The sequence below is a fragment of the Hyaena hyaena genome, unplaced genomic scaffold (genome assembly GCF_003009895.1).
Source record: "Hyaena hyaena isolate Hyena2069 unplaced genomic scaffold, ASM300989v1 scaffold_6, whole genome shotgun sequence".
Taxonomy (NCBI): domain Eukaryota; kingdom Metazoa; phylum Chordata; class Mammalia; order Carnivora; family Hyaenidae; genus Hyaena; species Hyaena hyaena.
The window spans coordinates 832,651-976,829 of NW_024080638.1; the positions used below are offsets into that span (position 1 = coordinate 832,651).

At 38.6% G+C, this 144,179-nt stretch overlaps 3 protein-coding genes across 8 annotated transcripts in view; all 3 read left to right on the plus strand.

The window, feature by feature from the left end:
• FSD1L (fibronectin type III and SPRY domain containing 1 like) overlaps window positions 1–12,418 on the plus strand; it is a 66,478-nt gene extending 54,060 nt beyond the window's left edge. For 2 of the 4 annotated variants that reach the window (XM_039239813.1, XM_039239821.1), the window contains exons 10-13: window positions 2,003–2,103; window positions 2,548–2,799; window positions 4,780–4,868; window positions 11,712–12,418. In XM_039239813.1, the coding sequence (XP_039095744.1) occupies window positions 2,003–2,103; window positions 2,548–2,799; window positions 4,780–4,868; window positions 11,712–11,834 (565 nt within the window). In that variant the 3' untranslated portion in view covers window positions 11,835–12,418. Of the gene's footprint in view, window positions 1–2,002; window positions 2,104–2,547; window positions 2,800–3,223; window positions 3,312–3,728; window positions 3,790–4,779; window positions 4,869–11,711 lie in introns of those variants that run through there. The other 2 variants (XR_005529778.1, XM_039239826.1) reach the window with 2 other exon arrangements.
• Window positions 12,419–22,004: 9,586 nt separating this feature from the next.
• Window positions 22,005–92,419, plus strand: FKTN (fukutin). 3 transcript variants are annotated; one of them, XM_039239844.1, is made up of 11 exons: window positions 33,862–33,924; window positions 34,235–34,277; window positions 34,370–34,556; window positions 44,599–44,658; window positions 49,009–49,212; window positions 56,094–56,371; window positions 57,051–57,183; window positions 64,006–64,135; window positions 67,030–67,163; window positions 68,705–68,832; window positions 86,861–92,419. In XM_039239844.1, exons 3-11 carry the CDS (start codon window positions 34,452–34,454, stop codon window positions 87,072–87,074), a joined length of 1,386 nt encoding a protein of 461 aa, XP_039095775.1. In that variant the 5' UTR covers window positions 33,862–33,924; window positions 34,235–34,277; window positions 34,370–34,451; the 3' UTR covers window positions 87,075–92,419. The 3 variants fall into 3 exon arrangements, with proteins under 3 accessions (XP_039095781.1, XP_039095775.1, XP_039095786.1); XM_039239850.1 differs by lacking the exons at window positions 33,862–33,924; window positions 34,235–34,277 and adding an exon at window positions 22,005–22,019; XM_039239855.1 differs by lacking the exons at window positions 33,862–33,924; window positions 34,235–34,277; window positions 34,370–34,556 and adding an exon at window positions 39,910–39,998.
• Window positions 92,420–113,103: 20,684 nt separating this feature from the next.
• On the plus strand, window positions 113,104–113,421 carry TAL2 (TAL bHLH transcription factor 2). Its single transcript, XM_039239697.1, has one exon. It carries the CDS (start codon window positions 113,104–113,106, stop codon window positions 113,419–113,421), a length of 318 nt encoding a protein of 105 aa, XP_039095628.1.
• The last annotated feature ends 30,758 nt before the right edge of the window (window positions 113,422–144,179 follow it).

Consider the following 144,179-nt stretch of genomic DNA (forward strand, 5'->3'; position numbering starts at 1 on the left):
TTAAAGTGGTCAATTAGACACTGAGCCAAACTGAAAGTAACAATCAAGCCTTTATTCACTTACTATGACAGTATAAGCAAGAGGCCACAAAGGAAAGGGAGCTAGCTCTCCTCAGTGTTCTGTTTTTCCCAGCAGAATAGCACTGGTAAGGGTCAGGTAAATCAAAGCAGTTTGCAGATGGTAGTTACTGGAAGATCATCTCACTGCCAAGAGAGCCCTAAACAGAATGCTCTTCCTGTTGTTTTATGGACCTGCAGCCAAGAAGGAAGGAGAAGAGGAAAGGTTAGATGTGGAAAAGTATTGAGATTGAATGGAGAGAAGTGTCTTCAGACTACACCACCTCACACCACCCCTTTAAGGTGGTCCACTCAGAAGCAGCGGAAAAAGTCTCAGCTGAAGATCCCCTCTCCCATAAGGGGGTTTCTGAATAGAGGTGCCTAAGCTAGGAATGCAGATATGCATAGGAGCACTGGGTTGGGGTGGGGGAGAATTGCATCTTCCTTCAGAAACTGGTGAACTAACTATGTACCAAGTCTGGTTGGGAAAGGCAGCCCTCTCAGGCCTGTCACTTAAAGCCTTTTATAATTATGGTTCAGCCTGAAAGATTACACATAGGATTTTGGCCTGGAGGCGGATTCCTCAGGAGAGTTATTTAGCCTGGTAAGATCTGGAAGATCTTCATTAATGGAATAGTATTCAGGCTGGTTCTCAAGGAAGTGGAAGAACACGTGCCATTTGGGCTTGCATAAACTAGAGGAAAGGCACTGAAGCAGGTTGCCTGAGTTTAAGGAACACACTGCTGCGTTTAGCTAAATAGTGCTTTCTAGGGGTGAGAAGGCTAGAAAAGCAGACTGGGACCAAATCAAGAAGCACCTGAAACTCAAAGCTAAGTTGTTTGCAGGCAGTAAGGAAGTACTTGAAGATTTTAAGGTAGCAGTATCAGACTTAGGTTTATGTGGTAACAATGAACAAGATGAATTAGGTGGCAAAGAGATCATTTCAGAAGCTAGTAAAAAAATAATCTAGAGTGCAGGTAAACAAAGAGCCTTGATTTACACAGTGGAGCTGCGTAGGTGTCTATAAAGGGATAAGGTGGGAGGGATCGTGTTTGGCATCGGACAGTAATAGCTGTTGTATTTCTTGCAGAAATGTACTTAGGGTTGACAGTCTAGAATGCTGCAATGGAAGAGTTCTCCTTATTTAACTTTCCTCTGAAATTTAAACTGCCACTCTTAATAGTTATGCCTGTTTGTCTTTTCTCCATGCTTTTCCCTTTATTTCTTTACTACTGGTAAGTTACAGTTTGTTTTCTTTTCTGTGTTTTAAATGCAGGGATTCAATATAATTGAAATGTTATTTTTAAACATCTTTGGGTCTTGATTTGAGTTTTTGAGGTGTAATGAAAGGCCTCGTACTGTCTCATTTATCATATCCTATAAATTGATATAAGGGGAGATCAGGTTGAATCTTGTAGGAGAAATGCTTTATAATACTTGATATTATCCTGTGCATGGATTTGGGTGGGTATTTACTATTTCTCTTTTTAAGAAGAAAAGATCCAGAACAGAAATACTTTGTGCTTATGAAAAGGTTATTTAGTTTTTATTATAATAAGCCTATTTCTGCCATTTTAAAATTTAAATTTAGCTGCAAGAAATATAAGGTCTATAATCCATTATTTTTTTTGAGTGTTTTTTTCCCCTCAGTTCGTTTTCCTTTTAACTTGTCTCATTTTGGCATTGTTTCTTATTTCAACTGTGTGTTCTTTGTATAGGCTTTGTTCTGTCTGCATGATATTAGTGTTCAGCCTGCTTTGTGTTGATGACTTCTTATATTTCAGTGTTTTTAATTGACAGCTCTGTTTAATAATAATTCAAATAAAATTAAATGGTGCTATTTGTCCAGCGTAATTAAAACTTTTCAGTTTCATGATTTATAATTTTAGTTTGTGAGACATTTACAGCATAGAATATTTGTTTTTCTTTTTTTCCTGTTTATATAGAAGCGGCACACCATCCCCCAAACGGACATCCATAGGCTCCAGGCCACCAACAGTAAGAGGCAGCAGAGATCGTTTCACTGGGGAGTCATACACAGTGCTGGGTACGATAAACATAATCTTCATTGTGTCAGATTAAAGGCATCACAGTCACACTGCTGGGCTTTCTACCCACTTAGAGCTGGAGTGGCCTGTTTTGAATGAATATTTGCCAGAGTTTCACCGTCTTGAAGCCTAATTACTTTTGGCGGGTTTCAAATTGTCTATTGATTTAAAACTTTATTTCATTTTACATAGTGCTCTGTGTATATGTGTATCTTTTGAAGAGATAGGAAGAAAAGTTCTAAAGCTTTTTATAAATCAGAAAAAATAACAGTAAATATACAAGTAAAGTTATAACAAATACTTGGCTTATAGTGTCTGTGTGTTAATATGGTTATTTTCCTGAATCAGATTTTTTTGTGCCATTTTGTGGGATGAGAGGTAAAAATCTATGTGACTTGTAAGGAAAAAGTAAGAGTCAAATTTACCTTTCTTATCTTTTGTAGGAGACACTGCTATTGAAAGTGGACAACATTATTGGGAGGTCAAGGCCCAGAAGGATTGTAAATCCTACAGTGTGGGAGTAGCGTATAAGACTCTGGGGAAATTTGACCAATTAGGAAAGACCAACACTAGTTGGTGTATCCATGTCAACAACTGGCTGCAAAACACATTTGCAGCAAAGCATAATAATAAAGTCAAAGCCTTGGATGTTACTGTTCCTGAGAGAATAGGTGTATTTTGTGATTTTGATGGGGGTAAGTTTACTGATTTTCTCATAAGTCATTTTGTCATTGTTGCTTATATTTCAGTACTTTTCATTGGTAATCGTCTACACAGAGTTTTTATTAATATTTTTGTTAAAGGTGTTTTGACCTACTAGGATTTTATCACAAATGTAATTTCAGATCTGGAATTGACTGGACGGGTGCGTGATGTTTGCTTGAAGCCTTAAAAAAGCACTCGTCTATAATATGCTTAATAGGTCTGAAAGAATGATTTTGTTAATTTTAGTCTTAAGCATTAAAATTTTTTCTGTCCATTTTTATTCCTTTCTGACCTGATTTTATTACCTGTAAAGAAAGAGTAGTGAAGTCAGATTTTTCAAGTTAGAGCAGACCTTAGAAATACCCAACCCACCTGCCACACAGTTTAAAATCCTTATTACTGTTATCTCTGCAGGTGGTTGTCACTCCTGTGCTTGAAGAACTTTTTAATGTGAAGTTTATTGTTGCAGAAGATAGCTTATTTCATTGTTGGGTAGCACTTGGTAATAGAAAGTTTTTCTTAAATTGACTTGTTTTGTTTCTTGATACCTTTTTAAAATTTTTTTAAATGTTTTTTACTTATTTATGAGAGAGAGAGAGAGAGATAGCATGAGCAGAGGAGGGTCAGAGAGAGAGGGAGACACAGAATCTGAAGCAGCCTCCAGGCTCTGAGCTAGCTGTCAGCACAGAGCCCAACGCAGGGCTCGAACCCACGAACCATGAGATCATGACCTGAGCCGAAGTTGGATGCTTAACCGACTGAGCCACCCAGGCGCACCTCTCCTGATACCTTCTGAGACTGCTATACTTAAATATTGTCATCTGAAGAAACACAGAATTATGGTCCCTAATTCACATTTACATGATAATCCTTATTTGCTTAAAAACTACTAACATTGCTTTTTGTGCTGGTTTTCCAGACTATGCATTCTCTGTATCACTGGCCGTTCCTCTTACAGTTTAATTTTTCCAAAATTAAAGTATGGAGTTGTAAACTATGTCAACATTATCGCTTAAAGACTGGTTCTCAAAGTAGAACATGAAACTGCAGACAATTATAGGACATGTATGTAATTTGGCAACAGTTTATAGTACTATGACTTATTAGCGTTGTTGGTGTATATTGAACTTGTAACCACCCAGTCCACTAGATCTTTTTTCATGGAATTCTATCACATTGTCTTCCCCACCCCCCACCCCCATATATTGGGCAGTTTAGGATTGTTTTTTGTTGTTTAAACTCAAGAATATTACATTTGTCCTTAAGTTTCATTTTTTGTTCTTGTTTCAATTTTTTATTTAAATTCCAATTAACATAGAGTGTACTATTGGTTTTGGGAGTAGAATTTAGTGATTCATCATTGACATATAGCACCCAGTGCTTATCCCAACAAGTGCCCTCCTTAATGCCCATCACCCATTTAGCTCATCTCCCATCTCCCTCCCTCCATCAACCCTAAATTTGTTCTCTATAGTTAAGAGTCTCTTATGGTTTCATCTTAATAGATTTGGCCAAGTTTTTTTAACATTTCTGTTAAAATCATCTATAAAGTAGCTTAATATTTATCCTTTGCAAAATTTGCTTAAGCTTTTTGAATTAGGTATTTGATAAGTACCTTCTCTACTGTCATCAAAATACTTATAAATTTTTGAAGATGACCCTGTTGAACTAGGGAACAAAATTAAGTCTATAGTTGATAAAAGAGTCTATAGTTGAATAAGTACAATAATGCAGGATTATGGAGGCACTATAGAGATCTTGAAAAATCAGGAAAGAAAACTAGATTTGGGCCTTTTCTTTCAGAATGTGTACTACTGATATTCAAGTGAGAATTTCTAAGTCCAGTCCTTATAGTTTGTAACCAAAAAAAGTCCCAAAATCTGTATTTAGTTATTACTTTACCCATGATGATGTGTTAGATTTAATTAAATGTTTTTGTATAATAAATTAGGCTTTTTCTTCCCTTTTAGGTCAACTTTCTTTCTATGATGCAAGCTCAAAACAGTTGTTGTATACCTTTAAGACAAAATTTACGCAGCCAGTACTACCTGGTTTCATGGTTAGTACCAAATTTATATTTTACTTGGTTAAGCAACTTTATTGAGAACAATCTGTGCTCTTTATATTTGGGGAAACTGAATATCTTATTTTTTCTTCATATTCTTTCCTCTTTCCCTAATCTACCTCTCCCAAATCTGTGATTGTGTGTATATTTTTGGTATATTTTAGTGAAGTAAATATTATTACATAAAAGTATGCAAACCTTAAGAATGCAGTTTGATGAATCTTCATAGTACTGCACACATTTTTGTAATCAGTATCTAGATCAAGAAGTGGAACCTTAATGGGGCACCTGGGTGGCTCAGTCAATTAAGTGTCTGACTTTGGCTCAGGTCATGATCTCATGGATTGTGAGTTCGAGACCCTCCTCAGGCTCTGTGGTGACAACTCAGAGCCTGGAGCCTGTTTTGGATTCTGTGTTTCCCTCTCTCTTTTGGCCCCTCACCCTGCTCACACTCTGTCTCTGTCTCTCTCAAAACTAAATAAACATTAAAAAAAAAAAGAAGGAGCAGAAGCAGAACCTTAACAGAGCCTCATATACCTCTTTGTGCCCATTTATAGCCTCTACTGGCCCACCTGCAAAATGGTTACCATCTTGAGTTTTAATACCATTAATTCATTTTGCCTCCCTTTCAACTTTGTATACAGTATCTTTTTGGTTTAGCACTGTGTTTGTGGGATTTATTCATGCTGTTCAATGTGGTAGTACTTCACTCATTCTCATATAGTTTTATATTTATATGTATAGTTTTCCATTATATGACTATTTCATCATTTATATATCCATTCTAATTTAGTTGGATTCTTGCGTGGTTTCCCCTTAGGGACATTTACAACTAGAATAGTTATGAATATTCTTGTTTGTGCCTTTTGGCAAATTATGTATATATTTCCATTGGGTATATAACTAAGGCTGGAGTTGCTGGATAGTATGGTGTATGTGTAATCAACTCTAGTAGGGGCAGGGTTTTTCAAAGTTGTTGGTTATACTATTTTATTGCTAGCAGTATATCTTTATCAACACTTGGTAGTATCTTTTTTAAGTTTTAGTTCTTCTAGTGGGTATGATATATTGAATTGTGGATTTTCATGCTGTTGAACCTTTTTTTTTTTTGTTTATTGGCAATTTAGGTACACTCTTGTGAAATAGTTGCTCAAGTCTTTTGCCTGTATTTCTATTGTGTCTTCTTCCTACTTCTTACTGATTGATTTGGAGTTCTTTAAGTAGCGTGACTCTTTTGCCAGATACATGTATTGCAAATTTCTTTTTTACTCTGGCTTTCCTTTTCCCTCTTGGTATTTTCGCATGAAAAAAAGGTTGTTAATTTTAATGTTGCTCAATTTATCAATTTAAAAATTTATGGTTAGCACTTTTTGTGTTTTAAGAAATCTTTTTTCACCTCCAAAGTCATGAAAATATTCTTGTTTTCTTCTAAAAGCTTTTCCTTGTACTTTTAGATATAGACTGCATTTACAATGGAAGTACAATGTAGAATTGCTGTTTGGTATGATGTTGGGTTCAACTTAAATAGCTATCCACTTATTCCATGACCATTTATAGAGAAGATCGTCTTTTTTTCTGTTGCAGTGCAGTGTTGTCTTTATAAAATATTAGATTAACAGTCTTTGTGTGGTAGGCAAAATATATGTGTCTGTACACACATATATAATTTCAGGACTACTCAATTTCAGGTTTATTTATTTTAAAAACTTTTTTGCTTGTATTTAAATCCAACTTAGTTAACATAACAAACAATATGGTTTCAGGAGTAGAAGGTAATGATCCATCGTTTACATAAAAAACCCCAGTGCTCATCCTAACGTGCCCTCCTTGATGCCCATCACCCATTTAGTCCATCCCCCCACCCAGTACCCCTTGAGCAACCCTCAGTTTGTTCTTTGTATTTAAGTGTCTCTTATGGTGTGCCTCCCTCTATCTTCTTTTTCTGTCCCTTTCCCTTTGTTCATCTGTTTCTTAAACTTCCACATATGAATGAAATCACGATATTTGTCTTTCTCTGAGTGACTTATTTCGCTTAGCAGAATACATTCTAGTTCAATCCATGTTGTTGCAAGTGGCAAGATTTCATTCTTTTTGATCACTGAGTAATATATACCATTCTGTGTATAAATACCACATCTTCTTTATCCATTCATCAATTGATGGATATTTGGGCTCTTTCCATAATTTGGCTATTGTCGATAGTGCTGCTATAACATTGGGGTTCATGTGCCCCTTTGAATCAGTATTTTTGTATCCTTTGGATAAATACCTAATAGTGCAATTGCTGGGTCATAGGGTAGTTCTATTTTTAATTTTCTGAGTAACTTCCATACAGTTTTCCAGAGTGGCTACCCTAGTTTGCATTCCTACTAGCAGTGCAAAAGAGTTCACCTTTCTCTGCATCCTCACTAACTTTGTGTTGTTTCCTGAGTTGTTAATTTTAGCTATTCTGACAAGTGTGAGGTGATAATCTCATAATCTCTTATGTCTCAGAGGGTTGGATATCATGTTAAATTTGAGTTTATCTCAAGTAGATAAGTAGTGAGCTTATTGATTTTCATTCCAAATAATTAAACACTAACTACATTAGTAAATGTTGTAAGTTGCTTTAGGAAATATATTTTCAAATTGGTTGAAATTATTTTTTCCTTTCATTGAAGCCTTTATTAACTAGGTAAGTGATTATTAAACTTTTTGTGTACAAGATTAGTTTTATTTAAAAATAACTTTTTAATGTTTATTTACTTTTGAGAGAGACAGAACGTGAGCAGGAGAGGGGCAGAGAGAGAGAGATAAGGAGACAGAGAATTCAAAGTAGGCTCCAGGTCTGAGCTGTCAGCACAGAGCCCAACATGAGGCTTGAATTCACGAACGCTGAGATCATGACCTGAGCTGAAGTCAGACATTTAACCAACTGAGCCACCCAGGCGCCCCTAGTTTTCTTTTTAAAAGCAAGTTTATTAAGGATAATTCATAGTAGTGTACAGTTCTGTGGGATTTGACAAATGCATACAGTTGTGTAACACTACCATAATCAAGACATTGAACATTTCTATCACCCTACAAGAGTTCTTCATCTTCCTTTGTAATGGACCTATCTGATCACACCCAGCCCTGGCAATCACTAACAAGGTTTTAGTCTCTACAGTTTTGCTTTTCCAGAATATTACAGAAAAGGAATTATATGGTATGTAGACTTTTGATTCTACAGCATAATGCATTTGATATTCATCAGTGTTGTGTTTAGCAGTTGTGTCCTTTCTTTTTTATTGCTGATGAGTGTCTGTTTTATTGCTATGTATGTAGCACACATTATTCATCCACTCATCAGTTGTAGGACTTGGGGTTCTTTCCGGTTTTTGACAATTATGAATAAAGGCACTGTAAATATTTGCAAATAGGTTTTTGTGTGAATATTTGTTTTCATTCTTCTTGGGTAAATACTTAGGAGTGAACTATTAGATCACTTTGAAAGTGTACATTGAGCATCTGTGTGGCTCAGTAGGTTATGTATTTGACTTCAGCTCAGGTCATGATCTTACAGTTTGTAGGTTAGGGCCCTGCATTGGGCTTTGTGCTGACAGCTCAGAGCCTGGAGCCTGCTTTGAATTCTGTGTTTCCCTCTCTGTCTGCCCGTCCCCACTGACACACTGTTTCTCTCTCAAAAATAAACATAAAAAAAAATTTTTTAAGTGTATGTTTAAATTTGTAGGAAGCTACCAAAATGTTTTCCAGAGTGACTGTATGACTTTTGCATTCCCTTTTTTAAAATTTTTATTTAAATTTTAGTTAACATACAGTGCAATATTGTTTTCAGGAATAGAATTCAGTGACTCATCACTTAAATACAACACCCAGTGCTCAACACAATATGCACCCATCACCCATCTAACTCATCTTCTACCCACCTCCCTCCATTAACCCGCAGTTTATTCTTTATCATTAAGAGTCTTTCGTGGTTTAGGGGCGCCTGGGTGGCTTAGTCGGTTAAGCGTCCGACTTTCGCTTAGGTCATGATCTCGCGGTTCGTGGGTTCGAGCCCCGCGTCGGGCTCTGTGCTGACTGCCAGCTCAGAGCCTGCAGCCTGTTTCGGAGTCTGTGACTCCCTCTCTCTCTGACCCTCCCCTGCTCACACTGTCTCTCTCTCTCTCCTAGAAATAAATAAAAAAATATTTAAAAAAAAAAAAAAAAAGAGTCTTTCGTGGTTTGTTTCCCTCTCTCCTCTTCTCCCTCCTTCCCCTATGTTCATCTGTTTTGTTTCTTTATTCCACATATGTGTGGGGCACCTGGGTGGCTTAGTCAGTTAAGTGCTGACTCTTGATTTTGTTTCAGGTCATGATCTCACTATCATGGGGTCATGAGATCAAGCCCTGCATCAGGCTCCACACTGAGCATGGAATCTGCCTAGGACTCTCTCTCTCCCTCTTCCTCTGCTCACCCCCTGCTCATGCTCTCTCTCTCAAAGTAAATAAAGAAATAGATTCCATGTATGAGGGAAATCATATGGTATTTGCCTTTCTTGGACTTATTTTGCTTAGTGTAATACATTCTAGCTCCTCCAGGTCATTGTAAATGGCAAGGTTTCATTCTTTTTCATTTTTTAAAAAAGTTTAGGGGCACCTGGGTGGCTTAGTCGGTTAAGCGTCCGGCTTTCGCTTGGGTCATGATCTCGCGGTTTTTGGGTTCAAGCCCTGCGTCGGGCTCTGTGCTGACTGCCAGTTCGGAGCCTGGAGCCTGTTTTGGAGCCTGTGTCTCCCTCTCTCTCTGACCCTCCCCCTGCTCACGCTGTCTCTCTCTCCTAGAAATAAATAAAAATATTTAAAAAAAATAAAAAAGTTTATTTATTTTGAGAGTGTGAGCAAGGGAGGGGCAGAGAGAGAGCGGAAAGAGAGAACCCCAAACAGGCTCCGTGCTAGTGCAGAGCCTGAAGTGTGAGATCATGACCTGAGCCAAAGTGAAGAGTTAGACACTTAACTGATTGAGCCACCCAGGCACCCCAAGATTTCATTCTTTTTTATTAATATTCCATGTGCGTGTGCATATGTGTGTGTGCATGTGTGTGTGTGTGTGTGTGTGTTGTACACACACACCACATCTTTATCCCTTAATCAGTAGATGAACATTTTGGCTCTTTCCATAGTTTGGCTGTTGTTGATAATTCTCCTATAAACATTGGGGTGCTTGTAACCCTTTGAATCTGTATTTTTGTGTCTTTTGTGTAAATACTTAGTAGTACAATTGCTGGATGGTAGGGTAGTTACATTTTTAGTTTTTTTGAGGAACTTCATACTGTTCTCCAGAGAGACCGTACCAGTTTGCATTCCCACCAGCAGTGCAAGAGGGATACCCTTTTCTACACATCTGCACCAAGACCTGTTGTTTCTTGTATTGTGACTTTTGCATTCCTACTAGCAATATATGAGAGTTTACAACATCCTTGCCATTATTTAATATTGTCAGATTTTTTTGTTCAGCAATTTTTTTAATATTTATTTCTGAGAGAGAGAGAGAGAAACAGTGTGAGCAGGGGAGGGTCAGAGAGAGAGGGAGACACAGAATCTGAAACAGGCTCCAGGCTCTGAGCTGGCAGTCAGTACAGAGCCTGACGCGGGGCTCGAACCCACAAACCGTGAGATCATGACCTGAGTCGAAGTTGGACGCTTAACCGACTGAGCCACCCAGGCGCCCCTGTTCAGCAATTTTAATAGGCATATGATGGTATTTCATTCTGGTTTTAACTTTCATTTTCCTAAGGACAAATGATGTTGAGGATCTTTTCATGTGCTTATTTTCCATTTTTATAATTTCTTTGATGAAGTATTTATTGTTCATTTTTTATTGGGGTACTTGTTTTCTCATTAATGAGTTTTAAGATTTCTTTATGTATGCTGGATATGGATCCTAATCAAATAACTGTTTTGGAAATACTTTTTCCTAGTTTGTGACTTTTTTCATTTTCTAGACATTTTGAATAGAAGTTTTTCCTTTTTTTTTTTTTAATTTTTTTTTAATGCTTTATTTCTAGGAGAGAGATAGAGAGAGACAGTGTGAGCAGGGGAGGGTCAGAGAGAGAGAGAGTCACAGACTCTGAAACAGGCTCCAGGCTCCAAGCTGGCAGTCAGCACAGAGCCCGACACAGGGCTCGAACCCACGAACAGCGAGATCATGACCTAAGCGAAAGTCAGACGCTTAACCGACTAAGCCACCCAGGCGCCCCGAGAAGTTTTTCCTTTTAATGAAATCTTGTTTGTCCAATTTTTTTCTTTTATGGATCTTGTTTTGCCTACAGGATATCTGGATATTACCATTTGCGTTTTTCTTAGAAGTTCTTAAAGAATTAACAAAAGAGTTCATATTCTTAACAAGTTAGGGAAGGAAATAATGGATTTTACTCTGTTAACACTGGAGTGTTGGATTCCTATAGTCTCAGGCCACACCTTATCACAACCTAAAGCACTAACTGGGGTAAGAAAGTTGGCTCTTTGTGCACTTCTCTTGGTTGTGAAGGTTAGCATCAGTAGTAATAGCCGGTGTTTTTTGCCTATTAATCCTAAAAATTTAATCTCTAAATTTCTGCAGCCTTTAGTTCCCTCTCTTGTGTGCAATTCCAGTGGGCTCTGCTACCACAAAGACTTCCTCTGGCCTCTGGTTCTCAAAGACTCTTGAGTTAGCCTTCCTTTTTCACTTCTTATCAGTTCAAATATGAAGGTTATCAGTTTGGAACTTGTTGATGTTCACATATGTGGCATTTTGCCTTTCACATGGGACTTTAAGGATCACCTCAGTTCTAATTTGATTTGAAATCTAACTAAAACTTTGTTTTTGTCTTTTTTTTAGGTTTGGTGTGGTGGACTTTCTTTGAATACTGGGATGCAGGTTCCAAGTGCTGTGAGAACACTTCAGAAAAGTGAAAATGGAATGACGGGTTCAGCTAGCAGCCTAAACAATGTTACTCAGTAATGCTCACTCAGAATATGTTTCACTCCTTTTGACTGGGTGGCCTTTTCTGTGCAGTTGCTAATCACAGAAATTTACAAGTGGTGGAAATCAGGTTTGCTACCTTCTGCTTTAAGGCCTGAAATGTGTTAGCATTAAGCATCTAGTACCAAGTACTCAAGGGAACCTACTGTGCAGTAACATCAAGCAAGCAGATAACTGAGCAAGAAACTGATGTTTTGAAGAGCAAATGGGAAAAAAGGCAGTGTTTAAATAGTTACATAGAAACTCATTTTCTTGGATTACTTTGGCTCTTCTAATATGTTTAGTTAGTATGTAGCCCTAGGATCTGAAAGAAAGCATTTAAATCTTGTCTTCTTTCCCTTATACTTTATCTCATCACTACCTATTATTAGGTTCTTATACTGAAGCTTTAAGAATATACAGTCTTCTAAAGTTTTCTAAAAACTGAAATCATTGATTGGAGATGCTAGAAATTTTCCTTAATTGTTCTTTTGTAAAGAAGTTGAGTTTTGCTAAATTATCCTCTTTTGCTTTATTTACTAGGTGGTTTATCATTTTCTCTTTTCCAAATGCTGTGATATTTCTCTTGAGTTAAAACTCAAAATAGAGTGGATAGGAAGAGTTTAGCTTAAAATCACTCATACATTAGTGGGTTTTTTTTTTTCATTTTGTTTGTTTTACCTGCTGCACTAACAGTGGCAAAGGGATATCCTTTATATGTTGCCTCGTTTAATTAGACTTCTTTTCATTCCATCATTTTGGATGATGGATAAGATTATTTAAAGCTTTCTATTTTCTGATTTTATTGTTGGGTTTATTACTACCTTTAATAGTTGTCTTGGTAAAATTCCCACTTGAATTTGGTAATAATTGATAATTATATTGATTTTTAATATTTCCAGTAGGAGTGAAATTTTATTAAAGTTAAAAAAAAGGTAGAAAAGCCTGCACCATTTAAGTTTTATCTAAGAAGATACATTATAAAGGGAGATGCCTAAAACTACTGAGGTCATTTATGTCTGATTTTTAATAAGGTATGGAATGGTTTAAACAAGTGTTTTGAAAAATGTCTACATATCTCTGACTTATTTGCCACATGAGTTTTTCAAACATAATTATTCAGAGGTTATTTTTCATATTTGCTTTCTAAAGGGGTATAATTCTTCCAAAAATCATGATAGAATAATCTTTCCCAACCTTAGGGAAAATATGTTGAACAATGAGTAAAACCCATGGTTATTGAGTCGAACATACCTATTTTCTAAAAGTTGGTTAAAAATTTTAATACAAGTTCTTTGAGCCAAACTGAAAGTTATGATTACAGTATTTAAGATTCCTTGAGCATTTTAGGTGGTCTCTGAATTTTACTTTCTCATGTTGACATTTTTTCATTCTTATTTTAAGTGTATTATGCTATGACAACCTTCTGTCAAGAAGGGACTATTGCTGCTTACATCTGAGCTGCCTTCTACAGAAAGACCTGTGGAATAGGAATAACTCGTTCTGTCTTAAAGTTTACTGCTTACTGATATGAGATTTTTTTTTTTTGATAAAACCAGACCTAGATGAGGAATTTTATTTGAACTTGGTATTATTTTTCCAGAGGACATTTATATCTGCACCATTGTGTCATGACATATTGGTAGTTTTTAAAGACTGTAAGGCAGTTGAGAGAATGAAGTATGCCAATCGATATCCTTTTGATTCTCTAACTATAATTTTGGTTTTTGTTCTTCCTAGAGGTTTTGAAAAATTTTTTTTGTCTGTTCTGTTCCCTACAGTGGTGTTATTCCAGGACCTAAGGAAACAGGAAGTTATAATTCTCTTTCATAGAGTTACATCTGAAAGCAGTAATTTAGTGGTAGAACTACTTTATGTGAAGTTACACATGTATATTTTAGCAAAAATGACACAGAAAAAGCCAGAAGTTCTTGTATAAAATTTTTTACTATTATGTCTTATGTAATTGTGTCTTCTCTTTAATTCAGTGCCTTCTTCCTCTAAGTGAGCTCTTACTCCATGCCCCATGCAGCGTCAACTGATATTTAAGCCAGAGACCATTATGTTATACTGGTGAGGGCCTTCTATTGCAGGTGTATGGAGCAGAGGAAATATTAATCAGGGGCTGGAGGAGTGCATATGATTCCATCCTGTGCTCATGCCACCATTTGAAACCCTTCATTTAAATTTTCTAATATTCATTTGGAAAATTCATTTGAAGTAATAACAATTATTACTTCGAAATAAGAATCTGAGGTTTTCCTGTTACTATGTATGCTGCTTCTTAAAGCCTCTAAATATAAAGAACAAAAGTTTTAAATTCATATGTGTTAAGTGAAACTGGAAAAGTCTGCCACCCTCATTTTCAAACTAGAAAATAATCAACTGTAGTGCCTATTTAAATAGTATCAAATTAAGGTAACTATTAACTTGACCATAATATATAACATTCTCATTGTCATTTGAATTAAAAACTATTGAGCCTTTTTGCTCAATTTTAATGCACTGTGGGAAGATGGTATACCCTTTCAGACTTCCTTTGTTCATTTGCTTACTCTTTGTTTTGACGGGTCAAACATGATTGCTTTCTGTAAAAGAAATGCATGAGAGGTTGACGGTAACAGATGTCTGGCAGATATAAAAAATTTGTTTTATAAAAACATGCATTTGATATTGCATTTCTCTTTTAGCAGTTGAATCCCAAACCAGTTTTAGTAAACTTGACTAAAGAAATGAAGGAATTGCCTTAAGCACTTTAGAAAAAGAATTTTTTTACAATTCATTTTGGCTATTTGGGCTTACCATGTCACATATGTGTTTAACTTTTGGTAAATATGTATATATCAAGCATTTAATAACTGAGCACACATAGAAATTTAATATACAGTGATTCTTTGAATGTTCCAGGTATAAGTAAACAAACTGAAAGTATTAGAGGCATGCCTGTCTGTACATGGGTTTTATTGATGGCATCTGTACCGTGTAAACAAACCGTTAACTGCCACTGTACAGCTAGGCTTGGCCTACCTTGTTCTGCAAACAGTAATTTTTTTCCTGTGTTATCATTTAAAGAAACATATTGGCTAGTTTTATTTACTCACTTATTAAAGTACAAACGTGTATAATTTGAATTTTTTGTGACTGATATTGGTGGTATAAATAATAAAAGTAAATAATTTGTAATGAAATATTTTAATTAGGCTCACATACTCCATTTCATGACTTACCCAGAATGATTATTTTTTCTCTATACTTCTAAAATTATAGTTGTTTCTTTTGAGAACATGAAAAAATTGGGAAAGGATTTATATATATATAAAATGATTATTTCAAAGAATATTAATTCTGGAAGAGGACACTGTAGACTTCTTACTATAAAATATTATGATTCCAGGCTAAAGATACTAAGGACTAGGGGTGCCTGGGTGGCTCAGTCGGGTAAGCGTCCAATTTCGGCTCAGGTCATGATCTCACAGTTCATGGGTTCAAGCCCTGCATCAGGCTCTATGGTGACAGCTAGTTCAGAGCCTGGAGCCTGCTTCAGATTCTATGTCTCCCTCTCTCTCTGACCCTCCCCTGTTCACACTGTCTCTATCTCTGTCTCTCAAAAATAAATAAAACATTAAAAAAATTTTTTTAAAAAGATACTAAGGACTATACTTTCAAGTCGCTGTAATTCTTTTTTAAAACCCCATATTTATTAGATCAGTGTCCATTCATTGACTAATTCATACAACAGATATTTAAGTGTCTCTGATATGGCAGCCATACTTTGTATCTGGATTTCCACAATTAGTGAAGTTTGATTTACTATACATATAATTTTGCTACTTTTTTTTAAATGTTTATTTTTTTGAGGCAAAGAGAGACTGAGCTTGAATGGGGGAGGGGCAGACAGAGAGGGAGACACAGAATCCGAAGCAGGCTCTAGGCTCTGAGCTGTCAGCATGGAGCCTGACGCGGGGCTCAAACTCATGGATTGTGAAATCATGACCTGAGCTACCCAGGCGCCCCAGGTTTGCTACTTTTGAGTAATGTGACAAAGTTTGCATCTTAAAAACAATGCTTTTGCTAATAAGTCAAATTTTAAAAAGTAAATTTATTAGAGTTTATACAAAATTCAAATTAACTGCATGTAATATTGTTCACTTTTATATAGTCACATACAATGGATCTAGAACAGTTTTTTCTTTGATTTTATTTTAAACTGGATATATTCTTTTAGGGAAGTGTGTGGTCAGTATAAATTTATTCAACACCCAAATAACCACAAAGTTATTTGCTACTTTCAAACAAAATGTACATTTTATAATGCCAGTACTAGAACGTTCTAATAGATCATGAATACTTCCTTAATCATTACAGAACGATTACCTCATGTTAGGTATAGTTTTAGTTTTATGTGTATCTTACAGTATTCACATTATACAAATATTGTGACCGGACATGCTTTGTTACCTGGAATGTTTGATTAATGTAAATACTTAAAGCTTTTTGAGTAATTTGGAGTTTAAATGGATTGCATTTCCTATATATTGTTTTTATTGAAAAAATATTGTTGGACTTGACATATAAAGGTTAGTACTGGCTTATAAATAACAGAGATCGCCACAGTACTTTTCTCCTTAGACTACCCAATTATTAAATTAAAACAGTATTTGTTATTTCTGGGTCAATATAAGGTACTCACTTTTGATTCATAGTCACTTGAGCTATGTTAGTTTAAACGGATATATTTTCTTAATGATACCCATTCACTCAAAGTTGGCCTTTGGAATGGGCATTTAGAGGATTTCACAGTATGTAGGGCAGAAGGTGGGTGAATGTGTTTGCTTTGGCTTGGAGCTCTATAAGTTTGGACCAGTTTTAAAATAAGTCAAATATAAGTGATTGGTAAAAGGCATTTCTATTAGTATTGGAAATTTTTGGAGAGCCTAATGGCTATAAGAATGCAAATATATATATATTTTTAACATTTTCAATATCTATAAGGTACCAAAGCACGGGTCTGATTTACCATTTAAGGGAGACTCTTTAAAATCAAATTTATAACTAATTCATACTATAAGATATATAACAATTAAAGTTTTGGAACAATTTACATTAAAAACCACTAGTCTTTAAGATTTCTGGATATAATATAAAAAGTATTTTGGTTTCGTTTTCTTTGAAGTAATTAATTAAATTTAAATTTAATCGCTCTCTACCATATACTGACTAGATTCTGTGACCTCTACATAAATCATTTCTCATCTTTGGGCCTCCATTGCCTTACATAAAGTACTTATAACTTGTTCAGCTTACCTCACAGGGCTGTTGTGAGAAATAAAATGAAATGGAGTGTGAAGTTATTTCAATAACAGTAAAATGCTATGTAAATGTAAGGCATTATTTTAAGTGAATAATGGATTTAAGTGTTGGGATACTTCTAGATGTTCTTTCTTTTAATAAAGCATGTGCTTAAAGTGGTATCGCCAGGACTTCAAAGTGATTATTTAAAAAATGAAAGAAAGAAAACACCACCTGATTAAAATGCCCTTTAACATTCTTTTGTTTGTGCATGACTTGTGGCCTTTTTGTGTTTTTTTTATCAAGCTTGTTACTCTCTACCTAGACTTTATACAGCTGTAAACGTCTTTCACAGCATTCATGTGTCAGTGTAGAATAGTAGCATAAATAAACGATTTAAGCTATGTTTCCATTCAGGCATTTGCACTTTCAATTTATGACTGCTCAGTGCCACATGCAGAGTGAATTTAGCCCAAATAATTTCCAAACAACCAAATGGTTCAGCAGTTTGCTTTCATGGGATAAATGATATTAGGTGTATGTGCCCACTTAACATCGAACAACTTATTTTTGCATTAAAAGATATGATGAAGCATTTCAAAACTTTGCTAATCTGGATATTATTTAGTATCTCTCCTGACATTTGTTTTGCTTTAAATTGGAGTTGTTAAATGGTTTACAGGTTATCTTAATCTGTAGATTTTTTGATATTTCTATCATTTGGACATGGTTTTGCTATGCAGTTCTAATAAGAAAAATTCTAATTCCTCAGGTTTAACCTTTAAGTTATGGATGAAGAACATTAGTGAACACTTACAGTGTATTCAGTTCTGCAAACTAGTCTTTTAATAAGCATATTGCCTCATTATCCTTGGAAACAAGACAAAGCCTTTTAAACTTTACACTTTTTAACTTTAAAGTATCCAAAATGGAGTAGCTTAAATGTTGAAATGATTGTATGCTCTGTATAGGATGACTGAGTTAAATTCTTACAAAAGCACCTGGAATATCTCATCTAAAAATTAAACTTTTTTTGGCTTTTCTTTGCTTCAGTGCTTGCATTTGTATCACTTTTCATTAAATATCTACAGTGTGCTGTTGGGGATGAGAAGATTAAAAAAAATGTCATGTTCCCTTTGCCCCAAAAGTTTATATTTTAGAGCACTGCTGTTCAACAGAATTTTATGCAGTGATGGAAAGTTCTATATTTTTGTGCTGTCCAACACAGTGGCCACTAGACCCAGGCAGCTGTTGAGTAATGTAAATATGGTGAGTTATACTAAGAAGCTAAATTTTTATTATAATTAATTTAAATGTAAAGAGCCACATCTTACTAATAGCTATTTTGTACAGTGCAGGTGTAAATGGAAGGTGAAACATGCTATAACTATAAATCAAGACTTTAGTTTTTCTATCTTTGGAGCTTGTCACATCTTGGGTTACATTTTGGCAGATTGTAACCAAAAAGAGCGCCAGAATCTAAGCCTTTTTAAAAGTATATCCTAACTTGAAATCAGTTTAGGAGAAAAAAGAAAACCAGTCAATGACTAGATGAGACTGGAGCTCTGGTAACTAATAACATTTTCATCAAAAGAATGAAGGGAGACTGGATAGTCTTGAGTCCTAAGAGAGGAGTGTGATGTAGATAGTAAGAAACCAGCACTCTCATATAGAAGATGGAGTGGAGAACAGTTTAGCACTATCAAGATTTCAAATACACATACCTTTGAAAAGTTAATTCCATTTCTAGGTATTTCTCTTACAAATAAGCCAATACTCATTGCAACATTACAAGAGAAAAATACAAGCAATGTGATTGTTAATTGAAGAGAAAAATGGAGTACCACAGTTCTGAAGCCTCCCTTTTTAACTTGCTGAACTGGCATACTGCCATTGTTACATATTTGTCTACCTATATTCTGCATGCCCTTTCCCCAATAAATGTTATAAGTATGTAGACCATGTGGGAGTTGGTTTCCTCAATTAGAGTCCTTTCCATGGAGTATCAGTTCTGTGCCAAGTATTTCCCTTACTAAATCCTATTTTACATTTACACTGCATGCTATTAGTAGTATGTTAATACCCCTTTTGCACAAGGTCACCAGAATTATTAGATTATTGTGCTAAAGTAACCGCATATACCTGTTACAGAATATGCTGTCAGTGGAAGGATATTCATGATATTATGAAATGGAAAAAGCAAGTCGAACAGTATATATAGTATGACAGCATGGGTGTGTGTGTGCACTTAGACTTGGGCAAGAGGGTCCCTGCCCTGATCTCACACTGGCTGTGCCTCTTCATAGAATAAAAAATTGAAGAAACCAAAGGATCGTACCCTTGAACATGGAAGTTCATCTTCTCTACCCATTGTGTACCAAATAGCTAGAGCCCTAGAATTCCCTGCCTGACCAGCCCAAAGTTTGATTCCAGAACAGATGCAGGCCTCTTCCCCAAATCATCTTGAAGACAGACTGCACCACAGATGTATATACCTTTATACTTTGAGAGTGGCGTTTTATGGATGTGTAAACTGGTGTCTACATGATGCATACCAGGATTCTTGTGTCAAGCTGAAGCTAGAAGTAAAAGGAGATAGACAGACCCAGGACCTTGTAGGAAGAACAGGCAGACCTAGTTCTCATGCTGACTCTTTACAGTATATGTCTGAGAATTCCAAATTTGATCCTAGTTTTCTGTTCCTTGAGAAGGAATGTTTGCCAAGGTAGAAGGATATATATTTATTTATTTGAAGGTTAATTCTTTACTTAGACACTTAAAATAGGTCAAAGTTAGACTCCATTTGTACTCCTGCCCCAGGACCCACAATATTAGGGTGGGCCAGGATGTGTGAGTAATCTCACAATTTAAAAAATAATGAACACTTTTATGCTCATCACAGATTTACCAGTATTTTGCCACGTGTGTCTTTTTTTTTAAAAGTTAAAAAAATTCACCTATAAGCACTGCAATATGCATCAATGATGACTTATTCTTTTAAACACAGCCACATTCCATTAACATTCTTAGCAAAATTAACAGCACTTCCTTAATACCATCTGATGGCTCAGTCCATATTAAAATTTCAGTTGTTTCAAAAATGTCTTTTTATGGTTGCTTTCTTCAAATAAGGATACAGACAAGGTCTATATGCTGCATTTGTTTATAGATCTAAGTTTCTGGTGTTGTAGTAATTCTTTCCCTCCCTTCTCTTTAAACACCATTGATGAAGAGACTGGAGCATTTATCTTCTAGAATACCGCACATTCTGAATTTAGCTAATTGCTTCTCTACATGCTTTGTTAAATCTAGTTTTAATTAAATGCAGGTTCAGTTTTTGGGCAAGAATACCTGACAGGTGGCACTGTGTACTTTCTGATGCATCCCATCACGAAATCTACAATTTCTGGTCATCCCAGACTTACTCAAAAGATTGATCAGTGGCGTGTGTTCAATTGGTGCCAGCCTAAAGCACCTATTAATAACTTTTCCCATCAAAAAACTAATAAATTTTAAGTTCATGCAAGAAAGGATAAGTACTTGTGTTTTTCCCTTTATCCAGTTTTATAATAGTGATTGGCAACCAATCACCCTCGAAACCTTCAATCATGACTAGTGCATTTCATTTTCAAGGATTTACGAAGTTATTCATACATATTTGTAGTGTTTCAGTTAACAGCAGTTATTTTGATGCTCAGGTTTTCCTATAGTAGGTCTGTCAAGTTAGCACTTGTGTCCAGGAATCCCTTTAATCTTCGATAACTTCCTTCCTTTGGGTTTTATCTACTTTTTTGATTAATCTACCAACTACTAGTTCTAATTCTAGAGAACTAGTTTTAAGTAATAAGAGGACTTTTACAGAATATGCTTGTATATACACAGAATATTTCTAGAAGGAAAAACTTTCAGGGCACTTGGGTAGCTCAGTGGGTTAAGCCTCAGACTCTTGATTTCAGCCATGATCTCACAATTGGTGGGATTAAGCCTTGCAGCTGACAGTGCAGAACCTGCTTGGGATTCTCTCTCTCTTTCTGCCCTTTCCCTGCTCTCTCAGACACACTCTTTCAAAATAAACATTAAAAAACGCACACACTACATATGTTTCAAAAAACCAGGTTTAGAAACCTCGAATATACAAAGGAGTATTTTCAGTTTTTAATATGGACTGATAATAGTAGTTTTTGCATAAAGAACTTAAAATTACAGTAATTTAGTGCTTTGTAGTTTTCAAAATTACTACATATCTGATCCTTAACAATCCATTATATTACACTGTGAAATTAAGAACCAAGGCCAGAACTGCATGCGTGTACATTTCCAGACTTAAATCCTAATGTAGTAGTCCTCTGGAGCTTGAATGCCATGCACTTCAGGCTCATGAGAATTGTTAAACACAGCTGCTATTTCCCACCACATCCCCGTCTCATCTGACGGTACCCAAACCAGAATTCAGGGAGTAACTCTGAATGCCTCTGCTTAGCACACACGCACTAAAAAACTATTTGTTGTTTATCTGAAATTCACATTTAACTTGCATTCTATATTTTATCTGGCAAACTCACACGCTTCAAAAAGCACAGCTCAGCTGGTGCCTCCAATTTTTGGTCCACTTCCTAAGTCTTATGTCGCCTCAATGAGCTACTGTAGTTGTTAGGTAGGCAGGCAATGAAAGGGCTTTGGATAAGTGTCCTGATACCCAATGCTAGGAAATCGTCAGGGATCAGTAAACTGCGGGCGATGAAGTGGCAGGCGCCGTGGATGTGCGGAGGTCCAGGTCAGGACAGTGGGAACGTCTCCCACGGCAACGAGAGTATCCACGGCTTTGCGCTTGACGGCACCTTTTGCAGCGGTTGCTGTGAATGCCGTAAAGCGGAGTTGCCGCTGCTGTTGAGTAAGGTAAGGTGCCGGAGACGCCGCTTGGTTGCGGGGTGATGGGCGGGCGCCTTCAGACAGGTGTCGCCGGTGGCTCGGGTGTCCCATCCGGCATTCCCCAGCCTTCTGGGTACCTACGTCCGCCGCCCCCCGGTGGTCGGGGCCGGCCATGGGCTGAGCGCGCTCCGGACGCCGGGCGGGGGATGGTAACTCAGTTGACTGCCTGGGCGGTCCTTCCCACGCACCTAGGCTTGTCAGCAAGTAGAGTCGCATCCGGGGACAGGTTCTTTTGGAGGGCGATCGAAAACCTTGTAAGACTCTGGTCGGGGTAGTGACGTTTGGGTAGGGTCGTGAGAGCCATCTCAGGATTTGGGAGAGGATAGGCATTGGGGGTGGGGGTAGGGCGGAGAGCACTGCAGGTTGTGGGACCGATGCGTGCGAGGGTGCAGAAGCATGAGAGGAACTGCCAGGTTTGGGCAGTACCGCGCGCATATTAGGGTAGTGGCTGGAGGAATGGGTGTAGGAAAGGGAAGGCCAGGAATGTGGAAGCAGCTAACGTTGGGTCTCAACAGAGAAGGACCTTGATGCTCTAGGAGTGTGGAGTTCTCTCATGGGCAGTGGAGAACTACATACAACAGCCTTATAGAGAGGGATAATTTAATTAGCCATCTCTCTTTTGGTGCCTTCCCCGTGGGTTCAAATTTTAGTTCATTTGGAGGAATATTTACTGAAGCGCCCCGGTTTTCTGCTTCATAATGAGTGAACGTAGCTAGTCATGCTCAATAAAGTTTTATTTGGCTTTGAAACGACTTTTGTTTGCACTGTCGGTTGGGAGTGTCCAGAACGACTGGATATATGTAGAGGTGGCTGTTAGAAGCTTTGAATAGGAGTGAGGAAAACTGAGTTTAGATTTCACCACCATCACCAATTTCTCAAATAACATGAGGCAAGTCACTTCTCTCAGGGCCTTCGTTTTCTCAAGCATAAATAGAGGACCTATATGATGTCAGGTTCTTTCTGTTTTTCAAGATAGGTTTCCATAAAATAAACGTCAGCCTATGAACCCGTACCAAAGTGAGCAATGGAGAAGTGCATTAGGAACTGGGAAAGAGGGAAGTCCAGTAGAAAATGCTGGTATACTCTGAGGATAGGTAGGGTTTGAACCTACCAGGAACCATGTGGGTTAAACACCATGGATAAAGATAGAAAAGGCAGGAAGAGGCATTCATATTTTAGAGTCTCTTAGGTTTCTAGGGCATGGAGAACTTGGGAAGGCTGCACTGGGTACCAAAGGAACTCCAAGTGGAAAGAAAGTGCAGTATGTTCTGAAAAGGAAGAAAAAGGAATAAGAGAAATGTCAGCAATATACAGGACTTGGTTTCTTGGATTTAAGTGATTGATATTTAGAACCCAGGTTTCTAAAACATGAATTTAAATGCTGTTGACAAAAATGAAGAGTTTTGTCAGAATTCCTGCATGCAATAATGTATTGGAAGTAAGGTGATTCAGACTGTAGCTCTTAGTGTTGCCAGTAATTAGCCTCTTGGGCTGTCATTTAATTCTTCAACCTGTCCTCTGTAAAAAGATGTTATTGGAAGAGGTGGTCTCTCCCCTCTGGAACCTGTAAAACATGAGTCTAAGAATGGAGAGCTACCTTTTTCTGAAACAGAGGAGGGAGATAGTTGATAGAGAATCAAAGTGTTAATTTTGAACATAACCAAACTTGAGGTACAGGAAATAGGGTTGGAAATATAGACAGACGGAACATGAATAGTAAGTTTTCTGTCAGAGGTGGTAGTTAAAATCTTAAAATATATTTGCTTTGAGGGATGGATAATAGAATAGAGGATGTGCCCATGAAAAGGAGGCTAGAAAAATGATTGAAGGAGATGTGTGGCTCTCAGAGCAATGAGCAAGGAGTCCTTTTAAAAAAGGTAACATGGGGCGCCTGGGTGGCTTAGTCGGTTAAGCGTCCGACTTTCGCTTAGGTCATGATCTCACGGTTAGTGGGTTCGAGCCCCGCGTCGGGCTCTGTGCTGACTGCCAGCTCGGAGCCTGGAGCCTGTTTCAGTCTGTGACTCCCTCTCTCTCTGACCCTCCCCTGCTCATGCTGTCTCTCTCTCTCTCTCTCCTAGAAATAAATAAAACATTAAAAAAAAAAAAAAAGGTAACATGTAGTCATGGTAGATCATTGGGGCCAACATTGCTATTAAAGTCATTTAACAGCATTTGCAGCAAATATTAAGCACTCCTTTCTGGGGACTCTGGCAGAAGATAAATAAATCAATATAATCTCCACTGTCTTTCTAATTGTCTACTCAGAAGTAATATTAATATATTTATTCAACAAATATTTGTGTTTTGGCTACTGCTGGGTGCTAAGGATATACTGATGAACAGGGCAGAGTTGTTCTATTATTCCTGCATGTAAAGGTCTTAGCTTTTGTCACTTAGGTGACTGCTTTTCAGATTTTAATGTACATATGAATCACCTGAGGGTCTTGTTAAAGTGTAGATTCTAAATCAGCCTGTAGTAGGGCCTCTCTCTTTGTATTTTTGATCAACTCCAACATGATGCTAATGTTGCTTGTCAGAAGACCATGCTTTTAAGTAGCAAAGATGTAGGCCCTGTCTAGCAAATATATCTATGTCTAGTTATTAAACTACTACTATGTTATTATTAAACTCATAGTTAGTAGTTATTAAACTACTACTACTCTGTCATCTGTTTTTATTAAATCATTACCTTTATGAAAATAATGTATGATCATTATAACAGTTGGCATAACATGTCATTGGAACAGTATAGAAAAGCATAAAGAACAAAAATCATCCAATTCTCCCCACTCCTATTATTGATCTTTAGTGAACATCAATCCAGATTAATATGTGTTCATATGTTTACTCTTTATATGTTATCCCAAGAATTGATACATTCTGAGCTTGTGTGAGCTATAGTAAATGAGTACTTGTTAACTGACTCATAGAATAAAAGAAGACTTAAAAAATTTTTTTAAACTTTTTTTTTGTATTTGAAAATCAACTGATACTCACTTACATAGGATAAATAGAAAAAAACAAGTACACTCCACCCAACCCAAAGACAACCACTGTTCTTACTCTGATGTGTATGCTAAGGGAGCTCTTAAATAAACCCATAGAATAGCTTATGTAAATAATGTTTGGGTCAAAAGAAATTCTTAGTTCTTCAAGTTTCTACTGCCTTTGAAATAACGATAATCTTTTGTTTATACTCTGTAGTCTTGTGAGAGCTAACTGCTAGCAGCTTGCCCCGTGTCTGGTACCTAGGGCTCAGCAATTTTTGTGAAGCTAGTGGAAGAATGAATGAATGAGGTAGCAAACCAAATGGACCTGTGTGACATCAACTCTGGCTATCACTCTTCATCTGCAGCAGCTTGCATTCACCACTCATCTCAAATGCCTTTGGACTGTTCCAGCCACACACAACTCTTCTGGGACAGAAGAGGTCCATCATATGCATAAAGTTGGGCTTTTTAACTCTACATTTATGCTTAAATTCTTATGTGGGAGAATTTGGAATGTGGAATACTGGATGATAGCGAAACATCAATGATAGCCTTCTGTCTCTGGGAACTGTACCGCAGTTAAAACTGACTGCAGAAATAGTACAGATATACAGTGCTGTGGGAAAATAAGGAAGGGGGACTTTAATTGTCCAAGAGCAGAGGGATTATTAATAGACCTTTAAAATGACTATTATTAATCATTGCTAGCATTACTGTATACTCTATGGTGTTCTAGATGCTATTCTGTGCTTTACATGTATTTGTTGAATCCTCAGAATAGCCTTGTGAGTTAAGTACAATTTATAGATCCATTTTTTTTTAAATGTTTTATTTATTTCCAGGAGAGAGAGAGAGACAGCGTGAGCAGGGGAGGGTCAGAGAGAGAGGGGGTCACAGACTGAAACAGGCTCCAGGCTCTGAGCTGGCAGTCAGCACAGAGCCCGATGCGGGGCTCGAACCCACGAATCGCGAGATCATGACCTAAGTGAAAGTCGGACGCCCAACCGACTAAGCCACCCAGGCGCCCCTATAGATCCATTTTAAAGATAGAGACATAGAGACATAAAGTAACTTGCCCAAAGCCATATGGGCTGCAAGTGGCAGAGCTGGATTTGAAGAGCCTATACTCTTGACTACTCAATAGGCAGTGAAATGGACAAGGAGGTAGGGGGAGAAAACATTGTAGATAGAAGGAGTAGCATAGGTGAAGCATGTAGGTGAGACTGTACTGTACCAGTGGATTCATATAAAAGAATAATACAAAATGAGCCATAGAAGGTCTTAAAGCAAAGGAAGTGACACAAAAAGGTGTGTTAGAAGTAATTTGACATTGATCTCTAAGATGAATGTTTTGAGGAAAGCCTGGTAGTAGAACATTCATTCATGTAGGCAGAGGTAATAAGGCCTTTAAATTCTGCTAACTATACTGCATGGAAAAGAAATGACAACTTTTAGAAGCAATGAGAGGGATATACAGTTTGTTGACTCATTAGATATAGAGTTAGAACCACAGAAATTGTTTTGAACATAAATCATTGAGAATATAGAGATACTGTTAATAAGAATAGATGGTCAAGTCATGGAAGAAATCTGGTATGAAGGTGGACAGTTACTTGTTTTAGGTGCTAGTGGAATGTTCAAGAAGACCTGCAGCAGTCAACTAGAATATAAGTAATTAGCCAGTAGATTATGGGAGGTATAACTAATAAAATGATTAAGAGCAGGGGTGCCTGGGTGGCTCAGTCAGTTGAGCACCAGACTCTTGATTTTGGCTCAAGTCATGATCTCAGGGTCATGGGATCTAGCCCCACATCAGGCTCTGTGCTGATCAAGGAGCCTGCTTAGGATTCTATATTTTTCCCTCTGCCCCTCTCCTTTGCTCGCTCACTTGCTCTCTCACTCTCTCTCTAAAAAAATGATTGCTGCACCTGGATGGCTCGGTTGAGCATCTGACTTCAGCTCAGGTCATGATCTCGTGGTTCATGAGTTCGAGCCCCACATCAGGCTTTTTGCTGTCAACGCAGAGCCCACTTCTGATCCTCTGTCCCCTCCTCTCTCTGCCTCCCCTGCTTGTTCTCTCTCTCCCTCTTCCTTTCTCTCTCTCAAAAAAAAAAAAATGATTAAGAGCAATAGAGTGTAAAGAGAACTAACATTTGGATTTTATATCCAGCAGAGAATCATATGCATATTAGACAATACCACTTCCTTCACCCTTTTCCTTTGCCCTTGTAATATCAGTCCCCTCCTATCTTTACTTCCTTTCTTAGCTAGCTTTTCTTATCTAGGTCTATCAGACACTCTTTCCAAGACCTCATCACTCCATAGTCATTCTGAAAGAAGTCACTATATATTTGCAATTTCTTGGAGCATCGAATGAGGTGGAGGTTAAGGATTAAGAAGTGAATGCGTGGTAAGCAGATAAAGAGAATTCCTAACACCTTGCAGTCTAATTTTAACTTGCAGGCTACAGATAACTCTCAAGAAGTTAGCTATAAAAGGAAAGGAAATGAACAACATGAAGGACGGGCAGTATTTAAGGAAGATGGATAGCATCTACTGCTACTGGGCCATTTTTTGCTTCTAGCAGCTGGAAATGTTGATTTTTGTTCATGTCTTAATCTTGAATACATTTACAGAAGCATTTTCTCTTTATGCTTTCTAAAATGCTGCCTCATCTGTCTCATCATGCGTTTGCCTAATTACCCTCTTCTCTGTCAGCCTCCTGTTTTATTTTGCAGTGCAAGACACATTTGAATCTCAGCTCTGCTAATTCATACTCCTGCCCCCTCTTTCTCTCTAATGTCCCTGAATAATTTGGGACCTAGCAGCACTGAGGGGCTACATCTTATGAACCTAAGTTAGGTATCAGGGCTGGTCATTTCTTGTTGGAGGGCCTCTGATGTTAAGAGAGGTGATCTAGAAGGCAAGAGTAGGGGAAAGTGGAATAAAAAAGTCAGATGGTTAGACATCCTTTCAAACAGGTCCCTACCCAGATGATTATCAAGCGTGGTGATGTTGGTCATGGGATGTCAGGTAAGCCAGATGCCAAAGCCTTTTCATTGCCATTACCTTCAAAGGACGAAATGCAAGAGGGGAAAATGGAAAGCCAAAAGAGTATGAAATGCTGCTCTTGGCTTGTAGAGGAGAGCCTTAGAACTCTCTTGAACTTCCCATTTTTCCTTCATATTTTTGTATGGCTTTGATCTGCCACCAGTTTTTTCCAAACTTTTTCCATATCTTGACACATAGTGAAATTGGTAATAAAGGATACATTGTTGGCAGGAGATGACCAGTCTGCTCTTTTTGTGCTCTGGCTATCCCAGGCCCAAAGACTGAGAGGATTGATGGCTCTGACACGTGTAACCCATTAAAGGTTCAGTTGGGAAGCAGATCTGCCCAATCCTTTCTTTAAGTAAACTCTACCAGCAACATGGGGCTTGAACTCATAACCCTGAGATCAAGACCCTTAACTCCACTGACTAAGACAGGGACTAAGCCCTCCCCTCATTTAACTTATTATCTGTGCAATGCTCGTTCTCTTTTCCATTAGACATGATGTACTGTCTTCTTAATAAAGGTTTACCTAAGTAAGAAAATACAGTATCCTCCCCAGAACTTTTATTATGATAGCTAAAATATCCCTTGTAAAAAGAAATGTATACACTAAGAATATTTTTATTTTGGCTCTATACCATATTTCTCTCTCTGTTATTTTTAAATGTTTATTGTTCAGGAGGGAGAAAAAGTTTGGGCTTTAAATTCTAAAAAAAAAAAATCACTTTTTCATATTTCAGATTTTGCTTTATCATAAAAGTTCCTACAGGACTGAGAACTTCTTAAAATAAAAATTTTTTTAAATAATTTTGTGTGCTCTTGAGCACTGTGCCATATATTTGAGTACACTTAGCACACATATTATTTCTTGATATTAATTCAGCCAGTTTAGGCTGCTAGGGAAATGATTCATACCTACTTATGGATACCTACTTATGGATAACCTACTAATAGGTGTAACTCAAAATGCAAAGTAGTAAAGGTGTTAGGATTACTTGCCTCTCCTTGTGCTCCCATAGTCACTTATGTTTACTCCTACATGGCAGTTACACCATTTACATTCCCTCGATGTTTATCCCTAAGAGAGTCTATCACAAACTGGAGCAGTGGTTTTTAATTGAAGTGGGGGTGGTAGGAATGGGGCCTATACATTTTGGAAAACATTCCCCATGCTGTTCTTTAGGCACATCACACCTTCCATCTTCATCAACCCCACCATTCTTCTTTTGGAAGCTTATACTCATGTCTAAAGTCTTAGAAAATAGGAAACTGTACCTTATTTATCATTGTATCCCAGTGCTTAACATTTTTGTGGCATCTATGCCATTAAGATAGGAGATAAATTTTCCCTGCAGGAAGGTAAAACTAGGAGTTTGGAGGTAGGAGAAATTAACTGTGACTTGGAAGAGCATGATCAACTCCATACAAGGGTTACTTGAGAGGAGTTATGAAAAAGGTGTAGGGCTGGCTTTATAGAAATGAAGGAAAGCATTTCACATGAGAGAATGAGCAAAAGCAGACACAGGAAAGTGTGGTTTGTATTCCCGGAATTCTTAGGCAAAAATCATAGAGTGTGTAAAGTGGAAGAAGCCTAATGAATTTGCCTCTTGAAGGCCATTGCAGGGAATTTGAACTTTATTTGTAGGTGGTGGGGAACGATTGAAAAAATGTTTATGTGGCACAACTTGAATCATCTCTCAGCAACTTGATACATCTGTCACTGTGGAGATGAGATTATGGCTAGGTAGAAAGTGGAGATGGGCTCTCGTTAAAATGAGGACATTAGGTACAATTAGAGTCTAAATTAGATTGACAGTGAAGAAAGAAGAGGGAGTTAATGCCAGAGATATTTGAGAGGTAAAATTAGTAAGCCACTCTTTCTTTTAAGTACCACATTTTTCATTTTAAAGTCTTTTTTTTTTTTTTGAGAGAGAGAGAGAGAGGGAAAGAGAGAGAGAGAGAATGTGCATGCACATGTGGAGGAGCCAGGGAGGGGCAGAGAGGGAGGAAGAGAGAGAATCCCAAGCAGGCTCCATGCTCAGCGTGGAGCCCAACATGGGGCTTGATCCCACAAACTGTGAGATCATGACCTGAGGCGAAATCAAACACAGGCTGCCCCTGCATTAAAGATGGTGCTAGCAAAGAAGAATGTTTTGACAGGCGAACACTCCTCCTTTGCAATTGAATTGCCTCGGCATTTATAGAAAATAATGAAGTAAAGTTAATTGGATATCATCCTGATAATAACAGTAGAGTTAAGTGATTGATAATGTATTGTGGAGGTTTATTTCCATGTAAGAATTAATTGTAGTTTAGAGACATGTCCAAAGAGAACAAGATATTAATTTGGTCTTTGTGTTTCTGTAGTGGTTTACATAAGCCTTTTATGCTTTCTCTCTATTTATGAATTCAGGCACAGAAGATGCTAAGTGATGGTGCACTCTCAGTGCCTCTTTAGAAAATTACATAGGAATCAGTATACAATATGCTGATGTACTATTTACCATAACTGAGAAACTGAGCTGAAATATTGAAAATGAAGGATATTCTTCTTGTTATCTTGTGAACCGCCCTTATCTGAGTATTTGTTTTAGCAGATTTTAGCTGACAGCAAAAATTAATATCGTCAGTGTTATTTTATGTATGTTGCTAGTTTTTGCAGTTTTAGGAGACAGAAATACATCATCTGTAAATCAAGTGAATTATTCATATTACTGTTAGTATCATTTCTCTTAAGTAGTTTGTTGACTTTATATAATACAGTGTTTGCTTCATGTGGTCTTCAGCTCTAGAAGCTCATTTGTATTGTTTTAAAACTCAAAACAAAGACTTTTGGTTTTTAAGATAGCAGATTAGAGGCATTTCTACTTCCTTCTATCTAAAATTACCCTGAAACAACAAGGAGATTGAGAGACAGAGATTACATCTTTGGTGAGACAGGAACCCTATAACCCCAAATCAAAATATTTGAGAAATGGTTCCGGTAAGCAGGAAGAGATTAAACGAGGATGCTGTTGGGAAGAGATCTCAGATAGAGTTGGCAGTGCAGTGAGGGAGAGATCAGTTTCCAGTGGATGAGCATGTGTAGCAAGGCGGTAAGAGCTTCCTTGGGTTATTTGGCAGCTTGAACTAGCAGGAAAGGAAGAGCACATGAGAAACCGGACAGATACACCCCATCTTTGCAGGAATCACTTTCTTGGTAGGACAAGGAGTAATGGCTAAACAACTGTCACTTGTTTTCAGACACATTCTCTTTGTCTCTTTTTCTCCCACACACACATGCGCAAAGCACTATGTCATAAATGCTTGCTTGTATATCAGAGACTACCTTCTAGTCCAGAGCACAGCCTGTTTGTTCCTTCCATAGGCCTCTTGCAAATAACTGATCTTAGTAGAATCACATCATTCACAGGTAAATAATAAAAAGGAAATGAGCACAGTATCTCCCCAAAAATGGTACAAGAAAAAAAGGAAAAAAGAAACAGGGCAAAACAAGTGACAAAGAACTCATGAGAAAACTGTATTTGGCCTAAGAAATTTAATGAAACAATCACTTCTTTAAATTTCTTAAAATATTTATTTATTTTTGAGAGAGAGAGACAGAGACAGAGACAGAATATGAATGAGGGTGGGGCAGAGAGAGAAAGAGACACAAAATCCGAAGTAGGCTGCAGGGCCTGAGCTCTTAACTGAGAGCCCGATGCAGAGCTGGTACTCATGAAGCATGAGATCGTGACCTGAGCTGAAGTCAGACGCTTAAGTGAGCCACCCAGGTGCCGTGAAACAATCACTTATTTAAAATAATAGACAGGGGGCGCCTGGGTGGCTTAGTCGGTTAAGCGTCCGACTTTCGCTTAGGTCATGATCTCGCAGTTCGTGGGTTCGAGCCCCGCGTCAGGCTCTGTGCTGACTGCCAGGTCAGAGCATGGAGCCAGTTTCAGAGTCTGTATCTCCCTCTCTCTCTGACCCTCCCCTGCTCACGCTGTCTCTCTCTCTCTCCTAGAAATAAATAAAAAATAGTAAAAAAATAAATAAAATAATAGACAAAGTTAATTAGATAGGAAGAAATAGTAAGACAACAGTATATGATAAATCATATTCTGGCAGAGCTCAAGAAAGACAGAAAAATAAAGTCAGGGAAATAAAAGGCCATATGGGAAGTGAAAAGGAGAATTAACCTTGTTGAAAAGTCAGTAAAGGTCATAACAGCAGGCTTTTGGAAGTTGAAGCGCAATGGCAATGAGAGGAGATGAAACAAATGCTCAGGTGTGTTCTGGAAATAAGAGAATTCAACATTAGAACAGAAAAAATACTGAAACATATAACTTAAGAAACTTCCCACTAAAAAAAGAAATTTTGGTTCTACAGATTGGAAGGACACATAATGAAAAACAGCTAGTATACATTAACCCTTGAATAGTATGGGGATTAGGGACACCAACCTCCTCAGGCAGTTGAAAATCAGTGTGTTAAGGGGCGCCTGGGTGGCTCAGTTGGTTAAGCATCCGACTTCGGCTCAGGTCATGATCTCACGGTTCGTGGGTTCAAGCCCTGTGTAGGGCTCTGTGCTGACAGCCAGCTCAAAGCCTGGAGCCTGTTTCAAATTCTGTGTCTGCCTTTCTCTCTGACCCTCCCTTGCTCATGCTGTGTGTGTGTCTCTCTCTCTCTCAGAAATTAAAAAAACAAAACAAAACATTAAAAAAAGAAAATTGGTATGTTAATAGATGCCTCAGAAACTTAACTACTAATAGCCTACTGTTGACCAGAAGCCTTACTGATAACATAGTCAATTAGCACATATTTTGTATATTATATGTATTATGTACTATATATTTTTACAATAAGGTAAGCTAGAGAAAAGAAAATGTTATTAAGAAAATCGTAAAAAATTCCTAAGGAAGAGAAAATGTATTTACAGTATGTACTGTAAAGAATCCACATATAAGTGGACCCAGACAATTCACACTCATGCTTAAGGGTCAGCTGTACGTTCATCACATCATTGCACAGCCCAGTTTTGAAAAAAATTAGATTTCAAAGGCAAGGAATGCATTCTCTGCTCATCACATTAAAAAGGTCAGCTTTTTAATTGAAAAATTTTAAAGGGGAGTCCTGGGGGAAGGATCAGATATTGTCAAGGGGATATTTAGTATTACAGCATTATTTATAAGACCTACAAGTTGTCAGGGGGAAAGAAGCTGTGACCTCAGCCCAACTATGAGCTAACAAGTGTTTTTGAACAATGTGAGAACTCAAAGTAAATAGTATCCATAAGTTCTTTTTTGATAAACTATAACAATATGGATATCAGCCATCCAGTACATGAATAGAGATGATACAGTTAAAAGGATTAGCAGGGAACAGAATATGAACAAAAACAAAATACTTGTGAGATTTGTGGTAACAGAATAAATACAAGTATAATGAAGTAAAACTAATAAAAGTCAGGATTGAAGCAGGAGAGAAAGCGGGAGGGTAAGTATAAATTTGCTGATTTCCCTTTATTTTTCAGCTGTCATAAAAAGTTTAGATATCAAGTAATAGAGTGACTAATACCTTTTCATTTATAGGAATGAAGACAAACACTTGAAGAATTAAATGTAATATGTTTAACCAAAATCAAACCGTGCAAAGGAGACACAAAGAAGTAAAACCCAATTGAATGTCTTATTCTAAAGACATAATCAGATGCAACCAAAGATGAAAACAAAACCTTTTTATCTTTACACTTTCTTTATATTTGCAAAGAACTGAGAACATGTATGGCATATTTATAAAAACTGGCCACATCCTAGGTCACACAAAAACAACAAAAAGCTATCCTACAGGTAATGTTTCTTGACCAAACCTTTTCTCAGTTTCCTTTGTGGAAGTGGTTCTTAGTAAGGTCAACAGCATCAGCAGCGCCTGCCAGCTTGTCAGAAATGCAAATTCAGAAGCCCCATCCCAGATCTACCGAATCAGAAAGTCTGTAGGAGAAACCCCAGGATCTCTGTAGAAGCCCCCAAACCCGTATAAGTCAGGTTTTGTACATATCCCATTTATGTTTATTATTTGCAGTTGTTATTTGTAAAATGCCAAATGCCGTGGTAAATATTTTTGTTTTTTCTTGTTTGGTCTCATCTGATATTTCTTCAGGAGAGGAACTTAGCAACTCAAAGAATGTGCTATGGAATTTTAGGTAACTTTTTCTTTTTTCTGTTGCTAGTTATTAAAGGTGAAAAAGTAAAAATAGGTTTTGTCTCTTTAGAAATTTTGTTTGTTTGTTTACAGAAACAAGATTATCTTATTATCCAAAAAAGATGACACCAACTAGGTTACTCTCAAAAGACAACCAAGTGAGCACCACAGACTAATGAGTAGAATCAATAAGAACGTGATTTTGGCGCTTTTAACTTTGACAAGTTCTGCATTTCTGCTGTTTCAGTTGTACTACTACAAGCACTATTTATCAGCAAAGGTAATTTTTTTTAATTTGTATTCCTCTCTGCATATTTTTCTGTAGCTGTTGTGCATAGTTTTAAGGATATTATCCCTTTATCATATATAATTCAAACATTTTTCATGGTTTATTAATTTGCCTTTTAACTTTGTATTCATAGTAAATACCACCACCACCACCCTGCCAGTATATTTGCATTTAATTTCTAGGTAGAAAAAATTTCTAGGGAGAAAAGCCATCAAGATCTTTCTTCTTTAGGGTATCTGGTTTTGTGTTAAGTACCCAAAGACTGTGGAAATATTCACCTGTGTTTTCATCAAATACTGTTTATGTTTAAATTTTTTAACTGAATAGAATTTATTTTAGTATGAGGTATGAATTAGATCTCTAACTTCAAGTTTTTCCCAAATGGTTGACCATTTGTCCCAATATCACTTATCACTTATTAAATTCCTCCATTAACTTAAAATCCCATCTTAATTATGTGTGACATTCCTACAAATAAACTACTATTTTGACCCTTTCCCCTGGAATGCAGTATAGCTCTTTGCATTTTTTGAAGTAGGCTCCATGCCCAGAGTGGAGCCAGCGCTGGGCTTCAACTCATGACCCTGAGATCAAGACGTGAGCTGAGATCATGAGCTAGACACTCAACCACCGGAGCCACCCAGGTGCCCCAAATGCAGTGTAGCATTAGTTGTAAAAAGCAGAAACTCAAGTCTAGGATTAAACCTAGCATTTATGCTGCTTATTAGCTGTGGGATCTTGGGTAAATTACTTTTAAATGCTGTGTTTTCTCATCTATGAAATAGAGACAATAAAGGTACCAGCTTGTAGACTCGTGAAGCTTAAATGAATTAATACACATAAAGCATTTGGAACAGTGCATTTCATAAAGAGATCAATAAATATGAGCTATTATTATCTTCATATAGTGTGATATTGGTTTCAGGAGTAGAATTTAGTGATTCATCATTTACCTATAACAGCCAGTACTCATTCAAAAACTTTTATTGATAAGTCACTGTTTGCTAGGCATTTTGACAAGGTGATAGAAACAATGAGAAATGGGTCTTCCATATTTTTGTAATTTGTTGGGGACAGATGCTAATGGAAGTATAGATGCTTCCTGTGTGTTCTTAGTGTGAAGATAAAATACTATCTAAGAGGAGTACAATCAGTTTCTCTATCCCAGCTGGGAAAAAAGTTCTTTATTTAAAAATAGTAGCTATAGTTAGAATAATAGACACTGAAGTTCCCAACTTCTAAAATTTTTTCAGTTTTATTGAGGAAAATGTTAAACTTTCAGCTTTTAATTAAACTTCAAGGTCTCACTTAAACTTCAGGGAAGTACAGATGGATCTCAAGTATTCTAATATAGTTTCTTGCAACACAGGAAGAAAATTCAGAATTTTGTAAACTTTGTTTACTGATTATATCTGAATTGCATTTCTCATTTGTTCAGTGTTCTCAATATGGGATATTCTTAGATATAAAATTCACACAAAATGATTTCTAGTTCAATTAAAGTTGTTTGATTTATTAGCAGAGGAGTAGAGAATAGTAACCTTGATTAACACTAACTTACATATCAGCAACATCAACATGAAAAACCATGATTTTAGGGGCACCTGGGTGGCTTAGTCAGTTAAGCATCTGACTTCAGCTCAGGTCATGATCTCACGGTTCGTGCCTTCCAGCCCCACATTGGGCTCTCTGCTGCCAGTACAGAGCCCACTTTGGATCCTCTGTCTTTCTTTTTCTCTGCCCCTTCCTACATGTGCAGGATAAATAAAATAAATAAAACATAAAAAAAAAAACAACAACTATGATTTTGGGTCACGTTTGAACTTCAAGGCAATTCAGAAAGACACTGAGATTGTGTGTTAAAGCTAGGGCAAGAAAGAAAAACTGGTTTTATCTGATCACAACCTATTGCAGTAAATGCCTGTGGTAGTAAATGTTGAGGACTGCAAAGCTTTTCAGGCTCTTCAGGAGAATACTCTAATATTTATCATTGGTTAGGGAAGAAGGATTAATGATATCTTGGAGTTAAGAAGGCCTACTATTTTTTCCAAGATTTTATTTAAATTCAAGTTAGTTAACATATAGTGTAGTATTGGTTTTAGGAGTAGAATTTAGTGGTTCATCAGTTACATAGAATGCCTGCAGCTCATCCCAACAAGTGCCCTCCTTAATGCCCATCACCCATGTAGCCCATCCTCCTGCCTACCTCCTGTCCAGAAACTCTCTGTTCCCTACAGTTAAGAGTTTCTTATGGTTTGTGTCCCTCTCTGTTTTTGTCTTATTTTATTTTTCCTTCCCTTCCCCTATGATCATCTATTTTGTTTCTTAAATTTCACATATGAGTGAAATCATGGTATTTATTTTTCTCTGATGGACTTATTTCACTTAGCATAGTTCCATCTACATTGTTGCAAATGGCAAGATTTCATTCTTTTTGATATTATATTCCTGTGTGTGTGTGCGTGTGTGTGTGTGTGTGTGTGTGTGTGTGTGTGTGTATACACCACATCTTCATTCATCAGTCAGTGGACATTGAGGCGCTTTCCATAATTTGGTTATTGTTGATAGTGCTACTATAAACACTGGGGTGCACATGCCCCTTGGAATCCGTATTTTTGTATCCTTTGGATAAATACCTAGTAGTGTGATTGCCAGATTATAGGGTAGCTCTATTTTTAACTTTTTGAGAAACCTCAACACTGTTTTCCAGAGTGGCTACACCAGTTTGCATTCCCACCAGCAGTGAAGGAGGCCTGCTTTTGACCATTTCCAGGGCCTCACCACAGAATTCCTTTTGGCGCTAACTGGTTAGACAAGTTTAGCCTTTCTTTTTTTTTCCTTTTTTTTTTTTTTAAATGTTTTATTTATTTCTAGGAGAGAGAGAGACAGCATGAGCAGGGGAGGGTCAGAGAGAGAGGGAGTCACAGACTCTGAAACAGGCTCCAGGCTCTGAGCTGGCAGTCAGCACAGAACCCGATGCGGGGCTCGAACCCACGAACCGCGAGATCATGACCTAAGCGAAAGTCGGACGCTTAACCGACTAACCCACCCAGGCGCCCCAAGTTTAGCCTTTCTATGATCTCCTAAATGAGGTCTGAATAATCTAGTTATTTGATAGCATTGAAGATAAGGAATTTGTATGTTATATCTGTTGGGTCACTGAAACTCCATAGATGGGTGGAATTGAATCTCCAGATTCTAGAGCAACCATCTAGATCTTTGAAATACAAACTCTTACAGGCCTTTGAAATGCAAACTCTTGTGTGATGGCCTTGTGAGCAATTTCTGTGAGCTTCACCTTTCAAGTAGTTGGCTGGCAGTTTACATCACAAAGGAAAGGGTGTCTCTAGGACCCCCATGAATGTCAGTTGTTCACTGTTTTTTTTTTTTTTACTGCACCAACCTGGACAGTCTGATTATAATTCTGTGTGCTTATCAATCTGTATTTATTGATTACGTGTTAGATATAGGGCACTTTGCAGGAACACAGAGATAAATAGAGCACAGGTCCTACTCTCAAGGAATTCATAATTTGGTATAAATGGCAGCAGCATGAATTCATGAGTTTGGAACCTAGATAATCCTGAGTCTGACTTTGGTTGTTTGTCTTACAGCAAGTCACTTAACTTCTTTAAGCCTCAGTTTCTTTAAATGGAGCTACTAGAAGCTTTACTGGTTGAGATAATGTATGTAATGCATCTCACTTAGTGTTTGATATATGGTAGATACTTAGCAGATGGTAGCTATTAATAGATTACATACTGTAGTCCTATCAAGGTTTATGTTGCTGCTTGATCAGTAAAACTGTATTTAATTATTACAGGTTTCTCATTTGTCATTTTTTCATAAATGAGTTATCTGGAGCCCAGATATGATTAGCTTCTTGCTGAAGATTGCCAAGTTCAGGTCCCAAAACTTGTGTCTTCACTCCTAAGCTAGTCCCACATGTAAATACAAGTATGTTCAAACAGAATACCGTTGACATTGGTAAGATATGAGATGATATGGCTTTCAGGTATGAATCACAATAGAAAATTATGAAATATTGCTGCCTCAGTGTAAGGAAGACAAAGCCCGTGCACTGTGTTTGTATAAAGCACTGGATAAACCAAACCTTCATGATGTCCTTGACTTAGAACCGTAAGCAGCACCCAGTGCCTGCAGTATTCAGCTACTCTTACTACCTAGCAAGCCACTTACCAGGTTCTTTACTAGGATATCTTACTTTGCATTGTATGTAATTTTTTTTTGTCCCTTATGAGTATATTTATGTGTACACACATGTACACACACACTCGACACTGAATGAGGAGAGGGCCAAAACAGAAAAGACAAGAAGTGTCCAGGTAGCACTGGCACAGGGGAAGAGGAGGGACAAGGGAACATTTGTCCCTACTCTGGCTCCCACCAGTGACCTCCTAACAGGAGGTGAACCTGAAGCTGGAAGAACAGGAAGTGCTTACTCTTACAAAGGAAAGTGTCAAAGTACAGTCATTTCTCTTTTTAAAAAGCCTCTTCCCTCCACTCTCTGACCCCTGCCTAAAGCCCCATCTCCTGAGGTGGCTGTCCTTAAGGCTGGAGCAAGACAAGATGGTGGGGAGTGGCAAAAGGCTAAAGATCTGAAGTACCCAGAAGGGCTTCTACATAGGGACTGCTGGGCTCAGCGTGTGAGCCCCTCTGTGGTCCAGCTGGTCCTGCAAGTGGGCAAACTTGACCATCCCGTTGAGCTCCTGGAACTGTCAATCTGTCTCATGCCTGGGCAGTGAGCTGCAAAGTGTGGTTACAAAGCTAGGGGGGAGCTGGAAGGGAGTTTGGATTTCAAGTTTGGCAATAGTCATTCACTGTGAACAATTTCATACGCCATTATTAGAAATGGAAATTAATCTTATACCCATTTAGTTCATGTGCAAAAAAGGTTTTTGAAATATTTTTGAGTTGGTCAGTTGCTTGCTAAAATCATCTAAGAATCATGATTTTTAAACAGTCTTTGATTACTGGCTAGTTCCCTTATATTCTGAATGATAATGTGTGGATCATTGCTGGAGGAAGAATATTCTATCTGATCATCTGATCTAGTATGTTAAACTTTCATAAATGCTTTTCTTCTCCTCTTTTTATCCTTTCCTCCACACCCCCACCCCCATTACCGCCATTGTTCAGGAGAATATGAAAGCATTTCTTCCATTAGAATTGAGGGATGTTCAGAAAACACTTAGCTTTATTCCCAGACTTTACACTTTATAAGTTTTCTGGCCAAGAAGTTTGGCTTATTAGTAAGCAAAGTTTTCCTACCGTCTCAGATCATGTTTATGAGTCCTGTGCACTGAGAACTTCAGTGACTTGGGAGTAAGTAAGAGAGCAGTGGATCTACTATAAGGAAAGGCCTGAGATGCATACGGGGAATCTGCCTGGAGGGTTGATGAATTTACCGAGGTTAGTGTTTCTGATCCTTAGAATTACAAATTTATAAACAATTGAAAAAGATCATTTATTGAAGACTTAAACGTTTTTTCTAAGTATTACTGTTTGATTCTCTATGGGCATGATTAATGATCATGCTAGATTAAGAATTCTGTTTTCTGGGGTGCCTGAGTGGCTCAGTCGGTTAAGTGTCTGACTTCGGCTCAGGTCATGGTCCCATGTTTCATGAGCTTGAGTCCTGCATCGGGCTCTGTGCTGACAGTGTGGAGCCTGCTTAGGATTCTCTCTGTCCCTCTCTCTCTGCCCCTCTCCTGCTCGCTCTCTCTGTCTCTCTCAAAATGAATAAACTTAAAAAAAAAAAAAAAAGAAGAATTGTTTTTTGTTTCTGTAAGATATGGATTGTTGGATATTCTTTCAAAAAATGAAAGGATTTTTCCTTAAATCTTCACCTCCTATATCCCAAATACTTTCTCTTTAATGGCATATCTTATTTTTGACTCAATAATCAGTAACATTCAGTAGCCACCAGACTTTTTCTACCCCTGCTTTTTGACATCTGATTTCATCTTTCCATTTATTTATTCATTTCACTTAATTTTTTATTCTATAGGACTATCTTTAGGCTTTTAAAAAGGTTTTTTTTAAAAATAACAAACCTCTTGATTTGATATAGCATTTCTTTTAGAACATTCAGTCATGTATTTGTCAAGTGTTTGTTGAGTACTTACTGTGTGTCCAAGCACAATACAAGGCTATGAGACGAATCGATGACTCAAGTGTAATGCTTGCTATCTAGGAAGTCACAAACTGGGAATATTTGGGTTGAAGAAGAGAGGAGTTAAGAAACATAAGCAAATGACAGTATAATATGCTACTTCTTTAAAGCACATCTCATGAGCCTTATTCTGCCTGCTTTACCAGTTATAGTTTAAAAACTCTTCTTTAGTCTCTAGCCTTTGTAATCCTCTCCTGTATAGCTGATACAGTTATTTTTCTTAATATCTGATGAAGTTATTCTCTGTACAGCATACCTGTGGGGTAAGATCCAAATTTCTTAGCATGGTATGATGGATAGTCTCCATTTGCCCTTCCAGATCTTGTCTTTAATAGTCTGGATCTCAGGTAGCTGACCTCTATGGACTGCATTAGCTGAGGTCCCTTGTCTTTTCTAGCTGAGGTCAACCATTGGGAAACATCATCTGGAGATTGAAGACCTGGAGAAAAGAGAGGTCACAGGTTATTTATTCTCTTGGTTCTTTATTTGTAAGATCATTGCTTGATAGGGACTGCATTCCTCCTTTATAGCTATAGTTGTAGCCACTGGTTACCAGCAACTATACCTCCCCAGAGGTAGATTAACCATTTAGATAAATGAAATTTATTTATTTATTTAAAAATATTTTCTTTATTTTTTGAGAAAGAGAAAGAGTGCATGTGCACATGAGAGGAGGGTGATGGGCAGAGAGAGAATCCTAAGCATGGAGCATGATGCAGGGCTTCTTCTCATGAATGGTGAGATCATGACCTGAGCCAAAATCAAGAGTGTGACACCATCCGGGTGCTCCAGATAAATGAAACTTAAACTATAAGCACTCTCACTTCCAAGGCCCTTGAAGGAGCTTTAGGAATATGTTACAAAGCTATATATTTTGGTAAAGTTTGCAAAAGATATTTTTGCATTCTTTTTCTTAAAAAGGACCACCAAAATTGTATAATTTTCAGCCCCTATAAAACTGTATCCTCCTATGTCCTTATCCTTGACCCTTTGAGCTTAGGTAAGTGCAAAGTTTGTAGGAAATGAAAATCTACTGAATAACCTACTTAAGAAGGTTATTATTGAATATTTGATGAATGAAATGATATTTTGAGCTGGTTTTGTAAGATGAGTGTAAATTCTCCAGGTGAAGAAGGATGGGAAAGCCACTATAATAGAGAAGACAGGGGTGCCTGGGTTACTCAGTTGGTTAAACAGCTGACCTTTGATTTTGGCTGAGGTCATGATCTCACAGTTTCATGACTTCTATCCCTACATCAGGCTCTGTGCTGACCGTGCAGAGCCTGCTTGGGTCTCTCTCTCTACACCCCTACCCTGCTCATGCTCTCTCTGTCTCTTTCAAAATAAATAAACTTTTTAAAATTACTTTAAAAAAATAGAGGAAACAGCCTATTTGAAGAGAATGAGCTATGTGGTTCTGTAGAAGAAGAGCTTACTGCCTAGAGACCAAAGGAAGTCCCAAGACAGGAACATGCCTGGAAGTATTAAGAACAGTGAAAAGGTCAATATGGCTATAGAGGAGTGAAAGAGACAAAGAATAGTAAGTAAAGTCAGAGAGTTTATATTGTTTAGGGCCTTGTAAACCGTAAGGACTTGGGCTTTTATTCTGAATGAGATAGGGAACCATAGGAAAGTTTTGAGCTGATATGTGACATGATTTGATTTTTAAAAAAAAAAAGTAGCGTGGATGCTCTGTTGAGAATAGATTGTAGGGTCAAAGGCTAAAACAGACTAGTTAGAAGACTATTCTAATAATTTACATCATTTACAGTGATTGCTTGGACAAAGGAGCTAGTGGTAGAAAGTAGAGCTACCAGATTTTCATGGGCTAGATGTGGGGTATAAAAGACCTAAAAGAGTCACAGATAACTTTAATATTTGGGGCCTAGATAATTGGAAAGGGGAGGTTGCTGTTTACTGAGATGAGAAGCAAGTTTGGATAGTTAAAGATCTGAAGCTTTTTCCATACATGTTAAGTTTGAGATGACTATTTGACATCCAAATGAAGAAGGTGAATAGATAATTGAATGTATGTTTAGAGTTCAAAGGACTGGTATGGTTGGGAATATAAATTGAGAGTTGTAAGCATAAAGATGGTAGTTAAAGCCATTAGAATAGATGAGGTATGAAGAAAGTGAACGTAGAATAAAAAGAGGGAGAAAAGTCTCATGGTCCGAGTTTTGAGGGCCTCTCATACATCAGGGAGGTGGAAGAACTAGCCAGTGAGAACAAGGAGCAGCCAGAGAGAAATAGCAGGAAAACCAGAAGTATGGGATTCTGAGAGCCACACATCTGAAGTGTTTGAGACAGAAGTGATCAACAATTCTTGAGAGATCAAATAAGACAAGGAGTAATAATTAATCATTGGATTAGCAACATGGAGGTCATTGGTGATCTTGATGAATAGTTGGCAGAGTGAATTTAAGCTCAAGAGCTTACGAGAGAAGAGGATTCAGATGCAATAAGAACAGACAACCCATTAGGGGTTTTGCTTAAGGGGGGCAAATTGTTAGTTGGGAAAAGAGTCAAGAGGGTTATTATTTGTTTTAAGATAGGAATTATATCATGTTTATATACTGATGGGAATGATGCAGCAGAGAAAACAAACAGCTCAGAAATTCAGTCTAATAAACTCATGGAGGGCTATAATGAGCAACAAGGGCTATGTTACAGAGTTTGCAGTCTCTTTTCAAGGATGAAGATTACAAAGCTGTCTCTTTGTAGTTTGTTCTCAAATATCCCTTGCTATTAAAATGTTACTGTCTAAGTTGCAGAGCTTATGAGGAGAGACCAATTCTTGCTGTACCTTAATTGCTCCATATGTCTCTTCCTTTTTTACGCTTTCCTTCTCTCCATTTAGCAAACTGTAATTAAGCATTTACTCATTACCCAGCACTGTGATAGGCACTGGCAATATAAAGAAGGATTGGACTTGGTTCCTGCCCTTGAGTTTGCAGTTTAGTGAGGAGATGAGTCTCTTTTTTATTTTATTTTTTTGAGTGTGATGAGTTGGGTTTTGTTTTGTTTTGTTTTGTTTTGTTTTGTTTTGAGACAGGGGAGGGGAAGAGAGAGAGGGAGGCAGAGAATCCCAAGTGATCTCTGCACTGACAGCATCAAGCCTGATGCAGGGATCAAACTCAAAAATCATGAGATCGTGACCTGAACAGAAGTCAGACACTCAACCCACCGAGCTTCCAAGGTGCTCCAAGTATCCTTTTTAGAAACTTGGGCCATATTTCATTTTTAGGGTTGGGCTATTCTTCTTGTTATTTAGTAACTTCCCCTCTCTGTCTTCTACATAAAGAAGGCATTCAAGGCATAAGAAACTTCTTTGGATCTTCTTTGAGCTTGAAACATTCCTCCCGTTGTCTGTAGACCATCAGACATTCTTTTTTTCCTGTTACTTTCAGAGTATTTTGGGGCTTATCAGATGAAAACTGATAATGCTTTCTTCCTTCTGATTCTCTAGACCTGACTTTTCTTTTAATTTTTATTTTTTATTGGAGTATAGTTCACGCACAGTGTTACATTAGTTTCAAGTATACAACATAGTGATTCAACAGTTATGCTATGCTTACCGAAAGTGTAGCTACTGTCTGTCATACAACTGTATTACAATACCATTGACTTTATTCCCTATGCTGTATGTTTTATCCCCATGGCTTATCCATTCCATAGCTAGGATCCCATATCTCCTATTCCCTTTAACTCATTTTGCCCATCCGCGTCACTCTCTCCTCCCTGGCAACCACCAGTTTGTTCTCTGTATGCCAAGTAAAATAAGACAGAGAAAGATAGCTTTGAATTTATTAAAATATTTTTTTGTTATCTTCTTAGAATGGAGCTGGTGTATCAAAATCTAAAGGAAGCCAAATCGGATTTGATAGCACACAGTGGGTATGTACGATAAGTATGAAATTCCTCATTTACAGTGTTCATTTAGGTCATTTGTTTATGTACTCAATAAATATTTGTTAAACGTCAACAATGATTAATAGCTACCTTGGTGGACAGTAGGTATAGTTGTTGGAGGGGAAGAGGTAGGCCCTGTGTCAAGTGCTTTACATGCAGTATCTCATGGAGTCTTTATGGAAGTTTCATAAGGTCAGTACATATTGTTAGCCTCAGTTCACTTAGAGGGTTTAAGATTAGTTGGCTAATAAGTGGCTGGCTGAGTCCAGATTCTAACTGTTTGCCTTCAAAGTACTCATTCACTGAACTATGGTACATCCCCAAATAAAAAAATATGTGAATCAGAATTGAACTATGAATAAGGAAAAGTAATGATTAGGAATAAAAATCTGCTCAACATGTTTCCTTTTCAAGGTAAGGAAAACTAGCAATATGTACAATATATTCCTGTTTGGGTTTATGAATTTCAGAGCGTATACATTTACAAAATATGTTTTCTTACCTTTTTGCTAACCAAACTTAGAATAAAAAACAATGTTAGGTTATTGGTTACTAATAAAAAATTACACTTATCCTATTAGTGTACATTTTGGATATGACCAGTTATTTCTTGTGGATGCACTTCAGTCTTTGGCCTCTCCTTTTTCTTTTTTTTTTTTAGATTTGTGCATTTCTCTTCTTGCCACATTTTAAGTTTATTTATTTGTTTTTGAGAAAGAGAGAGAGAGAGTTGGGGGGTGTGGGTGGAAGAGCAGAGAGAGAAGGAGAAAGAGAATCCCAAGCAGACTCTGTGCTGTCAGCACAGAGCCTAATACGGGGCTCAAATCCACAAACTATGAGATCATGACCTGAGCTGGTCAAGGGTCAGACGCTTTAACCACATCACCCAGGCACCCCTAATCTTTGGCTTCTTTTTAACCAGAGACATGAAACTTTAGATTAGAAGTGGGTTTTCAGTGAGAGGGAGGGAGGCACACCATGAGAGACTCTTGAATGCTGAGAACAAACTGAGGACTGATGGGGTGGGGAAGAGTGGAAGGAGGGTGATGAGCATGGAGGAGGGCACTTGTTGGGATAAGCACTGGGTATTATATGGAAACCAACTAGACAATAAACCATTTAATAAAAAAAAAAAATAGAAGTGGGTTTTCAAAATTATGAAGCAGCAATAAAGGTGATAATTTTAGGTCATTGCTGGCACCAGTTGGTTTTGAACTACTGTGTAACAAGTAAGTAAGAGATATCCTATACCAGGTTCCTCAACTATAAAGTATTAGGGTGAACTTTTAATTTATTAAAAATAGCAGATATTTTGCCCTGTGAACCTAGGATAGTATGAGGGGAACGGAAAGCTCCAAATTTTTCATTCAGGGAAGGATCCTTAAGGTGGGAGAAAATGATGGCTTTTTTTTGAAGAGTTTACTTTCAGGGTGCCTGGGTGGCTTCGTTGGTTATGTGTCTAGTCACACACTTAATTTTGGCTCAGGTCATGATCTCATGATTGTGTGATCGAGCCCCACGTCAGGCTCGTCCGTGGGGATTCTCTATCCCTCACTCTCAGCTCCTTCCCCATTCACGCTCTCTGTCTCTCAAAATAAATGAATAAACTTAAAAAAAAAATGGGTTTACTTTCAAGATAAGAGAGCAAAAATTAAAGAGCAGCTCTCTACATCCAATGGGTTTTCTTTGTTAATTACATTGCGTGGTACTAAGAATCAGTCTTAGACATTTGAGGAATCACATCGAAGGAGAGAAGTACTAAAATACTTTTGTTCTAGAATTTTAGAAGGAAGGAAAGGCAAAACCTGATGAGTAATGTGATACTGAGCCCTGACGAAATTTTAGAATGAGTTATTAAACAGATGACTTGAAAGCACTTAGGAAATGAAATGATGATTACTAGGAACTAGCCTTTCACTGAGAACAGGTCCCACCAAGCTCTTCTGGATGAACAGGCTATTATAGTCTCAGTGTACCCTGTTTTCAACAAGACATTTTTCTTTCTTGTGAACAAAATGAATTACTGAAGGCCAGATGATAATAGTCATGTTGATTTAAAATTAATTGGATTTAGAGTCAGTTGGACGTCTGTTTCTAGGGAGCATTTAGGATTGCATTGATAACAACCTGGAAGGCATATTTAGAAGGTGAATTATAGAATCTCTCCTAAACCCTGCCCTAATCTATATTTATATCAATAATTGTAATGAAGCCATTAACATGTTCATATGTTTGTATTTAACACTAAGCTGAATGAGATTTATTCAACATTTAATAAACACCTTATGTGTGCCATTGTCTGTCGTTTCATCATCTTTCTTCCAGAATCATTTCTTTTATTCTCCTGGTAGAAACCACAGAAAGCAACAACCATAAAAGAAAAATAAATTGATAAATTAGAATATCAAAATTTAAGACTTCTACTCCTCAAAAGACACCATTAATAAAATGAATAGAAATGCCATAGAGTAGGAAATATTGCAAAACATGTATCTGACACAAGATGGGTATCAAGAATTAATAAAGAACTCCTAAACTCAAAAGCAGATTTTTTTGTTCATACTCTTTATCAAATTGAGAAAGTATCCTAGTCCTAGTTTGCTGACAAGATCTAATCATTGATTAAAATAGGTGTTGAATTTTGTCAAGCACTTTTTCTGTATTGAAATTCTCATAGGGTTTTCCCCTTTATTGCAATGATATGGTGAATTGCATTGATTGATTTTTCAAATGTTGAACTAATCTTTCATTTTGAGGATAAACTCTACATGGTCAGGATATTTACTTTTTTTTTTTTTAAATACTGGAATTAATTTTCTAGTATGTTATTAAGTATAATTGCATCAATGTTCATGTAGGATGGTGGTCTATAATTTTATTTTTTTGTAATGTTTTTGTCAGGTGTTGTTATCAGGATTACACTGACCTCATACAGTGAGTTAGGAAGGATTCCTCTCTGCTTAGTTTTCTGAAAGAGTTTTTGTAAATTGGTATTATTCCTTAAATCTTTGATAGAATTCACCTGTGAACCATCTGAGTGTGGAGTTTTTACTTGCTTATGCTACTGTTTTGTTGGCATGTTATATAAATATATACATACACATATGAATATATAACAAATACATGTAAATACATAACATATATAAAAATTCAATTTTGTTCAAAGATATAGGGCAATTCAGATTTCCTGTTTCATCTTGTGATCATTTGTTAATTGTTAATTGTGTTTTTAAGACATTTGTTAATTTCATCTAAGTTACTGAATCTTTTGGCATAAAGTTGTTATTCTAACTAGCTTTTTACTTATATCTCCCCGTAAGAGATAATAAACTCTGGAGAAAGATTATTGTAGTCAGAATATTTAATTTTTTTTTGTCTTTTGTATTTGCATACTCTGCCCTAAAAACAAATGGTAAGAGCCTTATTCCTAGCTTTATCTCATTTTTTCTATCTTTAAAATTCTTAATATCCTTATTTACTTATTTTCACATATTTCTTCAGATTTTGGGAATAAGAGTTTACCCTTAATTCTATGAGGCACCTTTTTGATGGACATACATCCCTTTGAAATCATTGTTACTTCCATTAAAGTATGCTTTTAAGTAATGATGTTATTCTATTGATCTTTGCTGCCCTTGGTGTTACTTACTCTTAAGTGTGATTATTGTGTTTTCATTGTAATTTTGAAATTAATTTTTTCAGTAAGGGACTCTACTTTTTGCCCAGCGGAATTATATTTTAAAATATTACAATATTATTAGAAAATCAAACTGTATATGGGAATAGTTAAGCAGACAATATATCTTAGTTTGAATCTTTTGCTTGTAAGGATTATTAAACAGTATAACAAATATGAAGAAAAGTGGCACATATGATTGATTTTGAATTTTGAAAAGGTTGACATGACTGAGTTTTAAAATCTGACAGATCTGGTATTTCCTCTCCCACATTGACTCAAAAAGATGTAGCTAATACCAAGGGAATAATTTGTAAGCCCAAAGTTTCCATCTCAGATATGACTTCCTCTAATGAAGATTTTGTTATTCTTTTGATGGACAGTTACTTAGTAGCTTACTGTTCTGTAATTTATACTATGTTGTATATATTTTTATTACCTTGCATTGTATGTATTTGTTCATGTTCCTCAGTCGATTGTGTACATCTTGAGAGCAGGGACCATGTATTACTTATTTGCTTTTTTGTTTACTACAATAATAAGCATGGTATCTATTGAGTAAACGTCTATATATTCTTATAAAATTAATGAATAAAATTTTAATAAGGTAGATTGTATTGGTTGAGAAAAATAAAGGGGATTCTTTTCCTCTCAAACAGCGTGCAGTTAAAAAATTTATTATGCTAACATCCAGCCAAAATGTACCAGTGTTCCTTATTGATCCTTTGATTCTGGAATTGATTAATAAAGACTTTGAACAAGTCAAAAATACTTCGCATGGCTCCACTTCAGAATGCAAGTTTTTCTGTGTTCCAAGAGACTTTACTGCATTTGCACTGCGATATCACCTATGGAAGAATGAGGTAAGATGATTTGCTTTCAGATAACTGACTGTGTCTTTTACAAAGTAGTATGGGATTAAACCAGTTTAAAATGTGAAACATTTCAAAAAACCTTTAAAACTTTTTATAAATTGTCTTGGGAATATTTTCAGCTATAAGTAACCGGAGACAATAATGGCCTGAGCAAATCGGGGACTTAGTTTTCATGTGTAACAAGAGTGTCAAAGATTGGTGCTGTTAGTATTAGTTCAGCTGCCCACTGATGTCAGGGCTGGCATCATTGAATTTCTTTCTTCATTTTTCTCATCGTTGCAAGATTGCTATCCTAGTTCCGAAACATCATATCCATGTTCAAGGCAGGAAGATGAGAGGAAAGGATGGGGATGCTATGTGTCCTTTGAAGCAAAAATTTTCTCAGAAGCGTCTAGTAAACAGCTTCCAGTTCACTGTCCGGAACTAGACTCACATGTCTTCTTGTTGTGAAGGCGGCTAAAAAGGCTTTTAGCACTTCCATCAGTGTAGACAGTAGGCAAGTAGAAAGGGATTTGGTGATGAATTTTCAGTATGTGCTAAATAAGGTATACATGAGGGCAATATCAATGCAGCAGTATTCTTTCCACTTTGTAAGTGTGCAGTATTGTTTGATACTCAAATGGAGTGTGCTTCTTAAGTGTATCCCAAAAATTCAAGCTTCTGTTTCCATCCCGCTTAGTGGTAATAAGGCAAAAGTCAACCAAACATGCCAAAAACCTGCTTCATTCTTTATCTGGAATGGCTCTAACTACCCACTTTCACTATTTTTAATTCTGAGGAATTATCTAAGTAAGAGTAAGAAAATTAGCCTCAGATTAAATGAATTTAGCCAGTCAGCCATCCATGGTAATCTGTTTAGTCATGTCCAACCCTGATAGGTAGGCTTATGTCCCAGGGCTATGGTGGGAAAGCAGTGTAAATTGTAGTCCCTTGATTGCCCCGGGCTCTTCCACAGGGCCCCCCTGAGCTCTGACTTTCTTCTGGCCTGTGGTTCTTTCCAGGCAGTGATGCCAGTGATGAGACAGACGAAGTGTCCATATAAGTACATGATTTTTGTTGGCACATTTTTTTCTTTCTTCTCAATTTTGTATTTTGAAAATACTTAAACTTATGGAAAAGTTAGGATATGGTATTTTAAATTTAATTTTTATTTTTAAGTAAAATACGGTGTTAAAAGTCAGATGGTGATGCAAAACTCATAAGGAAGAGTAGTATCTGCCTTCTCTCTCTTCACCCCTTATTTCCACTTATAGAGTCAGCCACTTTCAACTCTTTCTACCTGGTTTATCTTCTCATTTACAAATGAAATTTTCTGCTTCTGTGTTTTTAATATTTTATATTTAGGTTACAAATTATGAGAATTTAGCTGAGATCTCTTTTGTCTCCACATACACGCACATACACTCTCTCTTCTCCCATCATCCGTAAATCACATTTTGTAGTTAAATTAGTAGTCAGTGTTGACGTTATGAATATATAGTCACATGGATGCTACCTAGTTTAATCTCATCCTATTCCTTATACAACTTTCTTCTCCTGTTTTGTTTGCTGGTTTTCTGTGTATCTATCAATAGTCTATATATAAACTGTAACAGAAGCATAGAACTATGTTTTATAATCCAGCACATCAGGTAACCTCTCAGTTCTGTTTCTTTTCCCTTGGAGACATACATCCCTTCCAGAGCTTTTGGTCATTTTGCCTTAATACCAGCTGACATGCTGCACATGTATTGTTCTGTACATCCCTTCACAACGTTTTAGGAATTGCTTTCTGAGAACGGGTGAATGGGAGGTTGACCCCATCTTTTTTTTCTACTTGCACATTTGATTTCTAATTTGACTTATACAGCAGTTAGCTTCTGCTGTGTAACCAATCACGCTAAAATTTAGTGGCTTAACAATCATTTGTGTCATTTCATGATTCTGTGACAGTGATTCAGGTAGCAGTTCGCTGGGCAGCTCTTTTGATATCAGCTTTCAGTTAGCTAGGGAGCTCTGCTGCTTGGACAGCTGGCTGTCAGGGAGCAGCGGAGTCCCTGGGCTGTGTGTCTTTTCTATCATCCAGGCTAGTCTGAGAAAGCAAATGCAAGAAAGGTTTCTAAACATTGTTAAAACATTAAGGTTTCTTATCCATGAACATAAACATACCTCCTGTAATTCAAGTGTCCTTTGATGAAAAATGTACAGATTTTGTACATTTAAAAACATTTTTTAATGTTTATTTATTTTTGAGAGAGAGAGACAGTGTGAATGGGGCAGAGAGAGAGGGACACAGAATCCAAAGCAGGCTCCAGGCTCTAAGCTGTCAGCACAGAGCCTGACGCAGGGCTTGAACTCATGAACTATGAGATCGTGACCTGAACTGAAGTGGGACGCTTAACCGACTGAGCCACCCAGGCATCCCAGATTTTGCATATTTATGACAAGATTTACTCCTTGCTATCTTATAATTTTGTGTCGGGTGGGGATGGGGTGTAGGCAGTGTGGTTATTTTTCCTCTTCCTTTTCTAATTCATTAAGTAGCTGAAAATGTGTGTCCTGTTTTCCAGCTACTGTTCTGAACTCTGCCCTCTATAGATAAAGTCCAAAGTCTCTTCCTCCCATTCTCCCTTCCTCACCTGGTTTCCCACCATCTCTTTCTTTTTCCCTCTTTGAACACAGATGGTTGTATTTTCTGCACAAAAAGGCAATTTAGTCTCTTCCTTTCTAACCCTTACACCTAATTTCTTTTTCTTGTGTTACTGATTTAGGTAGGAACCCCCCAGGATAGTACTGAATAAAAGTGTTCTTTCTTTCTGAAAGAAAGAATTTTTTATTACTTAGATGTTGGACCTCCAGAATTGATTCTCTCATTTTCTTTGCTGTATGATTTTTCATCTCTTTTTCTAACTGTTCTACTTTTAAACAAAATCTTTAACAATGCCATTGATTTTTATCATATTCTTGCTCAAAATTTTTATATTTTTCTAAAAGTTTTGTGGTACTCACATTGGCAGCACATATACTAAAAGTTTTGTGTTTCTTATAACAGGGTTCTTGTTTCATGGGTGCAGTTTTGTCTTTTTCACTCTGTAGATTATCATGTTTTTTGTTTTTTATTTAGTTTTTCTTTTCTTTTTTTTTTTTTGCCTCCTGCTACATTTTGTTTTTCTAAATCCCTTCTTTTTGGGTGTTATTTTAAATGGATATTTGTGTGGTTTTTTTTTTAAATATTTTTATTTATTTCTAGGAGAGAGAGAGAGAGAAAGCGTGAGCAGGGGAGGGTCAGAGAGAGAGGGAGATACAGACTCTGAAATAGGCTCCAGGCTCTGAGCTGGCAGTCAGCACAGAGCCCGACGCGGGGCTCGAACCCACGAACCTCAAGATCATGACCTAAGCAAAAGTCGGACGCTTAACCGACTAAGCCACCCAGGCACCCCTAAATGGTTATTTGTTTTATTTAGTTTGAATGGCACAGGTTTTCTATAGTGTTGGTTGATCTTTGTTCCTATTTAAGAATGAGGCACTGGAAACCAGTTTGGAGGCTTTTTGTTATGTCCATGCTTCATAAACTGGTGACTTTCACCATAAGGTGAAAGGCTATGCCAGCTATTTCACTGACTCCTAAATGTGAGGATTTGTTGGCTATTTCTACTGGACTCTTTCCTCACAGAAAAAGACTACAAAGCTTATAAACCTTCTCTACAAAGAGTATTTTATATTGTTCCTTTATTTTCCCCAATTAAAGTTTATAAAAACTATATCCTGCCTAATACATAATCCCCTAAGTCAATATAATGTCTTAACTATAATATAAATTAGAAATAAAAGGAAATGTGTATTTCAGCATATAAATGCTCAGTCATGACTACACTGGAAAGAATAATGAAGTAATTCAGATAGTTGCACTTTTCAGTTAGATCTTTGAATGTAATTAGCTTCAAATATACACTCATATTATGAATGATATTGTTAGTAATGTGGTTTTTTAAAACAGTGAGCAATTTCCAATAACAAAAAAGTAAATTGCTCTCCTTTAACATGGCTATTGTATTCCTGGGAAGTAGAGGCCTCAGACGATTATGAATAAGTTTTTCACTGTGGTACTTTCTGATAGAACATTTGAAATTATTCAGGACACAAGGCAAAATTTCATATTTTGGATTATAGGATGTCTAGTATTCTTGGCCTACACCTCTAAATGCCAGTTGTGTCTTCCTTAAACATTATGGTAATCAAAAATATGCCCACAAATGTTTTAAATGCCTCTTGGATACAGTACCACTTGCTTTGAGAACCAGTACTTTAATTTTTTTTAATGTTTATTTATTTTTGAGAGAGACATAGTGAGCGCAAGTGGGGCAGGGGCAGAGGGAGATGGAGACACAGAATCCAAAGCAGGCCCGAGACTCCAAGCCATCAGCACAGGGCCTGATGCAGGGCTTGAACTCCTAAACTGTGAGATCATGACTTGAGCCAAAGTCAGACGATTAACCGAATGAGCCACCCAGGCACCTCTGAGAACCAGAATTTGAGAAGAAAGGAAATATGCCATAATTGGCAACATTTATATGACCAGAGTCAGTGGAGGAAGCAAAAGGTCTGTAATACCTAGAATAAGCACACAGGTTCATGTTTGTCCTTTTATATCTATGACAGCACATAGAGCCCTTGGATAGTCCTCCCTAAACCGTCTCCCAAGGTAGAGCTAATTAGAACACTAGATGTCATTATTATAGACCTAGTTTGCATGTAATTATTCTTTATTATTACCATGACAATAAAATGAACAAATGACTGCCAAAGGCAACTGGAAGTAGATTTGTGCAGTATAGCCTTGACCTAGCCCTTTGCTCTGTTTGATAAGAGCCAAGTACTTTGTTCTGACTTTTCTCTCTTGATTATAAGATAAGCCATTTCAGAGTTTCACCTGTTTTATCTGTCAGTCTTTCTCCCACAACCCAAGGTCTGATTCCCCTTCAAGGTCTGGCTGGCCTTTAAAATTTTTCCTGAATTTACTAAGTTATCATGCATTTCTTTCATACTGTACCATGGATTCCTTCTCTGAATTGGCTACTCTCACCCTTACTCAGTACTTTCCATCTCTTAGCAGACCAAAAGAGAAAAAGAAAAAGATGAGTCCCACCGTTGATCAATCTAATATAGGGAGAATTAAGGTGAAATTGGATTTGCGAGGATAAGTTGCATTAGGTGCTGTTAAAAAAAAATCCCTAAAATCTCATTGACTTAGCACAAGAAAGGAGTAGTTGTCTTTACCTAAGTACACGGTGGATATTCTTCGTCAGAGATATTTCTGGATGTCTTTTCTCTAAACAGTGACTTAGGGATATAGGCTGTTTCGTTTGTGTGGGTTTTCCACCTGGGAGTTCTTTGCTTACCTAGATGCAGACATAAGAGGGAAAGCATGGACCACTTTATGAAGATTGTAAAGCCAGGCCTCGAAGTGTTATATGATATTTCCATTCACATTCCTTTGACCAGGGCACAATCTAGTTCTATATTCATAAAGGGGAAGACAGTTGTCATTGCTAAGTTAACATTCTCTACCAGAATTAACACTTTCTCTCATATAAGAGGAAAGTAACAACAAACATCTATTGAGCACCTGCTGAGTACGAGTCACTCTGTTGATTCCTATGGTTGAGGAACTTGCAGTTTATTGATGGGAGTTTAAACAGACCATTAAAAAGCAGTATAATCAATACTGCGGAGTCTGTGTCTCTTACAAGAGCATGGGTGAGGATACAGCTAATCCAAATAACATTCAGAAGCAGTAAGTGATATAAATAAAGTACTCTTGAAGAATATTTATGAATGCTGTGGCTTTTAAGACAAACTTATAGACACAGCTTTTTAATTTAATAAAATCTGATGTTACCACCTAGAACTTTGTTTTCCTTAACTGTAGACTGCGTATAATAATATCTTCCTTGATGACCTCAAGTAGATTCTGGGGGCATTAGATGAGATAATGAATGTGAATGAGCTTCATACACATTACATAAATAGAGACTAGAGAGGTAGTATTAAGAAGAGAAAGAAACTTGGATTTGGTTGCATAAGACCTAAGTGCTGGCAGTGGCTCTGCCTGTTACTTTGTTGTTTTTTTAGACTTCCATGAGTCTGTTTTTCAATCTATCATACCTATGCTACTTATTTTATATGATAGGTATCATGTGAAAATGCGATAATGTTTATACAGGTTCCTTGGAAATTACAAAGTCTACTATTAAAATCTCAGGTGTTCTCAATAATTTATACTGCTTAATCATCCATAGCACTGGTTGTTGATCTTAGGACTAAAAATCTACCATAGAGATTAATTTTATTACATGAGATTTATACTGTAGCTAATGATGTTGGAAAATGTACTTTGTATGCCTCCGTCTTATTTTCTAATGGTTTGCATCATGATGGACTTCTATTATAATAGCAGTTTAAGGTGTTGGGATACAAAATATGAGATGAAAGTACTCTTTTTGAAGCACATTTGAAGATAGAGATTAATAGAAGTTAAATTGAAAATTACAAGTTTTATCTTAAGTGCTATCCTTATATTAACATTTGCCTTATAGATCCTAACCAGAGAACACTGAAATGAGCATTCTTTTTCCAAGAAAGAAATTGATATTTGTTTTCATAAAGGGTGTCTTTGAACATGTGTGCTGAGCTATGTAGTTTTTTGGTATTCTCCTTTATTGTACCACCACCACCTTCCCCCTTGTCTCCCTTAGTTTGAAATCTTTGGGCAAAGAGCAGATTAGCAAAAAATAAGTATGGCTTGACTCGGTATAAGTGTAAAAATCTCTTTAGTTTTGCTACCAGTATTTGGTTATAAATATTTAAGCTTGATGTTTCTTTGGTTTTAGGAGGGCTGGTTTCGGATAGCTGAAAATATGGGCTTTCAGTGCCTAAAGATCGAGAGCAAAGATCCCCGGCTGGATGGAATAGACTCACTTTCTGGAACCGAAATTCCCCTGCACTACATCTGCAGATTGGCTAATCATGCCATCCACTTGGTGGTCTTTCATGAGAGGAGTGGCAACTACCTCTGGCATGGCCATTTACGACTCAAAGGACGCATGGACCGGAAATTTGTCCCTTTTCGAAAGTTACAGTTTGGCCGTTATCCTGGAGCTTTTGACAGGTAAATTCAGGATGTAAAGGGGAGTTCTGAAACCTATATTGTCTAGTCATGAATTCTTACTCTTGTATTACATTTAGTAATTAAATCTAATATGTAATTTACACAAATCAGTTTTGAAATGTAAATACCCAACAGCAAGAAACTCATGCACACGAGTATTAGGAAATACACATAAGAACGTCCATAACAACATTGTTTTTAATCCCCCCAGACTTTGTATATTCCTACCGTGAAGTATTGTAGAGCAGGGACATGAATGGATTAGTGCTCTGTGTAACAACGTAGATGAATTCCACAAATGTTGAGTGACAGAAGCAATACGTAAAACAATATAGCTCTTGATTATATTCATTAAAAAAAATATATATATATGTATATTTCCTGCAAACACAGGAGAAAGTATGTTCATGGATATTTGCTTACATATTAAAAGTTGTCAAAAGGTACAAACTTCCAGTTATAAGACAAGTAAGTTCTGGGGATGTAATGGACATGCAGTGACTATAGCTAACATAGCTGCATTGTGTATTTGACAGGTACTGAGGGAGTAGATCTCAAAAAGTGGTAACTGAGGAAAATACGCCTGATGTTTAGCTGTTTTGTTTATGCCATATGTTTTGAAGAGGCTGCCAGCTTTATGCATTAAGTCCTTATAAGAAATATTCACTTTTGCTTTCAGGCCAGAGTTACAACAAATTACTGTTGATGGACTCGAAGTTCTCATTCCGAAAGATCCAGTGCACTTTCTAGAAGAAATACCACACTCTCGGTTTATTGAGTGTAGGTATAAGGAAGCTCGAGCATTCTTTCAGGTTAGAAATAATCAAATACTGTACTTTTTAAGTTAAAAGAGGTGTGTTTATTTTTAATATTTCCAGAGAGGGGTAGGAGATGAAGGGGCCTATAGAAAATAGGTAAGAGAACATCTTTTTTGATTCATTGGTTTTCTTCTAGATTGTTTTATTTCAATTTTTTTTTTTTTTTTTTTTTTTAGGAGAGTAAACATCAGCCTTAGGAAATGATTTCTCTCCTAGTTGAATGGTGTGTTGTTTGTGGAGACATTGTCTTATTGGGCTAGACTCTGGTAGGGTTAGCACTGGCCTCTGATTGCAGTTAGGATACCCCATAAACTCTCTCAAAGGTGGCACATTCTTGAAGCGCCCCACATAGGATGAAGCCACTATAGAAGATGGACCATGTAGATTTGGGAAAGGTTTCATGGAAAATGCAGTTTTTCTCAGAGGGTTGGCAATGAATATGAATGTTTTGTGTTTATGAAGGTTTTTGAAGGTAAATGCTACGCAGAGACCAGTGCTTTTTGAACTTTACTTTATTCTGCTGCTCTCGCTTTCAATTCAATAAACATTTATTGAAAACCATTTTCTCAGGAACTCTGCTGACCCTGGGGATGTAAAGATGATTTTGAGAGGCATGAAGGTTCAGCTCTAAGAGATGACTTGAAACAGAAATCTAGTGAAAACAGTCAGATTTACAGTGGGATTTTGGTACCCTGATCTTTCCACTTGCCCTTTATTTTCTGGGGTTCCCTTCCAAGAAAGGTTTAGACACATGGATGGGAATCAAATGGGGAGGTGAAGTCCCAGCTGTGTCATCGCTGGCTGAGTGCCCTGCACCCACAAATGCAAGGTTTTTCTGGTAGGCTGTGCTGGTTCCCAGGACCAAGGCCTGACAGCCTTACAGGTGGGTCTTCCCAGCCCAATTCCCTTAAATCTGTAATTGTGAGCTACGACACATACCCAGTCAGCCTCATGGATAAAAAGCTGGAAAATGGTATGTGTGGACTAGTCAACAAGTGCTGAGCATCATACCCCCACCACATAGGAAGTAATAAGAAGCAGAGGAGATGCAGTCTGCTGCCTGAGCTTGACCACTCACTTTCCTGGCCTTACGGGAGTTTATTCTGGTTGCCACCTCTGTCAGAGCATTTCCCACAATAGATTGCAAATGTATGTCTTGTCCCCCTACTAGATAATGCACTTATTGATGGTAGGCTTCTTATTCACTTCCCTAGCCCCAGTACCTAGAGCAGCATCTGGCACAAAGAAAAGATCCTATAATTTGGAAAAATGTATGGTAAATAAGGTGCTCATCTGAATCAAATGACTTTTTTAAAGACACTTATTAGGACTTCTCCATTCGCTACCATGCATTTGCCCAAATTCATTTTGTCCATCTTTGTGAGAAGGCAGTGAAAAATGTGAAATGCTTCAGAATATTGGTACATCATTAGGATGGTATCAAATTTTTTAATTGCATATTTTCGTTCTTTTGAAATTTTCAGGGCAAGCACTCAATCAGGCTTTGAGTAAAGAAAATGAATGTCAGATGCTTAGAGGCCTTATCATAGTTAGCCTGGTAGTTTTGGTGTTTAAAGCACCATCACATAACAAGACTGCCATCCTGTCGAAGGTTTATGTTTATAGTAAGATGAGGTGGAACTTTGTATTCATTCTTTATCATGTTATTTGTGTCCTTCACTTGTAGCAAGATATACTCGTGATTTCTAATCTGTTTTTCTCTTTTGTTATTGTATTGGTATTTTGATGTAGGGTGCCTGATCAGGATGATAATTCTTTTTATTCTTATTCTCTTAAATGTTTCTTTCTTCATTACTTCTTATGTTAGAACCATGATTGAAAATACCAAGAAGGTCCATTTTCAAATTAAAGTGAACATACATAACTTTGGACACTTGATGGCGCCAAACAGTCTTAAATACAATGCCCGGTGTAAAACAAGCAGTGAACTAATCTCATAGAGCTCATAAAACAACCCTCTAATTTTCTATTTTTTAATAATTTTTTTTGAAACATACACTTTCAGTTAAGTGGTAAATAAAATACAAATAATTTTTTTCCTGCACCATTTGGGAGTAAGTTGTCAACCATATACACAACCTCAAATAATTTAGTATTTTCCCCCCCCCAAAAAAACATTGTCCTACATTGTCTTAATACAAAAATCAGGATGTTAGGTCACCATTCAATCCCCATTCAAGTTTTGCTTATTGCCCTCATAATGGTTTTTGTAATAAAACAATTCAGTTCAGAATAAAATATAATAAAAGGATTCAGAATCACAGATTGTATTTAATTTTTTCATCTCTTTAGTCTCCTTTGATCTGAAGTGGCTTGATAGTCCTTTTTAAATTTTTGTGATTGATGCTTTTGAAGATTACAGGCAGATGTTTTGTAAATTGTCCCTCATCTAGAGGTTTGTTTGTTTTTCCTCATGTTAGATTCAGGTTATACACCTGTAGTAGGAATACCACTACGTTACATTACATGCTATCAGGTGCTGTGTGGTTGTGATTTGTCTCATTACTGCTTTGTAACATTGATCACTTGACTAAAGTGCTGTCTGCTCATCTCAACCCTGTGAAGTTTCTGTTTTTCCCTTTGTAATTAATAGAAATTTGGCATGAAGCTACTTTAAAACTATAAAAATATTGTCAATATCATCATAAATCTTTTTCTTTCAACCTTTTTTTTTTTTTTAATTTTATTTTAGAGGGAGAGCGTGCAAGTGGGGAAGAGGGAAAGAGGTAGAGATACAGCATGGAGGCTGAGGCAGGGCCCTGGTCCCATGACACTGGGATTGTGACCTGAGCCAAAATCAAGAGTCACATGCTCAATTGACTTACCCAGCCAGGTGCCCCTCATCATCAATCTTTTAATTTATTTGTTTACATGAGTATGAACTCAGTTTCCTATTTTATTCAATAGGTTATAGTTCATTATTTTCATTATCTTCAAATTGATTCATATTTGGCCAGTGGGAACCCGTTTTTGATGGTTTCTGTCTTTTTGACCTGTGTTTGTCAGTTTTTTAGCACTTTCTTGTTCTTTGCCACAGGTGCTTTAGGTTCATCTTGTAATTTTCCTGCCACAAACCTGGAATCAGCCATTTCTTTAAGTCCTGGTTCCTTTTAGAAGTGAAGGTTTGGGGGTGTCTGGGTGGCTCAGTTGGTTAAGTGTCCAACTCTTAATCTCAGCTCAGGCGATGATCTCAGGTTTCATGAGATCGAGCCCCACGTAGGGCTCTGCACTGACAGCGCAGAGCCTGCTTGGAATTCTCTCTCTTTCCCTCTCTCTGCCCGTGCCCTGCTTGCATTCTTTCTCTCTCTCTCAAAATAAAATAAACTTTAAAAAAAAAGATTCAGAAGTGAAGGTTTAGATGCCAGGTGTGCTCATTGCTACTTGGGTTTTGTTGCACACAGACCCTCTGAGTGAGTGTGAGTGTGTGTGTGTGTGTGTGTGTGTGTGCGCGCGTACGTGTGTATTTATTTCTATATCCATCTGTCTATCAAGATGCGTGAATTCACATTGATACCAACAGTCCAACTAATTTATGTTTCAGTTAAACCCCATAGGGCTTATTTTCTTATTTGTGATTCCCTTCTCAAACAGAAGCGTAACTCCTATTACTCTTAATATATTTATTTGTTTAGTCTCCTGTCATTGCTTCTGTCCCATCTCCCACGTGGATGCCGTCTAATCTCCTGCTGGGCTGACCCCACCTGTGGACACACTTCTCACTCTGCCTCCCTGTGCTGGACACGCCCCTCCATGTGGTTCCCTCATCACTTGCTCAGGCTCTGAGGCTCCTACGGGCCACCCATGTGCATTTTCTTGCTCTGCCTTACCTGATGGTTCTAACAGTGAATAGTTCAAGAAGGGAAGGGGAGGAGAATGGGAAATGCTCTCTTGATTTATTTACTTTTAATTATTTTCTCAAATCTACCAGGAAGTTTAGAAATGGGATAATTTACATTTTCCTCAACTTGATTTGTTTCAGCAGTAACCATCAAAAAATAATTAATGGGTTCCAGTCTAGTCTTTTGCATTCCAGTGAAAAACCAGAGGGAAATATGGAAGTATCTGGACACCTGGCATAGAAATATCTACAAAGCTATATTATCCTCCTCCTCCTATTAATTTTGTGAGACGTTGGGCAAATTTCTGAGCCTTAATTTCCTTATCTATGAGGAAATGAGTGGGTTCCTTTTGTCAGATTACTTTCAGTCTATATTAGGGGGGTAGGTTTGTGGAAAGGTTGCCTGAATGGCAAAGATGAAATGAACATGATATTTAAATTGGGATTTTGTCTTTTTTTAGAGGCATAGTAAGCCCAAGATTGATATAAAACATTTTTAAGCAGAAAAAATGATGCATACTCTAATTTTTAAAATCCATAACAAATGCAAAAGGTTTATAAGTATATACACTTTAATACATATAAGAGTCAATTCTAGGAAATTGAATTTCTGGGAATGTCATGTTAGGAAAGGTATGTCAGAAGTGGGAGTATATCCATGCAGGTGGCAGCCTCAGTAGGATGTAATTATCAGAGTAACATTTTTATCAAGCACAGAGTTTTCATGTCTGTTATTTAATTTGACCCTTATAGTCACTCTGTGAAATAAGGCCAGTATTTGCCTTTAAAAAATAAAAAACACTGAGGTTTCAGTGTGCCACACAGTCATTACTGGCTGAGCATTGACTAAATCCTGGGTCTCCAGTCTTTCCCACTATACCAAGGGTAAGAACATGTGCCTCTCATTCTAGTCATATGTTCTTTTTTTTTTCCTTAAGTTTTTTAATGTTTATTTGTTTTTGAGAGAGAGACAGCACATGTGAGTAGGGGAAGGGCAGAGAGAGGAGGAGACACAGAAGCAGGTTCTAGGCTCTGAGCTGTCAGCACAGAGCCCAACGCAGGGCTCGAACTCACCAGCTTGAGATCGGGAACTGAGCCGAAGTTGGATGCCCAACCGACTGAGCCACCCAGGTGCCCCTCCAGTCATATGTTCTAAAGAGAAGCTATGACTCTGAAGATACTCATCTTGAAGCATAATTTGTATGCTCTGGAGAAGGCAACTTCCCTTCTGCGAGCCCACTTTCTACCTAGGGATACTTTTTTCTTAAGATCCCTGGAGTCCCAGGGTGGGTGGGTGGCTTAGTTGGTTTAGCAGCTAACTCTTGATATCAGCTTAGGTTATGATCTCATGATGGTGAGCCCTGCATCAGGCTCCCTGCTGAACATGGAACCTGCTTAAGATTCTCTCTTCCTCTCTCTCTCTCTCTTTCTCTCCCCTACTCCTCCACCTCCTCCCCCCCATAAATAAATAAGTAAATAAACTTAAAAAAAAAAAAGATCCCAAGAATCCCTCCAGGACCCATATTTTCTCCTGTTATATTATGGAAGAATGACAGGATATTATAGGCAGGGGCTAGTTCATTTACTCATTTACCACTATGTGGTGTTCACATATTATGTGCCAGGCACCGTTCTAAATTTGTACATACAGTGATGGAGAGGTTTAGTACTTGCCCTCCAGGAGCCATCTTTACAGCCTAGCGGAGGAAACAAATAAAATCAACACTGTGAATTAAACATAAGAATTATCATATTTATTATATGGCAACTATTATAAACTCATTGGACAGATTCTTTCATTTGTCTTTGTATCTAGGACAAATAAAATTTTTTGCTCCTCAAATGTTGATCAAAAGGGCAGCACTGGAAGAGTAAATGCATACATCTTCCTTGGAAAGTTAGGGAATGTTTCTCAAAGGGGAGAACAGAGACCTAAAAGATTTTGTTGGTCAGGAGCATTTCTGACAAGAGAAACAACATCTGTAAAAGGCACAGAAGCTTGAAAAGTTGTGACATATTTAGGGAGCTAGAAGTTACTGCTGTATTACGAAGTGTGAGGAGGGTGGCGATGAGACTGGACCATTAGACAGGGACCAGAACACAAATGTCTTTGTCTGCTAAGCCAAGAAATTTCAATTTTGACCCATAGGTAGTGAAGCATCACTGAAGAATTTATAGTGTTTTCCTCAGTCTAGAGTACTCTAAAAATGAAGAAAATTAGAAATGCACAACCAAGTAGTTGATCATGATGATATTTATATAGAACTTCATAATTTATGAGACATTTTTCTGTCATCCATTGTCTCATCAAATCTTCACAGTGGTCCTGCAGAGTGTAATTATTATCCTTTAAGTTACTGATGAGGAAACTATGTGTAAGAGAGGTTTGCTCTCTCATTCCCTCACTCATCAGGTACTGAAGATAAAGTGATAAAATGAAGTCAGTTTCCTCATAGAGTTTGTGTTCTTCTGAGGTGATATGCCCAGCATCACAGCTGGGAAGAAGAGGGGCTGGTCTTGAACACAGATAATCTAACTCAAAATCCCAGACTCTTTTTTACTACACTCTGCAGTCTCGAAAGACCAATTGAATCCGTGAATCACGAAAACATCCCTGAATGCATTTTGTTTAGATACGCTATTAGTTCTCAAAATTAGTCTTCTTTTCTCCTAACTGCCTAGTCTGCTAGATTGTGATGTGGAGGAGAGAGTGGATGAAGGTGCAAGTCTCATTCTTTGGGAATCCTGGTTACATTTCTTCCCTCTTTACCTTGTCTTTTCTAGAATCTACACCTGTAGTCTTATAAATGTGCAACTAACAAGGAACTCTGAAACTGGATTTCTTTATAATAGAAAAATGTATAATATGGGGTTAATTTTTAAATTTAATTCAGATGTCACAGAAGTATTTCTAGCAATTTAGAAATGGCTGTAATAGTTGACTGTTCTATCTGTAGCAGTACCTTGATGATAACACTGTGGAAGCCATGGCCTTTCGGAGGAGTGCAAAGGAATTGTTGCAACTAGCAGCCAGAACATTAAAGAAATTGGGAGTACGGTTCTGGCTGAGCAGTGGAACTTGTCTAGGTAAAATTCTTTGTTGCTTTACATTTGTCTTTTTGTCATTTCATCCTCTTTGCCTTTAGGGATGATTGCTTGAGATGACAAAACATCAGTGATATTAGAAGTGTCATATTTATAGACAGAATAAACGTAGTGCATGGAACAGGAATTTATTGATTTCTTTAAAGACATTAATTTCAGAAGCATAAAAGAGAGTTAGGAAGGCCATGTTGTGTTTACCAAAAACTGGAAGTCATGGATAAAATTTATATCAGAACATTAGACTATATTTGATCTCAGGGTAATCCTTCGATTAGCATTTTATTATTTCTACCCAAAAGATTGTTCTGTCTTTAAAAAAAAACCTCTATTCTGTTTCTTTTTTTAAAAATTTTTTTAATGTTTATTTTTGAGAGAGAGAGAACATGAGCCAGAGAGGGATAAAGAGAAAGGGAGACATAGAATCTGAAGTAGGCTCCAGGCTTTGAGCTGTCAGCACAGAGCCCCACGTGGGGCTCGAACACACAAATCATGAGATCATAACCTGAACCTAAGTCAGATGCTTTACTGACTGTGCCACCCAGGAGCCCCTATTCTGTTTCTTATACTTAACACACCACACAAATGATAGGAGGGCTAAAGGACATAGCATACGGTCTTCCACAAATCTTTTCCAAGTCACTGATAGTATCACTGGTTGGACATCACTGCCTTTCCACATTCTGTTCATTCTGAGATGAGAAACATGGACTTTTCTAGAGTCTTTAGTAAAGTTGCTATTAGAACCTGAGTAAGATTTATGGATCTCTTTCCACTATACATTGTATCAAACTCCTTTGAAACTTAGCAGTATTTAGAACTTTAAATTTTATTTTATTTTATTTATTTATTTTTTTAAATATGGAAGATAGACTAAGAAGGTCTAACTTACTTCTTTTTTTTTTTTTTTAATGTTTTATTTATTTCTAGAGGAGAGAGGAGACAGCGTGAGCAGGGGAGGGCCAGAGAGAGAGGGATGCACAGACTGAAACAGGCTCCAGGCTCTGAGCTGGCAGTCAGCACAGAGCCCGACGCGGGGCTCGAACCCACGAACCGCGAGATCATGACCTAAGCGAAAGTCGGAAGCTTAACCGACTAAGCCACCCAGGCGCCCCAGAACTTTAAATTTTAATTGTTTTTATTCCCTCTTGTTTATAACTATAGTTGGTTGTAACTGTATTCTTTGATTATAACTTTATTTGTACAAAAATTAATTCTCCTGTTTTTATAGTGTTACTATATAATTTATTGTCCAATTCAAGAGACTCTTGAGAGTGAAAAGGAGTGCCATTAGTAATGATGTTGATATGACAGGCGGAAACTGGGATATATGGTTAGGCTCTGTGGAAATTCTCATGGTTATTCCTGTCAAGGAGTTTGCAGCTAAGAGTAGCCAAGAAAAAGAGAGTACATCTCACACATTTATGTGATATATGCTTTAAGGTTTAACTTTTTGAAGCAAGATTGTCTTATAGATGATGTCATCAGAAATACCTCTTACTCACTTGTCATGGTTTGTTTTGCATTTTTAGCCCATGGTTTTCTTCACTTAAGAGCAAAATGAGGGAGTTGAATTAGATGGCATTTAAGGAGTCTTCCATTTTTCATAGTTTATGATTCTTTGATAGATATGGAGTATATAGATTTTTCTCAAGCTAAAGACAGACCCCATCCTAGATGTTTAGATCTGTGGTACAATGAAATTAAAATTTAGAATTCCAAATAGTCTTGCCCAATAGCAGTACCTGTAAAGACAGTTGTAGACATTTATTTACTTTCTGAATAATTTGGATGAAAGAATTAGAAGGATACTAGGTGAGATCCAAGAGCCCTTACTAGTATTAAGATTTTGGTTTTTTTAGAATAGTGCTATAACACCTAATTGAGAAGTAGATACATAGTAAATATACCTAGAAATATCTTTTGATATTGTCAGTGTGCTGAAAATTGAGGATGCTGCTGCAATGATGCTGCTCTTTTTTTTTTTGGTTCATTTATTTTGAGAGACAGAGAAAGTGTGAGTGGGGGAGAGGCAGAGAGAGAGAGAGAGAGAGAGAGGTTGAGAGAGAGAATCCCAAGCAGGCTCTGCACCATCAGTACAAAGCCTGATGTGGGGCTCAAACCCATGAAACTGTGAGATCATTACTTGAGTCGAAACCAAGAGTTGGGTGCTCAACCGACTGAGCCACCCAGACACCCCGATACTGCTCTTTTTTATATGACCCATTAAACATGAGCTGTTCAGAGCTGTTAAGTTCTACAAAGCCAGCCTTCATCATTAGGGGGTTATGATCAAACATTCTCAAAAGTAACTCAATTTTTTTAAATAGATGGCCCAGGTAACATTATTAAAGCTAATAGCTTATTTAGAAATTAAAATACATAATGAAAGTTTCTGAGGGTGCTGAGTGCTCAGACCAGTAAAAATGAATAAGGAAAGAAAGAAAGAATGAAAGGCTCTTCAACAGGTGGCTTCTATAACACAGATTTTAATTTGAGATTTAATTCTTTCAAATAATATTGATAAAGCACTCTAAGTCTAATCTTATGAAAAAAATCTATTCTTTTAAAAAAAATTTTTTAATGTTCTATTTATTTCTGGGAGAGAAAGAGAGACAGCATGAGCAGGGGAGGGTCCGAGAGAGGAGACACAGAGTCTGAAACAGTCTCCAGGCTCTGAGCTGTCTGCACAGAACCCAATGCAGGGCTCAAACCCATGAACCGTGAGATCATGACCTGAGCTGAAGTCAGACGCTTAACCGACTGAGCCACCCAGGTGCCCCAAAAAAAATCCATTCTTAAAAAGATTGTACAGTAATGACTCATTTTTTCCTGACTTTTTAAAAAATGTTCTTGTGTCTTTTCTTTTTTATTTTTAGGATGGTATCGGCAATGCAACATTATTCCTTATAGTAAAGATGTTGACCTAGGTATTTTTATACAAGATTATAAATCTGATATTATTTCAGCATTTCAGGATGTAGGACTTCCACTCAAACACAAATTTGGGAAGGTCAGTAATAAAAATCTTCTTTATTTTATAAGTAACATGTCTTTTCAAAAGTAAAGTTTATATTAAACAGCTCAGAGATGGTTAAGAATGTTGCATATATCATTTGATCACTCAGTATTCACCAGGATGAGTTCAGCATAAGCTTGTTATGTGACTTTCTGCACTATTTAAGGAAAACTAGAAAATCTGGCTTTTTACTGACTAAATGAGAAGGAGAAAAGGGTCTTGAACTCTTACAGATGAATTTATCGCCATTATATTAGATAACAATATAACATATAATTAATACACCAGATAATATAAAATTAACACAATCGTTAAGAATCCTACGTACCCTACCTGAAGTTATGTTGTTTCTCATGAGTCCTTTAATTTCATGAGTTCTCTTAGGCATTATTATTATTATTATTGTTATTATTAGCAACATGAAGTGGTCCTTTGGTGGCTAAGGGTTAGAAATACAGAATCATTTCAAATAGTACTTGAATTTCTTGTTTATTTCACAGGTTCTGGGTCATAGCAATTTTCTCAGAGTTCAACTAGGAATAGGTCATCATCACTTAAATGAAATCTCCTTTTAGACAATATGATTTCTATGCCCTACGCCCATGATTCCCTGCAAACCTCTTACTTGTTTTTTTGTCCAAGCATCTTACTCTTAATTTGCCTGTTTCCCATGGAGGCGTTATCCTGGAAAGCAAGTAGAAGTATGATTAGTCACAGAAAAATTACTTTCTCCATTATAATTATTCTAGTTTATTAGAATTTTTTTTGATAAAATATTTTCCGGAGGTCAAAGTCAAAGCAGTAGAATGAACTCCAGGCATACAGCGAATGTTTACTCAACACTCACTTTATGGCTGGCACTGTGCTCTGCACCTGGGACGCAAAGATGCATATGTGATAGCACTTCTCTTTAGGAGTTCACTGTCTAATTGGGGGAAAAAACACATAATAATTATGTGATTAGTGCCATAACAGATAGATGCACCAAGTCTAATGGGAACATAATTATTTGTAGTTAAGTTTCTTTAGGGAAATGCTCTCAGAATTCTTTGTGTCTTTAACTTTTATTTCTTCTTTTTTTCATGTACATAATGTAATGATTTATGGTATGTATATGGGTTTCTATGATACCACATTTACTTAAGTACTTATTATTGATTCTAATGAGAGACTTATTTCCTAATAGTTTTACTTGCTTATTAAAGGGAATCATTTTTCTTTAGTTCCTTTCCTTCTTTAGTCCAAAAAGGGCTCAGGAGCAGGATGTTCTGCAGAGTGGTAATTGGCTACTGTAAGTCATTTACTTTGAGTTGTCTTTAATTGTAAGAAGCAACATTATTTTATCTGCATTTAAGAAAGAAATCAAATGATGGTATGTTACAGATAAATCCTAATTTCAGAGGTGTTTCAGCTTGAAAAAACATGTTCTCTTAGAATCGATATTCTCCCTCTATAAAACACAATCTTTTTTTTTTTCTTTTAAGAAAATGTGTTTCCTTCATTACAGTCTATGAGGGTTTTCATCTTCCCCTTAGGTAGAGGACAGCTTGGAACTATCTTTCCAGGGAAAAGATGATGTAAAACTCGACATTTTTTTCTTCTATGAGGAGACTGACCATATGTGGAATGGAGGCACTCAGGCCAAAACGGGAAAAAAATTTAAGTATGAATCAGATAAGTACTTATAAAAGGGGCTCTTAGAGATAACTTCAAAAGGTAGAAATAAGGAAGTAACTGAAAATGAGAAACAAAAGACTGTCAAGGCTTCACTATTAGCTAATACTTTCTCAGTTTACCCATAAAGTCCAATTATGTTTGGAAAAGTATGGACTACTTATAAGGACAGTGTAAGAGGAGGAAGTGCCCCTGGGATGGGACCTCAGTCCAAATAGTCACTATGATTAGAAGCCCTTGAGTCATCAGAAAGGGAAAACCAAAACAAGGAGCACAGAAACTAAGCCCAGAGCCTTAGCTGAAACGCTGATTGGTTTTTAGAGTTATAGGAGCTTGTTAGTTTGATGGAAATGGGTTAAGAGTCAGTGAGAAGGAGATCGTCAAGGTGAAGTTTAAAGTGAGAGAATTGGGACTGAACTGCGCTGAGGCCACCGTGCTGGGCAAGCTCTGGAATGTGCCTTCCATATAGACAGGGCTAATCCTTTAAGGATACTCATTGAGCTTAACAGCTGCCATATTTTGTCAAATGTAAGATGATATAGATTGTAAGATGCACCATTATTTTATGTGCTACTAAGAAAGGAAAAATACTGCCAATTATAATTCTAAGACACATGATTCACAGATGGAAAAATTTGGGTGGGGGAAATGTCTCGGAATTGATGGAGTACAGTATGTTAGATTGGCATTTTTAACATTTTTTTTTAATGCTGCCATAGTAAAACTCTGATGAGAAAAGACAAAAATGACAGTGGAGTAACTATGCTTTCCTTTGTGATGCAATTGACCTATTCTCAATTCTGAGGAAGAGAGAGACAGAGAGACAGAGAGAGAGAGAGAGAGAGAAGCCAATGAAGGGGAATGAGCACCCGAAGAGCTTGGGCTTTGGAGTCAGGCCAACCTGGGAGACCTTAGCTGCACCCTAACCCACGTGCAGCTGTTAGCTTTTCTAAACATTAATCTCCCAGTCTCTTAAGGTTGGGTAGTATTATTGTGCATTTCATTCTTTTTGTTTGTTTGTTTTGTTTTAAAAATATAATATATTGTCTTACATATAACACCCAGTGCCCATCCCAACAGGTGCCTTCCTCAATGCCCATCACCCATTTTCTCCTTTCCCCTACACCCCATCCACCCTCAGTTTGTGTGTTTTATTCTTATGAACATTGTACATGTGTTAACACATCTAATCGTCAAAACAATTTTAGGAGGTAGGTATTCTGTGAGGTGCTGAAAATGTAAGTTCTTTGTTCAAGACCACACAGCCCATCTCTTTAACCCCTACTCCCACTGTCTCCCTAATACACCTGACATATGAGGCGCTTGACATAATGCTTAGCACTTACTGAGTTATCAGGAAATGATGGTTATCACTGTTACTGTTTATTAGTAATATAATGATTACTGATGTGATTATTATCATTGCTGTCATAACTATGGTAGTTATGTGACTAGAAGTATAAATTTGCCTCACTAACCAGCTCAGATTGGAGCTTCTAACATTGAATAAATTTGAGCCACTGGGCAGAGTGGGGAATGTTCTGTAACATGGAAGAGAAATGCCGTATTCAGACTGGCTTCTCCTGGGTATGTTGACACACCCTCTTAGGAATGCTGAATCTTTATTTGAAGCCCAGAGGTCTTCACATAAGACTGGAGGTTTGAGAGTAATCCAAACCTTTTTCTCAGCATCATGGGGTATCCCCAAATTGACATTGACCCTGGAACATATTTTTGAAACTTTCATTTAATATAAAAAATTATTTTGCCTTATGATAACAACACATTCATTTAGGGTAAAAGCTCTGATTATAAGACAGAAATTAATAAGTTAATATGTAATTGACATTCACTGAGGTGAATGGGGGTATGTTTATGACATTCAGCTATAGTTTCTTTATTCAAAATATGATGAAGAAGCTGAATTTAATGTATAAGTTAGAGGCTCCTTTAAAAACTGCAAGATAGTATAGTATAGAAATTGAAGGATGGAGTCAGTCTGGTTGCTTTTGAATCCCGGCTTTATACTTTACTAGCTTTGTGACCTTGGGCAAGTTAGTTAACCTCTCCATGACTAAGTTTCCTTAAGTGTAAAATGGGAATAGTAATAGAAATTGCTACATATAATGGCTTAAAGGATTAAGTGAATTAATACACAAAAAAGGGGTTGGAAGAGAATTAAGGATGTCCCGGTGCCAAGTAATTATTAGCTGCTATTATTATTACTACTACAAGTAATATTACTACACTACTTGTAGTAGTGGTGGTGGTGGTAAAGAAAACTATTTCTCTTCTTAGTCTTATGAGAAATTTACAGATTAGAAACCTATATAATTAACTCAGTATTAAACTGCCAAATCTATTCTTAGTGAAAACATCTGAGAATGTCACCTTTTTTCAAAGAAAGGTAATTTCTAGAGCCTGTAGTATAATTCTGTTATTCTTAAATTTTCTTCTGAGGTGTGAATTTCTTTCTTCTCACTGACATGGTCTGAAACCAACAAACTTCAAAAGAGCTCTTCATTTCTAACCACTACATTTCTGCATAGAAAGAGCTTCTTTCATTCTGCTCTAGCTGCTCTTTATGGTAGCAGTGTTTGGAAAGTGTGAAATGTTCTGATTATTTAACAAGAGAAATGAGCAGTGATAGAACTGTCTGGACAGATGGTGTGAGTCCCAGATTTTCTATCCTGTTACCGTGACCTTAAAAGGCAGAGAAAAGAACAGGGGATGGATGTGTAGAGTAGTTTCGTTGAAAGATTCCCCCACCCATATGCCATTTTCATTCTTTTCAGCACTATTTACTTGAAGGAACTATAGTATTTTCACCAGCACTATTCCTAGAGGGAAAAAAAAACTTTTAAAGCTAATCTAAAGGTCTTTTTATCTGTATATTTCAATTTGTATTCGTGTGTCATTCATTCTGAGGAAAACTTAATAATATCATAGAATGCTTATGATTTTTAAAAAATGTTTATTTACTTTTGAGAGAGGGAGACAGAGCACGAGTGCGGGAGAGGCAGAGAGGGAGAGGGAGACACAGACTGTGAAGCAGGCTCCAGGTTCTGAGCTGTCAGTACAGAGCCCGATGAGGGGCTCAAACCCACGAACCCGGAGATCATGACCTGAGCCGAAGTCAGGCACTTAACCGACTGAACCACCCAGGTACCCCGAATGCTTACAATTTTAAAAAATTCAAAGAGGAATCTGGGAAGGAAGAAAAAAGTTCCCCTTTTGAAACTCTTCTCTGCATGCCTACAGAATGATGTTTTTGGTCCTCAGATGTAATAATATTAACAGCAGTAATGAGAGCATAGCTACTAGGGCATCTGCTGGTTACCTGGCACATAAGAGAGGTACTTTGTGTTTATGATCTCAGACCATCCTCAAATTATCCCTGTGGGTTAGGTGTTCCCACTCCCAGTTAGATATGAGGAAACGAACAGTAGAGAAGTGAAGTAACTTGCCCATTAATGGCTGGGCCAAGATTTGGTGCTATCGAACTCTTAAGCCTAAGTGCCTATTTCTAATAGACTTAATAGGTAAAATAGTTAATACATGTAATGTATTTGAAATAGTACCTGGCAGATAGTAAGTACTATATAAATATTAGGTACTGCTGCTACTATCGTTACTATATTATTATTATTATTACCATTACTGCTCCTGTGTTGCTCTGACACAAAGTATAGTATCTTTAACAAAGTGGTAACTTGGTTTAGTTCCTCCAGTGGGTCTGGATTTTTTATATTTAATTTTCTTCTTCGGAGTCTCAATCACTAGTAATAAAAGGTGGTGCATATATAACTTATACCGCCAGGATGTGAAGTTTTTATTCCATAACTTCATAGTCCTCTAGATGCTGCCCGTGTTCTTAGGGTTATTTTTTTCCCTTCCCATCTGAATCAGCTGATGTTAGTAGAGGCCAGAGGTTTGAGAGGTAATAATTATAGTAATAATAAAAATTTAACTTTTATGGGATATTTACTGGGATATTTACTGCATGCCAGGCACTATACCAAACTTTTACATGCATCATCTCACTTAATCCTCACAAGTTTATAAGGGAGATTTTTAAATTGTCACCTTCATTTTATAGATGTGGAAGTAGAGCAGAGCTGAGACTCAGACGTGGAACCATATCACTTGGAGCCTATATTCTTATATACACATGATGTTAATGTCACCATGGTCTAGCATACTATTAACACTCCCTCCATGAAAATAGCCCTTCTCCTTAATGCTGTATCGTCAGGGTAATACAGCTACCTCTACCTCTAATAGGAAATCTACTATCCAGTGGGCTAGTAGTGGGATCCTTATACCTTCTGATATTTTCAGTTGCTGCTTATTGCATAGGTCTTCAGAAAATTTGTATTTGTTCTCTGTGGGAATACACTCCCATCCAGGTATGACTCCTACATAACGTTTCATTTCTGCTGACTTTATTTACTAACTGCTATGTGTGAAGGATTCTCATGTAAACATACTTAGTTTCCACGCTCAAGGATCTCATAGTTTGGACCATGAAACGAATTATTAAAGTACTTGATCGCAGTACAGTAATTGCAGTATGTGTGGTATATAATTAAGATACCAAATCAGAGTCTGTCTAGAAGCAACAGCAAGAAAGCGTGGCTTAAAAATAGAGAAGTTTGGGGGCACCAGGGTGGCTTAGTCGGTTAAGCGTCCGACTTTCGCTCAGGTCATGATCTCGCGGTTCATGGGTTCGAGCCCCGCGTCGGGCTCTTTGCTGACTGCCAGCTCAGAGCCTGGAGCCTGTTTCAGTCTGTGACTCCCTCTCTCTCTGACCCTCCCCTGCTCATGCTGTCTCTCTCTCTCCTAGAAATAAATAAAAAGCATTAAAAATTAAAAAAAAAAATAGAGAAGTTTGTTAGGTAGACTTGGTTGGAATGTAGAGACAGGCCTAATAATAGGTTTGCTTAACTATTTTTCTATTTAAATAGACTGTTCCTATTTTTTCTTCTTTTTATTTATTTTTTAATTTAAATCCAAGTTAGTTAACATATGGTGTAATAATGGCTTCAGCAGTAGAATTTAGTGATTCATCACTTACATATAACACCCAGCCTATTTTTTCTTATTAAAAAAAATCTATGAGCATCTTCATACATAAAGCAAAAGTTTCATTAGGGATTATTTCCTTGACTAGATTCCTGGAAATTGAATTATTATTATTGTTTGTGCTCTTTGATAAATAGAAAGGGTAAGCAAGAAATGTTCTAATAACAGTAAAGTACAAGATTTTATTTTTAAGTTCCTTGTTTTTCCTTTGACTCTTTAGGACTGTTAGAAGTTGTTTGAGCTTCCTCGTCAGCATGCTTTATTCTATCTTCCTTTTTCTCCCCCTATTATAAAACTAAACTTTTTATTTTATGATAATTTTATTATTTATTTATTTATTTATTTTTAATTTTTTTTAACATTTATTTATTTTTGAGAGAGAACACAGCAGAGAAGGGCAGAGAGAGAAGGAGGCTCAGAATCCGAAGCAGGCTCCAGACTCTGAGCTGTCAGCACGGAGCCTGATGTGGGGTTCAAACTCAAAAACCATGAGATCATGACCTGAGCCAAAGTCAGATGGATGGATGCTTAAGTGACTGAGCCACGCAGATGCCCCTATGATAATTTTAGATTTATAGAAAAGTTGCAAAGATAATACAGAGAGTTTCTGTATACCAGTTACCCAATTCCCCCTAATGTTAACATTGTTACCATAGTACCTTGCTCAAAGCTAAGAAACTAACATAACTTTGGTGCATTATAATGAACTACATTCCAGATGTTATCTGGATTTCACCAGTTTTTAGGAACTGTTTTAGGATCTAAACCAAGATACCCGATTGTATTTAGATACCCAGCCTTTTGCAACCTGATTTTAGACCAAAAGTTAACCATGGCACTAAGGAGTACTAGCTTATTATACATCATCACATGTCCCAGTTCTGCCCATTCAAGGGCATTGAGTTGCTTTGTTTTTTTTTGTTGTTGTTTCTGTTTTTGTTTTTTAATAATCTCCCCTGCCTCTGATTTTCCATAGATTCTATTTCTGCTTTATTTTTCTCATGCCTTATTTGGGGGCTTCTGCTAATTTGTCTGTCCTTTCTGAGTTATAGATAGAATCAGGCCTGGTAACTCTGTTGGACTGAAACCTGAGCCCCACATGAAACTAAACTCTGTTCTCAAGTGCATGTGTTTTGTTAAGATGATTGGGTGATGCCAGATTGGTGTCTTGATCAAGACACATTGATCAAGAGCCACCCAGTCTAGCCAAGGTCAAGTCACCCAGTTTTTCAGTCACTCGTTTTACCAGAAGTTAAAGACCAGAGTTAGTTGTTGAATTCGCATCATAGATTCTCTCAGCTTCATAGATTCATACCAGGCTCCTATGGTTTTAGCTCTCAAAAAATACATTTGTCTTTTTAGTACTTATAGCTATGAAGCTAAAAAGGCAAATTTGAATAATTTCTTTAAATTAGTATATTTAAAACATTGACTTTTATAAAAAAATAATCTCACATTTCCTGCTGTTTATGCCTTCATATTTTACAACAGATAGATTGTTTTAGGGTTCCTTAACTGTACTTCCAGACCTCTACTAAGTACAGGTACTAATTGAATCATTGAGGGAAGAACTTGGAATGCATTTTGGATTTTTTGTTTGTTTGTTTGTTTTTTATTTTTTTAATGTTTTTATTTATTTCTAGGAGAGAGAGAGAGAGAGACAGTGTGAGCAGGGGAGGATCAGAGAGAGAGGGAGTCACAGACTGAAACAGGCTCCAGGCTCTGAGCTGGCAGTCAGCACAGAGCCCGATGCGGGGCTCGAACCCACGAACCGCGAGATCATGACCTAAGCGAAAGTCGGACGCTTAACCGACTAAGCCACCCAGGCGCCCCGGAATGCATTTTGTATGGTAATTATATACTTATACAGAAGTGGAAGTTATTTATGTAGTTAGCTTTGTTTGTTTGTTTGTTTGTTTGAAAGACGATTACCTTAGAGGTGCCTGGCTGGTGCTGTCGGTACAGCGTGCAACTCTTGATCTTCAGGTTGTAAGTTTAAGCCCCATGCAGGATATAAAGACTACTAAAATAAAATAAAAATAAAATCCTTAAAAAAAAAAAAGATGATTATCTCAGAATGAATAAATGGCTGACCTTTCATTTATGTCAAGTAAATTATATTTTTTAAGACTGCCATGTGTCTTCTTGTTTCAATGTAATTCTATGAAGTTTTATATAAGGTAGCAGTCCAAGAGAAATAAAAACATTTTCACTAAAAGAGTTGACATGAATGTGCATAGCATTCTTTTTTTAAGTTTATTTATTCATTTTGAGAGAGATAGAGACAGCAAGAGTAGGGGAAGGGGCAGAGAGAGAGAGGGAGAGAGAGAGAATCCCAAGCAGGCTTCACACTGCCAATGCAGAGCCCAGTATGGGGCTCGAACCCATGAAGCCATGAGATCATAACCTGAGCTGAAACCAAGAGTTGGATGCTTAACTGACTGAGCCACCCAGGGGCCCTGCATAACATTCTTATTTGTGGTAGCCAAAAAAAAAAAAAGAAAAGAAAGAAAAGAAAATAAACCACCCAACTGCATCTTCTGGTGACCAGATAAACAAGTTATAGTATATTCAGACAATGGAATACTACTCAGCAATAAAAAGAAATGAGCTACTGATACATGCAGTAACAAAGATGAATCTCCAAAATGTGCCCAGTGGAAGAAGCCAGATGGGAAGAGTGTATACTATGTAACTGCACGTGTGTGAAGCTGTAGAACAGGTGAACCAGTAAGGAAGTAGCAAAATCAGTGATTGCGAAGGGCCAGGCTGGATCAACTGCCTGACTGCCAAAGGGACCTTTGGGAAGCTGGGTGGAAGAAGGGTTCTGTGTCCTGCTTGTGGTGGTGTTACACAGGTATACGTGTTTGTCAAAACCTAAAGGGGTTGCATTTCATTATGTGTAAATTGCCTCTCAGAAAAAAAAAAAGTTTATTTACAGGGTTAAAAAAATTATGACTTAGAAACTGATGTGAAGAGAAAAGAACTCAAGATTACCAATGTTGAAAGAAAGGGATAACTGGGACCAGAAGCAATGAATTTGATCAAGGCAGGCCCACACTGAGCCTTTTGCATCTGATTGGACAGACTAGTTAATCTGAGTTTAAATTAAAAGAAGACCATTCTATTTAGTATAAAATTTGAAATCATAACGTAATCTCTTTTTTAAAATTACCTATTCTATCCAAAGAGAAATACTATTAAAAGTATCTTAGAAAAAGCAAGCACAGCTGAATCTAATTGGTTGTTGATGAGCTATAGATCTAATTTTTGGAAGTTAGGCAGTAGAAATAAACATGTCCTGAGGCTCTGTTTCTGGCATTAAAGAAAAGTTCTGTGCATGCTTTACACGGATAGTTTTTGATATAGTCATTATGCAGGTGCATTCAGGTGTTAAATAATAACAATTACCTATACAAGCTTTAATTTGTCTACTCACTGATGATATAAATGTGTTCTTGTTTCTCCTGTGGTACAGATAATCACTAGTTCTGTCCTCTGGAGATTGTATAGCAGAGTTTAATAGTTGGTAGGATAGATGAAATCACTCAATTTATACTGGAAGTCAGTGGACAAATGAGGTTCAGTGGGTAGAATTTTATTTTATACAACATGTGTATGCTGCATATATTGATTATATGTTAGAAGTTTGGGACAGGAGACGAGTATCAGATCAATAAAGACCTCAGAGATTATATTCTAGCTTAGGCTCTGAAAAGTATATTAGCCATTCCACTACTACCCTTTTTGCTTCGGTATTATCTATGGTGTGGGATTGTGAGAAGCTTAGTGGAAGAGATAGTTTCAAAACTACTAGTAAGCATACTGTAACCTTTTCTTCCTTCCTTCTTTCCTTCCTTCCTTCTCTTTCCTTTTTTTGAGAGAGAGACAGCACAAGTGAGTGAGGGGCAGAGAGAAGGAGGGAGAAAGAGAGAGAATCTCATGAGGGGCAGAGAGAGAGAGAGAGAAGCACCCGAACCATGGCTCATGTTTTACCTGAAGTGGGCCTCCTGGTTTAGCTGAAGCAGAGTTCATGTTTACTCAAAGCGAGGTTGGAGCTTACCTGATGCAGGGCTCATGCTCAACTGATTTGGGGATCGACATCACCCAATATGGTACTTGAACTCAAAAACAGTGAGATCATGACCTGAGCTGAAGTCAGATGCTTAAAGACTGAGCCACCCAGGCACCCTGTAACCTTGGTTTTCAAGAGTAGACTGTAATTCTTAGAAAATTGGACAAAATTGGTGATGATAACTTAATGTGGCACAGTAATTCCTCACTTTGCCAGATTCCCTTTGGTCCAAACACAAATCACTGATGAATATGTCTTCAAGACATAGCTGAGGGTGCTGAGTGACTCAGTCAGTTAAGCATCCCACTCTTGTACTCGACTCAGGTCATGATCTTGTAGTTCGTGGAATTGAGCCCCACATCAGGCTCTGTGTTGACAGTGTGGAGCCTGCTTGAGAATTCTCTCTCTGCCCCTCCTTTGCTTACTCTCTCTCCCACAAAATAAGTAAATAAACACTAAAATTTTTTTAAAGACATAGCTAATCAACATCACTAATCATCAGAGAAATGCAAATCAAAACCACAATGAGATATCACCTTACACCTGTCAGAATGGCTAACTAAAAAACACAAGAAACAACAAGTGTTATCAAGGATGTGGAAAAAAAGAACCCTCCTATACTGTTTGTGGGAATGCAAATTGGTACAGCCACTGTGGAAAGCAGTATGGAGGTTCCTTAAAAAATTAAAAATAGAAATACCATATATCCAGTAATTCCACTATTGGGTACTTACCCAAAGAAAACAAAAACATTAATTTGAAAAGATATTTTTGCATTCCTGTTTATTGCAGCATTATTTACAATAGCCAAGATATGGAAACAACCCAAGTGTGTCCGTCAATAAACAAATGCATAAGGAAGATGTAATGTGTATACACACATACTGGAATATTCCACAGCCATAAAAAGGATGAGAATATGCCATTTGAGAAAACATAGATGGATCTAGAGAGTATTCTACTAAGTGAAATAAGTCATACTGAGAAAGACAAATACCATATGATTTCATGCATAAATGGAATCTAAAACAAACAAAACCAAGTGAATGAACAAGCAGAAAACAGAATCCAACCTGTAAATAACAGAGAACAATCTAATGGTTGCCAGAGAGGGGGGTTGTAGAGAGTTGGGTAAATTGGTGAAGGACAATAGGAGATTTAGGTTTTCAGTTATGGAATGAATAAGTCACGGGAATAAAAGGCACAGCATAAAGAATATAGTCAATGATAATGTAATAGTAGTGTATGGTGACAAATGGCAACTACACTTGGGATGAACATAACATGATGTATAAACTTGTCAGATCATTGTGGTATATACCTGCGACTTATGTAACATAGTGTGTCACCTATACTCAAATATTAAGAAATAAATAAAAATAAATTAAAAAATAGAAGACCCAGCTGAACTAAAACAGAATGGAGTAAGTGATGTAAAAGCAGTATTTAAACAAAATTCCCAAATGAAAGATAAGATGAGTGGGATAAATATCTATATCTAGATACTTCTTAAGGAAACTAATGTCAAAAACAGAAAATTTTGCAGGCTACCAGACAAAATAGATTGCTTACAAAGGAACAGCAAATATATCTCTACAACAATAGAGGCCAAAAGATAATGGAGGTTATAGCATCTTTCAAAAGCTGAGGAGAAATAACTAAGAAAGTAATATGTACTTAAAACTAACATTCAAGAGGGAGGTCAAAATAAAGACACTTACACATAGAAAAAGACTAAGAAAGTTTATGTCTCAGAGACCCACACTTAAAGACCTATTAAAGGACACAGAAGGAAGACATAATATATATGAAATAATGGTGAACACAGAAAAGGGTAAAATATGTCAGTAAATTTGTGACCCATTGCCTGTAAAAAATAAAATGACAATGTGTTAAAAACAGAAAAGTCAAAAAAGGAAAACTCCTGGGGTGCCTGGGTGGTGTAGTCAATTGAGCAACCAACTCTTGATTTCAGCTCAGGTCATGATCTCACGAATTTGTGGGATCGAGCCCTGCTTCGGGCTCAGCACTGGCAGCATGGAGCCTGCTTGGGACTCTCTCCCTCTCTCTCTCTCTACCCCTCCCCTGCTTGTGCTCTCTCGCTCTGTCTGTCTCAAAAATAAATAAATAAACTTTTTTTTTTTTTAAAAAAAGGAAAGCTCTTGATAATTAGTTGAGATGATTTGTCAGTGTTCAGGGAGTAAAGTATATTTAAGTTCTGTGTGTAGGAAAAGGGTAGAGATTCTGCACACAATCTGTTTTTATAAGAAAATCTTACAGTGATATATATATGTTAAAAATAAACAGTAACTATTACAAACAGTATCTACTACTAGATAGAAATAGTATTTAAAACTTCCAAATAGGGGCTCCTGGCTGGCTCAGTTGGTAGAGAATGCAGCTCTCTATCTTGGGATTGTAAATTCAAGCCCCATATTGGGTGTAGAGATTACTTTTAAAAAAATCTTAAAAAAAAAAACAAACTTCCAAATAAGCAGAACAAAAGAGAATTTATAAACCTTTGTCAATTAAAGGAATTAGGAAAGGTGGCTCAAAAGAAAAGGTGGGCAAGCTGAAAACATGTAAAATAATCATAACAACAGCATTGTAATAGCACTTACTGTGTATGTGCCTGACACTGTTCTGCCTAAGTGAGTACTTTACATTTGTTTAGTCATTCTATGCTGACATCTCTGTAAGGCACTCTCATTTTAATGTGTATTTATTAAGAGGGAGAGAGTGCGAGTAGGGGAGAGGCAGAAAGAGAGGGAGACACAGAATCTGAAGTGGGGCTCAAATTCACAGAGCACAAGATCATGACCTGAGCTGAAGTCGGATGCTTAACTGACTGAGCCACCCAGGAACCCCATTACTCTCATTTTATAAATGAGTAAGTCAGGGCATAAAGAGATTGACCAAGGTATTGATCAGAGGCAGAACCAGGATTCAAGCCCAGGTAGCCTGGCTCTAGAATTCAAAATATGTCTAAATATATAATTAATCACAGAAAATAATAACAGATTAAGCTAATCCATATAAAGATTAAAATGTGATAGAAAAAACAAAACATACCTATGTGACGCTTGGTAAGAGGCATACCTAAAGCAAAATTATATAGAAAAAGATATGCCCCAATATTATTAACCAAACTGGCCCATGACATAATTTTACAGAGAAATAGTATATAGGACTTTAATAGTGTCAAAAGCTGATGAAATTCTAATGAATATCGGTGTGTCTACAGTTATGGTGGGAGATTCTGAAATACTCTTATTTTAAAAACTGCTAATTCAAGCAAAGAAGGAATTAGTAAAACTATTGAAAATATGAACAAAATCAACAAGCTTGATTTACTGGATATATATGTAAAAGTCTTTACCCAACAAATGCTGGATATACTTTTTTCTCGGCTATAAATGGAACATTCACAAGAGTTGGCCATGTACTATATCATAAAGGCAATCTTAATAAATGTCACATCATTAATAAAAATCTTCCTCTCTCTCTGTGTGTATGTGTGTGTGTGTGAGAGAGAGAGAGAGAAATTCTCTATGTTAACAAATTAAAGAGAGAAAACGTGATTATTTCAATAGGTGGCATGGTTTGACCACAATGGAATTAAATTATAAATAAACAATTAAAGACCTCTTTAAAAGGTATGGAAACTTTAAAATGCCCTCATTAACAGCTAATGAGTTAAAAATGGAAATAATAGTGGTAATTATAAAACTTTTAGGACTCAAAGACAATATACTACATGTCAGAACTTGTAGGGTGCCGTTAAAAGGATAGTGGTAAGCCTGTAGCCTTAAAAACATTTAAGTATTAAAAAATAGTTTAGAAAAACAAATTAAGGGGCACCTGCGTAGTTCAGTCAGTTAAGGGCCCGACTTTAGCTCAGGTCATGATTTCATGGCTCATGGGTTTGAGCCATGCGTCAGACTCTGTGCTGATAGCTCATAACCTGGTTCTATGAATCCCTCTCTCTCTGCTGCTCCCCTCCTCACATTCTGTCTCTTTCTCAAATATAAACATTAAAAAATATTTAAAAAACAAATTAAGCATTAAATTGAAGAAAGTAGAAGAATAATGCAGTCAGCCTAAGCAAAGTGAAGGAAGGAAGCCAAGAGAAAAAAATTAATAAAATAAAAAACAGTATCAAAGATCAACAAATCTAAATGCTGGTTCTTAAAAAAAAATAATAAAAACTAGTAAATAGACATCTAACAAGATTGATCAAGAAAAAAATATATAAGGGGCCCCTGGGTGGCTCAGTCTGTTAAGCGTCTGACTTCAGCTCAGGTGATATCTCATGGTTCATGGTTTTGAGCCCGGCTGTTCAGGCTTTGTGCTGTTAGCTAAGAGCCTGGAGCCTGCTTCAGATTCTGTGTCTCCCTCTCTCTCTGCACATCCCCTGCTCACGCTCTGTCTGTCTCTCTCAAAAATATATAAACATTTAAAAAAATTTTTAAAGAGTAAAATTAAAGACAATATTGACTACTGAAACCCAAGAGCTTTAGAGTTTATACTCTTAACTATGTTACACCGACTTCCAAAGGAAAATGGTAGGGACACTAAATCATTAAATTTGATAATTAGGTGTAATATGAAAATGATAAAATTTTCTGGGCAAAAATAAATGTCAAAACTCAAGAAGATCTAGGAAACTTACACTCATGAAAGAAATTGAATTATCAGAAATTCTCCTTTCCCCTTCTTGTCCCTACTGAAAGGCCAAGAAAGTTTACAGGAAAGTTTTACCATGCCTTCATAAAAGTAAATTATTCCCTGTATTGTATCTCCTATGTCAGAAAATTTAAAAAGGAAAAATATGTTTTAAGCAACTTATTGTATGAGACTGATAGCAAAACTGGACTTGGACAGTGCCAACAAAATTTTTTTTTTTAATATTTTTATTTATTTCTAGGAGAGAGAGAGAGAGAGAGAGAGACAGCGTGAGCAGGGGAGGGTCAGAGACAGAGGGAGTCACAGACTGAAACAGGCTCCAGGCTCTGAGCAGGCAGTCAGCACAGAGCCCGACGCGGGACTCGAACCCACGAACCGCGAGATCATGACCTAAGCGAAAGTCGGATGCTTAACCGACTAAGCCACCCAGGCGCCCCAAATAAAAATATTTTTAAAAAATGTTAAAAAAAAGTTCGGATTCAGTTGCAATTGATGGTGTCTCTATCTCACTTAGCCTAGTAATAATAAAAGCAGTGTTTTTCACTTAGCAATAATATTTATAGGCTGTACAATTAAACTGGTGAGATTACTTTATCTCACCACCAGTAAGTGGTTTTACAGATTGTAAGGATGTCTGTGAGGGAAAAAAATGAAACTGTCTACTCCAACTAACTCTTTTTTTTTTTTTTTAAACTCCCAACTAACTCGTAATTCTAATTACCATTTTATGCAAAGATAAAATGAATGTGGTATGAAATAGAAATGTGAATGGAAGGATTTTTGTGTATGTGAAAAAATCCCTTGAACTTACTAAGGTTGCCTCAGTCTGAATTGAAATCTGTTCCCGTTTTAGATCCTGTTCAGAGCTTTCAAGTACACACTGCTTAGCCAAACAGAATCTTAGCTTTCAAAGCTAAGGTAATGTCGCAGACTCATGGTGTAGTCCAGTTTTAGTGTTTACTGGTAACCTGGACAGAGCACGTGGCATGTGGTATTCTCTATCACCCACCCCTCTCCTCCTCACCACAACCCCATTTCACAATCTGTGTTTGCATTTTATGGTTTGTTTATCTTTCCTCTTCTCCTAGGAAGCTGGAGTTTTCTTTTTGCTGCTCAAATTGAAAATTATTTAAGTGAAAATAAAACCACAAAGATTTAGGGATGTTTTCATTCAGGAAAAAAACTGAACATTTGAGTTAAAGTGTCTTTGAGTTACTTTTAACATTGTTTATGTAGTTTTAGTGTTTTGGTTTCGTTCATTTGCACATTTCACTATTTAAAATATTGCTATTGTAATATTTGTAGTAGTCTCATCCACCCTGTATCTCCCAGACTTATGATTTTTCTTACTTTCACCTCTTTGATAGACTGTAAACGCTAATATTTAAGAGAGGAGTTTCCTGGGCTATGTTACCAGATAGACTGTAATTTCTGCCTCATTTCAACTTCAGTGTGTCAGCTTGATAGGAGGAGACAGGTGGACATTCTGCTGACCAGTATCTGATGGGGAGGGTGGAGGCCGGTGATGGATGGCTGTGTCTGATGACAAAATAAGCATTTCCATGAATATGAGTGTGCAGAATAAAATTGGGACCAGCAGATGGTAGGGCTATGCTGTATCTTATTTCTTCTTCAGCTCTGAGATTTTCTGTGGCCGTCTTTTCACAGAAGCCAGCTGGGATTGTCTATTAACTGCCAGCACACATTGGTTTGGGTAGAAGGGACTTGTTGCTTTCTTTAGAATTTGTTCAGCCTCTCATTTTCATGTATGGCTTTATGTTCATCTGGTGGTAAAACATGATATTTAACAGCAGAATACATGAGAACTGACCTTTCCTTGGAGAACGTCCCAGTTAGATCCCATTTCCACAATATGATTATGCTCTGACATCTGGCTTTTTTCATCTTCCTTTTTTCTTTAATCCTCTGATATTTTAAATTTCTGTGATCTCTGCGATTGCCACTTCAGATCTCATTACTGAAAGTTCTTTTCATGTTGTGAAGAGAAGAAACATTCCTCAGAAAACACCAACACAGAATATAGAGCTGTAATATAAACTTAAATCTCATGAACCTGTTCATTTTAGCTTTCCTTTGTAATATATTGAATTTAATTTTTTGATCCAGGGTACCTTTAAGAAACATGTTTTGGTGTGATTTCTCAAACTTACCTGCTAGTTCTGCTATAGATAGAATAAGATTCATTATAACTAACATTGCCTGGGCTGGCGTCAAGATGTTCTTTAGTATTTGAGAAAGGCAGAAACTATAGGTAGGTTCACGTGAGGGACAGAAGCATGGAAATGCATCTTGGAGTCATGCTTGCTGTATATCCTCAAGAGGTCCAGGCTCTAAGAGAAAAGAAGATTCACCTCACACATGTGCTGCTTATTTTAATGTTCTGTAGTTGGCTTCTTTCAGAAGCAGTTTGAATTGGATAGAGATTTAATGATGTGTGAACTGTTAAAAATAAGAAAGTAAGTTTGTGGCTGAGAACAGAGATATAAAAAAGGGGAGGGGGCCAAGTGGTAAAATAAAAGGCAGGTCAGGAAGAATGTGGTCTGTATAGCTGTCTTTAAGAGAGATATTGTTGAAGTATAGGACAGTCGAACTTTAGACCCCTATTCCTGAATTTGAGGAGGCGGGGGGGGGGGCATGAAGCTTTACTCAGAAAGCCATCTTAAGTGCATCCTGCCTTGTTCACATAATGTGGTGTGAAATGTTCACTACAGTTTGAGTTAGAAAAGGAGTGTGGAAAATACCCTTGCTGACCTTGGGAGTTTCTTCTTTAGCTGTCTTCGCTGAGTAGGTTACCAAAAGCCATCTGGGACCACAGTGAAACCCAGGACTCTGGAATTAATATGACCTGTCACAAAGGCACAAGCGTTTGTGATACTGCTCTTGGAGAATGACCTATATTGCTAGAATTGATTCAGATTGTCTGGCTGACTAGAAAAGTTCTGTTTCCTTTTTCACTGCTGTATGTGCCTCCCCTCCATGTATGAAGAATTGCAAGTATTGGGGCACCTGGGTGGCTCAGTTGGTTAAGCATGCAACTCTTAATTTCAGCTCAGGTCATGATCTCACGGTTTGTGGGATTGAGCCCCTTGTCAGGCTTTTCTCTGACACTGTGGAGCCTGCTTGGGATTCTCTCTCTCTCTCTCTCTCTCTCTCTCTCTCTGTCTCTCTCTGCCCCACCCCCACTCACACACTCTCAAAATAAATAAATAAGCTTTTTAAAAAAGTGAAGAATTGCTAGTATTAAAAATATAGTAAAAAAAAAGAATAGTTAACTAGAATTTAAATAAAAATTTGGGGAAATAAAGAATATCTGTATATTTATGCATTTATTTACCTGAGATGTTTAAGGAATGGCCATAGCTAAGTCCAAGTCCTTCCCTGAGGTTTTCTGAGCTCTGTTATTTTCCTCTGCTTTTTGGCAGCTTTTTGCTTTGACTTCATCCTCAGACAGGCTCTTCCTGCTAGTAGATAACAAAGATACTCAGCTTCCATCCCACCAGCTTAGAAACCTCAGCAAAAAAGAATGTCTCTTTCCTCTAGTAGTTCCAACAGAAATCCCAGAACTGACTTTCATTTGCCTCATTTGTGTATATTCCCATCCCTGATCCGGTCACTATAATGTACCGGTTAGGCCTGGCTCTTTTTATCTCAGGGGCTTGAGGATAGGGTTAGCCTCTCCTAAACCGTAGAGAATAAGGAGAGGCAAATGGAGGTGCTGTCAACATTAGAAGAGGAAGGGGAGGGATGCCTGGGTGGCACCATCGGTTAAGGAATCTGATCTGACTCTTGATATCAGCTCAGCTCATGATCTCTCAGTTCAGTTCGTGAGTTCCAGCCCCTCATCAGGCTCTGTGCTGACCGTGTAGAGCCTGCTTGGATTCACTCTCTTTCTCTGCCCCTCCCCTGCCCACACACAGATGCTCTCTCTCCCTGTCTCTCTCTAAATAAATAAATAAACTTAAAAAAAAATAGAAGAAAAAGGGGATGCTGGAGCATCAGAAACAACCAAATATCCACCATATCTGTCCCCAAAGCTATTTAGTGGGAGAGGACTTTCCTTCAGCCCAAAGTGCACTAGCAGCTGGGTTCCTGAGACAGACTTTTACTCTTGAGCCTAACCCCTCTTTACACTGCCTCTATTTTGCCACAGGTACTTATTTCCCAAGTTTACACTGTGCTGGACTGAGTTTGTAGACATGAAGATTCATGTGCCCTGTGAAACCATTGACTACATTGAAGCCAACTATGGTAAGACCTGGAAGATTCCTGTGAAGACATGGGACTGGAAGCGCTCTCCCCCCAATGTACGGCCCAATGGAGTCTGGTCTATTTCTGAGTGGGATGAGGTTATTCAGTTATACTGAGACAGTAACTCAAAACAGTAGAATTCCCCATCTGAAACAAAGGTAGATAACTGTTTAAGAAGATACATCTTTATTTGTCAAACGTAAATAGGAGCCAAAGATGTATGTCAAGTTTGAAGACGCAGAGAGTCTTAGCCTCTGAGCCATCTGATTTGATCCTCTCATTTTACATTTATTAAGGAGCCCCCATGTGCCAGGTGCAGTGCTAGGTTACAGTAGAAGAGCAGAGGTGAGTGAGACATACTTGCTCTCTTCCCCTTCATGTTGGTAAAGCACCTCAATTTTCCTTGGAGGGAAACGCTCTCACCCTGTGAAGAGCTCATACAGAATACAATGTTCTTTCAAAATGTTAGATAATGTCTGGACTGGAACACAGGTTTATCGGGCAAAGCTAAGGAAGGATATACTAGCAGAAAAGAATGCCCCGTTCCTGTTCTCAGCAGTTAAGCTTGTACATTAGTGCTGCTTTTAAGGTTGTAGAGTCTGAGTTAATATTTAAGTGATCAGACCTTAGGTGCCATCAAGAAAAGATGCCAACAGATTCATTTTACAAGGAACCTGACATGGAATTCATCTAGGGCACAGGACATCATTCTATAAGAGAATGAGAACTTCTTTCTAACTTTGTCAAAGATATGCAAATTTCCGTACATTTTCTATTTTTATATTTGAAGTGAAAAGAAAGCTTATGCTTGTGTGAAGCTTAAATTTCCAGCCATTGTGAGAATATTTTCACTGACCTCTATAGCACTTGTTAACAAATCATTCAAGTGAGATCATGCTACCAGACAGGATTTTGAAAGGGTTGTGATTTCATGAAACTTACTTTCCTTATTTCATTACCAACCATCTGTTAAGTAAAAATATGAGCTATTCATGGACTTTAATATTTTCTGAATTTATAATCATTGCATTCCCACTTTTAATGTTCACACTAAAATATTAATAGAAATACCTCTAATTTTTCTAATTGTACTCTTCAGTGTACTCATTTATCAGGTATAGCTCCATATCTTTCATTTATGGCCTATAAACCAATTTAAATGGTGTATAAACCTACCTGTCCCCTCTGCTCTTCCAATAGTATCTCACATCTCCAAAGTTAAGATAAATGGCACACCTGACAGATGCTTTCTCCCCCATCCCACCCCTACATCATAGTGTTTGTAAAGTTTGTGTCCATTCCAGTTCTATCTAAATGTTCTATCTGTTGCATATTGACGGGACAAGAACTCAGACTTCCCTGCTTTCTCAAATACCACCCATTTTGAGACCCTTTAGTTTCCTTTTCCCCCTCAAGACATGTTTCTGAGTGGGCCAGGATAGCTCTGTCTCGATCATCTCTTCATGGGTCACTTTAATTACATATTCCAAGTGAGAGGCAAAAGTGTACATAGTCACAATAAGCACTGCTTGCTTTTTCTTTGTCCAGGAAAGGAAGCTAAATCTTACATTTTGTTTAGGCTGCTTAGGACAACTTTCTGGACAAGATCGCAGATTTTCCTCTAAAACCAGAGAGTAATAGGAGTGTCAGAATTGAAAACCAGAAGGTCTGAGGGAATGGGCTTGACTGAGTTTTCCTAAAACAAAGTTGGAAAAGTGACCAGCAACTACCCTACTCCATACTTTCAAAACACCAAGAGCTTTTTTAAATAAATGGTAACCACTGACCTTCCTCTCTTAGGATGAGCTTTCAATGCATCATTATTGGGTCTTTTCATAACTAACATAATTAGGTTTTTAGAGACACATGCAGATTACCAGTAAACTTGTCCCCAGATAATAGGCTATTGTAATCAGCTTCCCCGTTGCTGGAAAACAAGCCCATAGAAATCATACCCAAATTCTAAATAGCTGAACCTAAATTAATTTTTCATGGTTGAAAAAATATCAGATAATAGTGTTCCTGGGCAGAACCTAACTGCTTAGTAAGGACCATTTGCTTGTGCTTAGCATCTAGAAGTGCATATAAAAGTGCATATGCATTTCTTCCCATTTCAAATTAGGGCTTCCACTGTTGGCCAAGGAGTCTTACCCTCTCCTGTTTAGATTTTTTTCCTTTTATCTGCCTCTGGAGTCCAAGGTCTCGAAGTATCCAAAATAAGATGGCTTGGCCTCATTGACAGAGGTTTTATATCCTTCCCTACAGAGACCACTGGCAGCTGAAGTACCTTTCTTGACTACCTTCTGGTTTCACAGGCTTCAGCTCTTGAGTCCTACCCTAGCTTGAGGGAATGAAAGCTTTTCCCCACACTCTGAATGCCAGGCTTGCTTCTGATACAAAGTCAGCCCATACTTTATCCTGTGCTTCTCAAGAGTTCTTAACTGTGCTGAGTGTCCAGAGGCCTTGGTTTGGGTGAATCTACCATTGCACCTCATCAGATCACTTTTTTTTCTTCACCTGAGTATTCCAACAATAGTTCTCCTAATTAGGCCACCTTGAGGTCTACTTGGGTGTACCAAAAGAAAACCTCTTATAATAACTTAGAAGTTAGGCATCCGTGGATGTCTCCACAGAGATTCCGAGAGGCAAGATTGATAACCTCCCACTTGACAACAGGTGGCCACTCTTCCTTCTCAAGGCAAGGAGCACTTGGCCTTCTTTCCTCTGCTACAGCTACTGACATCTGGCCCCTGGAATAAAACTGCAGTTCTCAAAATCAGGCATCCCTAAGAAGCTGGGCAGTGGGATAGCCAGTTTGATTCCCTAGCTATAAACCCTGAAAGATGACCACTAGATGGCAGAATGTCTACCACTATCATCCCCAAACAAGTTAATTCTCAAGGGAAAACCATCTTGCTCTTGAGTCTTAAAAACTAGAGAGTCATATTCTTTCTATTCTTATTTTATAGCTAAATCAATAAGTATAGGAGTGATGTGAGAAACAACAGAGGATAAAACTCAGGAGTGCTAAGACTTTGGGCCCAGTCCCTGTTTCATTGCATCACAGCACAGCATTTTAACTCTGCTTGAGATGTGTGGCAGAGAAGTCATCCTGTGCATAGGGACTCAGTTTCAGGGTGTTTCTGCCATTCTTCACTTAATATCTTTCTGCTCAGATTGGGAGCCTGAAGTGACAAAGAGATCAGGAAGAAGTATTTCTTTCTTGTCCAGAATACTTAGGCTGTCTTCATACCTTTATCTGTAAAATGCCATATCTCCAAAAGGTGAAATAGTTCGTCTTTGGAGACATCAGTCTTTGGTCATGGTATTCTTAACATCCAGGAGTTCCTGATTCTCCTAAGCTTGAGATGCATCCCATGGCTGCTTCACTGCTTCTGCTTCCCAGGGACATCATTAACACCAATCTGCTAAGCACCCATTTCCCAAAAGTCCTTCCTCCTTCCCTTTTTGATACCCTTTTATGGATACAAGTAGTTGAGAATGGACTATACTCATTCCTTTCCTTCTTCGTGGCCCCAAACTGTTGTATCCAGTCTTAGCATGGCTACAAAGCTTTAGACAGCACATGGGACAGCAGGGTGTTATATAGTAAAGCGGAGGTTTGTGGATTGGGGACCAAAGCTGCATCTGGGAAAAATTGGAAGGAATTTCCACACTCTAGGCTACCACATCATCCAGTGTCACAAGCCTAAGAAAGTCTCCCCAAGTTTCACCTCCTGGAAAATGAGCAATTCTTTCATCCTCAGTATTACAAATCCCCATGGGAAATGTTCCCTCAAAGACTAGTCAGAGAAAGTGGTGCATTCCCAACTCCTGATACTTAATTATCATGGGAAAACTCTAGTTCCCTGACCAGACAAAAGGATGTCTTTGAAGAAATGTCCCAGCGGGGATTTCTCCTTCCTTCTCCTCTTCCTCTGTCATGAAGACCTGGGCTAGGGCATCTCTAACATTTCACTGAGGGGAGTCAGCATGTTGGTATAAAAAGACCACAAACTTCTGAATTAGGCCTGAGTTTAAATCCCAGCTTCATGATGTGGGATTTCTGGCAGAGGACCTCTCAGCCTCAATTTCCACAGAATGAATTATTAGGATTTTCACTTAGGATAAAATGAAATAAAGTGCTTAGCATTGGGCCTAGGATTACTCAAGAAATGTTCCATTTCCTACTTCCAAATTCCTTTTCTAATTATTCTTCAAATGGGATTAAAGTAACTATGGTTTAGGACACAATCCTTACTGAAGAGGTTAGGTGACTGAATTTGCTTAGGAAAAACATTTGTTTCATTGTATGAAGGCATTAAAGGACAAGTTATATGGTTCATGAATTCAGAGACATTTTCTAGTTGTCTCCTTCTCTAAATAGAACTCGTATTTTCATTTTATTGGTCAAGCTGTTGTCTCCTCAAGTCTCCTTATATAATCCCTTGTGTTATCTAGTAACTTGATCCCAAGGAATTCACTCTGTCTACTTCCCTAGATTTAGTACTTGCTCTGCCCCGAGCTTCTGCTTTAATATTCTAGTATTTTCTAGAAGTAAACCCTCATCTCCTTGTTAGTAATCTCTAACCAGCCAAAATCAGATGTAAGCAATGATTTTTCAGAGGGAACGAATTTAGAATACTTAGTTTCATTTAACCATCAATGCTGATGAATGCCTATATCAGTGTTTTAATAAAAGAGAGATGAAAAATACTCATTTCCACCTTCTTCAGTCAAATTTGTGTTTCTGTCCCAAGCAAGAACCAACAGGGTATGCAATGCTTTTTTAAGCTTCTCCATACAGATTAAAATCTAATGATCGTTTATAAATCAAACAGACCAATTCAATAGTGATACCTCTTCACAGGACCAGTACTGAAGTAGGCAAGTCTGCATTTTCCTAGTGAGAAATCTCTGCTTCTGTATTCTCAGAACTTCTAGGTTAGAATGCCCTCCTTGGCCTCCCCCAACCCAACCCAATGTAGAGATTATGTAGGAACCCATTAGCCAAGCAAGCTGCTGTATACTTATGAGCAGCTCTCATAGTGGGGTTGAAAGGGAGCATGAGGAGATTTGGAAGTACTGTATTTTGTTACATAAAACAATGTACTATCTCCCACAACATCGAAAAAAATTATAAGATTTTGTCATCTTTTGATGACTCATTGAGAGCATGGGGAATAGTTCATGTGTTTGTTAAATGAAAACCGTATGAAGCTATTTGTGTGTCCCTTCCACTTTATAACCAGAGAAACATGATTGTGAATTTTTTAAACAAAGTGGTATTTTAAACATGGGCAAATTTCAGCGTATGCTTACCAGTTTACTATTTGGTTTTATCTTCAGGTACAGGTAGTTTGTGGTACTATTGAAAATACCTTTAGTATTATTATTTTGATCAGAATTTGTAATATATAATCAGTTTGAGATGCTGAATAAAATCTTTTTAATCACATGAGATATTTGTGTTTATTCTTGAAGTTTGCAATAGATATTATTATTACAGCCACTAATTCGTAAACAATCTGGCACAAAAGTCCATCTTGCCACCAGTATAATATTTCTAAAATTAAGGTAAAATGAAGTCATATGGATGGGCCCTAATAGAATCTGACTGCGTCCTGTAAGAAGAGATTAGAATACAGCACAGGCACAGAAGGAAGACTGTGTGAAGATTAGGGAGAAGATGGCCATCTACAAGTCAAGGAGAGAGGCCCGCAGAAGAAACCAGCCCTACCAACACCTTGATCTTGGACTTCTCTATAGAACTGTGAGAAAATAGGGATATCTGGGTGACTCAGTCGGTTGGGCATCCGGCTTCAGCTCAGGTCATGATCTCACAGTCTGTGGGTTCGAGCCCCGCGTTGGGCTCTGTGCTGACAGCTGAGCCTGAAGCCTACTTCAGATTCTGTCTCTCTCTCTCTCTCTCTCTCTCTGCCCCTCCCCACTCGCTCTCTGTCTCTGTCTCTCAAAATAAAAAAATAAAAGACATTAAAAAAGTTAAAAAAAAGAACTGTGAGAAAATAAATGTCTATTTTAAGCCACCAAGTCTTCATTAGGCAGCCCTTGATTGATGCAGTAATCAAGACAGTGTGGTATTGGTAAAGAGACACATGGATCACTCAAGCAGAATAAAGAACCCAGAAGTTGATACACAAATATGCTCAACAGGATTGTTGATCAAAGAGCAAAAGCAATTCAGGGGAGGCAAGGATAGCCTTCTCAACAACAATAACAAAAATAACCTCAACTTGAAATTCATACTTTACACAAAGATGAAATTAAAGGTAATGTTCTTAAATACAAAACTGTGAAACTTTTAGGGAAGAAAGAAAATCTTCATGATATAGGACTAGGCAGAGTTCTTTCTTAAAACTTGATACCAAAAGCACAATTCATAAAAGGAAAAATTGATTAAGTTGGACTTCATCAAAATTCAAAATTGCTGCTCTGCAAAAGCCTACCAAAAGAGGATGGGAAGTCAAGCTACAGACTAGGAGAAAATACTTGCAAACTACATGTCCAACAAAAGACTAGCATCTAGACTATATAAAGAACCTGAACCCTCAACAGCTTAGAAAAATCCAATTAGAAAATGGGCAAAAGACATGAACAGACGTTTCGCTGAAAAAGAACTACAGGTGACAAGTATCCTAAAAAGATGTTCAACATCATTAACCAACTCTTAGGAGTCAAAACCGGTAGCCAAAGCAATCCTGAGAAAGAAGAACAAAGCTGAAGGCATTACATTTGCTGATTTTGCACTATATTATAGTGCTATACTAATCAATTCAGTACAGTACTAGCATAAAAACAGACACAGAGACCAATGGAACAGAATTGATAGCCTAGAAATAAACTCATGGATATGTAGTCAACTAATATTTGATAAAGAAGCCAAGAATACTGAACATAGGAAATATGGTCTCTTTAATAAACGGGGCTAGGTGGCTCAGTTAAGCATCCAACTTCATCTCAGGTCATGATCTCGCAGTCTGTGAGTTCGAGCCCATCATGGGACTCTGTGCCAACATCTCAGAGCCTGGAGTCTATTTTGGATTCTATGTCTCTCTCTCTCTCTGCTCCCCTCCTGCCCGCACTGTCTCCCTCTCTGTCTCAAAAACAAACATTAAAAATGTTTTAATAAATAAAAATAAATGGGGCTGAGGAATTTTGTGTTTTCACTTGCAAAAGAATGAAACTCAACTTCTATATTACGCTACTCACAAAAATTAAGTCGAAATGGATTTACATAAATGTGAGGCTTGAAACCATAAAACACGTAGAAGAAAATGGGAAAAAAATCTCTTTGACATTGCTCTTATCAATGTTTTTTTTTGATATGTCAAGAAAAGCACAAATACAACAAAAATGAAAATAAGTGGGACTACATCAAGGTTAGAAGCCTCCGCACAGGAAAGGAACCAACAATGAAAAATAACCTATAGATTGGGAATAAATATTTGCAAACAATATATCTGATAAGGGGTTGATATGCAAAATATGTAAGGAACTCCTACAACTCAATGGCAAAAAAAAATTAAAAAAGCATAATCTAGTTAAAAGTAGGCAAGAGAACTGAGTAGAAATTTTTCCAAAGGAGATATTCAAGTGGCCAATAAATAGGTACTTGAAAAGGTGGTCAACATCACTAATCATCAGGAAAATGCAAATCAAAACCTCACACCTGTTAGAATGGCTGTTCCCAAAAAGACAAGAGCTAAAAAGTGCCAATGAAAATGTGCAGAAAAGGGAACATATACGCACTGCTGGTGGGAATGTAAATTGGTGCAGCCACTAAGAAAAGAGTATGAAGCTTTCTCAGAATATTAAAAATAGAGCTACCAGCAATTCTACTTCTGGATATTGATCTGAAGGAAATTAAGTCATTATCCCAAAGATATCTCTACACCCTCTGTACATTGTAGCTTTGTTTACAATAGCCAAGATAGAGAAACAACGTAAGTGTCCATCAAGATATGAATGCATAAGAAGATGTGGTATAAATAGAGAATGGAATATTATTTAGCCACAATAAAGAAGGAAATCCTGCCATTTATGGCAATATAAGTGAACCTTGAAGGCATTATGTTAAGGGAAGTATCAGAGAAAGACAAATACTGTATAATCTTGTTTATATGTGGGATCTAGAAAAACAAACCTCAAACAGAGAAGAGATTGGTGGTTGCCAAAGGCAGAGGGTAGAGATGGTAGGAATTGGGTGTAAGTGGTCAAAAGGTACAAACTCCCAGTTACGAGATAAGTTTTTGGGTTATAATGTACAACATGATAAGTCCAGTTAATAACACTACATTGTATATATGAAAGTTGCTAAGAAAATCAATGTTAAAAGTTCTCATTACAAGAGAACAAAAGCCTTGAGCTACGTGAGGTGATGGATGGTCATCATTTCACAATACATATCATCTATTAGATCATTATGTTGTACACCTTAAACTCAAACAATGTTATAGGTCAGTTACATCGCAGTAAAACTGGGGGAAATGTTGCCATTTTTGTTTGTTATAATTTCTTCCATGAACACCTCATAGGCTATTACTGAAGCAAGTATTAACAAACCAGTCCTTGCTCAGCTGATAATTAGAAACCGTTTTCTGTATTGTCACTGAGAATTGACTTCAGTCAGAGCTTGCAGGTAGTTCAGCCTGTGCCCCCAGCTCTGCTTCATCACACTTGGCGTTTGGGGCTCTTAATTTTTACTTTGTACACAAAAATGCAAAGTGTGCTGAATTTCAGCCTTTTCCTCTTCTTAAATGTATACTTCTCCAGAAATTTTGTGGAAATGTCCATCTTTACCAAAAGTCTACTACTTTTATTTCTAACCTAAATTTACACCTTTACCATTTAAAAAAGTTTCCCTATGACTCTTCTCCTCGCTCCATGCAACATATTAAAGCTATCTATAAACTATCTATCTATCTATAAACTGCTGACCCAAGGTGCTAAATGTAACAGCATTTTCTGAAGGGAGTAAAAGTTATCGTTGATAAGGGAGGAGTAAAGATAGAGAACTATAATGCTAATTATTAATACAACTTTTTAAAAAAGATGTTCAACATCAGTAACCATCAGGGAAATGGAAATTACAACCACAAAGAGATATCCCATTGCACACCTATTAGAATGGCTAAGATTTTAAATCATGGTAACACCAAATCCTATAGTTGTCTCTTGTATGGTTTTCTTTTTGCGTGTGTACTGTGCACCTTTGTTTGTACTATGATTTTACCTCTAGTAAAAAAACCAAAAGGTGACTTCACAGACCAAAGGAAAGCCTTTGCTTTTAGGAAGCTGCCCTCGCCTCATGTCATGCCAGTTATCATTCACTATGAGCTATCTTTCCCCCATACCCTAGTGGAAGGCCAGAGAATATGTATAGCGGTACTGTCTAAGTAGAGCATCTGGTGATGCTGGAAATGATCTCTGTCTGCACTGTTCAGTGCAGTAGCCACTAGCCACATGTGATTATTGAGCACTTGAAATGTGGCAAATATAACCAAGAAACTGAATGTTTAACTTTAATTAAATAGCATCATGTAGCTAGTAGCTAGCAGTATTGGATAATGCACATCGCAAGAGTTTGATGGGACCAGCAAGGGCTTAGGAGTTGTACAAATTTGGACTCAAATCCAGGAGCACCACTTTCTAGTTTTGTGATCATGGGCTAGTTATTTAACTTCTGAGTTCCAATTTTTCTCCAACAAATGGGGCTAAAATTAATACCTACCTTTAAAGGTTATTATAAGAAATATAGGGGGGCACCTGGGTGGTTCAGACTTCGGCTCAGTTCATAATCTCATGGTTTGTGAGTTCGAGCCCTGCATCGGGCTGTCTGCTGTCAGCACAAAGCCCACTTCGAATCCTCTGCCCCCTTTCTCTCTGCCTTCTCCCCTACTTGTGCTCTCTCCCTCTTCCGAAATTAATTAATTAAAAAAAAGAAATATAGAAAACCTACAGCTTCTGGTAGATGTTCAATAAATGATAGCTATTGTTAATATTATTATCTTTACTTGCTTTTATTTCTACTTTTGAAATAAATCCTATGAACTTATATTTTCCTAATAAACCCAAGTAATAATTTTTCTGTAAGATTATATATTTAAGAGTATGGTAGAGGACCTTGTCCTGAGGTCTGGTGATAAGAAATGACACTGACCTCAAGGGCACAGGTATATGCTCTGCCTTCTGGGGAGACAGGGCATGGGATTAAAACAACACTTAACAGAACTGAGCCTCAAAGACCAAGCTTCGAAAAGGGGACCAAAGGTCCCAAACTTTGTGGAAGACAGCCTGAGCGTCCAAAGCTAGAAAAAGCTCCAGGAAGGAGGGCAGGGGAGGGACAGTGAGGGACGGTGAGGTGCAGCTGGATCTTAAGACTTAATGAACAGAAAACTTGCATGAAGAAAGGGAAGAAAGCATTTATGAAGAAAGGAAGTCAATGAAATCACAGAATGGGCTTTAAAAGTCAGTGCATAACACTGCCTATCTAGGGCCGTACTACCCTGAAAGTGCCCAGTCTCGTCTGATCTCAGAAGACTGCTTGGCTATGTTTAGGTAAATAGTTTTTAAAAATACAACTAGAAATGTGGGCAAGGGGCAGACTGGGGTGGGAAGGGCCCTGGGATATCTTGCTGTGAAGTTTGGATAAGACAAAGTATAGAAAGATGATTTGAATAAGAACATGAGGTCTTTAATAAACAATCCTGGCTAGATTACTACTGGCTAGGTACTGTGCTGAGGGCTGAGGTTCATTTGTTGACTCAACAAATATTCATGTGCACCTTCAAGGCCAGGTGGGGACTGGGGAGAATTTAGGTTCACTGAGACTGATCCCAGAAACCCTGGGATCCCTACAGTTGCAGGGACAGAGGACAGAGGCTTACTCAGGTGGGCATAAGATGCCAAGTATCTCAGGTAAGGTCACCCCTAGGAATTCCCAGCCAGTGCCAGACACAGACACAGGGCATCCAGGGACAGGGAGTGCTTGAGGCTGAAGGGCGCTTGGTATTGGCCTGGGTAATGGGGCTGCAGGTCACAGAGAAGAAGTATTATGGGACCAATGTAGAGTCTTATCCAGAGGGTACAGGGAATTAGAGAGCCAAGGCAAGAGCATAGATAAATTGGGGCAGGAAAGTTGGTAGTGGGGTCCTGGGTTCTGGAGAAGATATGAAAGCAATTTCTGGAAAGGGGTAAAGGAGTGAGGACACATTGGTCAGTGTTAGACCTGAGGCAGCACAATCCAGGCAATGTGAGAGAAGTGGGGAAGAGGATGGAGACATTTCTATACCTGTTGCTTCAGCTGGAAACCAGGACCAGGTGTACTCTCCATGTGGGAACAAGGCTTAGCTATGGGAGCTGGGGAAAGCAGACATCAGGAAAGGAGATGTGCACAGTACAGATGTGAAATTCTAGGTCTTAACTTGGTCCTCATTTCCCTGTTGTCTGTCTGCCTCTGGAGACTGGTCTCCAAAGGGGAAAGAGGAACTATTCTAGTTGTACGAGGAGGTGGCCTATGCTGACAACTGACTTTACTTAGTTCAGGCAACTTGTAAGGAAACCAGATCTCCACCAGCGAGGAAGGATAGATGTAGTCTTGGGTAGTGCCGAAGTAGCTGTGTTATAAAAAGCAAACGTGAGAACAGTGACAAGAAATCAAGGTTTCCTCTGTAGGCTTTTTATTGGTTACATTTAAAATGACATCCTCGAGGGGCACCTGGGTGGCTTAGTCGGTTAAGCGTCCGACTTTCGCTTAGGTCATGATCTCGCGGTTCGTGGGTTCGAGCCCTGTGTCGGGCTCTGTGCTGACTGCCAGCTCAGAGCCTGGAGCCTATTTCAGAGTCTGTGTCTCCCTCTCTCTCTGACCCTCCCCTGCTCACGCTGCCTCTCTTCTCCTAGAAATAAATTTAAAAATATTAAAAAAAAAAGTTTTAAAATGACATCCTCGAATCATCCTAGGAAGCCCCAGTGGAGCCTCCTGAAAACATCTGCTCAATCTGAGGGCTAAGGGGTGCCTCCCTCACCCCCTCGGTGTATGTGTTTAGTTTCGGATTTGTCAGTCTGGAAAGCTGAGGGCTCTGGGCAGCTCAGGCCTGGCAGATTTCCCCCACCTGCCTAAAATATGGCCCAGTGTGGCAGAGGCCCCTTCCAGCCCAATCCTGCACCTCCACTCTTCAGCCTCTGGAGCTGTGGCCTTTATTTCAAGTCTGGTCTCCAGGGGGCTGAGTGAGGAATGAGGACAGCTGATAAGCCTGACATTATTGACTTTATGGGGGAGTATTCAATGAATTTACTTTCTGCAAGAAGGCTGTACTCTTATCTGCTGCCCACAGAGCATCCAAATCCTCATCTAGGGGACCCACTCGGTGAGTCATGTCTCTTATACAAAGACTAGAGAATATAAAGAGGAGAAGGAGAGTCACACCCCACCTCTTTCTTTTCTCCAGTACCTGCTTCTGCTTACCACCCCCACCCCTGCCCTTGCTTTCTCAGTGCCCTTGGTGTTATTGGCTGGAAGTAGCACTCTCCACTCCAGGCCTACAGAGTGAAGGCCAAGCCCGCCTGGTTTTGAGAGTGTCAGCAGCTGGGCACACCCAGGGCTGTGCATCCCTCTAATTGTCACTGTGGGAAGAAAAGCCCACTCTCTTGAGGCAGCTATATGCCCTGCTTTCTGCCACAATGGTCAACATTTGCTCTGGACAGGCGTCAACACCAGGTGTCTTGATGGACATATGTGTGTGCCTATGTGTGCCTTGGGTGTTACCAAGACATCCTGGGAATGGGGAGTTGGAGAGTGGAAATTAATTCTAAGAGAGAGCCTGATGCTGAAGAGAAGCTTTTCTTTCCCCTCTTAGATATCTCTTTCATCCAGCTTTGGGCTCTGTTTACTCCAAATAGTGGAAGGAGATAAATGCTTCTTAGCGCAGGACCCATAGCAATTGAAAGGAGGGAGGTGGGAGCCAGAATGGTTGGGGAAATGAAAGGAAAACATGAAAGTGCCCTTTGGAGGATATTAGAGGCATGCGTTCAGACTCAACATCTAGTTTTAGAATAGAGTTTTTCCCAGTAATAAAAACGAAAACAATTATTTATTGAGCAACTATGATATTAGTGGATGCCTGTTATCACTGTTTTTAAGCACTTACTCCAAAGCACTCACCAAATCTTCACAGTAAGCCATGAAGCTGATGTTTCCAATTCACAGCTGAGAAAATTGAAGCTGGGAGACACTTGCCCAGGATGGCAACTAGTGTCAGAGCAAGGAATCAAACACCAGTCAGTCTGCATCTGCAGCCAATCAAAGGCCTTCTCTTAGCTGTTACCCACTTGGTATTTCTCAGTACTATATCCCACTTAATTTACACCAAATCAGTGAGTACTTGCTATTCCCATTTTTTAGAAAACAGCCTCAGAAGGGTGAAAAAGTTTTATTTTGCAATTCTGTCAGGTTTTTGTTTCTTAAATAAGTAGCCAGTTTAACTGAGAAAGTGACACAGCAGCATGTGCCTCTAAAGCAATTAATAAATTCCTCTACTTGCAGGCAGGACCAGTAACCTTATCATTGTACTTATCCCAGGCAAGATACAGGATTAGACAGCAAACAGAGAAAACAGAGGAAATGAGAAAAGGCATCAAGAAGAGAGTATTATAATAGTATAGAAACTTTGCAGATCTGATTGTAGATGGATCATTCACCCCCTTCTTTATTCGAACAGGGCCTCACATTTGGATCCAGTCAAGGATCATCCCTGAGATTCGATGGTATGGCGGATGCTTCTTCACTGCAGGAGGTCTGCTAACTCAAAGGAGGTAGGCTGTGGTAATCTTCCAAGTAAGGATAACTTTGTTTACAGAGTAATATTGTTTCTCTTCCTTTGTCAACTAAAGTTACTGCATGCTGCAGGGGAAGAAACCCAAAGGACAGAGGGTTTTTTCTCTCCTTAATCAATTTTTTCCTTTATTGTTCCTCTCTGTGAGTATGTCCAGAGCCACAAAACCAGTATACATCTGAGACTCGGTCTGCAAATCCTAGCATCTTTCCTTTTCTGTCATGAGTAGTGGATGACCTCAGGAAGTCCAAAAATGATGATAAAGCATCCAAATTTGCTCTCTTTCTTTAGGAGAGAAAACCAAAGCTCTCACCCATCCAGCACCCTTCCCAGTGCTCCCGTAGAAATGTGGGCCGTGTCAGTTTATTTCTCCTCCACATGCCCTGGTTTCCTCTATGACTTGCTTTCATCTGCAGCCACTTGCTTTATTACTTTTTTATTTGGAGGAGGTTAGATTAGGGGAGGCAGGAAGAGCCTCAGAGGAGGTAAGCTAATCACCAAGTGGCTCTATGGGTCCTATGAATGGAGTGACATTAATGTCCATGAGAATTTACAGCCTCTGCTGGCTCTGGAAAGATATTTCGTCTGAGAACCACTGGTAAAACAGCTGCACGGGAAGTCTTGCTTCTTTGGGCATACTTTTTCACATTTAACTTCTTTGGGAGCAATATTTTGTCAAGGATGATAATTTGTTATGTAACTTTATAATCAAAATATATAATTTCTTACAGTAAATGAAAAAAAATTGGATGTAATGCCTTGCATGGCACTGAGTACTCAGTGCTAAATAATGGGGTAGAGGATTTGGCACCTGGCTCCTAGTTGGCGCTCAATATTACCCTCAGGTCGACCCAGCATCCTCTCTCCTGTCACCGCCTGCTAAGTAGTCTCCTCACATCTCCTCTCCCGTCCCCCTTCGTACAGCAGCCAGAATGCTCTTCTCTTCTCCTTAATATAAACAATCACCAAATTCCCTCCTGTGGCCTTGGAAGCATTCATTTCAGAGAAACAAGCTATGTGTTTTCCAACAGAAAGCAGGGGAGGCTGGAGGCAGCCGTTTGGAGAAATGAATCTGTGCTGTCTTGCATTCATTCATCAAATGTCTAATCAAGCAGCTTTCATGTGCCATGAACGCAGTTTGTGGAGTTTAGCGACTGACGAAGTCCTTGCCCTCTTGACACTTACAATATGTAGCAGGCTAGCCAATAAGCAAGTAAACTAGAATGAGATTTGCTTTGAAGAATTCATCATGGTGATGGTGCCCCTTTAACAAACCAGGGTGGCAAAGGAATTTCAATTTACCAAATAAAGTTTCACAGAAAGATAAAACCTGTGACCGAGAGTCACACCCACACACTGACAAATTAACTGTAAAAGAATGGACACTGTTTTATTTAAATGCAGAGTAGGTTGTAAGAATATAAAATTCATGACAAAAAGCAAGGCAAAGGGGGATATTTTACATTGATATGGGGTACAGTTGTCTAAATCAATAAAATTTTCATGAGTCTTCATGTCTCAAATGCATCATATCTTAAAATATAAAGATCTAAAGCAAACACTCCTGGACAAACCAAAAGGGAGGAACAAACATGAAATAGTAGAGGGAAATATAGATGTCAAATAGATTAAAATAAACCAAAACTCCTCAGAAGAATGCAAAGGATTGATTTAGTGGGTGTGTATAAAGACATTTTATTTTTCAAACAGAGATATGCCTCTATTGCTTATGGATTATTTGTAACAGTTGATCATCTATTTTACCAAAGAGAAGCTCTCAATAAATATCCCAAAGCAAAAATATATGGAGCATACCTTTGACTACACCACAATAACATTTGAAATTAATAGCAAATGGTTACCCAAAAGTACAACCATAAAGAAAATTTAAAAGTACTTTCAAAAGGAAAAATTAAAATAAACAACAGATGTTAGAGGCTAATGGCAATGATGGCATAAATGGAAACATGGGATGACACCAAAGTTATATCAGAAGAAAATTCAGAGCTTGAAAATTAATAAAATAAGCACTTGATGAATCTAAGAATGGGAGGTGGAGAGAGAACAAAATAAATGTAAGCAAATGAGAAAGAGCAGATTTAATAAAGATAAAGTAGACATTAATGCATGAGAAAATCATAAAAATATATCACAGGAGTAGTTATCAAAAAGAACAATAAAATGTATAAGCTTCTGCAAAGCTAATCAAGTAGAAAGAGAAATCATGAGCACATAGCACATGAGGGATGAGAAAGGCAACACAAATATAGATATATTTTTTAAATCATTGAGTAGCTGTATATAACACTTTATTAATGATTCTGAAAATGTCAAAGTTTATATGTCAAAGTACCAAAATTGATTTAAGAGCTAGAACACTTGAAGGAACAAAACCCACCTAAAAAGATTCACTAGTGAATTCTATTAACTATCAAGAACCAGCTAATTCATGTGATGAGTAAATTGATGGCAGGATACATGATAGGTGGATGGAAGAAGGGATAGATGGATGGATGGAAGGATGGATGGATGGATGGATGGATGGATGGATGGATGGATGGATGGAGAGATGGATGGATGGATGGATAGATGGATGGATGGTTGGATGGATTGGGGCCTGGGTGTGCAGAACTGGGGATTGGGAAGGGAACCAAGAATGAGAAAAGGGAGCTTTAAGATTGGATAAGGCTGATGCTTGACCTCCAGCCAAAATGACCTTGGCCCCCAAGGACTGACAGAAATCTCTTCTGAAAACCCCAGGTTTGGTCCTCCCTGAAGCTGACAAGCCCTGCACATAGGACTAGAGGTCCAGTATTCCCAGGCTAATCTGGACAGATCAATTAAGCCAGTAGAAGCAGAGAGCCTGACAATGCCCAGGCTATCCTAGCGACCTGCCCTTCCCTCGCCAGGAGCCCGCAGGTGCAGCCTCTCCAGGGGGCAGTGAGAGCCATGAATAGTGAGGGTTTTAGTTTGAGCACACAGAGGCGTTTAGCTGCCTAAACTTAATCCCTCAATAATCGGATTATGCAAATTCCTCCTCCAACCCCTTCCCCTGGGGGACCAGGACCTAGCCCCTAACTCTCTGCACTGGGAGACTGGGATGGGAGAGGGCGCATCATCTGAAGAATCACTGCTAAGTGGAACAGTGCACCAAAATTGTTTCCCAGTTTTAAAAATGATAAAGGCAACAATAACATGTAAGACTGTTTTGAGAAGAAAACAGATGTCGACCTTGGTCCCCGTGTGCCACACAGCTACGCCCCCTACTCTGTAATCTTCGCCTTTCTGTCAGCCCTTGTCCAGTTGTACACAGATCCCACTCTACAGCTGGTCATTTCATTTTGCATCACACATTTCTGATCGTGCTACCCAGTTGCCACAACTTTTTTTTTTACAATCACAGAACACGCCATTAAACAAATACATGACCTCACAGGTTTTTGGCTAAGAGGAAGGGTAATGTAGGTTCATGCTTTAAATTGTCACATGTGGTCTGTGAGAATGGCGATCTAACAGGGCATGGCAGGAAAGCACGGTCACTGGGAGGCTTCAATTCCCCTTCCACGTACATAAAACAGAAGGCCAGGAAGAGGACAAATTGGGAATGTTTGCTGGAAATAATTAGGTTGTGTTTTTAAAGGTGCTTTTTGTGCACAAACTGACCAATTATTCTCTCCAACTCACCCTCCAATGCTGCCACCAGAATCAGCCTTGTAACCTGTAAATCTAAACATATCACTGCCATGTTCAAGGTACACAATTGGCTTCACATGGACTGTCCTCTCCACCACTCCTACCATGCAATTCGTACGGCCTTTCCCACCCTTCCACCCAGGCAACTGGGACCCCTGCCTTGGGTCTGTGCTTTATGGCCCTCTACTGACCCTCCCCCCATCCCCATCTGGTGCCCATTTCCCACATTCTAGATTACATTCTGGGTATCCAGGACCACTGGATTTCTGCTCAAATGGCCCTGAGGCCATTTCAGGGCCTGCACAGGGCTCTTTCTTAGGTCCATGTGTGCTGGGAATCCACATCATATACACAAGGCCCTTCACAGAGCAGGGCAGAGCTGGGCAGTGAGGGAAAAATGAGTCAGGAGTCTCCGTTTGAACCCTTGTCCTGTATTCCACAAATGTCAGAGGCAGCCTACGCCTCAGGGCTGGTTTAAATGCCACCCCTCCCACAAGCTATCTCTGATCCTCCAGCTAGAATCTTTTGCCTCCCCAGCTCCACATTCGCACCCTCTGGCACTCAGAACTGTGTTGTATTTAGTCACTTTTGTCATGCCTCACCCTTCCGATGGCTATGAACTCCTTGAAGGCAGATGTAGAGTTTTCTTTACCTCCCTGCCTCCTGAGAAATTAGCAATTCATGCAACAGATTTTTTATTTATGATAATAACTATTTTTTTAAGGAAGGGAACAAACAAGCACAAATTCCCAGTGGTTTACACAGCAAAGATTTACTCCTCACTCATGTTACATGGGGGCTGTGGTTGGTTGTGGGTTTGCTCCATGTCTTCCAGGCTGAAAAAGCGACCCCAGACATAACGTTCTGACAACTAAGCCCAACCAAGAAGCACTCTTAAAGCTCCCATTCCATCACCACGGATGTCAGGTCTGCTCACATTCCACTGGCCAATGCGAATCACGTGGCCAAGCCTGGACACGCAGTCCTCTCCCCTCACCTACAGGGAAGCGCTGTCAGTCAGATGGCAGTGGGTGGCGCTATATAATTCTCTTAGGGAAGGGAGCGCCCCCCCCCCGCCCCCGTAGTTGCCCTTACAGTTCTATCATTGACCATATTTTACAGACGAGGAAACTGAGGCAGGGAGAAGTTCTATAATTTCCTAGAGTCACATAAGTGGGGTGGACCAGGGATTTCAATCTGGGTAATGCAACTCCAGTCATTTACTCTTATCTACTAAGCTGAATTGCACTGTGAATTCATTGTACCAGATCCTATGCCGGGTCCTTCAGAGAATGTGATGTGTAGAAATGTATTACTTATCCATTCATTAACCAACCAGTGTTTGATGAAAGCCTATTCACTGGGTTTGGGAGGAGATGGACAGAATAAGTAAAGCATTACTAAATGGAGATAAGCACGAAAGAGAGAATACATAGGGCAGGAAGACGAAGAATCCCCGTGTGTGCGAAGGTACAGTTTTAGATACTGCGCTCAGAGAATCTTCAGGAGAAGGTGACATTTGACCAAAGACCCGAAGAACGTCAGTTCCTTGAGGACAGGGATTTATGTCTGTGTTGTTGTCTCTCTGCATCTGAACAGGTGCTGGACGTTAGTAGGTGCTCAGTAACGCCAAGTGAAAGGAGTTATGTGTGAGGGGGAACTATGTGGGTAATTTGGAGGCAGAATGTTCCAGGCAGAGAAAACTGTGCGAAGGTCCTGAGGGAGGAGGGTGTTTGGTGTGTTCCTGAAACAAGAGTCAGAGTGGCTACGGTTGACTAAACCACAGGGAGAGAAGCAACAGACAGGTCAGGCAAAGGGTATCTTCCGGGCCATTGTGAAGACTTCAGGTTAACTCTGAGTGAAAAGGAGAGCCACCTAAGGGTTTTCACAGGATCATTCTTTTTTTTTTTTTTTTTTTTTTTTTTTACTAATAGTTTATCGTCAAACTGGTTTCAATATAACACCCAGTGCTCATCCCCACAAGTGCCCTCCTCCATGCACATCTCCTCCCTCCCCCCAAAACCTGTCAGTCCTCAGTTTGTTCTCAGCATTCAAGAGTCTCTCATGGTTTGCCTCTCTCCCTTTCCCCCACCATTTCCCCCCTTCTTCTCCCCCTTGGTCCTCCATTAAGTTCTTCCTAATCCATCTATACGTGCAAACATATGGTATCTGTCCTTCTCTGCCTGACTTATTTCGCTCAGCATAACACCCTCAAGGTCCATCCATGTTGCTACACATGGCCAGATTTCATTGTTTCTCATTGCCATGTAGTATTCCATTGTATAAATAAACCACATCTTCTTGATCCATTCATCAGTTGATGGACACTTAGGCTCTTTCCATGTTTTGGCTATTGTGGAGAGTGCTGCTATGAACATTGGGGTACATGTGCCCCTATGCATCAGCACTCCTGTATCCCTTGGGTAAATTCCTAGCAGTGCTATTGCTGGGTCATAGGGGAGTTCTATTTCACAGGATCATTCTGAGTGATGTTGGATAGTGGATGGAAAGAGAAAGTGTAGAAACAATAGAAGGTCACTGAAATGAAGGAGCTCTGTGCTGGGCACCGTGGAACCTGGGGTGCATACGTCCAGGTGTCTGCCCCGTGCAGTGAGTGCTGTAATTCGCAGTGCATCTTCATCTCTTGGAATACTCAGAGAAAACGCGGATTTCGGACCCCCACCCCCGGAAAACCTGATCTAGCCAGTCTGGGTCGTGGGGCTGGGAGGGGGAGCGCGGGGAGCGGTGAGGGACCGGCGGGAATCCCGCGCAGGAAGGGGCCCCGTGGGGCCTGGAGACAAAGGCCCGGGTCCTATAAAGGCGGCAGCCGAGGCGCGGCATCCAGGCGAGGGCGCACAACGGCCAGCGACCGCGACAACGACGGCGCGGTCTCCCGGCTCTCGGCAAGCAGGTGCGTCCATCCTTGGGGTACGTGGGTGCCGCCAGGGCCGGACTCCTGGGTCCGCGGGTCCCCACGCAGCGCCGGGTCTGAGCCGCGGTCGCTCTGGGGAACAGGGATGTGGAGGCGACTTGGTAGCTGCTACCAAGTGGACTCAGTGAGACCTGGGGGCTTTCGGAGCGGGAGGGGTGGTGGCGGGGCTCCGGGGGCGCAAAGCGGTCCCGTAGCGAGTGTTGGCGTGGCCGCTTCACCCTTGATACGCGATGCTGAAGACACCCCGGAGCACCTCCGAGGGCCATACGTAGCTTCTGCTCCCCGAAGCTTTCCGGGACGCCTTGTTCGTAAGGCCGGGCTCCGCAGGCTAGGGGAGCAAAGGTTATAAAGAGAAAAAGGGGGAAAGCCGGGAAGTGAAGTGGTTGAGAGCAGCAGGTCGGGCGGGATGGGCAGGGTATGCAGGTGCAGGGGGCGGGGAGGGGCGCGCGGAACTCTCCCAGAGCGCGGGCTGCCCACCCAAAGACTGTACACATAGTAAATGTGTGTATTTAGAGCATCAACATGCGGGGTTGTCTAATGAGGAAAGTAACTTGCATAATAGTATGTCATCTGATTTTTAAAGGACACATGCATGATATATAACGGATATATAATTTATACAAACACCAAACTGGCTACTGCTGGGGGAAAATTCAATAGATAGAGAGTCTTGTACTTGTTTACGTTATGCACTTGTGTACTGCTTGGTTTTCATTTTCTTTCTTGGTTGAGCGCATGTTACTTCTATAATAATTTAAAAAGGCAAAGCCATACCCAGTGTGGGAGGTTAGGTACCTACCCTTAACCCAACTCTATAAACTACCTTTCATCTCTCTTTCTGGAGGCTAGTTTCGCTTATTTTCAAGAAAAAGATGAAAGAAGAGACCAAATGACAGGAAGAGAAATATAAAGTCTTAGGAACAAAGAGGAGCCATCGGAGTCTAAATGCCTGGGACAGGCCACCGCAGGAATGTTAGCTGTGACCCTGTGCTGCACCCTTTCCTGCGGCCCGGGGCTCTGTGTCCGGAAACCATTGGCACACAAAGAAAGGTAGCAACCATTATGAGGGGCATAGGTCCCTTTCTGTGGAGGCATAATTATCATTCTTTTTTATGGTAAACTGTGACCTTCAGCGGTGGCACTGTAATAGAAGTTTGTGCCCACCTACATGCCTATTAGATTTACCATCACATTTCTCCTGCCCAGGCATTCTTAACCCCAGGTCTGTGACACCCACTCACCCAGAGTTATGTGACTAGAAATCGGGGGTTCTGTATATCAGGATGGGAAAAATCTTACATCTTTATTTTCAGTAGCCTCTAATCTAAAGTTTTCATTTTCTTATGAATGTGGGTGATAAAAAGTAGTACTGGTGACAACCTCACCAACAAAAACTATAAATCCCTGCAGCTCGCAGATGCTTCAGATCTTTTGAAAAAAGTCATTTACGTCTCACCGGATAGAAATTATGGTAATAAATCATTTAATGTGTAAAAAAAAAAAAAAAGAAAGCACATTATTACTGCATTGCACTTTTAAGTTATTTTAATAAGTATTAATTATAATTGGTCATTTTTATGTGTCTATGTATTTCAATTCATGCATTTAAAATAATTATTTTGAAAAGGGAACCAAAGTCTTTTTACTGTATGTATTTAAAATCATTGTTCTGGGATGGAATCCTTCCCTAGACTTCTCCAGACTGCCAAAAGGGTCCAGCACAAAAAAGGTGGTACGACCCTAACCCAGCAGGAGTCACCAGTGGTGACAAGATGCATAAATTCAGAGGCATGGGACACAGGCTGTGCCACCAATTCCCTGCATGACCTGGGATAACATGCTTTACCTCTGTTTTGACATCTATCAGATGTTTTCTGATTCTATGGCGTCTGGTGTATTTTTCAAGCTCTTAAATTATTCTGAAATCAAGCTTAGCAGTAATCAGTCCTTACAACTGGAAAACACTAAATGTAATTTTCCTTTGATTTAATAAGTACTTTAGCAATTTTCCAGTGACCGCTACTTTGAATTTTTCCAGCTTGTTAAATCACTGATTTCTATTTCCCCCTGCGGAGAAGAGTAACACCCTTGAGAATAAATCAACAAGGAATTATTAAGCGCCTTCCAGGAGGGCAGGCTACATTTCTGAAAGCCTATCTTTCCCACTCCTTATTTCCTCTGTCTGTTTCTAGCACAATAGGATCGAGCCCTCTTAGAAGAGAATACCAGTTAGTTTATCCTGCCTAATCTTTTTCTTCCCAGCTTGAAAAAGACACCCCCCTCCCCGGAGGGACTAGAGTTGACTTAGTGAATGAGCTAAACCCTCTTTTGACAAGAGGAGCTTGAAAGTAGAGAGCAGCCAGCCTCCGTGTGAGCAAAACTGGACCAGTTTTCTATCTTAAAATCCCTTGATTTAAGTTCAGACTGTTTTAGCTGGTTACAGTTCTGGCAACACTCCTATTTTCATTATAGATGAAAGACTAAGTCATTGTAGATGAAAGACTAAGAAATGAGGTAAGTTAGATAAAAGACAATAGGCAGGGCACTGTGGCATTTCAGAGCAGAAAGAGGCCTTTGGGTCACCTAGTGCACCCTCTTCAGTTTGGAAGGATCCACAGTGGGCCGGGAAGGCCCCTGGAATGCCTGGGGTAGGTGCTGTTTCTCTGCTCCTACAACCCGTGTGCTTCTCTCTGAATTCACAAGACAGTGGTTTCCTCAGTCTCCTGCAGCCAGCACAGAGTCCAGCACACAGGGTCAGTAGTGTTGATACCGAAGCTCGGAGCGCATATGATTGCAATTGGGTCATGGATCCTACTTACAGTGGCTCCACAGAGAAAGGAAATAGACCTGAGTGGCTGGTGGAGGGAGCCTGAAGCCAGCCAGTGAGCTTGGGCCACCATGCTTCCCCTTACCGCTGGTTCTCAGCATAGCAGTCTGTCTCCATCCTGGGCAGAAACAGGAAAGGCAGCCAGAACAGGGATGGGGAAGTGTCCTGGGAGCATGCAGGTAATTGAAAAATGCTATTCTTTGGAGTAATGACACTTCCCATCTGTATAAGGAAGAGAATCTTTGTATTTATTAAGTACCTATGTAGCCCATGCGATCTCATTTATATATTCATATACATCACATAATGTATTATTTAATCCTCAAAAGAACCCTAATGATGACTTTATTCCCATCTTCTAGAGAAGAAATCAGTTAAAGACATTAACTGATTTTCACAGAGTCATATATCTAAGAAATTGAGACCTGAGGTTCAAAGCCACATCTTTCTACATTAAACCTCATAAGCTTTCTTAGTCTTTTCCTATTATGAAGGACTATATGAATATTTTCTTATTATCAAAATGTAAAATGTTACCCAACTATATCAAATAAAACACACTCATCTCCTTTTTCTATCCTTTTTAAAAAAAAGTTTATTTATTTATTTTGAGAAGAGGGTGGGGGGGGAGGGGGAGAGGAAGGAAAGTACCAGAGGGAGGGGGAGAGAGACACCCAAGCAAGCTCCCTGTTCAGTGCAGAGTCAGACTCTGGGCTCAACACAGGGCTCAATATGGAGCTTGAACTCACCAACTGTGAGATCATGACCTGAGCTGAAATCAAGAGTTGGACACTTAACCAACTGAGCCACCCACGCGCCCCACTCATCTCCTTTTTCTATCTTCCCCCAACCCACTGTCCTCCCCCAAGGAGCCACATCAATAGTTTGGCCTTAATCCTTCCAAGTATTATGTTCTACATCCACACATGCACATATATGTCCATATACTCTTAGCACAGCAAGCAAATACATAAATCAGGCTCAGACCTTTTCTATTACACTGCAGCTTCTTCATTAGGAAAACAAAAATTGCTAAATTACAATGGACATTTTCTTTTCTCTGTTTTATTTGTCGAGATAATAATTGTAATCATTTAACATTTATTGAGCACTTACTATGTGCCATTTTGCTAAAATGGTTTACGTGGATCATTTTATGTGTCCTCACAAATAGTGCCTTAAGTCACACTTTACTTATGAGGCACTTGATAGAGAGTTGAAGTAGATGGCTCAGGGTCACACAGCCTGGAGGAGCAGCACCTAAAGCCAAACCGGGGCTCTGGTTCTCAACCGCCATGCAGATGCTTCCATTGGTGACTGACCCCTATGGAGTCAGGCCTTGACAGTAACAGCGTGGCTTGTTCTAATGAACTGAGACCATCATTTGCTTCCTACAGAAGGGCAGACATGCCAGCACACGTGTAGTGAAATGACATGTAGAACATGTTGGCCTCCCCGGCTAATCCCAGTGGCATCTATAGCACTGTCACTACAACCAACACCGCTTGCATATGTATATCGCATGAGTGCCTGGCACAAAACGAATGCTCTGTTTGCTCTTATTTCCCTTAGTTTCACCGAGTGCTAGTTCTAGTTCTAGTTCACCGAGTGCTCTCACATGCAGTATTCCATTCAATCCTTACAATAAGCCATGAGGAGAGGATGGTATAATTATACCCATTGTACAGCTAAGGAACTGAGGCTCAGGTTGGTGAAGTGACTTAGGCACTGCCTCACAGCTGGTTGGTGTTTGGTGCTGTGATGAGAACACACATGCTCTGAGGGAAAGGGTGGCTTTTCCCCTATGCTGATCTCCTGCTGTATCTTCCCCCAGGATTGCAGAGATCTGGGGAGTGAACTGCTTCTTTATCATGCAGAGTTTGGATAGGGATGAGGGTGTTCCTATTTGGAGAGTAGAGCAGTGGTGTGCAACGTCTGCCAAATGCCAAGATCACAAAGAGGTTTGTTTGCTGATGTATCGTCTATGTTCCCAGTAACACACGTTAATCCAAACTGCCTGGAAAAAGGGGACCATGCCTCTCAGGGTTAAAAATGGCAAAGTAAGGTTTGGCAGTAGATGGTGATAATCAACTGTCCTGGGGTTGGAAAGGCCACCCAAGTGCCAGCTCGTGGAGGCCTGAGTATCTTCTAAGGCATCCATGGTAAATCGTCACCCCTACTTGCCCCTTGTCCTTTCTTCTTGTCATGCTGAATATCCCCACTGTGTTTTTCATAAAAGAGGGTCTGGAGACTCTTCATAACTCTGTTCATCCTCCCCTAAATGTGGTGCAGTCTGGATATTTTAGCTTTTGCTCAGTGAGGTCCCAACCCTCCAGGTGAGGTCTGCCAGCTAAGAGGAGAGCTGCACTCTCATCTCCATTCCCACAATTATCTTATTTGTGGAACCTAGAATCACAGCTTTTATTTTTTGAGAATCCATCTTCAACTCCCTGTTGGCTAAATATAGATTTTATTTGCACGAGTACTAAATCCTATGCTGTGCCTGATTCTGGGCAATTAGGAAGAGTTGGTTATAAAAGCAGTAGTGGGGGTTCTGGAGTAAAACAATTTTGCAACAGGAGGCTTTGAAACAGCTAGGGAGAAAAGGGCTGAAGCACATTGTTCTTATGCTGTCCTTTCTTCTGCCACATTTTCTTCCCTTACCCAAAAGAAGACTCAAAAAAAACAAAAAAAAACTGAAGTTGAGGAAGTGAATTTCCTAAAACTCGGGTCAAGAAGAAATGACATCTCAAATTCTTGGCATGACATGTGAGACCCAATAGCCCTCTTATAAGGCATTGGCCCTTAGGGCCCTTTCTCTTTCCTGTCTCAGGAACTTGAACATGACCAGGAAGATCTTCACAAATAGCAGGGAGCGGTGGAGACAGCAGAATGTCAACAGTGCCTTTGCCAAGCTGAGGAAGCTCATCCCCACTCACCCTCCAGACAAAAAGCTGAGCAAAAATGAAACGCTTCGCCTGGCAATGAGGTATATCAACTTCTTGGTCAAGGTGTTGGGGGAGCAAACCCTGCAGCAAACGGGAGTGGCCGCTCAGGGAAACATTCTGGGACTTTTCCCCCAAGGATCCCACCTGCCGGACAGGACTCTGCTCGGTGACTACCAGGTGCCTTCACTTGACCCAAGCCACCACATTGCATAGTGGGGCTCTGGCTGTCATCACCCCGGGTGGTGCTTGCTCAGGAGCCACTGGCTGAGTGACAGCTTTTTGCATGTTCCAGAGTCAACTTGATGAATAAATTTGGAAGGCATGAATTTAAGCTTCATAGGAAGTGGCACAGGGCCAGCTTCAGGGAGCCAAACAGAGGCCATGAGGAACGTGACTTTGGAGCCCGTTACCCCCAGGGCAGGGCAGGGAGGGCGCATTTCAGGCAGAGTAGCCTGCCTCTATTTTATTTATCCAGGATCTGCATAATGTTTGGAAAAGAAAAGGATAAGTTAAAAACAGGTTGGAAAATCACTACCTTACTCAATATGTTTTCAATTACAAGGAAGGAGTTTCTCCATCACAGATCTCAAACAGATGAATAGAACATGCTTCTATCAGAACATATTTTAAAGTTTGTTTTGAAAAATGAAGTATGTTTGATGGAGGATGAACAAAATAAGGTTGATAAATGTGAAGATAGCCCTCACAGAAACGAACCTGGAGACTTGTGGGAAACTCTGGAGAAAAGACCCACCCGACATGTGCGGATTACAGGAACACAGCAGATACACGTAGAAGAGCTCTCCATCCTTTATCTCTATGGAAATGTGAGGTGTTGCTTGCATTGAGTCATGTATATATATGTTATCTCTAAAGCCAAATGGTGGTTTATATCTGTGAGTGGAAAGGACTGGATAATTTGTGAATTAGACAGAGTTCATACTTATGAAAAACAGCTAAAATAGGTTATCTAACCCCTTCGTTTCACATGTCAGGCATTAAAACTTTTAATGCAGCCTGAGTTCTTGCTGATTTAAGACCTGTAAAATTCAAATATAATTATGAAAATCCAAACATTACCATTTAACGACTCATTTAACAGGGAGATTAGTTTAAACAAAAGATCTAGAGTAGACAATAGGAATATAATACCAGACTTTAAGGAATTAATTAATTTGTAATTTGTCTTCCTAGCTGTGGAGCATTAGCTCAATCTTATGCCGGGAAGGGTGGGACACCCTAGGCAATGAATCAGCGTGGCTCTGGCAGAGCTACTCACAACCAGAGCTACATCACAACCCTGATGATCGGATTCAAAGATGGATTCAAAAATGAATCCCATAGCTGAGCCCAGAATACAAAACATGTCATTTGATTGTCTCTGGGACATTTTATTTCCCTAAAGTTCTTGACGGTACATTGGTTTTAAAACCTTCTGAACCACAGGTAGAAAATTGCTGGATTTGCAATTACAGATTTCCAGTGTATACACAATAGAGGAATTTAAATTTACTTCTTTCTTACTCTAGAAAGAAGATATTTGATTTATGGAAGGTTGATAAGGTTTGGTTTGGTGATCAGAAGAAAGCTGGATGAGGCTCCCCCAAATCTCATTCGCCACAAATAGTAAGGTCATAATATCATCAACATCTACCCAGCAGTCACACTCATAGCCCAGGGCACTTATCAGAAGCTGTATGTTTTCCTTCTAGGTTCTTTCTTTAAACCACAATCCATAGGGGCAACTGGGTGGCTCAGTCGGTTGAGTGTCTGACTTTGGCTCAGGTCATGATCTCACTGTTTGTGAGTTTGAGCCCCATGTTGGGCTCAGTGCTGACGGCTAGCTCAGAGCCTGGAGCCTGTTTCGGATTCTGTGTCTCCCTCTCACTCTGACCCTCTCGGGCTCACTCTCTTTCTCAGAAATAAATAAAACATTAAAAAAAATTTTTTTAAATAAAAAATAAACCACATTCCATAAACTTCCCTATAAATCCAGAATAGTGCAGGGAAACACATGCACAGAAACTAGGCGATTCCCCCTGAATGTGCATTTCTTTCTCATGAGCTTTATGTGGACTTAAATTTGTCCCCAAACTACCAAGTGATAGTATATCTCAAAGTTTTGATGACAGTTGTCAGCTGAACAACATTACTTACTCTCTCATCTGGCATTAAATCAAAACAACGCTTGTGACAAAATTTTTTTATTAGCTTCATTTTAACATGTTGCTGAGGAAAGCACAGAAGACTTCTTTGCCTAAATACAGAATTTTTTTTGCTCTTCCCAGAGTGAGTGTAGTTTTCTGCTGTTGGAGCCATGTCTGTGTGTACAGAAGGCCCTCTCACTGAAATGTAAGAGAGTGCTCCTAAAAAGTCCTGAGGAGATTGAGTTATCATTAAACTATATGAGGGGGATAATGATTTAAAGAAACTCTGCAGGAAATTCTATTGAAAAATGAATAAACATTTAAAATATTACTTGATGTAATTTACCTCTTAAATTATGTTGCAAGCTTAGATTTTGGTCTATCAGGTTGTGTTTGGGTTACAGTGACTGTCAAAAGGAATTGTAGGTTCACAGGGGTCAAAACGTTTGGCAAGGTATCCATGAGACCGGATGCTAATTAAAAAATTACTCTGTTATCTTCCTTGGTGTCTTATGCTCAAAGGCTTGGTGATTGCAGTAATAAGATTTTATGGTTAGAACACATTACAATTCACTGATGGTACATCTCTTTATGGATCATTTGAACCCAACAGAAAAAGTTAAGACAGATTATGTCATCTATGCTACTTTGTTACTTGGAAGAAATGTTTGCTCTGCTATGGATGCCACTGGAAACTTTTGGAAACCAGGTATAAACAGGGCCATTGATTTATAGAGATTATTAGATTGGCTAGTTTTACTCCTCATTTTACAGAGGACAAAACAGGACTGGAGAGTTATGAAATCACTTTCCAGGGATCCCATGGACACTTAATGGAAACCCAGGACACAGTGCCTGATTTCCTGACCCTGTGTACAAACTTTCTACAGCCCTGTTCAGCCCCTATGTTTTTTAGGATTGAAAATGGATAAGCACCTTATTGTTATGCTCATCTCTTTTCAACAGTGTTCAGTAATCTTCTTCATAGGCATTTTTGTTGAAATTATTGTGCTTTATAGAATGTGATTAGGTGTATTAACCAAAGATTTTTTTTTTTTGCTGATGTGTTTTGTGAGTTTTTAACCATTGAATTCGCTATTTAACTATTAATTTATTGCAAATAAATTATTTAAGAAAAGCAACTGTTCTTTAAAAAAAGAATTTAATAAATTTACTAAGCACATCCATCTGCACTCTCCATCCTCACAGCCACTGTTCTGGCTTTGACCCCCTCCCCCACCATTGTTTTTAGTCTAGAAAAAAACCTAGCATCCCCTGGTTAGTCTTTTTCTCTCTATCTCTCTCTTTCTCTCTCTCTCTCTCTCACTCTGGCTCTCTTTTTATTTCACCTTTCACACAGCTCCCTTCTCAAATCACAGCTGTGGTCAGATCACTCCCCAGCTATCACACCTTCAGTGTCTCATCCACCAAACTGAGACACGTGCCTTACCCCAATAAGCCAGCCACTCTGCAACCTGGTCCTTCCTTGTACTTTCCACAGTCCCCTAAGAATATTGTACATGCTAACAAAACTACTTCACTCGATGGTCCGCAAACATGCCCCACATCTTAACACCTCTGACTTTTCTCTTGTGACTCCACTTGCACACATGAAAGTTCCCATTTTCTCTTGTTCTTTTTTCTTAAGTTTATTTATTTGTTTGAGAGAGATAGATACAGCACAAATGGGGGAGGGGCAGAAAGAGAGGGAGAGAGAGAATCCCTAACAGGCTCTGCACTGTCAGTGTGGAGCCCATTATGGGGCTTGAACTCACAAAACTATGAGATCATGAACTGAGCTGAAACCAAGAGTTGGATGCTTAACCGACTGAGCCACCCAGGTGCGCTCCCCCCCATCCTTTCTTGTTCTACTTGCCCCTCTACCTGCACCAAGTTTCACTCACTAAAATCCTTCATGACTGATCTTAAACATCCCTCCTTCACAAAGCTTGACTCCTCTTAAACACCATCTCTTACATGAAGTTCTCCTAGATTTCCACCACTTAATTTGATCTCTCCTTTCTTAGAATCCCCTTTTGTGGGTCATGACCCTTACTTCCTCTATTCAGTGTTACAGACATCTGTGTATATGTTGTACCCTTCCTCAGCAAGCTAAGATCTTGAAGAAAAGGATAGTTTCTAACATTTACTCCTCACAACAGCTCTGCAAGAGACTTCACTTTCAAAATGAGAAAACTGTAATCAGGACCGCCTCTGTTAAGAACATTCCCCTAGCCTCCCCTAAAAGAGGACATTGAAATGAAACTTGATGAGGCTGAATTTTCCTGACAAAGCCAAAGCCTAATGCCTTTCATAATGTTTGTTTCTCATCATTTCTATTCAACATACTCTTTATAGCACCTGCCTTAGGAAGTTTCACCACCTAAGAATGGCTTGAGATGGCTGAAATATGTATAAGTTATGCACAACTGGCTTTGTCCTTAAAAAGGCAAAAGATGAAAGGGGTCTGGGAGAATGGACAGCTTAACTGCTGACCTACAGGTCAAAGGTTAGCTAAAAGTCACATCCTTAAATAAAAAGGTCGGAGATAAGGAGGGAATCTAAAAGTCCAATGGCAATGCAAAGCAAGGGATTTAAAATGGCAGGTGTTGGAAAGGAACGCCAAGGAATGAATGCACTCAAGAGATTGCAGGAGGCCAGAGGCACAGTTTCCTAAAACACTGTCACTTCTGTGACCATTGCATTTCCCATAAAGAAGAAAACTTTGCCTTTTATCTTCTCTTTCTTGCTAACAACCTATCACAGAGAGAACTTAAAAGAGCACTGGACTTTAACATAAATAGATATAAGTTTAGTTAGGTTTCTAACTTGTAATCTACCAAATAAATTTACTCTAAGAATTTAATTTCCAGAACTCATGAATTTGCTGGTAGTCAAGTAAAGCAAGCTGTTGAATTGTGTTCTCTGGAAAACTCTGAAAAAACAGGATTATTATCCAATATGTTCATATACGTGGATTATTATCCAATATGTTCATATACGTTCTGGGAACCTATCACAAAGAATTAATCAGAATTAAGGTCAAATAAGTATGTACATATAACTGTATGTCAGAATTTTACAAAGTATATAAAATGATAATAATAAGAGTAGGAGCTAAGCCTCGCTGAGTTCTTACTATATGCCAGTCACTGTGTCAAGAACTTCCAGTGTATTAGCTCACCTAACTTCATAGCGATGTTATATTTTTAACATTATATTAATTATGTGTGTCATTCTCACTTCACAGATGAGGAAACTGAAGTTTAGGAGATTATTTATCTTGTTCCAGTTTCCACTGCAGAGTTAGAATTTGACCCTCAGTTATTTTTACTCAAAATTCCTGCTTTTCATGGAAAGATTTTTTTTTTTGCATCAGAATTCTTACTTCTTTTTTATTTTTAAATTTTAAAAATTTATAGGGGCACCTGGGTGGCTCTGTCAGTTATGCATCCAACTTCAGCTCAGCTCATGATCTCGTGGTTCATGAGTTCCAGCCCCGGATCGGGCTCTGTGCTGACAGCTCAGAGCCTGGAACCTGTTTCTGATTCTGTGTCTCCCTCTTTCTCTGCTTCTCTCTCTCTCTCTCTCTCTGTCTGTCTCTCAAAAATAAATAAACATTACATATCTTTTAATTTATTATTTTTTTATTGAAGTATAGTTGACACACAATGCTACATTAGTTTCAGGTGTGGGAATTCTGACATTTTTTTAAAAATCCTACGGTTCGTGGGTTCAAGCCCCGCGTCGGGCTCTGTGCTGACTGCCAGCTCAGAGCCTGGAGCCTGTTTCAGTCTGTAACTCCCTCTCTCTCTGACCCTCCCCTGCTCACACTGTCTCTCTCTGTCTCCTAGAAATAAATAAACATTAAAAAAAAAAAAATCCTAACCACCTTAACGGAACATTGCGGACCAGTCATATTACCCAGTAGCACTATTGGGTAATCAAGCACAACCCGGAAAAACAAAGCCTCCTATTTAGAAGCACCAAGCTGGGAGTGATACCATGCGAAGACTCGGTGACAACACTGTCCTGCAGAGGCAAGCTGGGATGTTCACCTGTAGGAGCAACAGTCTGTTCCTCTGTTTGGACTTTGCTTCTCACCTCCATCTCCACCTGGGTTTAAGCATGACCTATGGTTCAGAGCAGTGGTGTGTGTGTGTGTGTGTGTGTGCACATGCTCATGCACAAGTTGGGAAATCTGCTCCTCCACATCTCTTACCTGTCCTCCTGGTTTTAGCTCCTCTGGAGTTGAGGGGAAGGAGGGTCTAAGGAAATGGACAGTGTTTTTCTTCACTGGGTTTGCATTCTCTTCCTATAGTCCATGTAGACAGTTCATATCAATTCTTTTTAACTGGTGATAGAAGCCCCAGGTTTCAAAACACTATGGAATGACAGAGAATTAAATCTCTTAGATTCATTAAGATTCTATCCTGCACACAATCTTATGGCCACTGTGACCCTCTCCCCAATCTGGGAGAAGTGGAGTGCTGTGCTGAATATTTTGCATCGGCTCCAGTAATCCAATCACTTCAGTGTATTCTTTGTATCTTTCACTAAATAACCCAAGATTTAATTTTACCTTATGGTGTGTATATGTGTGCACATGTCCTCTTCCCACCAACCAGTAGAACACCTGAGAGCATACAATTATGTCAACAGTTGGGAAGCATCAACCCCATTGCACCCTATACAGGCACTGCACCAAGAATGGATTTTGAAAGATTTAAGAAATGAAACAATGGTGACTGGAAAATATGTGGAAGGAGATGGGCTAGGGGCGCCTGGGTGGCTTAGTCAGTTAAGCGTCCGACTTTCGCTTAGGTCATGACCTCGCAGTTCGTGGGTTCGAGCCCCGCGTCGGGCTCTGTGCTGACTGCCAGCTCAGAGCCTGGAGCCTGTTTCAGTCTGTGACTCCCTCTCTCTCTGACCCTCCCCTGCTCACGCTGTCTCTCTCTCTCTCCTAGAAATAAATAAAAATTAAAAAAAATTAAAAAAAAAAAAAGAAGGAGATGGGCTAATCAGTTACATGAGACTGTTGGGTCTCTAAGAGAAGTTTGCAGGGAGAGGTTGTCATATTAGTGACATCTTTTGGTCTTCCCTTCAACTCCTTTCAGTTTGGACCAATGAGTAACTAGATAAAGCTAAAGGCAAGGATCTGGGGCACCTGGGTGGCTCAGTTGGCTAAGCATCCAACTCCAGATTTTGGCTCCGGTCGTGATCTCATGGTTTGTGAGTTTGAGCCCCACATTTGGTTCTTCACTGACAGAGTGAAGCCTGCTTGGGATTCTCTCTCTCCCTCCATCTCTGTCCCTCTCCGACTCATTCTCTCTCTCACTCTCTCTGCCTCTCTGTCTCTTTCTCTCTCAAATAAATAAATAAACTTAAAGGAAAAGGTAAAGATCTGTAGGCCTGAGATCCAATTTCTTGGTGTCTCTTTAACACTCTACCCAAGTAGGTAGAGGTCATTGATCATAAGATATATGTGATCAAAGAGATCACAAAATGACCCAAATCCCATAGGGAGAAGCCTGGGGTTAAGAACTGTAACCAGGTGTTACAGTTGGGAGGTCCCTAGGCTTGTCACAAGTATGGTAATGTTCTGGATGGGGCAGGCCCAGGAGATGCCCCTCCTCCATGCCTGCTAGACTGAGAATCAGGGACATTCTGGGCAAAACCTGGATATCTGTTTAGCTTTCAAACAGTATGTGGGAGGAGAGCCCTAACTGCTCTCTGAGCTCACTCTTCCTGCATGACTAGATTTAAAACAAACAAACAAGAAAATGTAGCATTTGCCAAATTGAGATCTGAATCTTCTAAAAAGCTTTAACCTTGGAGCCCTAATTTGGGCTAACATTGTATAAAATATTTTGGAGTAAAAATGAGTTTTCTGAAGGTAGTCACATACATAGTTGAAAAGAACTTTCTAAGCAAATGTTTAAAAATACAAAATTCCCAAGGCATAAACATCTTTTTTTAAGGTACTTCTGTTTAAAGAATAAATGTGTGTTATTCTGGCCTGATAAAGTGTTTAAGTGCATAAGCTAAATGTGTTAAAAAAGTAAAAAGTTAATACATTTTTTCATTTGTGGCTACGAGTATACTAAAATAAAATGGTCTCAATTCACCTGCCATATTTTTAGAAATTGATAAATCGTTTTAAAATTTATAGTTTTTGTATTTTAGAAGTAATGTCTCTAAAGATAGGATTGAGATATTAGGGGGAAGATAATAATACACCTAGAAAATGGTTATCAAAATGTCACTTTCCAGGGCTATTTTTTTAAGTAGGCTCCATGCCCAGTGTGGGGCTTGAACTCACCACTCTGAGATTAAGAGTTGCATGCTCTGTCAACCGAGCAAACCAGGTACCCCGCCAAAGCTATTTTAAAAAAAAAAAAAAAAATGAAGAGTGGAAGTGGGGATAGTAAGAACAGTATTTTTTCCTTTAAAAATATTAAGCTCTATGAAAGACAATGTCAAGAGAATGAGAAGACAAGCCATAAATTGGGGAAAAAATATTTTCAAAAGATTGTTATCCAAAGTATACAAAGAACTCAACAAGAAGAAAATGAAAAACCCAATTAAAAAGTGGGCCAAAGACCTGAATAGCCACCTCACCAAAGAAGATATACAGATGGCAATTAAGCATATGAAAAAATGCCCCATGTTCTATGTCATCAGGGAAATGTGAATTCAAACAATGAGATACCACCACACACCTACTAGAACAGCTGAAATCCTGAGCACTGACAGCACCACATGGTGGAGAGCATGGGGAGTAACACATTGCTGGTGGAAATGCAAAATAGTACAGCCACTTTAGATGGAGGTTTGGCAGTTTCTTTTTCTTTCTTTCTTTCTTTTTTTTTTTGAAGTTTTTTTGTTTGTTTGTTTTTGTTTTTGATTTTGAGTGTGTGTGTGCATGAGAGAGAGAGAGAGAGAGAAAGAGAAAGAGAGAATCCCAGGCAGGCCCTGTACTGACAGCAGAGCTCGATACAGTGCCTGATCCCATGAACCGTGTGTTCATGACCGGAGCTGAAATCAAAAGTCAGATGACTCAGCCACTGAGTGGCAATTGCTCCCCTCAGTATTTACTCAAAAGAGTTGAAAACATGTCCACACACATACCTTCACATAGATGTTTATAGCAGCTTTATTCATAATTGCCGAAACCTGAAAGCAACCAAGATATCCTTCAGTAGATGAATGGATAAATAAGCTGTAGTACATCTAGACAATGTAATATTATTCAGCACTAAAAGGAGATGAGCTATCAAGCCATGAAAAGACATAGAGGAAACTTAAATGCATTTCACCAAGTGGAATAAGCTAATCTGAAAAGGCTGCCCCCTGTATGATTCCAACTACATGACATTCTGGAAAAGGCAAAACTATGAAGACAGTATAAAGATCAGTGGTTGCCAGAGGGGGAGGGGAAAGAATGAATAAAGAGAGCACAAATGGATTTTTAGGGCAGTGAAATTATTCTGTATAATATTATAATGGATACGTGTGGTTATACATTTTTTTCCTCCAGTAGAAATTTTATTCAGGATGTTAATATAATATTAACAAAAACTATATTTTTAAAATTAGTAACATTTGTTTGTATGGGTTTATGTAATATCTCATTATAATCAATGACAACAAAGAAGCTGTTTTAGTAAATTTAAAATTAGAATTTTTAAAAATTCCAGCATAGTTAACAGATGGTGTTATATTTCAGGTGTACAATATAGTGGTTCAACAATTCTGTACGATACTCAGTGCTCATCAGAAGCGTACTCTCAATCACTTTCACCTGAGCTTAGGATCCTCCTATTCTTCCATCTTCTATATGTCATTATACATTTATCAAAAGCCTTAGAAAGTACAACACCAAGAGTGAACCATTATCTTGTAACGAATGTATCTGCATCTTTGTGCAAACACAACTACATATTCTGATTTCCTTCTTATACCACCTTACTCTCTCTCTCTCTCTCTCTCTCTTAACACTGTATCCTGGAGATCCTTCAATCCATAGAGAACTTTCACATTCTTGGTAGCATCCGCATGTATTGTATCATATGGATGTACCTTAGTTACTGAGAGACACTTGGGTTTTTTTCCAGTCTTTTGCTGATACTTACAATGCTGCAATGAATAGCCTTCAACACACAAGATTTCCCAAGTTTGTAGATACATGTGTAGGATAAGAGCACTCTTAGCAGCGCTGTGTGGACATTACTATTTCCACAAAGAGTCACCTAAAGAGCATATTGACAATTGCTGGGATACGTGCCAATCTGATAGGTGCCAATGTTATCTGGATACAGATGTACTTTACATTTTTCTTTTTATGAATGAGGCTGACATCATATGCTTATGAGTCATTGTGTTTCTGTGGACTGTCTATAGATATTTTTAGCCTTTTTTTTCTATTGGGTTGTTGGGCTTTTTCTTTGCATTGTCTAAAAGCTCTTTATATATGAAGGAGGTCAATCCTTTTCTGGGATGTAAGTAATAAATATTACCCCCAATTTTTCATTTGTCTTACGACCTTCCTTATGATGTTCATTTGCCATGTATAAGAATTTGATTTTTATGCCATACAATTTATCAATTTTATGGTTCTGGATTTTGAGTCATAGTTAGAAAGACTTCCTTCACTCTGAGGTTTTTGTCGTTTTGAATTTACTTTAAAATCTTGCTGTAAGGCCCCATCTTTGTGGTTCTGGAAGCAGGAAATGATGGGGTAGAGGGGCTCCTGAATATTTCCTCCCCTTTAATAAAAAAGACTTATTAAGGGGCGCCTGGGTGGCTCAGTCGGTTAAGTGTCCAACTTTGGCTCAGGTCATGAACTCACAGTTGGTGGGTTCGAGCCCCGCATCGGGCTGTGTGCTGACAGCCAGCTCAGAGCCTGGAGCCTGTTTCAGATTCTGTATCTCCGTCTCTCTCTCTGACCCTCCCCTGCTCATGCTATCTCTCTCTCTGAAATTATTTTTTTTTTAAATTTAAAAATTAAAAAAGATTTATTAAGACATTGAAAATTACATATTTTAAATGAATTCAAATAGACAAAATTTCTCCCTCACCAAATTCTAAATTTAGCTCTAATAAAGAGAAATTTCAAAAACCTCCTTCCTGGAACTCTGACATGAGAAAGTGGAGGGACCTAGGGCCCAGTAGGTCTGAGATAGACCAGCACCCTCTATCCTAACCTGGCATAGCTAAGAGGACACACGCTCCTGAACAAGAGGGAAAGAAACATCTAAAAGGTAAAACAAAAAGAAAAGGAAGGAAAAAAAAATTAAGTTCAGAACAACAATTTTCTTGAAAATTGGATCTCCACAAAGGGATAGCTGGGCAAAGGTGAGATTGAAGTCTCCCGCTACCGCCCAGTCTCCTCAGTGTTACTGGCCCCCAGGGAGCTGTGCTCAGGAAGAAGGGCTGATAGGACCTGTGGTTGTGGAGGAAGGGGCAGATGCGGGTCAGTATCTTGACCTCTTCTCCTGCCACCCTCTGTTCTGCTCCTGCCTTCCATTTGTGAACCCAATCAGAAGTCCAAGAAGAGCAGGAAGGCCAGAGTGATGGAGGCTGAGGTTTGTACAGATCTGTCTCTGAGGGCATAGAGGAAGACAGTTTTCACTGGTCCCCAAGTAAGGACCAGGTAATCCATTTTAATAAAAGATCTTTTGATATCTATTGAAATTGATACGGGATATATAATATTAATGCATTTCCTTGCATTGTTTGGATAAATCTTTAGTTGATCATGATATAATTGTATACACAGTAAAACCTTGGATTGCAAGTAACTCGTTCTGCAAGTGTTCCGCAAGATGAGCAAAGATTCCTAATACAAGAACTTGATAAATAAGCTATGTCTTGCAATGAGTAGTGTGTGACACCAAATGTCACAAGATCACAGCTGAGCCAGTGGTTTCTCTCTCTCTCTCTCTCTCTCTTTCTGTCTCTCCCTGTAGGATTGTGGATGATCCTCAATGCAATGTCACACTTCTTTATAATCCTCAAAAGGAAACAACAGCAAATGTCATCGGATAGGTTCCTTGTTAAAGTTATATGAAAAGAAAAAGATTCCACTGAGCCAATGGATAGCAGTGATTCCATTAATGATAGTGAAAGTCGTCCTACACAGTAGCCCTCCTCTCTCTTGTCTCCCTGACACCAGCCACGAAGGTTTTCAAAGGTAAGTGCATGTTAATTTGTTTATTTTTCTTTATATTTTGTATTTTATTTGTTATTTTGTGTTATATTACGGTATTGGAATCATTTCTATGTGGGTATTTTGGGGTTGTGGAATGAATGATCTGAGTTTCCATTATTTCCTATGGGGGAAATTCACTTTGATATACAAGTGCTTTGGATTACAAGCATGTTTCCAGAACGAATTATACTCACAAGCCAAAGTTTTATTGTAATTTCACATACTGTCAAATTATGTTCCCAATCTATGTCTTGACCATGATGTAAAATATCCCTGAAAAGGTACCTTTACTAAAGTCTACATGGGAAGGCAAAGCGCCTTGTCTGACTAAGGACGCCTTGTGCCACTTGCCACCTCCTTTTAAAGCACCCGACCACTCTATGTAAGAGATGTATGAAATGCAGTTGTTTCAACACACAGCCCAAGGGAGATATGGGCTGTCAAAGTTAATGAGCTTCTCAGGCCTTACCCAATCACCTTCTTACTCTTCTCTCTACATGTCAGGCCTCCAGACCCTCATCTCACACGCAGGGTGTTCTGCATGCTCACGTTGTCATCTAGCAGATAGAAATTATTTTCCTACACGCTCCCCAGACTAAAACTTCCCCTGGGCTCCAGAGCTTCTGAAAACAACCTTCTGATGTCTCCTTCGTCCTCTGTGAGAGACTGAATGGCTCTGGGCTCCAGGAGGAAATTGAGAAGGAAAGATGTACTGGCCAAAAAGTGGGGGAGACAAAGCATAGAAAAGTCAGCTCTTGGGACGAGTCAGCTCTTTGCACTGTGTTTGAATCTCCTGATATACCTACTTAGGCATACAGCATAAACACACCCAAGTATGGCAAGGTGGGGATGGGAAAGGAAAGTATAAACACCTCGAGGAAGGGTCATTAAAATCCATTAGAGCCTATTGCGTGCCAGGCATTTTATAAATGGCATCTTTGATACTTTTAATAACCAGTTAATGGCAGTATTTGCTTCAGTTTACAGTTGGAGGAATTGTGGCTTAAAAGAGTCTAAGAGACAAACAAGATCACACAGCGATTTCCTACACACATGCAGTCCCTTTCTTAGTTGTCAAAATAATGAAAATTTCAACTCTACCCATAAACCACCTATAGCAAAGAAAGGTGCGCTCAGTCAAAAAGTTTTCTGGCTTCACTTGTTACAAGTTTATGGTTGAGTTTTTCTTCTGCGGCTTCTAAGCACATACTACTCCAAAGCCTAAAACAACTACCACGACCTAGCTTTTCCCCTCTTCTTTCCCAGAAATAAAGGAAAGATGCAGAAGTCCAATTCAGAAACTACTGAAATCAAGCATCCAATGAACTTTGTTCCCTACAAGTAACCCCCTTATCAGTCTCTTGCAGAGATTCAAAAACGCTTATCTCGATAGAGCAGATTATGGGGCTGATCCACTCTCAATTCTGAGTAGGAATCAAATAGGCATTCTCTTCTGTCAGCAACTCCAGCTTTGCCAATCCAGATAAATCAATTAATGGGATGCAGAGCAAGCATCTTGCCTTTCTCTTCCCGGATGCTTGCTTCCCCAAGCTCCCCCGAACTCCTCAGTGCCCGGTTTAATACCATCTGAGAGTCCTTATTTACAAGAGGGCTTGTGCAGGTGCGAGCTTTCAGGCCTGCGCACAGGAGCAATTGTCGCCCCTCCCCTTGCAAGCTCCAGGCTCCCCTCTTTGTGAGATACTTTTGTTTTCTCTTCTTTTCAGACCAAAGACGTCCCTCAGCAGCTCATCTAATCGGATTATGCTAATTTGTACTTCATGAACCTAAACAGCATAACTAGATCTGCAGAGGGCTCAGTCCCGGAAGAGAGGGACTTTGACTTTGTTGGTAAACCTACCCCCCCAAAAAGTGCAGAAAGAAAGCACGTCCTGTGTTTAGCCACACAAAGCTGCTACTCTGGAAGGCCCACAGAGCTCTTGACAATTTAGAGTGCCCAGAAGCCTTCTGTGTTCAGAATAGAAAAGGCGGGGCAGTGAAAGCACAGAAAGGACCACAATGACAGGTTGGTTTTTCCTCTTATCGAGTAAGGTTCCTCTTCTTCCTTTTACCCAATTCACTCACATTTACCCTCTTGGCTAATCAGTATATAAATTCAGAAGCTGAAGCTGGGTGGTACAATTCAACAAACATCTATCAGGTCCTACTACTCATTAAGAATGATGCTTCATGCTATGGTCTGCAAGAAAGTGTCTAAGATTTAGTACTTGCCTTTCAGAATGTACACTCTAGTAGGGAAAGATATCCAGATACAGAAATCAGAAAATACCTCAATGAGGGGATTCCAATTCCTTGATTTGTTTTCTCTGCCTCATCCTTGATGACCCTGCTAGTCATCTTTCACAGATTATTTTAAAAATAACTTATGTTCAATGGTGCCTGAGTGGCTTAGTTGAGCATCTGATTCTTGATTATGGGTCAGGTCATGATCCCCGTGGCGTGGGATGGAGCTCTGAGTCAGGCTCCGTGCAGAGTGTTGAGCCTGCTTGGGATTTTCTCTCTCTCTCTTTCTCTGCCCCTCTCCTCCACCGGCATACTCTCTCTTTCTAAAATAATAAAAACACTTATGTTCATGTAAAGCTTTGTGTTTACTCAAAATACATAAGTATATAACTTGATCTTCATAACAGACTGAGACAAGTAAAACTGATATTTCCAATTCCATTTTCAAGTGTTTAACTGAGAATTGGAGATATTACATGGCTGACCCAAGATGAACCCTCCAGTTAATAATTGGGCTTCTGGTTCCTGGTAGAGTGCTTCCTGCCCCCAACCCTATAGCATGCTGCCTCATGTAAGTAAGGCCACAGGGGACCTTAGAGGCCAAGTACTCCATTCTGTTGTGCATAATGAGTAGGACTGCACACAAAATGTTAACATGTTACACTAATAGCTTGGGGGAAAAAATGACCTTCATGCATTGGGCAATTGGCAAAACCAATTTAAATTTTCAAATGTGTAAGTGAAATTGTTCACCTGTAATAATCTAGACAAGCATTTTTTATAAACTTCAGCTCATGTTTAGCCCTTACCTATGCTGTCTGTCTCGGTTCTTGTGTAATTATACCATTCTGTTTCTTCCTTTCTTAGTTTAGACATCAATCCCTGAATTGGTCTCTCCCACCCATTTCAAAGTGAGACCCTTTCACACATCATATTCTTGCTGCCCCAGGTGGCCAGCACTCAGCACTTTTGCTAATTAGTTTTTAAACCGAGTGTACCCTGGGGTGAGGAAGTCCCAGCAGCTGTAGGTATCTTCCCTGGAGATTGCCACATACCTATCTCTGTTACAACCCACAGTGGAGTATCTTCCTCTTATTCCAAAGTCCTCATTCCCCCTGGGATCTGACACTGAATTCCTGTATCTGATCTGAGATACTGTTATAATTCACAGTTCACTTACAAAGCTGAAAACGTTGACTATCCTAAAAATGAATGGAGGAGGCCTTCTCAGTTCACATGTTCACTTCACCACTTCCCCCTCTTCGTCACCTCCAAAACAGCCTAAATATGCAGCAATAATCAGATTCCATCAGAAGAACAGAAAGGCATATTTCGTCTCTGCTGTCTGCCCCCCCCCCCCCAATGATTCTTATAATCTCATAGCTTCAGATCCTGGTTACAGTGGAAAGTGGAAAGGCAGAGGGTTAGAAGTGGAAGATTTCAGGTGTGATTAAATAAACCATTTTCACTCAGCAGTTTCTCTAAGATAGTTTTTTGTCTGAAGAGTGTCCACCAGTAGTTTTAATTTCCTTGTACAGTTGAATATCATAAGCCAATCTCAGACTTTTGCTATGGTTGAATACTCAGCAATCCAAACAATGATGAATATTTAAACATCTTAAATTTGGTATAATTTTGCTGCAAATGGCCTTCTTTTGCCATTGTAATGATGCCCTACTGGATTTTTAGTGCTCATTTAGTGCACACTCTCATGTCAAATTCTTACAATGAACTAAGGCCTGGGGGCTACGGTGGATGTGGGCTGAAGTCTTGGGACTTTCCCAAACTAACTGCCTTGACTTCATTCAAATCAAGTATCATGAACATAGCTCTGTGAAAAAGATAAGTTCTTTATGAAAACTGTAGTGATAGAGATTTTTTTAAACCTAGAATTAGAAAAAAATATTGGCTAGTGTTAGAAAAGCCTGAATGCATAAGAATTGCTTGTATTTTTAAAAGTTTATTTATTTATTTTGAGAGAGAGACAGAGGATCCCGATGTGGGGCTCAATGGGATCATGACATGAGCCAAAAATTAAGAATTGAATGCTCAATCGACTGAGCCACTGAGACACCCCAGGAATTGCTTGTATTGTATAAAGTTAGATCTTTCACAAAATACACTAATATACATTATTGTTATGCTAGAAAACGTATGATTGAATTCATTCTGGCAATTTTTCCCCATGTGTTGTATAGCTCCCAGGATTTTCCAAAGCCAGAACCCAGCAAATCCTCGCGTGTAGGATGCTGTGTGAATAAATGATCTTCTCACTCCATGATACAGTAGAGGGCAGTGTCTAAGAGATGCTGCTATTGAGGCAAGCATACTAAAGACCAAACTAAGAATGGGAAAGGAGTTATATCCCAAGTTAGAAAAGACAGGATACCAAAACAAAGTCCAAACTCCTTTGGGTATTTTGCCTGGGATCAATTTCTATGGTAGCATAATGGAAATTGGCACTGTCACACCTGGTACCAGAATCAGAGAAAGTTAACAACTAGAAAAGTTCAGAGGAATAGGATCAGCAAGATAGCAGAAGTAGGAAGTTCCAGCCATCACCCCTTGCACAGAAACACTGATTTAACAACCATCCCTGGATGAGAATATTGTTGTTAGAGCTCTGGAATCCAGGTGAGAGGTTACAGCACCCCAATGGAGCACAGAAATGAGAAAAGGTGCAATGAAAAGGTAAGAACAGTTTCACTCTATATACATAACCCCATCCCCAAGCCAACACAGGGCAATGCTGAAAGAGATCCCTTTAATTTGTGAGTCCTCCATGGGACAAGGAGAGAGCAAAGTGAGGATTCAACTTCCCCTGCCTTTCAGAGTGCTACTTGATAGCTCTCCTGTCATGCTTCACCCAGAACACTGAAGAGAATCAGCAAAGCTATATCCCTGAGGAACAGTTAAGAACAAAGAAAAGAGCTGGGGGCTTTCCCAACAAGTGTACAGATCTCAACAGCTGACCTGCAAACCCCAGTAGCAGACTGCCCTTGACCCCCTGGGATCAGGGCCACCTGCCAGTACACCTTGGTAGCACGCACACATACCTTGTGGACCTTGTTAGCTAGCATACCTGTGGACCCCACCAGTGAGCCCACACGGAATGTCTGGCTACGTTGAATGGTGGAAGGCTTTCCTTGACAAAGCCAGTGTGTAAAGACTAGAAAAGGTAACTGCTTTTTCAAATGTACAGATACCAATGCAAGACTACAAAGATTATGAAGACAGCGAAGCAAATACTACAAACAAAATAAAGCACCAGTAACTGACTCCAAAGAAATGGAGATCTACGGATTGCTTGACAAAGAATTCAAAATAATCATCTTAAAGAATCCCAGTGAGCACAAGAGAACACAGATAGACAATAAATAAAATCTGGAAAACAATACATGAGCAAAATGAGAAGTTCAACAAAGACATAGAAATCATTGAAAAGAATCAAACAAATTCTACAGCTGAAGAAGAATACAAAGACTGAACTGAAAATTTCAATAGCAGGCTCAAGCAGAAGAAAGAATCAGCACACTCAAAGACATGTCATTCAAAATTATCCAGTTGGAGGAACAAAAAGAAAAAAAAAAAAAGACTGGAAAAGAGTGAAGAAAGCCTGTGGCATATCTTTAAGAGCATGACTATATGCATTGTGGAAGTCTCAGAAGAAAAATAGAGGGAAAAGAGCAGAGAGATTATTTAAAGAAATATGGCTGAAAACTTCCCATTCATCAATAGATAAATGGATAAAGAAAATATGGCATATATGTTCAGTTGAATATTATTCAGCCTTAAAAAAGAAAAAAAAAATCTGCCATTTGCAGGAAAATGGATGAACCTTAAGGACATTATGCTAATTGAAATAAACCTGGTACAGAAGACAGATACCACATGATATTGAATCTAAAATTAGTTAAAATCATAGAAGCGAGAGAAGAATAGTGGTTGCCAGGGGTGGAGGGAGGGAGAAATAGGGAGGTGTTAGTTAAGGAGGACAAAATTCCACTTAGACAAGGTGAATAAGTCCTAGAGACCTACTGAACAACTTAGAGCCTATAGTTAATAATATTGTATTACATACCTAAAAAGTTGCTAAGAGAGTAGATCTTATTACACATAAACACAAAATAATAATAAATAAAAAGAATGGGATGAAGTTTTTGGAGATGATGGATATGTCCATGGCATAGCTTATAGTGATCATTTCATGGGTGTATGTTTATCACCAAACTCATCAAGTTGTATATGTTAAACACGTATACCTGTTTGCATGTCAATCATGCCTGAGTAAGATTTTTTGTTGTTGTTAAATAAGAAAGATCAAATGGTTCTTAGATCTAATAGTTTAGTGTACTGGGGCTTCTTTTAAAGATACAGAGTCCTATCCCTGCTCTTATTTTTCATAAAGATCCTCTTATTATTCATAAAGATCCAGTTCTCTGGACTGGTATGTGACACTAGTTTCCCCTCATTGTTCTTTCCTGCAACTCTGCACCAGTTCTCCAGGCCAACTAGTGGCTAGTCTTTGGACTTCGTGAGAAGGTGGTAGTGGAAGGATGTTATATGTTTGAGGTATTGCAGAATTTGGCAGCAAGTTTTCAGTTTCACTCTTTGGCTATTTTCCCAGTTTCCAATCCCCATCCAGTAAATGTGTTGCAATTGCACTAGGAGTAGCAGGAATCCATGATCTCTCCGCTCTTCTGAAAGATCGAAAAGATTATCTGCTTTCTGAGCTTAGTCTTTGATAGATGAATATGTCATGGAGTGGGGGTTATGTGAGGTACCAACAGACATAGCAGTGAGCCTTAGAGAATATCATGCTGGTGTGTATGTGTGTGTGTGTGTGTGTGTGTGTGTGTGTGTGGAGTGCTTGGCCCATGCTTCTGTGGAAGCATATATATATAAACAGGAGCAAGAGAAATAGATTGCTCTATAAAATAGTCCATTGAATAGTGGCTGATTTGCCTGCAGGACAACTGTTTTTCTACTTTAAACAAATTGTTTCATCAGTTCATGGACTTGTACCCAGGCTTTTATGAGACAGCTGTTACAAATCCTGGACTTGTAGATCAGAGTCCCGGTCAAGTTCCAAGCCTGTTCTTTTAGTTGGAAGCAGAACACACTGTGAGTTAAGATCTGGGAGAATATCTGCTATTCAGTGGCCTAATTTGCTGCAATGTGATTGGCTAAGAGCCTCTGGAATGAAATCCCTTTCGAGATGGCAGGTAAACACTGTGATGTACAAAATGGACTTATAATGGGGTGAAGGGGGGAGATGGGCATGGAGGAGGGCACTTGTGGGGATGAGCACTGGGTGTTATATGAAAACCAACTTGAGAGTAAACTATTTGTAAAAAAATAAAAAATTTAAAAAAATTTTAAAAAACCCAAAAAACCAAAAATGGAGTTATGACTGAAGTGTATTTACTTAACAGCTATTTTCCAGACTTTCTTAACCTCTTGAGTTTGGGTTAGGAGTTCATCTTCCAAGAGCTCTCATAGTACCATGTGCTTCCTGCTGTTATAGTATTCATCATGCTATACAATCTTTGTTCATTTGTTTGTGCGCCATCTAGAGCAAAGCTCCCAAGAGCCTGGAAGTGTTCTTTGTCTACACACAAAGTTTATTAGATGCATGAACCAGCCTATTGGAATTTTCTCACAAATATCTCATGAGAGTCCAATGTAGGCAGAGATGGTGGTGGTCATTTTCATATAACTATTGAACCATTCACCGTTCTTCTGAATGGCAGTTTTCAGGGGAGTTGACGTATACTCATCCCCACCCTCACTGCCTCTCATGATCTAGCAGCCTGGTGGAGAATAGATGTTTAATGAAATTTGGTGCCCTTCAGGTACCCATGCCACTCAGTTCTAAGTTCAAAGTGCCCACTAAAATTGTTATATATGGAGCCCAAAGTATATGTTTGTTCAAGCAACACCATAAGAATCTTACCCCTACTTAGCTGAAATTACTTCCCTTACAGGAAGGAGAAGAGAGCTCTTGTAGCATCAGAGGCATGCAGTTGAAGGGCCGCACAGTGGACTTGATATCTGGCCCCCTCCCCCTACTTTTTAAGTATCTCTGCTCCTAAATACATATTTAAAAAGTAAATGATGTAAAGAACCAACCATTCTTAAGGCCTAAGATTTTTGGCACCTGAAGATGAACTCCAAGATGATGATTAACTTCATCTTCCCTGGAGGGAGTTCTTTAGGAAACAGACTTTTGGAGAGTATGAAGTAAGAAAACTTCATGCAGCTTAGCTATTTTTTTTTTCATGGTTCCAGAAGAAAGCCCTAACTGAGCTGATAACATAATAGTACATTTGATTGAATCAGGATAGACTTTTATACCTTGGCTCCTCATGCTACTCCTACAGAGACTGGGCTTCTGGAGAGACAGAGAACACAGTCAGGGCCAGTCTGCCTACCAACCCCCAAGCTGCCTGATAAGTTTGTTAGAAAATGTCATTCTTCCTCTTTAATTGAAAAGAATTTTTGAGGTATAAAATACATATCAAAAGTATACAAATCTTCAAAATATAACTCTATTTTCAATAAAGTGAACGTATCAATATCATAATAAAGAACTAGAACTCCAGAACCCCCCTTCTCCTGCCTCCAAGAGAAACCACTCATCCCAACTTTTAACTCCACAGATTAGTTTTGCCTGTTTTTGAACTCCATTTAAATGGAATCATGCAGAATATATATTTTTTTAATCTTTGGCTTCTTTCTCTCAATATTATGTTTGAGATTCATGATCCACTGATGTTAATGCAAGTAGCAGTATTCCATTCATTTTCCTTGTTGTACAGAATATGTGTATGTGTATGTATGTATGTATATACGTATGTATGCAATTGTATATTTGAATTTATTCATCCTTATTACTTTTTTTTAATGTTTATTTACTTTTGAGAGACAGAGAAAAACAGAGCATGAGCGAGGGGGGTGCAGAGAGAGAGGGAGACACAGAATCTGAAGCAGGCTCCAGGCTCTGAATTGTCAGCACAGAGCCCTATGTGGGGCTTGAACTCATGAACTGTGAGATCATGACCTGAGCCAAAGTTGGACACTTAACTGACTGAGCCACTCAGGCGCCCCATTCATATTACTTTTAATAAACATTTGTGTTGTTTTCAGTTTTATGCTATTTTAAATAATGCTGCTATGAATATTTGTGATTGAAATTTGTAGGTCTGAGGATGTCTTGTGTTCACCTTTAGCAGATACCATCAGTTTTCCAAAGTGGTTGTGTCATGTTAGACTCCTACCAGCAATAAATGTGAGTCTAAGTGGCTTTATATTTTTACCATCACTTGGTGTTTCTCTCTTTTAAATTTTGGTAATTTTAATAAGCAGTTTTAATTTGCATTTCCACGATGGCTATTGAAGTTGAGCACCTCTTCATATATTTATTGATTATTTGGTTAGCTTCTTTTGTAAATTATTTGTTCAAGTTTTTGCTTGGTTTTGTCGTGAAATTTTAAAAAAATGGTTGACTTCTACTTATTAATTTATATGAATTCTTTAAATTTTGGGGATAAAATTTTTCTGTGGGAGATAAATACATACAGTAAGCATCTCCTGTCATTTTGTGTTTGCCTTTTTATTCTCTTACTGGTGTCTTTTGATAATTGGAAGTTCTTAATTTTAATATAATCCAATTTATCAATTTTTTCTTTCATGGTTCAAGCTCTTTAAAAAATTTTTTTTAATGTTTATTTTTGAGAGAGAGAGAGAGAGAGAGAGAGACAGAGTGTGAGCAGGGGAGGGACAGAGAGGGAGACACAGAATCTGAAGCAGGCTCCAGGCTCCGAGCTGTCAGCACAGAGCCCGATGTGGGGCTCGAACACACAAACAGTGAGATCATGACCTGAGCCGAAGTTGGACACTTAACCGACTGAGCCAGCCAGGTGGGCCCCTTGAGCTTTTTTTGAGGAAGTGTCTTTAGGACAGCAAATCCTTTTTGGTGCAGTTCTTCACCTATATGGGAGAAATCCTTGCGAGGCTCCCACCAAGGGTTAGCATCAGTAGTTTTACAATGGCTGGTCATCTATACCTCTTCCCTGAAATGTTTCTTATGTCATTGGCTTGACATTTTTTACCTGACATTTTTGTTCTGGTAATGTTTGTCTTTGTTCCTGCTTATGTCAGCTGACTAATCCTCACCTGGCCCTCAGGTTGGATTTCTTAGTCTCAGCTATGATCTAACTGACCAGACTTGCCAATTATGCACTCTCTTAGCTAGTCTCAGTGTCCCTATATCTAATTTTATCCCCAGCCTCTCTCCTGTTGTGCAGCAACTGTTGGCCTGCTTGTCCTAACCGCTGTCTCGTAGGGAATGTTCCCGGCCCTTCTTTAGAATATGTGCTAGTTTTCCCCATTTTTAAAAAATTTACTTTGGCACTTCAAAGTTACATTAGTTTACAGGATTGGAAGCCCTGTTAAAAGATTTTTCTGACTTGTACTGGGAGATTTCAATGTAGATGGCATCTAGTTGAGAAAATGTGATAAGAGAACTCAAGAAAACCTCAAGAACATGCCTTTAGTCAAAGCAATAGCATCATCTTCATGTATTAAGAAAAGCATTGTTGTTATTACTATTTGGACACACGTTATTATTACTAGGTACAATGTTAAAGAGAAGGATATAAGGATTAAAAAAACAAAGCACAAAACCAAAAGGGAGCAAATAAAGGAAAATGCCTATATTTTTTTCTTGGAATGCTAAAGACAATTTCACTGAACTTTCTAAGTTTGTTACCTAAGCATCCCTTTTTATTGCACGCAGATGATTTTGTTCATTATTTAGGTTAATATACTAGATCACAAATTTGAGAGTGCTTTTATGTGGTAGGTATTTCTTAAAATAAATTAGGTCCCAACTGAATTATATACATGATAAGAGAAAGTAATTAAAGTTCTCATAATGCTGGTTAAGTAAATTCGGAATAATAACTGACATTTATTGAGAGCCTTCTGTGCACTTGGCACTGTTCTTTACATGTATTACTATAGTTAATTCTCACAAAACCCCATGAGGTCCAAAGTATTATTTTCACCATATTAGAAATGAGAAAACCAAGACACAGAGAAACTTGCCTAAGGTCATTCAGCTAACAAGGAGGAGAGCCAGGATTTGACTCAGGATATCTGATTTCAGCACTTGCAATCTTAACCACTATGCCTCTGCCTCTAAATTTGGTATAATATATTATAACTCAGTAGTAAAGAAAGCAATAGGAAAGAATGTCTAAGTTCCTTCCAAGAGATTTGAATACCATAGGAGGAGACTAATAGCTGAGATTTATCAAGTAAGTACCCACGTGTTGGGTACTACACTAAGCAAATTATATTCATGTTTTCTTAGTTTTGAAAACAACATCGTGAAGTAAGTACTATTAATCCTAAATTAAAGATGAAGGCACAGGATTAGAGAGATTTAATAACTGCTTTCTATAAGGTTACATAATAAATAGTCAGATTCTGGAGACTGTGTGTTTTATGTTAACCACTAATCTACACTATCTCCCAAGATGAGAAAGTTTCCCAGGTGAACTCCTTGGTATAAAACTGAAAATGCAATTTGATATGCTGCTACTCTCTGGCTAAGCTTTACAGCGAAATAGCTAAAGAGGCAAAGGGAAAGACTTTGCTATTATGGTTTGACGGGCCCCATTTGAAAGAGGAGATACATACTGAATGAATGAACATTATAAATAATCTGATAATCCAGCTGAGTGTAGTGGAGATAGAAAAAGATTTATCCTGGGTTTTCCATGCTGGATTTCTAGTTTAATGAACTGCTTGGGTGGGGGGGAGACTTCCAAAGAAAAGGAAAAGGGAAATTATTCCCTTCTTAGGTAATCACAATGCCTATAAGAAGTTGTGCTGTTATTAAAAATATTCTCTCTTTTTTTTTAAATGCTTTATTTATTTCCAGGAGAGAGAGAGACAGTGTGAGCAGGGGAGGGTCAGAGAGAGGAAGTCACAGACTGAAACAGGCTCCAGGCTCTGAGCTGGCAGTCAGCACAGAGCCCGATGCGGGGCCCGAACCCATGAACCACGAGATCATGACCTAAGCGAAAGTCGGACGCTTAACCGACTAAGCCACCCAGGCACCCCTAAAAATATTCTCTTTAGCGTTTCTTTTATTTTTCAGACTAAGGAAACTTGTTACTAATTTTTCCATGCAAAACTGCATAGAATATAGATAATATATGCTAACAGATCTTCACATTTTACAGATTTTAGATCTAATATGACTTACACAGATTTACAGATATTTAAAGAACATTCAGTGATTGAAGCAGTCCTTGGAAAATATGTACTATCCATAGAAACATAAGATTGCACTAATTGACATGGACTTTAAAAATAGATCTGGGAGATATGTAATGTAGATATCTTCTGTATGAAAGCTAGACATCTTTGGGCTCAAGCATGGAATATATATTTATTGTCAATTGACATATAAGGGCAACTTTACATTGGATTGATTTGCCTCAGTAATTGTTACTGGACAGAGACCACCTGCAAGTGTCTTTACCCTCCTTATTTGTACTTTTGGACCTTCCTCATCATTCATTCCATGTTTGGACACAATCATTCCCTGTTTGGACATAATTCATTCCCTGTTTGAACACATTTCTTAATCTCTAGGTAGTATTGCTTTGGTTTGCCCAAATTTCAGGTGCACATTATGTTCTCATTGCCAATGTTTTGGTTTAATCAACACATCTACACAGGTCACTTACAATTTGTGAGTTCCTAGCTTTAGCCACATGAATTTTCTTTCAAACCTCACTCATCAACCTCATTTTCTAATCTCTCTTTTTTGCCTGTCTTCTGGTGTAACAAGATGTTAATTGGGACTTTTTATCTTGGAATTCCAACTAAAGCCCCTAAGACAAAAGATGTTACTTTCTTATTCTAAGGAGAGGAAGTAGACCATCTAAATGGGACTTAATTAAAGATAATAATTGGTCCAGAGACCTTCCACTTCCAAAACTCTAAGATGTCAGCAATTTGAAAAGAAATTCATAGAAGGGAATTCAAAGGATTAGAGTGCTTGCTTTTCTACTCTTCTATGAGGAAGATTCACTGCTCTCTCACAAACCATTTCAGTCCCTATTTAAACAGATAAAGGATTACTTTTTCTCATGCAACAGTAAATCTGAGAAACATAGCTGATATCTTCAGTTATCTGCTATTTTCTTGACCTTTCTCCCATGGTCACAAGACCGCTGCTCTAGCTCAAGGCAGAAAGAAAAGAAGGCCCATCTCAAGGGCATAGGTTACCTTTGTATAAGAAGCCACATTGTTTTCATTGATCCGTTTGTCTCTTCTTTTACACTGTCTTGATTACTGTGGTTGTATCATTAAGTCTTAAGGTCAAGCAGTGTCAGTCTTCCAACTCTGTTCTTCTTCACTTTGTTTTTAGAAGCACTCCAACGGACTTCCTCTTCAGTTTCATTTGCCAATATTCTAATGCATGGCCACCCCTTGCTGAGAGGCTGTAAAATCCATATTTAATGTTTTAACTCAATGTGCAGCATTGGATAAACCTGTCGGATTAGTTATCTGATAGTGTCTGCTGTAACTGTAGATATTGGGAAACTTACTAAGCGGAGGTCCATGGCATCACTGTGGAGCCCACAAACATATGCCATGAATGAGCCAGCACTGGGAGCCTGCCTTAAAAAAATATCAATAGCCAAAACAAAACCAAAAACTATAATGAACACTTGTTAACTAGAAGACCTTTGTTTCTTTTCTATAATTTCCCTACCTTTTGCCTTAACCTTGAAGGGCACAGAAAATGGAAGAGGCAGAAGATGAAGAAAGGTAAAAGTCTAAACCAAATCCCTTTCCTCCAGTGCAAGTTTCTGGGCTAGGCAGACCTGAGCTGGTAGAATGGGAAAAACTCTGAACTAAATGCAAGATTGACAATTCAACTTCAGCAGGCTTTACTTTTTTCATTTAATTTTATTTTTTAGTATCTTTGATGATAAGGAAGCAATGGGATCTGCTGAGATAAAGAATGGGAAGTGGAGATCTGACATAGGGTCAGAGTTGGGGGGGGCGTCTTGTATGAAGGAAGGTAAATCCACTTCCTTATTGTATCCTACTGAGTTCAGCCCCTTTAACAAACTGGTTTTGCTAGAAACAAACTTCTTTAATCCTGGCTGTTGACCTGCAGCCCTGACTCCTAGCAAGTCTTCCTGGCTCTTATCTGGTTGCCTTTTCATTGCTGTAGAGATGCTGGATCTGTTAGCAAAAGGCAACTTTAGGAGAAGTATTTGGTGTCTGTGGGACAGGAGAAAGCCCAGGAGGAATACTTAGAAGAGATTGTAACAAATCCTGGTCTGTCACTGACTGTCTTTGTGATCTCTCTGTAGTCCTGAATTTCCTAATCTGAAATAAATGGGCTAAAGAAAATGATTGTAGTAGACATCTCTTGTGATGGTTGCCTAGTTCGCTTTGTTCTCAGGACATTGCCTCTGATACATAGGGATGCTGTGGGTCCATGTGAGCCAGTGTTTCTCAAGAGCTGATTAAGCAGGAGTAGAACTCTGTACCAGCAAGGACAGGCTCTCTCTCCTACAGTATTGATAGGGGGACACAGAGATGGAACAATGTTGATATTGACTATCACTAGACTGAGAGAAATGCCCTCACCTGCTGTTGCTAGCCTCCAAAATGCCAGCTTCTTGTTATTCTTGGGGCTTAATGGACCAACTCTTCTTTGGCTTTCATGAGATTCCTGGTAGTTTTTCCACAAATCTGCCCCCCCCACCCCGCTTTGTTTAAGCCACCCAAAACTGTTTTCTATGACTCACAATCCAAGGTAATTTTTTTAAAGTTTGTTAATTTATTTTGAAAGAGAGAGGGGCAGGGCGGGGCAGAAAGAGAGGGAGAGAGAGAATCCCAACCAGGCTCTGGACTGTTAGTGCAGAGGATGATGTGGGGCTCAGACTCATGAACTGTGAGAGCATGACCTGAGCCAAAATCAAGAGTCTTAACCGACTGAGCCACTCAAGTGCCCCTCCAAGGTATTTTTTGTTTATTTTATTTTTGAGACAGAGAGAGAGACAGAGTGTGAGCAGGGGAGGGGCAGAGAGAGACAGAGACACAGAATCTAAAGCAGGCTCCAGGCTCTCAGTTGTCAGCACAGAGCCTGATGCAGGGCTGGAACTCACAAACCATGGGATCATGACCTGAGCTGAAGTTGGTGCTTAACCTACTGAGCCACCCAAGAGGCCCCCAAGGTATTTTTTTTTAAGGGTCCATTCAATTTCTACAATGTTATTATTCCTTGATTTAATGGTACCTGTTAATCCTTTTTTTTTCTTGTTGTTTTTTTGTTTGTTTATTTTTTGGGGTATTTTTGTTGGTGGTGGTGTTTTGTTTTGTTTTGTTTTTTTGAGAGAGAGAGCAGGGGAGGGGCAGAGGGAGAGACAGAATCTTAAGCAGGCTTCTCTGCCATTAGGGAGCTTCACCAGGCTCAATCCCATGACCTTGAGGTCATGATCTGAGCTGAAAGCAAGAGTTGGACAGTTAGCCTACTGAGCCACCCAGGAACCCTGGTACCTGTTAATCTTTTTCTTTTTAAGTTTATTTATTTATTTTGAGAGAAAGAGAGTATGTGCATAAGGGGCAGAGAGAGAAGAGGGAGAGAGAAAATCCCAAGCAGGATCACCACCGTCAGCACAGAGCCCAACTCAGGGCTTCAATCCCACGAACCGTAAGATCATGACCTGAGCCAAAATGAAGAGTTGAACACTTAACCGACTGCACCACCTAGGTGCCCTGGTACCTGTTAATCTTGAACAGAGATGAGTTGTAACCTTGGGCATTGGTAACCACAGACACCTGGCAGCTATGCACTGGTAAGTGACTCCCTTTTTGGCAGTCCTTACACTGATGGATACTAGAGATATTCCTTTTAACAATATCAGACTTTTAATTAGGTAAATTTGCATTTGTTATGCCTGAAGAGCATTTTTAGTTTGACAGTTTATATTAAAGGGTTAAGAGATATTTATAGAAGAGAATTCAGTGCAAGAAATAGGTGAACCAAGTCATATTTTGCAAGTCACCATATCAAAGGTATTCTTATTAGATACACACTGAGTCTAAAAATTTAGTGTATACTTGAATTGGTTTAGTACTTAAACCTCATGCACCAGCATCTTGCTGAACTGACTGAATTGAATCCAGGGTATTTTGAGGGCAATTGATGCTTTGTCGTTAATTTTTCAAGGTAATACTGTATATTTAAAAAGTTGAATTCAAATTAAATATATTTTGTTGTAAATGTCATACATTATCACACTATAATATGATACAGCATAGTTATCCAATACCTATCAAATAACTGTAGAATGACAATGTTTAAGTGGAATACCAAAGTTTAGAAGTGTAATTAGCCCCTGAGACCTCCTAATTATGGACTCTTTATGGTTCTTTAAAAAGTTATTGTTATTGATTTCCCAAAGTGAAAGGCATACCACTCAGCAAATAGAAAGCAGTTGAAGAGAAGGAATAGCTATGATTACATTTTGAGATTTTGCCAACTTGACCTGGGAGGATGAGTGAGCAAGCTGAGACTAAGAAGGTTTATGTGAGTTGTTCTAGAATTAACTTAATGATTAATATTTGTGGCATGACCATCATGTTTGTACAAATAGAGGCAAAGACTGCAAAAATTATTTATTTATTTATAACAGTCCTTCTGAATGAGGGGCATTTTCACCCCAGCCTTGCACTGGGACACTTGACAATGTCTGGAAACATTTTTGGTTATCATATACAAGTGTGTGTGTGTGTGTGTGTGTGTGTGTGTGTGTGTGTGTGTGTGTGTGTCTTGTGTGTATTACTGGCATCTAGTAAGTAGAGGCCAGGATTGATGTTCAACATCCTATAATGCATACGACAGTCCCCACAACAAAGAATTGTTCAGTCCCAAATGTCAATAGTATTGCTGCTGAGAAACCTGGGTTTTAAAAATTAGTTTCACATGTTTTTTAACTCAAATGCTTCAAATGTGTTTAATCAAAACGCTTCTCAGATGTTCATACAGTTAGACCAGCCTTTCTTTCTAACAGATAAGCAACACTTTATAACACAGATTCATTTTATCTGCAATAATTATATAACTTTGTAAATTACCTCCAAAAATCAGGAAAAGTTTTACTTTTCACATATAATTTCCCCCAATCTTGCTTTTCCCTGTTACCAATGCAGAGCCTTTTCTCCTTTCATTGACCATTTCCTTCTATTTTGGAATATTTCATTAGACTAAATAACTGAAGCACTGACCAGAAGCAAATACAGTGAGAATATTTAAAAATTGGATCGAACTTATCTTTTTGTAAGATTATAATTTCATTTCCCTTAGATTAAAACATTTTTTTTTCTTTAGACTCTAGGCAGATGGAGATTCAGTTTATTCTTCCAGTTTTGAAATGAAACAAGTTTCAGATTACTGGTAGAGCCTGGGATGATTTCTTTCTTTGTGCTGAAATTAGTCTGTTTAGGGTAAGTAAAATATTTGATTTATCTTCTTTAAAAAAAAAAAACTCTGATGCTTTTTATGTTGTTCTATTGGTATTAATAATCGATTTAATTATACCTCAGAATGATAGTGGCATACACTATCATAGGTGTATAAAGATTACTTCATATGTACTATTTTTTAAGCCCACAGACAAAACACATATTTTGTGAAATTTAAGACTGTTGAAATGTAAAAACTTTTGGGAAATAATATCCAGGCTCTTCCTCTAAATTCATAACACTATAATTCCAAATATAAAGGAATGTATAAAAAAGCATGGGAAGAATCATGAACGTATAATCACAGGTATTGCTTCTTTTTCTTTAGTTTTACTAGAGATCTAAAAAACCTTTCTCTGTGGAAAGTACGTACTTAGAAAACTACATATGAAAAGTATTTCAGCAAGTCTGTTCTTTCTTGATAAGTAGTGAAATGTAGAGATTTACTATAGTTTTCCTGCCTTTTAAACACTTAGTGTTTAGGAAGGGGTCTCTAACATCCAGCAAAATGCCTGGCACATAGCAGATACCCAAAAAACATTTGTTAAATGAATGAAAATGAACAGATGAATATTCAGATTTTTAAAAAGTCAATATTAGTCTTCTTTGGCAGTGCACACTTCCATAAAGCTCTAACCTATCCAGCAGTTCATTATGTATTTCTAATTTTCTCGTGCCAGCATGATCTGCTGACACATCACATAAAAAATGTGCCAAACTAAACTTGTGTTTTTCTTACCCAAACCTGCTCCTCCTCCTTATTTCCTATTTCTGTGAATATATATAACCCTCCTACTCAC

Excerpts from the sequence above, each read along its gene's own strand:
- FKTN (XM_039239850.1), top strand. The coding sequence starts at position 34,452 with ATGAGTAGAATCAATAAGAACGTGATTTTGGCGCTTTTAACTTTGACA. Across the intron at positions 49,213-56,093 it reads ATCACCTATGGAAGAATGAG|GAGGGCTGGTTTCGGATAGC; the intron begins GTAAGATGATTT and ends CTTTGGTTTTAG. Across the intron at positions 57,184-64,005 it reads AAGCTCGAGCATTCTTTCAG|CAGTACCTTGATGATAACAC; the intron begins GTTAGAAATAAT and ends TTCTATCTGTAG.
- TAL2 (XM_039239697.1), top strand. The coding sequence starts at position 113,104 with ATGACCAGGAAGATCTTCACAAATAGCAGGGAGCGGTGGAGACAGCAG.